The sequence below is a fragment of the Lissotriton helveticus genome, chromosome 1_2 (assembly GCF_964261635.1).
Source record: "Lissotriton helveticus chromosome 1_2, aLisHel1.1, whole genome shotgun sequence".
Lineage (NCBI taxonomy): Eukaryota > Metazoa > Chordata > Amphibia > Caudata > Salamandridae > Lissotriton > Lissotriton helveticus.
In genome coordinates this window covers 373,231,337-373,375,515 of record NC_136058.1, presented here as the reverse complement: position 1 = coordinate 373,375,515, position 144,179 = coordinate 373,231,337, and the positions used below count along the sequence as shown (strand labels likewise).

General features: G+C 48.3%; 1 protein-coding gene across 2 annotated transcripts; it reads left to right on the top strand.

Moving 5' to 3' along the window:
• The first annotated feature begins 72,417 nt into the window (after positions 1 to 72,417).
• Positions 72,418 to 142,866, top strand: CFAP144 (cilia and flagella associated protein 144). Of its 2 annotated transcripts, XM_078673536.1 has the most exons (5): positions 72,418 to 72,492; positions 73,041 to 73,190; positions 127,701 to 127,760; positions 132,868 to 132,971; positions 142,626 to 142,866. In XM_078673536.1, the coding sequence occupies exons 2-5, from the start codon at positions 73,046 to 73,048 to the stop codon at positions 142,737 to 142,739; spliced, it is 423 nt and encodes a 140-aa protein (XP_078529662.1). In that variant the 5' UTR covers positions 72,418 to 72,492; positions 73,041 to 73,045; the 3' UTR covers positions 142,740 to 142,866. The 2 variants fall into 2 exon arrangements, with proteins under 2 accessions (XP_078529662.1, XP_078529663.1); XM_078673537.1 differs by lacking the exon at positions 72,418 to 72,492 and having other exon boundaries at positions 72,618 to 73,190.
• Positions 142,867 to 144,179: the final 1,313 nt, after the last annotated feature.

Below are 144,179 nucleotides of genomic sequence, written 5' to 3'. Positions count from 1 at the left end.
TCTTATGTATCTCTTGCGGTGACTTACACCAGCTTCCCCGCACATACTTTAAACACTGGCGTAACGAAAAGTGAGGGGGCCTCCCTGCACGGTAGTACTTAGGGGGCCCCCCTCCGAGCTCAATCAGGAGCTCTTCCGGCCAGAGTTCAGTGCAGAGGCGGCCCCTTGGAGCACTGCGGGGGCCTGTGTTATGCCCCTGACTTTAAAACCACCTGAGCTTGCTTTTTCCCTCAAAGCCACTCGTTCCTCCCTTTATTCTTCTACCGTGTTGGTTACATTGTAATGTGTCTATTACCAACAGAGATAAAATATCAAGTTGCAACCCGCAAAACACTTTCCTTCCCACCCACTCCTTCCTCGCTCCATTCTGTGCCTATGTTGGTTACATTGCACTGCCTGTATTCCCAACAGTGTAAGGATCACACGCCGCAACCCGCAAACCGCAAACACTGCATTAGACATACAGCATGCACACAGTCCATTCTGTGCCCCTGTTGGTTACATTGTGATGTAACTATAAACAAGCACTGGCGTTGCCAATAGGTTTCGCATTTGAAAAGTTGGAGCTATTGGTTTTGTAAATGACATTTTATATTTATATATCGTTATTGGCATTGTCAATTACAATATATAAATATAAAATGTCATTTACAAAACCAATAGCTCCAACTTTCCAAATGCGAAACCTATTGGCAACGCCAGTGCTTGTTTGACAATGTTGTCTGTGGTAAATCAAGGTGGCTTGGCATTCGCTGAAAGTTGGGATTCAAAGCCTTCAAGGTTTATGTTATTAAGCAAGGTTTGTACAGTATCTTGTTTGTTGTTCTGGGAAAATACCAGGAATTCTGTTTGAACTGGATTCAGGTTCAGGTAGGCGCGGGACATCCACGTCTGTATGGAAGTGTTTGAGGCTGTGGATGTCTGAAGCAGAGGAGACTTTCAAATACAGATGTACATTTAAAAGAATAATTTTTTAGAAACGTATTCTCTACAGCAGAAGACCTCCTGGAAAGTGGGGACTAGCAGCAAATACCCACTTTGCCTTCGCCTTAAAACAGCTCCGATTCATGAACAGCCTGGCAGCACCCACCGCCTGTTGTGATCAGCTGCGTGGCTCCCGATCAGGGCACTGACCAATAACTCCGACCACTCACTTGACATAATGTGATTTGGACTGTTTGACTGGAGATAGATCGACCGGATTTGTTAAAAAGCATATCTTAATTTTTAGGTCTCGCCTAGTGATGCAGCGCGAAAGCGCTGCCATCGATTTGCGAGGCATGCAGTATACACTATAGCTGGGGGAAGCTCCGCCCACTTTTCATCTATAAGTTTAATTGGCTTCCATTATAAATTTAGCATTCTGATTGGTTTTTAGCTTCTTAGTCCCACCTCCTGATGGCCATGTCGTCATTATTATTCTTCCGAGGCTATCAGCCCCTTTACTGTAAAAAACGTTTTGTTCCCCTGCTTCTACCCGTTCCCTCCCGCAATCCGTAATTTTTTTCACCATAACCACCCTGCCACCCCTCCCATTCATGCCTTCTTTAATGCCCGCACTTCTGTGTCAAATACAACAGTGCTCGCGTAAATATGAGTCCTTTTGCATTTTCAGTGCTAGTTTGTTTTTTGATTGGTGGCCCAAATTGCACTCTTTGTTTCACATGCGCGCAATGCCTTACATCGTATGCATACGTGACAAATCAGTGCAGTTTTTCCAATTGACTGTGGGAGACAGAGACAGCACAAGCAGGAAATGCTAGTAGAAGATAATGAGCAGGGAGTCTCGTTGGACAATGGAAGTCGCGAGGTCGCCGGACGTTTTCCATAGAAGCAGCCAGAGTTCAACAGGAGGACGTCAGGAGAACCGAGCGGATGCCTCAGCAGGTGACTTCCCGGGTGCCAGCACCAGAGCGGGAGGAGACGCGGAGGCTTCATCAGGGAGAGGCACTTGGTACAACGCTACCCTGGCTTTCGAAGACAGTCGTAGCCTCAGGCAAACGACGAACAACAAATTGGGAAAGGTTGGGTGGTGGGAGGTGACCAGGGAGGTTTCCTCAAATTGCTGAGAATGGACACTTTTGGCAGTCATGGTAGCACATGTGCCACAATGTCTGCAGTGACACAGTGCACTGGATCCCAGTATTGTGCTATGCAGGAGCAATGCCACGCTAGTTGTAAAAATCCGACCCGTTCCGCCCGCAGCACGCACATGTCCAACAGCAGTATCGTCACTGTTGTTCTGTAATATCCTCACCGACCTACCGACAAGCACAATCAGTGAGGCTGTGGTCTGCATAGTGGTGTATAGACGTGTGACCAAGCGCGATATGTACTCTGCCGGGGCCCGAGGCTTCACATACAGAGTCCTTGTAGTGCCGAGGAACAGCTTTAGTGTTTGTACTGGGAAAACCGCTGGTGTGTAGTGTCATTTCAGCCGCTTGCAGTTTAGCTTTTACATGTTGCTTATTGCGACATCTCGGGCTCATGCTGACTGCCTTAAAATCACAACCCTACCACTACCTCCATGGTTGCCTTCCATTTCTCACACAGCATGTATCAAAAACCTCCATGCCGTGCCGGAGCATCTTGTGACGCAGCTGTATGCCAAAACTGCGGGACGTCCACTCACAAATGTAAACAGACCCATGGGGTGGCGGGACGATGTTCCAACACAGAGTCTCAAGCGACAAGATCCGCTGTCTGAAGCTGACCAACATTGTCAATTCACATCACGATTGCGGGACAAGCAGAGGCGTTTGCTATGCACACATAGGTGAGCGCGTGCATCACCTGTTGCCTTTGTTCTGTTTTTTCTATGTAGGGAAAGGGCAGGATTTTGAACAAAATATGAATAGTTCAGCAGCTGTCGTGGCTATTGTACTTGAAGAGCCAAAATACTAATTTGAATTTCAGAAGTATCCATTTAGCATAAAAAGAACTTTGAATCAATTTAGGGCTGGCTTTCTGTCTATCTGTAATGGATATAATAGTGCAGAAGACTTTCATTTCTTGAGCTTAACTGCATGAATAAACACTCTCTGGGCTTGCGGAACAGCTTCAAATTTACGTGCACTTGTGTCTGCCCTGGCAAAACCTTTTAAGTCTGACATAAGAGGCCTCTCAAGCTGTCCTCAGAATAAGATAGGGACACATGCATTGGGCATACAGCCACGGCATGTGGCATTTGGCACATGTTAAGCAGAAAAAATTAATCTTCCTTCGCCATTTATAACATGGCGGTATGTGTTCTGTGTCGGTTGCTGGCCACGCAAGTTACCGCAGTTTAATCCCATTTTCAAAATCACCTCAACAGTTTTTGCTTTATTTATGCATAAAGATTTGTCACACAGTATTTACAAACATGGCGAACTATGCTTCTCACGTCGCAAAGATGATTTTGTTGATATACGTGTCGTACATTGAGCTATTGTTCCTGTTATAAGCAGATACATTCATATAAGGTGGAACATGTATATTACACCACAAGATACATGAGCAAGACAGAGTCATAATTGCTCCTTCTATGCACGTATAAAGGGATTTTCTCCAACATGTGTTCCCATACCTGGCGTGTCACGCAGTTTGGTGATTACTTTCCCTCCATGTTATAGAACAGTAGATATTTCAGCACCCAAGCTAAAGTGCTGCATAGCTAAATACATATAAGGTCTCAAAGGCGAGACCAATGGCATTGCAAATGCTTGTTTGTAAAGGGCATGTGTCAAGGTGTTCACTCTGGGTCAACTACTTACTGCTTCCTTAAAGAGGTAGCTTGACCTCATTCTAATGACATGACATATTTCTTCAAAACTAAATAAAAGGCTACAATTTTCAAAATGCATTGAGGTGGATAAAGGAAGCTGAGAACTAAAGGTCAGGCGTCTCCTTTACAGTCACACCATGAGAGCAAACCCCTTACCACCACTCACCCAGGACCCTTGCCTAAGACTGGATAGCCGAAGACTGACCTCTGTCCCAGAGTCCAAGAACCAAGAGTGAGCCACTGACAAAACCTCTGTGACAGTGAGCTAGCTCCTCTTCCATCACCGTGACCTCTGAACCAGGCATCCTACACAATGAAACCATATAAAGGCAAACTCTGACCAACAGAGGAAGAAAACAACATCTGGCTCATCGCTGTCTACTACCCCGAGAATCTACTCTCCAATCAGGGATGTAGCTACTAGTGGTGATGCAGGGAGGGGCACCGGGGCTCAGGAGTTTTGGGAGCCTTCTGGACCCCACTCATTGTTGTTTTTTGCTAACAAATTGAGGGTACACCTGCCAATTTTCCTTGACTGTATACGTTTCCAAAAGCTCCAGTGCTGCGTCATTCTTTCCAACCCAGAAGTCCTGACCTTAAACTGAAACCATGAGAATGTGACCTTTGACATAAAGCTACTCACTTTAGATTTAAACCTTGACAACCCAACACCAGATTTATTGCCTCCATTCTCAGACCTGACCCCTGAGAGTATGAGTTCTACCCAGGATCCTTCGAGGTCGTAATGAAACAATGGGTTGGTGACCTCTGACCCACTAGACCCTACTAGGAGAATTATGTCATGCAATTATACAACTTATGATTCAAAGCCTAGACCTAAGATTAAAACTTCTAGAACGTGGCCTCCGAACTGCAACCTCAACATTTTTGAGGAACACAGCTTTTGAGCGAGTCTCCCCAACCTCAGAATTGAACTCTGAGAACCTGAACCATAGGCCCTGGTAAACTCAGAGAACCTGACACATAGCTCCTGGTATTGGATTTATATCCTAAAAAACATAATTTTTGAGGGGACATGTTCCCAGTGCACAAGTTTCTGACTTCATATCAAAGGGACAACTTCTGGCCAACAGGCCTTTACCTCAGACTGAAACCTTGAGAACATTGTCGTGTATTTCTATAGGTTCTGAATCGATCCCCCTATTCCTGACCCTATTCTGGTTAAACTACCTAGCTAGTTAACTAACAGTCAGCCCATGAGGCAAGAAATCCCCCATGATGCAGATACCGTTATCTGACGCAGTCACACTACGGCACAGGAACGTGTTATCTGATTAGGTCATAACGCTTGAGATCTAATTAGACAAGCGACATTCCTCCAGCCCCTGATAAGGCATACGACGTTCTCATAACAAATCAAACCTATGACAACCTGGAAAATCCGTGCGGCCATTGTTTTGATTTCACAGAGAACTTTTGCAAAAGAATGTGCTAACGAGCAAGTCGTATGACATCTTTATTGACGTACCTATGTCCATCCTTACGTCAATCTCGGCACCTTTAAGGTATAAATATTGCCGACCTTGCCCTATGCAGACACACGCGTGGTGACAAGACGGAGCAGCCATACTTGCCGAAGCCGAGAGCAGAAGCAGACCCCGCAGGCAGCAGCCCCGCCTTCCTGACGCGCTGAGAGACGCGCTGCTATCTCAAGCCGAGAGACCCAGCACCGGCGCTTCTGGGCAGCCCTCGCAGGCAGCCTGGAATATCGAGAGCAGAGAAAGAGATACCATTCCTCATTCATCCTAACTTCCAGGTACAGAACTGAATAACCCCTCACAGAGAATTCTTTAGTTATTCACTTGGCAAAAACAAACTTAACTTAAAACTGTAACTTTCTATTCCCGCCCACGCATTAGACTTAGGTCAGGTACACGGGGTAGGCGTATTTAGAAACACCAGTTGAGTACGTTTAGTCAAATGTATATGTGTATGTAAATATATTTTAATCATTTTAAACATCGTATGGCTCAGAAACCATATCAATGTTTTTACAGTATTATTTTATACTATTGCTTCTAATGTATGCACTTTACTTAACTATAAGTATCGCAATAATATCGATCCATTTCTCTTGTACGAGAAAAGAGACTGATCAATAAATAACACCTTTTATTGAACACGCCCGTCTCTTCCTTTTCTCTACATTCTGATGAGACTAAGAATGCACGTACTGACTGAGTAAAATAATTGCCTTGTGCTCACACGACTCTTGAGATTGACTCTTGATTAGGGGAGAGCAAAGTTGTCATGTTCTATGGTTGTCAGAAACTAAATCCCTTCTTGTCTAATCAGGGGAGTTAATTCTTCCTTGAACATTCGAGAAAGTTTCTAGCGAACTCTGAGCTTAGCTGGCAAACCCAAAAATTAAGTCTAGTATCGACAGTAGTAGACCTAGTTAACGTCTGGTCTAGGCCTTTACTGCTGTAGGTACTATTCCAATGCGCAGAGCCTATTGGGAAAATAGGAACTACGCTACAACATGACCTCTCACCTAGACTTGAACCTTGACAATGTGACCTCTCACCTTAGACTGGAACCTATAGAACGTCACACCTCACCTTAGACTGAAACCTTGAGAACGTCACTTTTCACATTAGACAGAAGCATTGAGAACATCACCTCTCACCTTAGACTGAAACCTTGAGATTGTGACCTCTCAACTCAAACTGAAACCTTGAGAACATCACCTCTAACCTCAGACTGAAACCTTGAGAACCTGACCTCTCACCTTAGACTGAAGTCTTAATACCTTGGCCTCTCATCTTAGACGGAAACCTTGAGAACGGGACCTCTCACCTTGGACTGGAACCTTGAGAATGTGACCGCTCAGCTTAGACTGAAGTCTTGAGAACGTGACCTCTCACCTTTGACTAAAGTCTTGAGAACATGGTCTCTCACCTTAGACTAGAACCTTGAGAACGTGACCTCTCACCTTAGACTGAAGTCTTGAGAATTTGACTACTCACCTTAGACTGAAGTCTTAATAACTTGACCTCTCATCCTAGACTGAAACCTTGAGAACAGGACCTCTCACCTTGCACTGGAACCTTGAGAACGTGACCATTCACCTTCGACTAAAGTCTTGAGAACATGGTCTCTCACCTTAGACTGGAACCTTGAGAAAGTGACCTCTCACCTTAGACTGAAATCTTGAGAATGTGACTACTCACCTTAGACTGAAATCTTGAGAACATGACCTCTCACCTTAGACTGAAGTACTGAAATTGTCACCTTTCACCCCAGACTGAAACCTTGAGAAAGTGACCTCTCACTTTAGACTGGAACTGTGAGAACATGACCTCTCACCTTAGACCGAAGTATTGAGAAACTGACCTCTCTCCTTAGACTGGAATCATAATAACTTGACCTCTCATCTTAGACTGGAACCTTGAGAATGTGACCTCTCACCTTAGACTGAAGTCTTGAGAATGTGGCTACTCATCTTCAACTAAAGTATTGAGAACATGGTCTCTAACCTTAGACTGGAACCTTGGGAACGTGACCTCTCACCATAGACTGAAGTCTTGAGAATTTGACAACTCACCTTAGACTGAAGTCTTGAGAACGTGACGTCTCAGCTTAGACGGAAACCTTGAGAACGTGACCTCTCACCTTAGACTGGAAGCTTAAGAAGGTGCCCTATCACATTAGACTGGAATCTTAAGAACGCGCCCTCTCACCTTAGACTGGAACCTTGAGAACGCGGCCTCTCACATTAGACTGGAACCTTAAGAACGCGCCCTCTCACCTTAGACTGGAACCTTGAGAACGCGGTCTCTCACCTTAGACTGGAACCTTGAGAACGTGACCTCTCACCTTAGACCGAAGTCTTGAGAATGTGGCAACTCACCTTAGACTGAAGTCTTAAAAACTTGACCTCTCATCTTAGACTGAAACCTTGAGAACAGGACCTCACACCTTGCACTGGAACCTTGAGAACGTGACCTCTCACCTTCGACTAAAGTCTGGAGAACATGGTCTCTAACCTTAGACTGGAACCTTGAGAACGTGACCTCTCACCTTAGACTGAAGTCTTGAGAATTTGACAACTCACCTTAGACTGAAGTCTCGAGAACGTGACCTCTCAGCTTAGACGGAAACCTTGAGAACGTGACCTCTCACCTTAGACTGGAACCTTAAGAACGCGCCCTCTCACCTTAGACTGGAACCGTGAGAACACGGCCTCTCACCTTAGACTGGAATCTTAAGAACGCACCCTCTCACCTTAGACTGGAACCTTGAGAACGCGGTCTCTCACCTTAGACTGGAACCTTGAGAACGTGACCTCTCAAGTCTTGAGAAGGCAACTTTTGAACGAGACCTCTTGACTTCAGAATTAAACGCTGAGTACATGACCTCTGACCTATAGCCACTAGTATCACACTCAAACTAAAAATCTGAACTCTGCCCCATTGCCCATGGTTTCAAATTCAAACCCTGTACCCCTAAACCTTGAGGTGGCCCATAACCCTGAGTCCCTAATTCCAGCCGTAAACCCTGGAAACACAACTTGCGCCCAACTGGCCTTGACCTCAGACTGAAACCATGAGAAGATCACCTCTCTCTTTAGACTGAAATCTTGAGAACGAGACCTCTCACCTCAAAATGATACTTTGAAAAAGTAACTTTTGAAAGAGACCTCCTACATTCTGGCTGGAACCCAGAGGACATGACCTCTGACCCAGAGCGTCTATTTCCAAGCTCGATCCCTGACGACATGGCCTCCTACCCCAGACTGACTGTCTAAAGTCCCTGATATTAGATTATTATTAAGAAGATGACCTATGACCTAAACACAGCTTTTCAACTAGAGCCCATGAAGTCTCTGAAAAAAGGAGTTTGCCCTTTGTTTGGATTAATAGATGTGTAGTTTTGTGTCATTCGCAGGATATTTAGCAAAGATCATCATATTTAAGAAGGAAAAATCTACAAAATCAAAATGACATGGAGGCATTTTCTGCCCACTACATGCATTCAATAGTGATTCATTTAAAAATCCACTACATTTTCACCTGCTGATTTCAGATTGGTTTTCATTTTGGATACTAACTACAGAGACAGGGCCTGGGAGGAAGGATTTTGTATAATTTACCCACATTACGCCATTCCCAGCGCCCATCTCACTGGGGATGATAGCTTTTCCTCTTGGAATCTGAGCGAATAAACAAATTGTGCCAAATAAATGCTGCAGGCAGAGGAAGCGCTACTAATGAGGAGGTAAGATGTCAGCGCGCCCTGGCGCAGGCTGGAGGCGGCTCTCAACGCCCCTTCCTGAGTGGCTGCATCCGTTGAGATTCTATGTGCCCCGGCACCTCACTGCCTCTCCGCATCTTTGTCAATCATTCAGTTTCACAGCTCTTCATTTCTCCCTCCATCTTTTCTTTTCATCGCTTCCTTCATTCCTGGTACCCACCCTGCCTCCATCCCCCCTCCTCCCTTATCACATTGTGGCCACCTCAAAGCCCTTTACCATCTCTGTTGGGACGTGAAGGTCCCCAGCATGGTGTAAACATGTTTCCCTGCCCTGAGTTTCTGACTGTGAGTCTCTGTATCCTGGTTTATGATTTTGGCCCGAGCCTCACACTAATCCAGCTTGTGCACAGAGGCCTAGGCCTGCCTCTTGACATGAGCCAGGTCCCGGGCATGTCCTGTGACTTCAGAGCACACCAAGTGTGATCTCCTTTTACTGGCAGTGGATTGGCATTGAGTGGTGGTGGCAGCGTACCATGTTTTGTGAATCCACAGTTGTGACCAGACCATGGCATCTGTATCACTGGAGTGAGGCCGACTTGCTACTAGGGCGGAGAAGCGCCGCCCCACTGCTTTCTCGCAGTGCGAGAAGCAGAAACAAAAAATGTTAAAACTACCATTTTATGTTTCTGCTTCTCACACTGCGAGAAATCAGAAGTGTTTGGTTGGGGGCAGGTGGATGTGCGTGGCTGCTCTAGGACAGTGGAGGAGTGGCTTGAGGGCGCTGGCTGTTTAGTCAGCCCAACCAGTCATGTGCACTTTGCCTTTTCTCCATGTAAGCTGCATGCAGTCTACATGGAGAAAATGGCCTCCCCATTGGCGCCTGACTGGTCGGCGTCCCGACCAATCACAACGCTGTCATTACAGCATTGTGATTGGCTTAGGGGAGGGGAGGGAGGCTGCCTGCTTTCTGTACCTGCTGGAGGCAGGACAGCAGGAGAGGAGCAGAGATGTGAGGACTGGGCCGCCGAAGGCAAGTTAATGGTTAATTTTAAATTAAACCCCCTTCGCGCGACGCCACGCCCCCACCCATCCACGAGTCATGCCAGCAGCGACTGCCTGTGACTGCTCATCATTACTACCACTCAGTGTCAAGTGCTGAAGGGATGTATTAGGCACATTTTTGCAGAGCCATAGTAGGACCCCGGGACATCAGAGGCAAATGACCTGAGCACTTGAACAAGTCTTACAATCTCTCATCCTGTACTCCTCTCTTGTCACCCTCAAGCCACTTCAATCTGTGTGTGTGTGTGTGTGTGTGTTGTGTGCATATGTGTATCTGTACAAATAACCAAGTGCTCACAAAAAGTGTCCTAAAGCCTCCTTGAAGTATCCTCAGCTACCCTTTAGGAAGTAGACCAAACCCAAAAGCTTAGCTCTCCTGGGGGCGGGGAGAGGTTTGGGATGCAGGTGTCAACAGCCACAATGCAACGCAGACAAGCGAACAAGAACTTAATCGTTCCTTACAAAGGTTGATAGACAAAAATAGCAAAGGCACATCAATTACCACAACGTGGTCCTGTTTAAAAATGATAAATGGTGGAACATGATGGAAATCAGAATACAATATACCTTTAACCATTACACAAAATGTATTAAAAAATCAGTTGTTCATTTTCTGACCAGTTCAAAAGAGGAAAGAAGGAAAATCAATAAATAATTTAGTTTTAATAAGGCAAAGATTTGCTATTTCCTGTGCACTTAGGATGAAACAGGAGCATTTTGACACAAACCTCCTAGTAAAAGCTTGGACCAGTGTTTAGAGCTTTGAATCAGGGAGAAGGGAACTGAATGAACAGCACCCCCAGTAAGTTTGTGCAGGGTCCACCACCCTGGTGCTGGAAACCCCATCACCTGGGGAACAGCCTTTACAACACATCGGTTTCCATGCAATACCATCATCATGCATCCATTACAACACAAATTACTTTCAGTGGTGGCCGCCACAAACAAAGGGTGGTGGGCGGGGGGAGGGAGCGCGGGAGGAGGAGCATGGAGGGATTTAATAATATATATTTTTTAATTGAACTTACCTAAACCTGCCGGCAGCCTCCCACCTTGCGTCGCACCTCCGTGTGCTCTTTCTCATCTCAGCAAACTCTGGGACAGACTCCCTGTGCAATCCCCACGCTGCTTTCAAGCCATGAGAGCAGCATAGGGATTAGCCTGAGCAGGCTGAAAAAACGCCCCGCTTAGGACAGGGAGTCTGTGCAGTTTCACTACTCTAATCAGGGGTTCCACTCGGCAACTCTGGGCATTAGCTTGCCTAATCTCCACAACGGCCCCATCAATTCCGGGGATGCCTGGCTCCACCTTGGGGACTCCCAGCGGGGACCATCCCACAGGGAAAGCCAGGACGGGTTCCCCAGAGTTATACAGCGCCAGGAAACCCCTGACGGGTAGCAGTGCGCTTTACAAGTTCAAATACATTTACATTTTACATTTACATTTACCCTACAGGAAGAGCCCCGGGTGCACAAGAGCAGAGGGTGAGTTGAAGCTGTGACCCTACAGGAAGAGCCCCGGGTGCACAAGAGCAGAGGGTGAGTTGAAGCTGTGACATTACAAGAAGAGCAGCGGGTGCACAAGAGCAGAGGGTGAGTTGAAGCTGTGACCTTACAAGAAGAGCAGCGGGTGCACAAGAGCAGAGGGTGAGTTGGAGCCGTGACCCTACAAGAAGAGCCCCGGGTGCACAAGAGCAGAGGGTGAGTTGAAGCTGTGACCTTACAAGAAGAGCCCCTCATTCCCTTCTGTTTTCACCTCTCTCACTTTTTAACTCTCGGCCAACCCAAAAGAGCCACTACGTGGTTCCGCAACACAAAAAACATTGATCTTGAGACTCTATGTGATTCTGCTATGCAGTCTCTTCCTAGTCTAGACCCCAATACGGATGTCAACAATGTCACTCCCCTTTGCCTCTCAATACTCGCAGTCGAAATCGACAAGGTTGCTCCACTTCAAAGCAAAAGGAAAAGACCCGCCCCATCAGCTCCTTGGTTCAACAAAGCACTCTATGACCAAAGGAAAAACCTTAGAATTTTGGAGAAGCACTGGAGACAATCTCCATCCACCCCCAACCTCTCTCTTTTACGTTCAGCAAGATCCATTTACCACAAACACATCTTCCAGGAAAAAACATCACATTTCAGATCCTTCCTTGATTCAGCTAAAACAGACCCAAAAAACTTTTTGACCTCATCAAAAACCCAAATTGTTCTCCCCAAACCATCAAGCCTGAGGATGCATCAAAGAAAGCAACTGAGTTCGCTTTATTCTTCGATCAAAAGGTAAAATCTCGGGTGGAACAGGTCACCCACCCCACCCCCATCGAGGAGCGAAAATCCTTAGTCACTTGGCAGAACTTTACCGCCATCTCAGACGTTGATCTTCTCAAATATATCCGCGAAACCAAACCCTCCAACCATTCCTCTGACCCCATTCCCAGTGGCATCGCCATTGATTTCTATACTAACACTCTCTCCTACTGGACCAGTCTAGTCAATCTCTTCCTCAGTTAAGGATCCCTCCCTATTGTCCTCAAAACAGGACAGGTTACCCCCTTCTAAAAAAAAACCTGTGCAGATGCAAATGACCTCAATAACTTCCGCCCCATCACCAATCTCCCTTTTCTTTCAAAGATCACAGAAAAATGTGTTGCAAAACAACTCTCCCAACACATTATGGACAATAATCTCCTCAACATGTTCCAGTCGGGCTTTATTCAAAACTGCAGCACTGAAACCCTGCTGCAAGTGATCGATGATGCGCTGCATATTCTCGATTCGGGGGAATCATGCCTTCTGATTCTTCTTGACCTCTCTGCAGCTTTTGACACTGTTAATCACAACACCCTCCTTAACATTCTTCAACAGAGAATGGGCGTGGAAGGCACGGTACTCAAATGGTTTGCCTCTTTCCTCTCGGACAGATCCCAAATGATCAAGATTGCAAACAGTCTCTCGTCTCCACTGGTGGTTGGTCAAGGCGTCCCTCAAGGTTCTATCCTTGCTCCCACTCTGTTCAATCTCTATCTGGAACCATTAGGGAACCCTCTACCATCTCTATGCGGATGACACCCAAATCTACCTCAAGGTATCTTCCCCTCATGATCTCTCACTACTCAGCTCTACTCTCAACACTATTCACAACTGGATGCTAGCTCACCAACTCATTCTCAATCCCTCCAAAACGGAATTCCTCCTCATATCTAGCTCTCTCTCTCCGCCTCCTGTTCAAGCCTGGATGGATCAATCGAATCTACTCAACAGTAAACCCATCATTGTGGACTGCGCTAAATCCTTAGGTGTCATACTTGACAAAAGACTCAACCTAATCTCACACATCAACTCCATGGCCAAAAGCGCACGTTATCAACTGCGACTTTTATGGGGGATTCGTCAGTTCTTTTCCGGAGAAGGACCTAAAAACCTTGGTCCAATCGTTAGTTCTCTCTAGACTTGACTATTGTAATTCTCTTCTGACTGGCCTTCCCAAATCTCACCTCTCCCCCCTCAAATCCGTCCTCCATTCAGCAGCTCACTTCATTTCAGGGTCCAAACGAAGTGACCACATCACTCCTATCCTGTCTTCTCTCCGATGGCTTCCCATCGAGGCTAGAGCTATCTACTAAACAGCGTGCATCACCCACAAAGCTTTGCACTCTTCCGCCCCTCGCTATCTGGCGAATAAACTCAAACTGTCTGGAAGCTCAAGACCTTCTCGGAATGCGGAAAAGTTCCTTCTTGAACCCCCCTCCTTCAAAAGAGAAAAATTGTAGGCACAATCGTTCTCAGGTAATGCGGTGAGAATCTGGAACTCGCTTCCTCCTTGGCTCCGTGCCACCACCTCCATCCAGTTCTTCAAAGCGGACCTCAAATCTCTTTTATTCCAAAGACACTTTCAGAACTAATTTCCTCCCTCTCAGACCCCACCAGGAAGTTCTTTAGTCATTATAAATTTGTCACATATGTTTATATTTTTGTGTTTACATACTGTGCTTGCTGCGTTTGAAATTGTGTTCCTTTTGTCTGCGTTGTTTTGATTCTATGGCCTGCTTTTGTTCGCCAGGAAGTTCTTTAGTCATTGTAAAATTTGTCATATTTATTCTTACCTTTGCTTGTACAGTCTGCTCATGCTGTGCTTGAGATTGTGTGCCTTCTGCCTGCGTTGCTTCGACTCTATGACATGCTATATTTGTTTGTTCTATTCCTGTAACATTTCTCTCATGTAAAATCACTGGTTCTATTGTACAGTGCTCTGACACCTTCGGGTAAAGTTTGTGCTTTATAACAATGCATTAAAAAATAAATAAATAAATAAGAAGAGCCGTGGGTGCACAAGAGCAGAGAGTGAGTTGAACCTGTGACCCTACAGGAAGAGCCCCGGGTGCACAAGAGCAGAGGGTGAGGTGCAGCTGTGACCCCACAGGAAGAGCACCGGGTGCACAAGAGCAGAGGGTAAGGTGAAGCTGTGACCCTACAGGAAGAGCAGCGGGTGCACAAGAGCAGAGGGTGAGTTGAAGCTGTGACCTTACAAGAAGAGCAGCGGGTGCACAAGAGCAGAGGTGAGTTGAAGCTGTGACCCCACAAGAAGAGCAGCGGGTGCACAAGAGCAGAGGGTGAGTTGAAGCTGTGACCTTACAAGAAGAGCAGCGGGTGCACAAGAGCAGAGGTGAGTTGAAGCTGTGACCCCATAGGAAGAGCACCGGGTGCACAAGAGCAGAGGGTGAGTTGAAGCTGTGACCCCACAAGAAGAGCAGCGGGTGCACAAGAGCAGAGGTGAGTTGAAGCTGTGACCCCACAGGAAGAGCACCGGGTGCACAAGAGCAGAGGGTAAGGTGAAGCTGTGACCCTACAGGAAGAGCAGCGGGTGCACAAGAGCAGAGGGTGAGTTGAAGCTGTGACCTTACAAGAAGAGCAGCGGGTGCACAAGAGCAGAGGTGAGTTGAAGCTGTGACCCCACAAGAAGAGCAGCGGGTGCACAAGAGCAGAGGGTGAGTTGAAGCTGTGACCTTACAAGAAGAGCAGCGGGTGCACAAGAGCAGAGGGTGAGTTGAAGCTGTGACCCCATAGGAAGAGCACCGGGTGCACAAGAGCAGAGGGTGAGTTGAAGCTGTGACCCCACAAGAAGAGCAGCGGGTGCACAAGAGCAGAGGGTGAGTTGAAGCTGTGACCTTACAAGAAGAGCAGCGGGTGCACAAGAGCAGAGGTGAGTTGAAGCTGTGACCTTACAAGAAGAGCAGCGGGTGCACAAGAGCAGAGGTGAGTTGAAGCTGTGACCTTACAAGAAGAGCACCGGGTGCACAAGAGCAGAGGGTGAGGTGCAGCTGTGACCCCACAGGAAGAGCACCGGGTGCACAAGAGCAGAGGGTGAGGTGAAGCTGTGACCCTAAAAGAAGAGCAGCGGGTGCACAAGAGCAGAGGGTGAGTTGAAGCTGTGACCTTAAAAGAAGAGCAGCGGGTGCACAAGAGCAGAGGGTGAGTTGAAGCTGTGACCTTACAAGAGGAGCAGGGGGTGCACAAGAGCAGAGGGTGAGTTGAAGCTGTGACCCCACAGGAAGAGCCCCGGGTGCACAAGAGCAGAGGGTGAGTTGCAGCTGTGACCCTACAGGAAGAGCAGCGGGTGCACAAGAGCAGAGGGTGAGTTGGAGCTGTGACCCTACAAGAAGAGCAGCGGGTGCACAAGAGCAGAGGGTGAGTTGAAGCTGTGACCCCACAGGAAGAGCACTGGGTGCACAAGACCAGAGGGTGAGGTGAAGCTGTGACCCTACAGGAAGAGCCCCGGGTGCACAAGAGCAGAGGGTGAGTTGAAGCTGTGACCCCACAGGAAGAGCAGCGGGTGCACAAGAGCAGAGGGTGAGTTGAAGCTGTGACCTTACAAGAAGAGCAGCGGGTGCACAAGAGCAGAGGGTGAGTTGAAGCTGTGACCCCACAGGAAGAGCACTGGGTGCACAAGAGCAGAGTGTGAGGTGAACCTGTGACCCCACAGGAAGAGCAGCGGGTGCACAAGAGCAGAGGGTGAGTTGGAGCTGTGACCCTACAAGAAGAGCAGCGGGTGCACAAGAGCAGAGGGTGAGTTGAAGCTGTGACCCTACAGGAAGAGCCCCGGGTGCACAAGAGCAGAGGGTGAGTTGCAGCTGTGACCCTACAGGAAGAGCAGCGGGTGCACAAGAGCAGAGGGTGAGTTGAAGCTGTGACATTACAAGAAGAGCACCGGGTGCACAAGAGCACAGGGTGAGTTGGAGCTGTGACCCTACAAGAAGAGCCCCGGGTGCACAAGAGCAGAGGGTGAGTTGAAGCTGTGACCCTACAGGAAGAGCCCCGGGTGCACAAGAGCAGAGGGTGAGTTGCAGCTGTGACCCTACAGGAAGAGCAGCGGGTGCAAAAGAGCAGAGGTGAGTTGCAGCTGTGACCCTACAGGAAGAGCCCCGGGTGCACAAGAGCAGAGGGTGAGTTGAAGCTGTGACCCTACAGGAAGAGCCCCGGGTGCACAAGAGCAGAGGGTGAGTTGCAGCTGTGACCCTACAGGAAGAGCAGTGGGTGCACAAGAGCAGAGGGTGAGGTGAACCTGTGACCCTACAGGAAGAGCCCCGGTGCACAAGAGCAGAGGGTGAGTTGAAGCTGTGACCTTACAAGAAGAGCAGCAGGTGCACAAGAGCAGAGGGTGAGTTGAAGCTGTGACCCTACAGGAAGAGCCCCGGGTGCACAAGAGCAGAGGGTGAGTTGCAGCTGTGACCCTACAGGAAGAGCAGCGGGTGCACAAGAGCAGAGGGTGAGTTGAAGCTGTGACATTACAAGAAGAGCAGCGGGTGCACAAGAGCAGAAGGCGAGTTGAAGCTGTGACCCTACAAGAAGAGCCCCGGGTGCACAAGAGCAGAGGGTGAGTTGCAGCTGTGACCCTACAGGAAGAGCAGCGGGTGCACAAGAGCAGAGGGTGAGTTGCAGCTGTGACCCTACAGGAAGAGGAGCGAGTGCACAAGAGCAGAGGGTGAGTTGAAGCTGTGACATTACAAGAAGAGCAGCGGGTGCACAAGAGCAGAGGGTGAGTTGGAGCTGTAACCCTACAAGAAGAGCCCCGGGTGCACAAGAGCAGAGGGTGAGTTGGAGCTGTGACCCTACAAGAAGAGCCCCGGGTGCACAAGAGCAGAGGGTGAGTTGAAGCTGTGACCCCACAGGAAGAGCACTGGGTGCACAAGAGCAGAGGGTGAGGTGAACCTGTGACCCTACAGGAAGAGCCCCGGTGCACAAGAGCAAAGGGTGAGTTGGAGCTGTGACCCTACAAGAAGAGCAGCGGGTGCACAAGAGCAGAGGGTGAGTTGAAGCTGTGACCCTACAGGAAGAGCCCCGGGTGCACAAGAGCAGAGGGTGAGTTGGAGCTGTAACCCTACAAGAAGAGCCCCGGGTGCACAAGAGCAGAGGGTGAGTTGAAGCTGTGACCCTACAGGAAGAGCCCCAGGTGCACATGAGCGGAGGGTGAGGTGAAGCTGTGACCCCACAGGAAGAGCACCGGGTGCACAAGAGCAGAGGGTGAGGTCAACCTGTGACCCTACAGGAAGAGCCCCGGGTGCACAAGAGCAGAGGGTGAGTTGGGGATGTGACCCTACAAGAAGAGCAGCGGGTGCACAAGAGCAGAGGGAGAGTTGAAGCTGTGACCCTACAGGAAGAGCCCCGGGTGCACAAGAGCAGAGGGTGAGTTGGAGCTGTAACCCTACAAGAAGAGCCCCGGGTGCACAAGAGCAGAGGGTGAGTTGAAGCTGTGACCTTACAAGAAGAGCAGCTGGTGCACAAGAGCAGAGGGTGAGTTGCAGCTGTGACCCTACAGGAAGAGGAGCGAGTGCACAAGAGCAGAGGGTGAGTTGAAGCTGTGACATTACAAGAAGAGCAGCGGGTGCACAAGAGCAGAGGGTGAGTTGGAGCTGTAACCCTACAAGAAGAGCCCCGGGTGCACAAGAGCAGAGGGTGAGTTGGAGCTGTGACCCTACAAGAAGAGCCCCGGGTGCACAAGAGCAGAGGGTGAGTTGAAGCTGTGACCCCACAGGAAGAGCACTGGGTGCACAAGAGCAGAGGGTGAGGTGAACCTGTGACCCTACAGGAAGAGCCCCGGTGCACAAGAGCAAAGGGTGAGTTGGAGCTGTGACCCTACAAGAAGAGCAGCGGGTGCACAAGAGCAGAGGGTGAGTTGAAGCTGTGACCCTACAGGAAGAGCCCCGGGTGCACAAGAGCAGAGGGTGAGTTGGAGCTGTAACCCTACAAGAAGAGCCCCGGGTGCACAAGAGCAGAGGGTGAGTTGAAGCTGTGACCCTACAGGAAGAGCCCCAGGTGCACATGAGCGGAGGGTGAGGTGAAGCTGTGACCCCACAGGAAGAGCACCGGGTGCACAAGAGCAGAGGGTGAGGTCAACCTGTGACCCTACAGGAAGAGCCCCGGGTGCACAAGAGCAGAGGGTGAGTTGGGGATGTGACCCTACAAGAAGAGCAGCGGGTGCACAAGAGCAGAGGGAGAGTTGAAGCTGTGACCCTACAGGAAGAGCCCCGGGTGCACAAGAGCAGAGGGTGAGTTGGAGCTGTAACCCTACAAGAAGAGCCCCGGGTGCACAAGAGCAGAGGGTGAGTTGAAGCTGTGACCTTACAAGAAGAGCAGCGGGTGCACAAGAGCAGAGGGTGAGGTGAACCTGTGACCCCACAGGAAGAGCAGCGGGTGCACAAGAGCAGAGGGTGAGTTGAAGCTGTGACCCTACAGGAAGAGCCCTGGGTGCACAAGAGCAGAGGGTGAGTTGAAGCTGTGACCCTGCAGGAAGAGCCCCGAGTGCACAAGAGCAGAGGGTGAGTTGCAGCTGTGACCCTACAGGAAGAGAAGCGGGTGCACAAGAGCAGAGGGTGAGTTGAAGCTGTGACCCTACAGGAAGAGGAGCGGGTGCACAAGAGCAGAGGGTGAGTTGAAGCTGTGACCTTACAAGAAGAGCCCTGGGTGCACAAGAGCAGAGGGTGAGTTGAAGCTGTGACATTACAAGAAGAGCAGCGGGTGCACAAGAGCGGAGGGTGAGTTGGAGCTGTGACCCTACAAGAAGAGCCCCGGGTGCACAAGAGCAGAGGGTGAGGTGAACCTGTGACCCTACAGGAAGAGCCCCGGTGCACAAGAGCAGAGGGTGAGTTGGAGCTGTGACCCTACAAGAAGAGCAGGGGGTGCACAAGAGCAGAGGGTGAGTTGAAGCTGTGACCCTACAGGAAGAGCCCCGGGTGCACAAGAGCAGAGGGTGAGTTGAAGCTGTGACCCCACAGGAAGAGCAGCGGGTGCACAAGAGCAGAGGGTGAGTTGGAGCTTTAACCCTACAAGAAGAGCCCCGGGTGCACAAGAGCAGAGGGTGAGTTGAAGCTGTGACCCTACAGGAAGAGCCCCAGGTGCACATGAGCAGAGGGTGAGGTGAAGCTGTGACCCCACAGGAAGAGCACCGGGTGCACAAGAGCAGAGGGTGAGGTGAACCTGTGACCCTACAAGAAGAGCCCCGGGTGCACAAGAGCAGAGGGTGAGTTGGAGCTGTGACCCTACAAGAAGAGCAGCGGGTGCACAAGAGCAGAGGGTGAGTTGAAGCTGTGACCCTACAGGAAGAGCCCCGGGTGCACAAGAGCAGAGGGTGAGTTGCAGCTGTGACCCCACAGGAAGAGCACTGGGTGCACAAGAGCAGAGGGTGAGGTGAACCTGTGACCCTACAAGAAGAGCAGCGGGTGCACAAGAGCAGAGGGTGAGTTGGAGCTGTGACCCTACAAGAAGAGCACCGGGTGCACAAGAGCAGAGGGTGAGTTGAAGCTGTGACCCCACAGGAAGAGCCCCGGTGCACAAGAGCAAAGGGTGAGTTGGAGCTGTGACCCTACAAGAAGAGCAGCGGGTGCACAAGAGCAGAGGGTGAGTTGGAGCTGTGACCCTACAAGAAGAGCCCCGGGTGCACAAGAGCAGAGGGTGAGTTGAAGCTGTGACATTACAAGAAGAGCAGCGGGTGCACAAGAGCAGAGGGTGAGTTGAAGCTGTTACATTACAAGAAGAGCAGCGGGTGCACAAGAGCAGAGGGTGAGTTGGAGCTGTGACCCTACAAGAAGAGCCCCGGGTGCACAAGAGCAGAGGGTGAGTTGAAGCTGTGACCCTACAAGAAGAGCAGCGGGTGCACAAGAGCAGAGGGTGAGTTGGAGCTGTGACCCTACAAGAAGAGCCCCGGGTGCACAAGAGCAGAGGGTGAGTTGAAGCTGTGACATTACAAGAAGAGCAGCGGGTGCACAAGAGCAGAGAGTGAGTTGAAGCTGTGACATTACAAGAAGAGCCCCGGGTGCACAAGAGCAGAGGGTGAGTTGAAGCTGTTACATTACAAGAAGAGCAGCGGGTGCACAAGAGTAGAGGGTGAGTTGGAGCTGTAACCCTACAAGAAGAGCCCCGGGTGCACAAGAGCAGAGGGTGAGTTGAAGCTGTGACCCTACAGGAAGAGCCCCGGGTGCACATGAGCAGAGGGTGAGGTGAAGCTGTGACCCCACAGGAAGAGCCCCGGGTGCACAAGAGCAGAGGGTGAGTTGAAGCTGTCACCCTACAGGAAGAGCCCCGGGTGCACAAGAGCAGAGGGTGAGGTGAACCTGTGACCCTACAGGAAGAGCACCGGGTGCACAAGAGCAGAGGGTGAGTTGGAGCTGTGACCCTACAAGAAGAGCAGCGGGTGCACAAGAGCAGAGGGTGAGTTGAAGCTGTGACATTACAAGAAGAGCAGCGGGTGCACAAGAGCAGAGGGTGAGTTGCAGCTGTGACCCTACAGGAAGAGCCCCGGGTGCACAAGAGCAGAGGGTGAGTTGGAGCTGTGACCCTAAAGGAAGAGCCCGGGTGCACAAGAGCACAGGGTGAGTTGCAGCTGTGACCCTACAGGAAGAGCAGCGGGTGCACAAGAGCAGAGGGTGAGGTGAACCTGTGACCCTACAGGAAGAGCCCCGGGTGCACAAGAGCAGAGGGTGAGTTGAAGCTGTGACATTACAAGAAGAGCAGCGGGTGCACAAGAGCAGAGGGTGAGTTGCAGCTGTGACCCTACAGGAAGAGCCCCGGGTGCACAAGAGCAGAGGGTGAGTTGGAGCTGTGACCCTACAGGAAGAGCCCGGGTGCACAAGAGCAGAGGGTGAGTTGCAGCTGTGACCCTACAGGAAGAGCAGCGGGTGCACAAGAGCAGAGGGTGAGTTGAAGCTGTGACCCCACAGGAAGAGCACTGGGTGCACAAGAACAGAGGGTGAGGTGAACCTGTGACCCTACAGGAAGAGCCCCGGTGCACAAGAGCAGAGGGTGAGTTGAAGCTGTGACATTACAAGAAGAGCAGCGGGTGCACAAGAGCAGAGGGTGAGTGAAGCTGTGACATTACAAGTAGAGCAGCGGGTGCACAAGAGCAGAGGGTGAGTTGGAGCTGTGACCCTACAAGAAGAGCACCGGGTGCACAATAGCAGAGGGTGAGTTGAAGCTGTGACCCCATAGGAAGAGCACTGGGTGCACAAGAGCAGAGGGTGAGTTGCAGCTGTGACCCTACAGGAAGAGCAGCGGGTGCACAAGAGCAGAGGGTGAGTGAAGCTGTGACATTACAAGTAGAGCAGCGGGTGCACAAGAGCAGCGGGTGAGTTGGAGCTGTGACCCTACAAGAAGAGCACCGGGTGCACAAGAGCAGAGGGTGAGTTGAAGCTGTGACCCCACAGGAAGAGCACTGGGTGCACAAGAACAGAGGGTGAGGTGAACCTGTGACCCTACAGGAAGAGCCCCAGTGCACAAGAGCAGAGGGTGAGTTGGAGCTGTGACCCTACAAGAAGAGCAGCGGGTGCACAAGAGCAGAGGGTGAGTTGTAGCTGGGACCCTACAGGAAGAGCCCCGGGTGCACAAGAGCAGAGGGTGAGTTGAAGCTGTGACATTACAAGAAGAGCAGCGGGTGCACAAGAGCAGAGGGTGAGTTGGAGCTGTAACCCTACAAGAAGAGCCCCGGGTGCACAAGAGCAGAGGGCGAGTTGAAGCTGTGACCCTACAGGAAGAGCCCCAGGTGCACATGAGCAGTGGGTGAGGTGAAGCTGTGACCCCACAGGAAGAGCACCGGGTGCACAAGAGCAGAGGGTGAGGTGAACCTGTGACCCTACAGGAAGAGCCCCGGGTGCACAAGAGTAGAGGGTGAGTTGGAGCTGTGACCCTACAAGAAGAGCAGCGGGTGCACAAGAGCAGAGGGTGAGTTGAAGCTGTGACCCTACAGGAAGAGCCCCGGGTGCACAAGAGTAGAGGGTGAGTTGGAGCTGTGACCCTACAAGAAGAGCCCCGGGTGCACAAGAGCAGAGGGTGAGTTGAAGCTGTGACCCTACAGGAAGAGCCCCGGGTGCACAAGAGCAGAGGGTGAGTTGAAGCTGTGACCCTACAGGAAGAGCCCCGGGTGCACAAGAGCAGAGGGTGAGTTGCAGCTGTGACCCAACAGGAAGAGCAGCGGGTGCACAAGAGCAGAGGGTGAGTTGCAGCTGTGACCCTACAGGAAGAGCAGCGGGTGCACAAGAGCAGAGGGTGAGTTGCAGCTGTGACCCTACAAGAAGAGCCCCGGGTGCACAAGAGCAGAGGGTGAGTTGGAGCTGTGACCCTACAAGAAGAGCACCGGGTGCACAAGAGCAGAGGGTGAGTTGAAGCTGTGACCCCACAGGAAGAGCAGCGGGTGCACAAGAGCAGAGGGTGAGGTGAACCTGTGACCCTACAAGAAGAGCCCCGGGTGCACAAGAGCAGAGGGTGAGTTGAAGCTGTGACCCTACAAGAAGATCCCCGGGTGCACAAGAGCAGAGGGTGAGTTGAAGCTGTGATCCCACAGGCAGAGCACTGGGTGCACAAGAGCAGAGGGTGAGGTGAACCTGTGACCCTACAGGAAGAGCCCCGGGTTCACAAGAGCAGAGGGTGAGTTGAAGCTGTGACCCTACAAGAAGAGCCCCGGGTGCACAAGAGCAGAGGGTGAGTTGAAGCTGTGACCCTACAAGAAGAGCCCCGGGTGCACAAGAGCAAAGGGTGAGTTGAAGCTGTGACCCCACAGGAAGAGCACTGGGTGCACAAGAGCAGAGGGTGAGGTGAACCTGTGACCCTACAGGAAGAGCCCCGGGTTCACAAGAGCAGAGGGTGAGTTGAAGCTGTGACCCTACAAGAAGAGCCCCGGGTGCACAAGAGCAGAGGGTGAGGTGAACCTGTGACCCTACAGGAAGAGCCCCGGTGCACAAGAGCAAAGGGTGAGTTGGAGCTGTGACCCTACAAGAAGAGCAGCGGGTGCACAAGAGCAGAGGGTGAGTTGTAGCTGGGACCCTACAGGAAGAGCCCCGGGTGCACAAGAGCAGAGGGTGAGTTGAAGCTGTGACCCTACAAGAAGAGCCCCGGGTGCACAAGAGCAGAGGGTGAGGTGAACCTGTGACCCTACAGGAAGAGCCCCGGTGCACAAGAGCAGAGGGTGAGTTGAAGCTGTGACCCTACAAGAAGAGCCCCGGGTGCACAAGAGCAGAGGGTGAGTTGAAGCTGTTACATTACAGGAAGAGCCCCGGTGCACAAGAGCAGAGGGTGAGTTGGAGCTGTGACCCTACAAGAAGAGCAGCGGGTGCACAAGAGCAGAGGGTGAGTTGTAGCTGGGACCCTACAGGAAGAGCCCCGGGTGCACAAGAGCAGAGGGTGAGTTGAAGCTGTGACATTACAAGAAGAGCAGCGGGTGCACAAGAGCAGAGGGTGAGTTGGAGCTGTAACCCTACAAGAAGAGCCCCGTGTGCACAAGAGCAGAGGGCGAGTTGAAGCTGTGACCCTACAGGAAGAGCCCCAGGTGCACATGAGCAGAGGGTGAGGTGAAGCTGTGACCCCACAGGAAGAGCACCGGGTGCACAAGAGCAGAGGGTGAGGTGAACCTGTGACCCTACAGGAAGAGCCCCGGGTGCACAAGAGCAGAGGGTGAGTTGGAGCTGTGACCCTACAAGAAGAGCAGCGGGTGCACAAGAGCAGAGGGTGAGTTGAAGCTGTGACCCTACAGGAAGAGCCCCGGGTGCACAAGAGTAGAGGGTGAGTTGGAGCTGTGACCCTACAAGAAGAGCCCCGGGTGCACAAGAGCAGAGGGTGAGTTGAAGCTGTGACCCTACAGGAAGAGCCCCGGGTGCACAAGAGCAGAGGGTGAGTTGAAGCTGTGACCCTACAGGAAGAGCCCCGGGTGCACAAGAGCAGAGGGTGAGTTGCAGCTGTGACCCAACAGGAAGAGCAGCGGGTGCACAAGAGCAGAGGGTGAGTTGAAGCTGTGACCCTACAAGAAGAGCCCCGGGTGCACAAGAGCAGAGGGTGAGTTGGAGCTGTGACCCTACAAGAAGAGCACCGGGTGCACAAGAGCAGAGGGTGAGTTGAAGCTGTGACCCCACAGGAAGAGCAGCGGGTGCACAAGAGCAGAGGGTGAGGTGAACCTGTGACCCTACAAGAAGAGCCCCGGGTGCACAAGAGCAGAGGGTGAGTTGAAGCTGTGACCCTACAAGAAGAGCCCCGGGTGCACAAGAGCAGAGGGTGAGTTGAAGCTGTGATCCCACAGGAAGAGCACTGGGTGCACAAGAGCAGAGGGTGAGGTGAACCTGTGACCCTACAGGAAGAGCCCCGGGTTCACAAGAGCAGAGGGTGAGTTGAAGCTGTGACCCTACAAGAAGAGCCCCGGGTGCACAAGAGCAGAGGGTGAGTTGAAGCTGTGACCCTACAAGAAGAGCCCCGGGTGCACAAGAGCAAAGGGTGAGTTGGAGCTGTGACCCTACAGGAAGAGCCCCGGGTGCACAAGAGCAGAGGGTGAGTTGGAGCTGTGACCCTACAAGAAGAGCCCCGGGTTCACAAGAGCAGAGGGTGAGTTGGAGCTGTGACCCTACAAGAAGAGCCCCGGGTGCACAAGAGCAGAGGGTGAGTTGAAGCTGTGACCCCACAGGAAGAGCAGCGGGTGCACAAGAGCAGAGGGTGAGTTGGAGCTGTAACCCTACAAGAAGAGCAGCGGGTGTACTAGAGCAGAGGGTGAGTTGAAGCTGTGACCCTACAAGAAGAGCCCCGGGTGGACAAGAGCAGAGGGTGAGGTGAACCTGTGACCCTACAGGAAGAGCCCCGGGTGCACAAGAGCAGAGGGTGAGTTGAAGCTGTGACCCTACAAGAAGAGCCCCGGGTGCACAAGAGCAGAGGGTGAGTTGAAGCTGTGACCCTACAGGAAGAGCCCCGGGTGCACAAGAGCAGAGGGTGAGTTGAAGCTGTGACCCCACAAGAAGAGCAGCGGGTGCACAAGAGCAGAGGGTGAGGTGAACCTGTGACCCTACAGGAAGAGCCCCGGGTTCACAAGAGCAGAGGGTGAGTTGAAGCTGTGACCCTACAAGAAGAGCCCCGGGTGCACAAGAGCAGAGGGTGAGGTGAACCTGTGACCCTACAGGAAGAGCCCCGGTGCACAAGAGCAAAGGGTGAGTTGGAGCTGTGACCCTACAGGAAGAGCCCCGGGTGCACAAGAGCAGAGGGTGAGTTGGAGCTGTGACCCTACAAGAAGAGCCCCGGGTTCACAAGAGCAGAGGGTGAGTTGGAGCTGTGACCCTACAAGAAGAGCCCCGGGTGCACAAGAGCAGAGGGTGAGTTGAAGCTGTGACCCCACAGGAAGAGCAGCGGGTGCACAAGAGCAGAGGGTGAGTTGGAGCTGTAACCCTACAAGAAGAGCAGCGGGTGCACTAGAGCAGAGGGTGAGTTGAAGCTGTGACCCTACAGGAAGAGCCCAGGGTGCACAAGAGCAGAGGGTGAGTTGAAGCTGTGACCCTACAGGAAGAGCCCCGGGTGCACAAGAGCAGAGGGTGAGGTGAACCTGTGACCCTACAGGAAGAGCCCCGGTGCACAAGAGCAGAGGGTGAGTTGAAGCTGTGACCCTACAAGAAGAGCCCCGGGTGCACTAGAGCAGAGGGTGAGTTGAAGCTGTGACCCTACAAGAGGAGCCCCGGGTGCACAAGAGCAGAGGGTGAGGTGAACCTGTGACCCTACAGGAAGAGCCCCGGGTGCACAAGAGCAGAGGGTGAGTTGAAGCTGTGACCCTACAAGAAGAGCCCCGGGTGCACAAGAGCAGAGGGTGAGTTGAAGCTGTGACCCTACAGGAAGAGCCCCGGGTGCACAAGAGCAGAGGGTGAGTTGAAGCTGTGACCCCACAAGAAGAGCAGCGGGTGCACAAGAGCAGAGGGTGAGGTGAACCTGTGACCCTACAGGAAGAGCCCCGGGTTCACAAGAGCAGAGGGTGAGTTGAAGCTGTGACCCTACAAGAAGAGCCCCGGGTGCACAAGAGCAGAGGGTGAGGTGAACCTGTGACCCTACAGGAAGAGCCCCGGTGCACAAGAGCAAAGGGTGAGTTGGAGCTGTGACCCTACAGGAAGAGCCCCGGGTGCACAAGAGCAGAGGGTGAGTTGGAGCTGTGACCCTACAAGAAGAGCCCCGGGTTCACAAGAGCAGAGGGTGAGTTGGAGCTGTGACCCTACAAGAAGAGCCCCGGGTGCACAAGAGCAGAGGGTGAGTTGAAGCTGTGACCCCACAGGAAGAGCAGCGGGTGCACAAGAGCAGAGGGTGAGTTGGAGCTGTAACCCTACAAGAAGAGCAGCGGGTGCACTAGAGCAGAGGGTGAGTTGAAGCTGTGACCCTACAGGAAGAGCCCAGGGTGCACAAGAGCAGAGGGTGAGTTGAAGCTGTCACCCTACAGGAAGAGCCCCGGGTGCACAAGAGCAGAGGGTGAGGTGAACCTGTGACCCTACAGGAAGAGCCCCGGTGCACAAGAGCAGAGGGTGAGTTGAAGCTGTGACCCTACAAGAAGAGCCCCGGGTGCACTAGAGCAGAGGGTGAGTTGAAGCTGTGACCCTACAAGAAGAGCCCCGGGTGCACAAGAGCAGAGGGTGAGGTGAACCTGTGACCCTACAGGAAGAGCCCCGGGTGCACAAGAGCAGAGGGTGAGTTGAAGCTGTGACCCTACAAGAAGAGCCCCGGGTGCACAAGAGCAGAGGGTGAGTTGAAGCTGTGACCCTACAGGAAGAGCCCCGGGTGCACAAGAGCAGAGGGTGAGTTGAAGCTGTGACCCCACAAGAAGAGCAGCGGGTGCACAAGAGCAGAGGGTGAGGTGAACCTGTGACCCTACAAGAAGAGCCCCGGGTGCACAAGAGCAGAGGGTGAGGTGAACCTGTGACCCTACAGGAAAAACCCCGGTGCACAAGAGCAAAGGGTGAGTTGGAGCTGTGACCCTACAGGAAGAGCCCCGGGTGCACAAGAGCAGAGGGTGAGTTGAAGCTGTGACCCTAAAAGAAGAGCCCCGGGTGTTCCTCAAACAACCAGATTGGTGCAATGTGCCAGGTTTTCAGGATATTCACAATGAATATGTAGGAGGTCAATTTACATATGATACATTTCAATGGAGATTATTGAAACGATGATGTTATTCTGAAAAACGGACTGGTTTTTACTGTTCAGTGGCTCACTGAAAGACTAGTATCAGACCTACACTGGTTTCAAGGTGTTCCTTCAAGATTATTCAATAACAGTATATTTTATGTTTTTATGACTTTATCTTTGAGTATAAGACCATTTGCGTATTGTTTTTAGCTCTAAATTATTATGTGATGGGATTGTGTGCAAATTTACATTCTATCTTTATTTAAATGAGAACCTAATCTAAGCTTAATTGATCTAATTGTATCAAATCCATGTATGATAGATTTATAGTTTTAAAACTCTATGAAAAACTAATAAGCTCGCTCGGAAGCGGGCACATTCCTTCATACTGTGTGGGGTTGCTCCGCACTGCAGAGGTTTTGGGAGGTTGTCTTTCGATGCCTGTCTGAGGTGCTGGCCTGGGTGCTTCCGCGAGACCCTAGGTTGGCGTTGCTAAATGTTATGGAGGGCATAGGGGGCAATAGGTACAAACGACACTTGCTGCTCCTGGGCCTTGTCCTGGCTAAGAGAGACATTGCCAGGGCCTGGAAGGCTCTGCATGCCCCGCCCCTGGCCACCTGGAAAAGCGGCGTGGACTTTTGCATGGGACTTGAGCAGCCTGTATTTTTGCCCAGAGGGTGCCCGGGCAAACACTTCAAAATCTGGAAGAGATGGGCTGAGTACCGAGGGCTGGACTTGGACCCTCCGCCTGCCGCGGCGGCTCTCCCGTCACCCTGACACTTGGGGCATTTAGTAATGCTGTGGCGTGTCTTGAACTGGCTTTGCACATTTTCGTTAAATACATATCTTATTTCCCTGTTAGCAGCAGCGCACTGGGGGGGAGGTGGGGTGAGGGGGGGGGGGGTAGTTTGTTCTGTAATGTCCGCAATGCTATGCTTACTCTATTGATGTTGGCAGAAGATCCCGGTTTTCGGGACTATGCATTTTATGTGATGTCAGACATAACAAAATAAAAATCTGTTATAAAAAAAAACAACTAATAAGCTCAACCCTGAGAGCAGGGGGGCCTACAGAGAATGCAAACTGCTCACCAAACAAAGGTAACACTACCTCAGTACTGAAAAAGGCAGCAGCAAACCCCAGGCAAACGATGGCCGTGAACCAGAAGGGACTGGCGGAGACCGCAGAGGATTAGCCTCAACTACACACTGTGAGGGTTGGAGAAGGATACAGACAGTTACATTTGGGTGCAGAGCTGATATTTGTTGTTTTTGATGGTAAAAAATCAAAATTCAGCAGGTTCCCCTGTTTGGGTCAGTATGGAACAACCCCAGCTCAGCCTCAGAATCGAAAACAAAACAATATCAAAGCGCAGTCTGCCCAACAGCAAAACAACTGAAAGCGCAGACTCCCAGGCAGAGGAGCAAAAACACGGTGCCAGACGATAGGAAGTGAGGACAAACGGAGGCGAAAAGGGTGCAAACAAACAGAGAAGTGTAGGGAATCAACGAAAGCGCAACACCAGCCACAGGGTCAACAGAGCGACAGTACCAAAAGAACAAAGCACGTGCAGCAACACCAACCGCAGCCCCAGAGCCAATTTAAACAAAATACGAACCCCAACAACATGGCAGGAGGGGACACTAAAGCGACACAACAACTAAAGAAGAACAGACTAGAAGGCGCTAACGAATCACCAATCAAACAAAAAACGGACATTACCAGCACACTAGATAGTACCCTCAGGAAGCTGGCTGATGTCCACGAACTTGCAAAATCTACCAAAAAAACCACTGACAAAATAGAACTGGAGCTAGCAGCAATCAGAGCGGATATCCACGCAACAAACAACAAAGTGGAAGTAATAGAGCAAAGAGTCAGCGACATCGAGGATCGTTCACAACTAACGAGCAAAGCCACAGGCAACATCGCCAAAGCTACCACAGAGCTCAGAAGACAAGCAGCAGAGTTCGAAGACCGGAGCAGAAAGGGCAACATAAGAATTCTGGGGATACCAGAAGCGGAGGAGGACAAAGCGGGATTGTGCGTTTCACTCTTACAAAACCTCATACCCAAACTAACAAACTTGAAGTTCGAAGGCCCATTTGAGTTAGACAGGCATACAGAGTTCCCGCAAGCAAACAGCCGGGAAGAACTAGCCCCAGACCGATAATATGCAAGCCGCTATGCTCTCACCAAACGGACGCCATCTTCGGCGTAGCAAGGAGGAATCCCAACCTATTATGGAATGGCCACAGAATCATCCTAACGCAGGATTACTCAAAGCCGACAGTGGATATCAGAAAAGGGTTCCTAGCCCAAAGGGAAAAACTAAGAAAAGGAAACATCGCCTTCTCATTCACAGGCCCAGCAAAATTCAGAATAAACAACAAAGGAAGAACCATGATCTTCGAAGACCCGGCAGAACTCACAAGATACCTACAGGGGCCACCAACACACGAAATGGAGGACTCTATGCCGACAGCAAAAAGAAGCGCATCACCAGGAACAACAACGGACAGTGGATAAGCACAGACCAACAAACCTACCTCACAAAACACTACGAAACAAACTACATAACTACAAACTTAGACACTACCTCCAAGGAACTAAAAGAAGAAACCAAAGAACAGAGCTGCAAGCAAAACACAACAGCAACACGGCAGAAGAATAGCAGCCGGAGAGAATGTAGAGCATGTGGGTCCCATAGTGGCTATATGAACAGACTCACGCACGGCACAATGAAGACATTCTACCTCAGTGGCCAGAACGTACGACCCACATACTCTATATATCCTTTAAAGTTGCCACTATTTTGCTCAGGACAATGTATAGGTCTCACCTCCCTGGGGTCAGGGTGGGACGAGGGGATCTTGCTGTCGCATGCCCACAGCACAAGGAAAGAATGGACAACGGGTGGGTGGGAGGGAGGGAGAGGGGAAGTAGTAGCAGTAGGGGGTGTAGGGTTTTTCGTCCTGTATGTCATGTTTGTCATGTCTGTCAAATAAGTCAAGTTTGTTACGTTCGTCACGTCCAGGTCTCCATTAGCGAGACCACCTGCAAAACACACAGATCGACCACGGCACCGAGACAACACTTTTTAAAGGAAAAGAGCAGGACACCGAGAGTAAGGGCATCAGAGGCCAAAAGGTACCTAGCTCTAGATGCAGCCAACAATGATAGAAACAGGTGGTAGCACACTACACGCAGACTTCAAGATCATCTCACTCAACGTCAAAGGTCTCAATCACCCAGTGAAGAGAAAGAAAGCCTTAGACTACCTAGTCAAAGCGAAGGGAGACATAATCCTACTACAGGAAACAAAACTGTCCCTAGAAGAGGCAGGCAAGATTAGAGCGAGATGGATAGGCCAGGTTGCTTGTTCACCAGCAGTTGGAAAAAAAAAGAGGAGTAGTAACTCTGATCAATTGCAGATCTAACATAACCATCGAAAAGGTACAGAATGACAAAGAGGGCAGACTACTGATCACACAGCTGAAGAGAGGAGAGGAGCTAATACTGGTAGCCAACATATATGCACCCAACACAGATGACACTACATTCTGGGAGAAGGTAACGAAAGAGTTGGAATCAAGCCCCCCCAACAACATGATGGTAGTGGCGGGCGATTTCAACTTGGCACTAGACCAGACACTAGACAGACAGTCCAAATCTAAAACACGTATCCCGGCCTCACACAAGATGCTAATTAACCTTTGCAACAAACTGGATCTAGTGGACCCATGGCGTCTACAACACCCGACACCAGAGACTATACCTTCTACTCACACCCACACAACTCACACAGCAGAATAGACTACATTCTCATCTCCAGCACCCACACTCACTTAACCGAAGACATAGCGGCCAGAACAATATCAGACCACGTGTGTATCAGCCTACACCTGGCAGGGAGGCATAATGAACATCCAACCTGCAGGTGGCGTCTCAACCCTACAACCTTAGCCAAACAAGAAGACAGAGTCAAAATCCAGAAAGCCATCACAGACTATCTCACAGACAACGAAACACAAGACACAAACCATGGTACTGTGTGGGAGGCTCTCAAAGCAACAGTAAGAGGGGTACTAATAGAAATAAAGGTGAGAAGAGACAAGGAGGCGAGAGCAAGCTTGAAAAAGATATCAAAAGCCTAGAGACCAAACACAGTAGAAACACCGAGAATCAAGACACACTAACGCAACTCACTAAAAAGAAATATGAATTCAATAGAATACTCAGCAAGCGAGCGGGTCTTTGGATAAAGAAATACAAATAAATCAACCTCTGTGAAGCCAACAAAGCAGGAAAATCATTAGTAGCCTACCTAAAAAGCAAACAAAGACAGCACAGCATCACGGCAATCACGGACTCCTCAAACAAAACACACATCAGGCACAGCGAGATAGTACACACCTTTAAAGAATTCTACGAAGAACTATACAACAAAGACGTAGGGCTAGACACTAGTGGAACGAAAGCATACCTAGAGAGACTAAGATAACGGCGGACGAAGCGAAAGCTTTAGTCCTAGACTTCAATACCCAAGAGATCAAAACAGCCATAAAATCCCTAAAAGACAACAAGGCCCCCGGACCAGACGGTTACACAGCACAGTTCTACAAATCCTTCCAAGATCAAATCGTACCAACACTAACAAAAACTTTTAACTACTGCGGGGTACTAGGGGAGGTTACAGCCACAATGGCCCAAACCAGCATTATTGTCATTCCAAAGGAGGGTAAGGACCCACAAACGCCAAAAAACTACTGCCCTATATCACTTATCAACTTAGACTGCAAAATATATGCCAAAATATTAGCAACCAGGCTAAGCAAGGTGCTCCCCAAACTAATAGGTAACACACAGGTAGGATACATGAAAGGCAGGATGTCGAGTGACAACACCAGACTCCTCTGCCAAGTCTTAGAACACTGCCCAAACATACACTCCCTGGCAGTCACTATCACACTAGACGCTGAAAAAGCCTTCGACAGGGTTTCCTGGAACTTCTTGGAAGAATGCCTACAGGCATACAATCTAGGGGAGACATACGCCAGAAAGGTTATGGCCCTGTACAAAAACCCAAAAGCGCAGGTAAGCATCAACAGCACCACCTCAGCATCGTTCGATCTCCAGAGAGGAACAAGACAGGGATGCCCACTATCCCCACTGCTGTTCCTACTAGCCCTAGAACCACTGATCAAAGATATCCTTACTAACAAGAATATCGTAGGCATCTCCATCACCAATACGACAGCCAAACTAGCAGCATATGCTGATGACCTGCTGATCATCACAGAAAATCCAACACAATCAATACCTGCACTTATGCAAACCATAGACTCATACGCCTCCCACTCAGGATACAAATTAAACAGAGACAAATCGGAATGCATGCCTATGAACATACACACAACTAGAGAGGTTCTAGGACTCTCTGGGCTGACCTGGCAAACGCAATCGATAAAATACCTAGGAATCATTTTCGGGAGAAACCTACGAAGCACGCTCGAACAAAATGAGGACTGTACATTGAAAAAGATAAAAGATCTGCTTGAAAAATGGTCACCTAAGTTCATCACCTGGTGGGGAAGAGTAGAAACAGTCAAAATGATGGTAACCCCAATAGTCAACTACCTAGCCAGCATGCTCCCGCTAGCACTAACAGATGACTTCCACAAGAAAATAGATCAGGCTCTCAACAAATTCATATGGAGGGACAAAAAACCCAGACTAGCTCTTCAAAAACTGAGACTGAGGAAAGAACTAGGAGGCCTCAATGTTGCAGACCTAAGGACTTTCCAGACGGCCTGTATGGCCAGGCAGGGTCTGGACTGGGTATCACAAAATCAGGCATACACACCTACATGGCTAGACATAGAGAAAGCCATCCTCAACAATGCTGACCCCCTTACTTTACTAACAGCCAACAAACAAACACTAAAGAATAACCCGATACTCAAAATAACAAAGATGGCACTTCTTAAGGTAGCCACAAACAATAACACGAAGGAGCCAAGAGGGATCTGGAAAGGTATATAAGGGATCGCCCTCCACTCTAAACAGTCAAACAACAACAAGATCCCTATACCTGGGGTGATTAATACATTTCACAGACATAAGTAAACATCACTTCAGATTTTATTTTTAACATACCGAAGTGGACCCCTGCTATCTATCGCAGTGTGGTCAATCCTCTAATGTCTAATTGTCCCCACTTAATCTATTGTTCCAAAAAATTAAATACTAAGGTCTCTATACAACCAGTGTCCAGGGTGATGTCCAACAAATGTCTGCCTTCTTTACTGGCAGTACATCTATCCACACTTCACCACATGTGCACAGACCTAAAAAGGAAAAATGTGTGGTGGAGAGGAAGGCACCTCACGGGCGAACAACCCTCGGGGATGTTGGCAGATGTTACCAACTCAAAGCCCCTTTCTCATCATCGGTTGCCTTTCAATCCAAACAAAAAACAAAATGAGTACAACACAAACTGAAATGCGTGTGCAGGTGCGAAATAAAGAGTATCACAACATTAACTCATAACGGACAGAGTGACATAAAATCGACAGCCACACCCACTCAATTACTTTATTCTTAGATTCAGTGTGAGCTGAAGAGTTAAAAGAGAGGTTGGTAGCTTAATATCGCCTACCAGTACCTGATACCGACATGTTTCACTGCCCCAAATATTTCGGCAGATTCATCAGGGTATTCAACACTCGGTCACTGCACCAATTTTTTGAACATCCTTTCTGGACACTGTTGGATCGAGACACAAATAAAAACCAGAGACATGCCCACGAGTCAATATGAATTCATAGGTTTCCACATTAGAGTAATGGTTGCAAATATCCTTATAATGATGTAGTTGTACAGGAATCATTATAATTACCCCAGGCCAGCATGGGCAACTCATACCGGCTGACCAAATCACACTTAGATTCGATTAAAATCGATTGCACTGTCAATCTATAGGAAATGAGAAAAGATAGTATGAAACACTCAGACCCTATACAATGAAACTGCACAGCAGCGCTAATTTCACTCGTGTTTTATATCAAAGCCTTGAAAAAACTGGGGCCCGTGGCAACCTTAACTGCGCATTGTGACCACCAAGCGCGGGCAGATTGGAGCCGCACAGTCTCATACAACGCGCCGCCAAAGTCATCTTTTAACAACGTGAAGGGCGCGGTGCATCAAAACACAAAAACATAAAGCGCCTCGTTATATAGCTTCAGCCCTAGCTGCGCAGTAACACTACATAAACTGACTATTCGTTTGTCACAGAAGCTGAATGTGTCCATCTGCCAGCCCCCACTCCTCACCGTACGTTATGGTAACAGGACCGTATCTCATCCCAGGAACCCCGCGTACTTGCCGGCATCTGTTTTTAAAGGTTACCGGCAAAGTCCGGTCACGTGCTAAATTGCGCATGCGCACACGGGGACGCTACAGTGTGGAAAGGTAGCGCCATTTTGGAATGGTTTAATCCAGCATTAGTCGCCCTAATGTCTGCAAGCCCCTATCCTCGGCCAAACTATTTACATGTTAGTATTTTCATATTTAAATCTGTGTGGGCTATCGCGGCACCCAACTGCCTGCAAGTATATATAGATGACTTAATTTCCAAATTCTCCATACAGTGATCATCAATTCATAGCGCTATCTTAGAGTGGGGCCACTCACCATTTCTATTTATTGTACAAGCTGAGATGTTGCGCTATCTCATTACTGGGTACTTTAAATGGTCCTCATTACAATCGCTACCACGACAGACATTAGTACTAGGCACACCGCGCAAACCATCAAGAAATTAGACTGGAAAACGGTCACAGGCGGGGGTGTCTCTCCATAACCAACTGCACTTATTGGCAATGAAGCTCCAATCCGTGCAGAATTTTTCGTCGTCGAGGAAAATGCGTGGCTCAATCCTGACTATGAGGCTTGGTGGTGCTACTCCCGCCGTGTAGTACTCTGTCATCAATGCACCATGCAATGCTATTCGGACCTGTTTTTTCTTTAATGTGGAAAGTTTCTCCCACTCTTCTCTCACAGATACGGATCCCCGTAATGGAGCCCCTAGCATCAACGAGGGGCCTGACAGAATCGCAGATATCTGCTCTTCCGAGAAGGCCAGGCAGTTCTTATCCATTTATATCAGCACTCTCAAGACACCCCAGAAGGTTAAAAAACCAAAGCAGCGTATCTTCCGGGTGGGGACAGGGAAATAGTTCCACCCAAGGGAAATGTAGGAGTAATTCTGTATATGTGCAACCAACCCCAACCAGGGGGAACCGGCAAGGCCACAAGGGCCGAGCTACTGACTATCTCAATGGCACGTCTCTGCGGTTAAAAAGTTTCAATTTTTAGACTCTCACGGCTGAGCCGCCGTTCACCACAAACAATAACACGAAGGAGCCAAGAGGGATCTGGAAAGGTATATAAGGGATCGCCCTCCACTCTAAACAGTCAAACAACAACAAGATCCCTATACCTGGGGTGATTAATACATTTCACAGACATGAGTAAACATCACTTCAGATTTTATTTTTAACATACCGAAGTGGACCCCTGCTATCTATCGCAGTGTGGTCAATCCTCTAATGTCTAATTGTCCCCACTTAATCTATTGTTCCAAAAAATTAAATACTAAGGTCTCTATACAACCAGTGTCCAGGGTGATGTCCAACAAATGTCTGCCTTCTTTACTGGCAGTACATCTATCCACACTTCACCACATGTGCACAGACTTAAAAAGGAAAAATGTGTGGTGGAGAGGAAGGCACCTCACGGGCGAACAACCCTCGGGGATGTTGGCAGATGTTACCAACTCAAAGCCCCTTTCTCATCATCGGTTGCCTTTCAATCCAAACAAAAAACAAAATGAGTACAACACATAAACTGAAATGCGTGTGCAGGTGCGAAATAAAGAGTATCACAACATTAACTCATAACGGACAGAGTGACATAAAATCGACAGCCACACCCACTCAATTACTTTATTCTTAGATTCAGTGTGAGCTGAAGAGTTAAAAGAGAGGTTGGTAGCTTAATATCGCCTACCAGTACCTGATACCGACATGTTTCACTGCCCCAAATATTTCGGCAGATTCATCAGGGTATTCAACACTCGGTCACTGCACCAATTTTTTGAACATCCTTTCTGGACACTGTTGGATCGAGACACAAATAAAAACCAGAGACATGCCCACGAGTCAATATGAATTCATAGGTTTCCACATTAGAGTAATGGTTGCAAATATCCTTATAATGATGTAGTTGTACAGGAATCATTATAATTACCCCAGGCCAGCATGGGCAACTCATACCGGCTGACCAAATCACACTTAGATTCGATTAAAATCGATTGCACTGTCAATCTATAGGAAATGAGAAAAGATAGTATGAAACACTCAGACCCTATACAATGAAACTGCACAGCAGCGCTAATTTCACTCGTGTTTTATATCAAAGCCTTGAAAAAACTGGGGCCCGTGGCAACCTTAACTGCGCATTGTGACCACCAAGCGCGGGCAGATTGGAGCCGCACAGTCTCATACAACGCGCCGCCAAAGTCATCTTTTAACAACGTGAAGGGCGCGGTGCATCAAAACACAAAAACATAAAGCGCCTCGTTATATAGCTTCAGCCCTAGCTGCGCAGTAACACTACATAAACTGACTATTCGTTTGTCACAGAAGCTGAATGTGTCCATCTGCCAGCCCCCACTCCTCACCGTACGTTATGGTAACAGGACCGTATCTCATCCCAGGAACCCCGCGTACTTGCCGGCATCTGTTTTTAAAGGTTACCGGCAAAGTCCGGTCACGTGCTAAATTGCGCATGCGCACACGGGGACGCTACAGCGGACTCCCATGGGGTTACTTCTGTGAGCCGATCCATATCTTGCATGCCCCCATGTGACGCTACAGCGGACTCCCATGGGGTTACTTCTGTGAGCCGTTCCATATCTTGTACACATTTTTTGTTACACTGTTTGTCTAATAGCATGTTCATAATTTTTTTATTTATCACATATATGTTGACATTTTCTTTCACATTGGTGTAGAATGATTTATGGTATATCACACATGAAGGAGAGTACAGAGGTAGGACACGATACATGAGTAAGCAGGGAGCGACCATGGTAGAAATTGGATTTCGACAAGTGCCAGTGTATTACAGACAACAAGTAGTGAATACACACAGAAATTGTCAAAAGTTATTTGCTCCATCATACTAGGACCAGGTTAATCAGATTGTGTCAACACTGACTCAAGCCAGAGGAGATGGGCTTGATTTACATGGGGATTTCCTTTGCAGAGGACTTCCTTGAAGCAGTCTCATGCTGTTCTGATGGTCTTTTTGTGCTTACTTCCATCAAAAATCTTATACAGTTATATTGTGACTTACTTGACCTCATATTACTTTGCGTGAAATATAGCAATGAGTGATGGTATAAAGCCTTCCACATATCACGCTTCTGCCTATGTATTATGCCCCAAAGTATGTAAAGAACACTTACCTTGGAGTATGATCCTGAGTGTTTCAATAAAAGGTATTACACAGGTGCTGCTCAGACTACTCCCCCTTCCTGTTTGTCGTTTCCTGTGGGCCCTGAAGTCATAGATGACCCCTTGGGATCCTCATGCAGCTCTTCTATTTGTTTCTCATAGCTGTGGTGTTATTTTTGCAATTATTCTAACTATTACAATAGGTTTGTTTACATTATTACATACCAAGAACATAACTGCATTTGCAGTTTTCATAACACCCATTCTATCTTTAGAGCTACACCGCAAAAAAGCCTCTGCTCTGGTCAATATGTCTTCTGAAAATCAGTACAACACAAAGGTTCCCTCTATTTCTACTGGACTCCACCCCAAAGGGTTCACATGGCCTTCCGTCTCTGCTAGAGCCCTCGCCCAATCCTATTCTAGACAAAATAAGTAATGGAGTTAGAGTGCCTCCGCCTTCCATGGGTACCACTAACAAGAAAGTACAACAAATAGATGATAGATGGTTGACTGAGGAAAGAAGGCTTTTGTATGTGGAACAATGAGTAACTGGGGTACAGGATTTATTAAGAAAGGCAGATACATTGGAAGCCTATGTGTCATCAAGACATTGAGAACAGACACAGGAGATGTAACCTGAGATGTTTCGGTCTACCAAACATAGCGGACGTCCTGCTGAAACGTTTGATGAAAGTCATCCCTATGATTGTTGGTTTGTGAAATGCCTCTTAGAATTAAGAGAGCGTATCTGATGGGGAGAAGGACTCACTCCACTAGCAAGCATGATAAAGCCACAGCAATAGCAATATTCTCTTCATTGTAATAACCTGTTATGGATGCCCAAGGAGATAAAATAGATAAAATGGTTGTTTTAGTCCCAATATTTATATTTCTTAAGACCAATCTAATGCTAAAAATTCAAGAAAAAAGATTTTTGGGGAATGAGACCTGCGTTAAAGCAACAAGATATAGACCATGAACTTCTTTATCTCTGTTTCATGAAAACACCTCCTCTGAGGATCAAATGAAGCTCAGAGAATAAATAACAAAAATGAAGAAGAAAAGGGAAACTTTGCACGCAAAACCTTCAAAATCTTTTCTAGTTCTTGATGCTATCTTCATAAAGTTGATGCAGTATTCCAACAGTGAGCCTTATTCATGCTACATATACTTTTTTCTTATTATTATTCTAAGTTCCGGAATCTGCCCCTAGCACGCTTTTGTTTTTTTCCCTATTGTTTCTTCTCTATTGGTTTTCCCTTCATATTTTTCTCTTTCGTATACATTTGGGATATCATTCTCTAAATTATTTATTACCTTTTATGCAAACTTTAAAATTGTTTATTTATATATTATTTCCATACTTATGTTATGTTATGCAGTATTTGTAGCGGGCACAGCTACTCAGGAGTGTCCCGGCCCGGATGGAGAGTGTGACTACAGAAAGGGTCAGGAATAAGGTGGCTAGGTGAAAGATAAGTCTTTAATTGTTTCTTAAATAGCCTAAGATCCTGGATATTCCGCAGGTCCAGAGGGAGAGAATTCCAAGCCGCTGCTGCCTTGACAGAAAGAGAGTTGCCCCCCCAGGTGAGTCCTGCGGAAACGAGGAACCGATGCCAGTCGTTGCAAAGCAGAACAGAGACTTCTGTGAGGGGCATAGAAGGCAAAACACTTCTGAAGATATACTGGCCCCAGGCCATGAAAGGCACTATGTACCAAAGTGAGAGCTTTGAACTGAACTCAGTGGGCCACGGGGAGCCAATGGAGATCACACAGATACTGTTTTATGCTCGATCTTCCTGGGATTTGCAGCAAAACCCTAGCTGCCGCGTTATGTATTGTTTACAATTTTTTTACCTGATACCCTGGCAGACCAACGTACAGACCATTGGAATAATCGATGCGAGACAAAATGAGGCCACGAGTCACCATTTCTTTGGCTGGTCTAGGTAGCAAGGGAAGAAACTTTCTGAGTGATTTTAATGTGCCGAAGCAGACCCCTGCAAGTCTCTTTATGTGCATGAAGAACCTAAGGACTTCCCCAAACCAGTTCTTAGCAGGGTCGCCAGTTGAATTTGGCCGGGGATACTCAGAAAGCCACAGGGACTCCCTAAAAGCTGGAGGGGAAGATCCATACAGGAGAACCTCCGATTTGCCCTTGTTGCACTTCAACTGTGTCAATGCGAGCCATTTAAAAATGGCAGAGAGACAGTTTTGAGCTGCAGCCGGGCACAGATGATTTTCACTTGAAGTGAAGAGGAGCTGGCTATCATCCGCATAGGATATGATCTTAGCTCCCAGCTCCTCTGCAAGATAAATCAGGGGCATGATGCAAATATTGAAAAGAAGAGGGTTCAAAGTAGAGCCCTGCGGAACCCCGTAGTCACCCTCCTGGGAGTCGATGAAAATGGTGGCAGCCAAACCTGCTGGGTGCGGTCCTCTAGAAAGGATTTAAGCCAATCCCAAGCACGACCAGACACTCCAGTGCTAGAGAGATGGGCAAGAAGTTGTTGGTGGGGGACCATGTCGAAGGCAGCAGAGAGGTCCAGCAAAATCAGGGCTGCTCTGCCGTCCGCCTCCAGACATTCCCTTATTGCCTCCAACATTTCAACAAGTGCGGTCTCTGTGCTGTAAGATGCCCTAGATCCGGATTGCAAAAACAACAGTTGATGGCAGAATGCAGAACAATCTCATACATTCACCCCAGTACAGAGATCTGGGCCTAAATCCATTGTTTTTTTGCTCACCACACCACCCGAATTCAGACATGGCCATATGTAAATCAGCCTTGACCCTGTGCCTCATGGGAACAGTCCAGCCCGAACTGCCAAGCCATATCTTCCCTGGACCGGAATCAAGCATTCTAGGACCGGTTTCTGGCTATCAGCCATCATCAGCCAGGATAGCTTGACTTCAGTGGCGTGGAGAGCACGGGACTCACGTCTGAGCATACCCGTCCCACTCAGGGTGACAAATGCAAAAACAACAGTTGATGGACAAAATGCAGAACAATGTCATACATTCACCCCAGTACAGAGATCTGGGCCTAAATCCATTGTTTTTTGCTGACAGCACCACCCGAATTCAGACATGGGCATATGCAAATCAGCCTTGACCCTGTGCCTCATGGGAACAGTCCAACCCGTACTGCCAAGCCATGTCTTCCCTGGACCGGAATCAAGCATCCTAGGACCGGTTTCTGGCTATCAGCCGTCATCAGCCAGGATAGCTTGACTCCAGTGGCGTGGAGAGCACGGGATTCACGTCTGAGCATACCCGTCCCATTCAGGGTGACAAATGCAAAAACAACAGTTGATGGGAAGAATGCAGAACACTGTCACACATTCACCCCAGTACAGAGATCTGGGCCTAAATCCATAGTTTTTTGCTCACCGCACCACCCGAATTCAGACATGGCCATATGCAAATCAGCCTTGACCCTGTGCCTCATGGGAACAGTCCAGCCCGAACTGCCAAGCCATGTCTTCCCTGGACCGGAATCAAGCATTCTACTACCGGTTTCTGGCTATCAGCCATCATCAGCCAGGATAGCTTGACTTCAGTGGCGTGGAGAGCACAGGACTCACGTCTGAGCATACCCGTCCCACTCGGGGTGACAAATGCAAAAACAACAGTTGATGGACAGAATGCAGAACAATGTCATACATTCACCCCAGTACAGAGATCTGGGCCTAAATCCATTGTTTTTTGCTCACAGCACCACCCGAATTCAGACATGGCCATATGCAAATCAGCCTTGACCCTGTGCCTCATGGCAACAGTCCAGGCCGAACTGCCAAGCCATGTCTTCCCTGGACCGGAATCAAGCATTCTAGGACCGGTTTCTGGCTATCAGCCATCATCAGCCAGGATAGCTTGACTTCAGTGGCGTGGAGAGCACGGGACTCACGTCTGAGCATACCCGTCCCACTCGGGGTGACAAATGCAAAAACAACAGTTGATGGACAGAATGCAGAACAATATCATATATTCACCCCAGTACACAGATCTGGGCCTAAATCCATCGTTTTTTTGCTCACCACACCACCTTAGTTCAGACATGGCCATATGAAAATCAGCCTTGCCCTGTGCCTCATGGGAACAGTCCAGCCCGAACTGCCAAGCCATGTCTTCCCTGGACCCGAATCAAGCATCCTAGGACCGGTTTCTGGCTATCAGCCATCATCAGCCAGGATAACTTAACTCCAGTGGCGTGGAGAGCACGGGACTCACGTCTGAGCATACTCGTCCCACTCGGGGTGACAAATGCAAAAACAACAGTTGATGGATATAATGTAGAACAATGTCATACATTCACCCCAGTACAGAGATCTGGGCCTAAATCCATTGTTTTTTTGCTCACCACCCCACCCCAGTTCATACCTGGCCATATGCAAATCAGCCTTAACCCTGTGCCTCATGGGAACAGTCAAGCCCGAACTGCCAAGCAATGTCTTCCCTGGACCGGAATCAAGCATCCTAGGACCGGTTTCTGGCTGTCAGCCATCATCAGCCAGGATAGCTTGACTCCAGTGGCATGGAGAGCACAGGACTCACGGCTGAGCATACCCGTCCCACTTGGGGTGACAAATGCAAAAATAATCCAGATTGGGCAGGGTGGAGAGCTCCAGATGACTCAACAAAGTCCTTTTGTACCACTTTGGCCGCCATAAGTGTGGCAGGGTATGCTCAGACGTGAGTCCCTTGCTCACTTTGCCACTGGATTCAAGCAAGCCGGGCTGAAGACGGCTGGAATGCCAGAAACCGGTCCTCGGAAGCTTGTTTCCGGTCCAGGGAAAGCATGGCTTGGCAGTTCGGGCTGGACTGTTCCCATGAGGCACAGGGTCAGACTGATTTGCGTATAGCCTTGTCTGAACTGGGGTGGCAGAGTGGGCTAAAGAACGGTGATGGATCAAACCCAGAACTTTTGACTGGGTGTGAGTGTTTGATTGGTTCAGATGCTCCGTCCATCACCACCCCCCTTTTGTACCGCTTTGGCCACCATAAGTGTGGCAGGGTATGCTCAGACGTGAGTCCCTTGCTCACTTTGCTACTGGATTCAAGCAAGCCGGGCTGAAGACGGCTGGAATGCCAGAAACCGGTCCTCGGGAGCTTGTTTCCGGTCCAGGGAAGGCATGGCTTGACAGTTTGGGCTGGACTGTTCCCATGAGGCACAGGGTCAGACTGATTTGCATATAGCCATGTCTGAACTGGGGTGGCAGAGTGGGCTAAAGAACGGTGATGGATCAAACCCAGATCTTTTGACTGGGTGTGAGTGTTTGATTGGTTCAGATGCTCCGTCCATCACCACCCCCCTTTTGTACCGCTTTGGCCGCCACAAGTGTGGCAGGGTATGCTCAGACGTGAGTCCCTTGCTCACTTTGTCACTGGATTCAAGCAAGCCGGGCTGAAGACAGCTGGAATGCCAGAAACCGGTCCTCGGAAGCTTGTTTCCGGTCCAGGGAAAGCCTGGCTTGGCAGTTCGGGTTGGACTGTTCCCATGAGGCACAGGGTCAGACTGATTTGCATATAGCCATGTCTGAACTGGGGTGGCAGAGTGGGCTAAAGAACAGTGATGGATCAAACCCAGATCTTTTGACTGGGTGTGAGTGTTTGATTGGTTCAGATGCTCCGTCCATCACCACGCCCTTTTTGTACTGCAGCTGCTTAAAGACTGCTTTCTCGCACACCTATGCAACTGCTGGGAGAAGGGAAATAGGGCGATAGCTGACAAGAAGAGCTGGATCTAGGGAGGGCTTCTTCAGAAACTGGAGCAATTTGGCCTGCTTCCATGCTAGAGGGACAGTGGCGGTCTGGAGGGAAAGATTTAAGATGGCTTTCACCTCAGGATTGATCACCTCTGCAACCCCGGCTAACAGCCTAGCCAGACACAGGTCTGTATGGGAACCCGATTTGAGTGATTTAAGAATGAACAAGGAGTCCAGCACCTTAATGGGCAAGAATTTTGTTAATGGGGGAGCAAACGAGGTGGAAAATGAAGGGCTTACGATGTAGGGTTTGGCTTGCCCCAGAATACTAGGCCCCAGACTGCCTTGGATATCCTGAATTTTTTCAATAAAGAAATCTGATAGTTTCTCGCACCATTCCATCGAAGTGGGCAGAACCGTGCGCTCCGCACTTGGTTTGAGAAAACTCTGGATGATGCAAACATTTCTTTAGTGCTGTTTTTAGACAGAGCAATACGCTCTGCGTAAAAATTACTTTTAGCCTCCTTAATGGCTGCAAAGTAGTCTCTCTGGGCCCTTCTTGATGCTAATTTAGTCAGAGGACAATATCTCTGCCTCCAGTAACGTTCAAGTTTTTTACATGATTGTTTTAATTCCTTGAGCGAGCTGGAGTTCCAAGATTTGGAAGGAGTCTTTCTTACTTGCTTATTAGAAAGAGGCCAGGTCAGGGATTCAATAGTCTGGGAAATCCAACCTGAAAAGTTCTCTAACGCATCATCTAAAGTAGTAGCAGCAGCAGGACGAGTATGGGTCAGAGCGCAGCCAAGAGCAGAAATATCTATTTTCTGGGAGGGACTGCGATGAAAAGATTGGTTAGGGAAGGAGTGCTTCTCAATGGTCCAGGAGAACTGGATCAAAAAATGATCAGACCAGGAGACTTGGAGGGTTTACCAATAGTTAAAGGAAAACTAGAGCATACCGGATCAAGGATGTGTCCCCCAATATGGGTGGGAGAGCTGATCATTGGGTCAGTTGCGCCAGGTTAACCCCTTCACAGCTGGGCAAATTCCCCTGCTGTGCTTGGAGGCGGGGGGGGGGCGCACAGCGCCCCCTTGCTCATGACGAGCTCAACTCATCTTGAGCCACGATGGTCATGTGTTCATGACCACACCCATTTCTTTAGAATACTCGCACAGCAGGGGAATTTGCCCAGCATGCGAGCGTTCTAACGGTCATGACGAGCTGAGCTCGTCACGAGCACCGTGGCTCATGACGAGCTGAGCTCGTCATGAGACTCGAAGGTGTTAAGCAAATCATTCAATTCCCTAGTATCTTTTGCCATCATGCAGTCCAAATAGATGTTGAAATCTCCTAAGAGTAGGAAGTTAGGAAAGCATAACGCCCTAGGGTTAATTACCTCATCAATAGCTTTCAAAAAAGCTCCGGCGGGACCAGGGGGTCTATATACATGGGTGCCACCTAGCGTGAAATGCAGGGACATAGTGATGGAAAAATTAAAAACCTCACCATCCTCAATCCCTGATGAATCCTCGCAGGTCAAAGTCCACGAGTCTCTGAACACCACCGCTAGACCTCCACCCCTACCACAGGGACAGAAAACTCATTAAGCCAGGTCTCAGTCACAAATAAGAGATCTAGCTGTTCATCAGAGAGAAGTTCAAATGTTCAAAATCTACTTAAAATGTCATATCAAAGTGGTTTCATTAAACATCATGAAGAGATACAACCACCAGACCCTTCTTTGATCATATATTTCTATTATTATTCTATTTTGCTTTACAAATATTATTTATTAATGCATTGTTTATTTATATTCATATAGCGGGGGTCATCTTACAGTCCTCAAAATGTTTTCATATATGTGCTTACATCTAAATATATCCGTTTTTCTAAATGTTTTATTTTTTTATGGCTCATGATAAAACCCTTTTTACATGAAAGGAACACATTTTTAAAAAAAACAATGTCTAACTAAATATAATCAATTGATTTTCTAATCTTTATATTCTTACTTGTAGCAACACATGGTTACAAGATCTCACTGCAGAAGTCCATGACCATCTTCCCTTTTCAAAGTTATATCATTTAAACATAATTCTAAAGCATAACAGACAAAAATTATAGTTTCATGGTGTTCTCAAAAAATCTAATAGTATAACTCTTGGTTTGTTAGAACAACATAGTTGTATAGGCATTGCTGTTGCTGGACATCATATTGGCATTTAGAAAAATCTAATCGCAGGTCAATTTTACTTAAAGATGACTACAGATAATGCTACAACATGTACCTTTATAATTCTGTTGCCTATCACTCCAGCCATGGTAGAATGAAATTGATTAATAAAAACTAAAACGGTCAGTTCTCTAAACAAACCTTCAATTCAGGAGTTATTGAGTATTTCGTCTCCATAAAAATAGTGGGATATAAGGAGTCGGTTCTGATAAGGTTCTGATTTCTCCCTGATTTCCTGTGCCAATTTAAAAACTAGAAATTTAAAGTACACGGGTGCAATTCACATACTCTCAGGATTTTTATGTTACATTTGTTACACGAAATTCCCCAAATTACGCCATTATGCTACTTTGCAGAATTACGCGCCTTTCACTGTAAAAATGTCCTGGGAACGCACCGGAATAACATAACACAAACGGGTGTTGTTTATTGTGCGTCTGGTTTTTACACTTTTTTGGCCAAAAATGCATTTTTACACCAAAAAATAACACAAAGATAACTTCCACTCTAAAATACAGTGCCAAATAACTAAATTGTATTTCGCATAATTACGAGTTATTTGACACAATTATGCTGACATTTTGCATAATTACCTGAAAGCAAATTATGCAAATTTCACACACCACTACTCAAAACATGGCTGCCATTCACATACAAAATAAGTTGTAACCTACAATGCACAAACCCAACATAGACAAAATAGTGACTCTTGGGTCTGGCTGGATTCAACTGTATCAAGCTTGCAGAAAACGCAACCATGGGTAATAACCACGATCTGACGTCTCCATGAAATCTTCTTTAAGAAGCAATCATTTCATTAGCCGAAGGTTTCAGTCACGTTCAGCGCTAAATTTACTTTAATATTGCTGGGCTAAACCAGAGAGCAGAAGATAAGGACTAGGTTGGCTTTGTACAACCTTTCGAAAGATGTGGCTTCCAGGAAATCTGAAATATATGAAGGAACCATAATGGATGGATATAAATCATCTTGTGTACCAGCTAAGAAATACAGGATGAGCAGGCTAGCAGGTGGATTAACCATATGGATCTCTATTAATGCTGCAGTAAGTGTGCAATCTAGCCTTGATATATATAGATAACCACCTACAACACATCCCCCATGGATGCAACAGCATGGGAACGGATATCTTCAACGTCTAACTCCCCCGGCAAAAAGAACCGGAGCTCGCAAATACTCAAGGAACTAGAATCTGCACAATCAAGACTAGGGCGATCTCGCAAGAGCTTGGAAGTAAAACTAAAACTGATATTACAAGGCTCCAAGCCTTTTCCTAATAAGGAGCATCAATTGGCATCTGTTAATTTGGCTCTACAATCCAGTGGGAGGACCATTGGACAGCAATCAGCCATTCTTGGCACACAAAGATACACACTCGTCAAAACCTTCAGAAGTAAATATCAAGAAATCATCAATCAAGAGAAAGGCCCCCCAAAAAGATGCAATTCAAAGTTTTGTAGATATATTAACACTTTTCCCTCCAGCATCATCAGAACCTCTGAACCCAAAATGTACAAAAACAACTATGGATTTGTGAATGGCCTAGAGTGGTACAGTGAGGAATGCAACTGAGAAAACAAACATTGATGGAAGCCCTAAAAACATAGACAGTCGAAGCAGGCAGAAGAGAGGTTTAAAAAAACTTAAAGAAAGAATGCACATTTTAAAATAAATTCAGAGACCTAATTGCAATTTAAACTAATGACTTAGGTAAATTTTGAGAACTAGTCAGATGGGGCTGCAGTAGATCCCCCACAAATCTGGACATATGGATTTGGCCTATGGAGTGGCCTTGACACGTCGCTGCACTATATAGGAACGGCAATATCATGGAACTAGGACCTGAAGGAGGGCCACAAACACCTCATTCAGGGATGCCCCTGCACATGGAGAACAGTCAATATAGTTCCTATTTTCAAAAAAGGTTCCAGATCAGACCCTGGAAATTATTGCCCTACTTGGCAGTAAGATGCTTGCTTACAAATGAACAGAAACTACTCTTCATAGGCATCCGAGACTGGGTCAAAAGCGACCACATCCTGAGCGGGCTCCAGACAGGCTCTGCAACCTGGAGGTAATGAGGGTCTACTGCACATGTATAAAATATGTGAAGCTAAAGAACTCCACCTTGTTTTTGACATTTATAGAACTAAAGATAAGATTTGACTGGGATTCTACAACTCTTCTCTGGTCTACCTTGAGGGATTGATGTCTGAGAATCAGCTGATGCCGCTCCTCCGGCACCGGACCACAGCCAGGGTCAGATATGGAAGGATGGAGGAGTGAACATCAGACTCCCAATCCAAGTAGACACCTGTCAAAGTTGTGTATTGGCACCTATATTGTTTAAATTGTACGTGAATGACGTAGGAAGGTTCCTGCTTGAGCAGAACCTTTACATATCAACAATAGGAGCAAAACTCACCAGTACTTGTCTACAGAGGATGCAGCGCTTTTAGCACCAACCGGGCTGGCAATGCACCGCCAGTTGAGAGACTTTGAATACTAATGCAATGCCAACAAAGTTACCTTCTGTGTTAAGAAAACAGATTTCATGGTTATAAACCAAAAAGAACCCTGAAGAAAACATTCCAAATGAGTGGATCTGCTCTGGAGCACGTGGACACCATTGAACACCTAGGTATACACTGGGACCATAAATTGTCGTGGGACAAACAAACTGAAAAAAGGGAGTGATATCAGAAACAGAATGTGGGACCCGTACTGCGATGCCGGGACAGCATTGGCGGAACCTCAGAAAGGCCAATGCCAAAAGCCTAAAATTAAGGAAGTTACCTTTGCCAAGAAAGGGGTCGATTTATGGGGATTTAAAAGGCAAAAAAGATACGGAAACCTGAAAACCACTTCCTAAGAACTGAGCTGCATCTTGGCCCTAGCATCATGATGGAGAACTTATGATATGAATTAATTGTAGTTACATCGATGAGGGCAAGACCATGGCCTTAGTGCAACTTGACCTGAGCGCGGCCTTCGATACGGTCTCCCATACCGTACACTTAAAGGCCCTTCAACGCTCTGGGGTCACGGGGACCGCCTTGAGTTGGCTTAGCTCGTTCCTCTCTGACCGCTCGTTGCAGGTTTTTTCACCTACCTCTAAATCCAAATCTCATCCCTTGCCCTTTGGGGTCCCCCAGGGCTCAATTCTCAGCCTTCTGCTATTCAACATTTACATCAAACCGCTGCCAGCTATAGTGGAGGAATCTGGGCTGTCGCTCTTTTCATACGCTCATGACACCCATATACTCTTCTCTTTGTCATCAGCAAAACAATCTGAGCCCTCGGCACTTAGATCTGGCCTCAATAAAGTTTTGGTTTGGATGAACGCCAACTTTTTGAAACTTAATGGCAACAAAACTGAGGTTTTGATTCTTGGCAAGGACCGCAGTCTCTGGCCCTCCCAATGTTGGGAGGCCCTCAACATTGTCCTCCAGAAATGGGTGTGCTACCTCAACCTGCCACCCAGGCCCGCAACCGTGGCGTTACGTGGATGACTCTCTTTCCATGCGGCAGCAAGCTACCAAGGTTGCGGCCACCTGCTTTACCATTTTGAAATGGCTAAAGAAGATTGTGTGGATGCTTCTATCTCACACCCAACATACCGTGGTCCAAGCCCTGGTGACCTTCAGGTTGGACTTCGATAATATTCTTTATCTGGGTGTTAATAAAGAAATAAAACGCAAACTGCAGCGAGTACAAAACTCCGCTGCGAGACTACTCTGTCGAGTTCCCAAATCTGCTTCTATGTCCATGTCTTTGACCGATCGCCACTGGCTTTCCGTGGAGAATCGAGTCAAGTTCAAGGCCCTCACTTACATGTTCCGCATCAAACATGCAATGGCCCCAGACTACGTACAACGGTTGGCCGCCCCTTATGTCCCCTCTCGCACCCTTGGATCCTCCATGCAAGAGAAATTACGAGTCCCGAAAGTTAGACTGTCTCGTATGGGAGGACGTTCTTTCTCCTATCTTGGCCCCATTTTGTGGAACGCACTCCCACTGTCCATCCGCGTTCAATCTGATCTTCTGTCGTTCCGCAGATCCCTCAAAACCTGGCTTTTTAGCCAGTAGGCTCTCCTTTTTAGGTCTCGGCTGCACGTGCGGAAGCGCGTGTCCGCCGACAGCCTATTGTTGCCGTGTCTCCTTTCCAGGAGACACTGCTGGCCGCGCGCATCGCCTTAGAGGCGATTTCAAACGAGCACGCGCACTCGCGCACTCTCACACACACACACACACAGAAGCGCCCATGCACGCACGCACGCACGCACGCACATACAGCCTCCCACACACACATACACACAGACACACGAGTGCTGCCCCCCTCGCCCCCCCCCCCGCACACCGCACACCGCACACCGCACACCGCACACCGCACACCGCACCCCCCAGCCCTTTCTAACTTACCGGGGCAATCTTGGGGGGACTCCGCCGCTGCAGCTCCTGCCAGCTCCTTTCACGGGGCTCCCTCTTGGTCAAGGGAGCCCCGCAACAGTCGCCTAACCTCCTGCTGGCGGGCCCGGGGTTCTCCACTGCTCACAGGAGCCCCGGGCCGCGATACGCATGCCTCCTCTTCCGGTCCTGACGCGGCCCCGCCCCCGTCACAGGCGACATTGCCTGACTTCCGGCGGGGAAAGCGAAAGTGATCGGAGCCGGTCACACGCGGTTTTATTCCTCCCCGACTCGCATGCTTTCCCTTTAATCCTACTTGAAATGGCTCCCCTTGTTTGGCACTCCCAAAATGGAAATTGTGGGGTACTTTCCTCACACTGGGGCTGGACCATTCAGTTCTTGTGTACATTATAACTTTTTCCAAACATAAATGAGAATTAAACCCTATATTTTCTATTCAACCACTTTTCCACATCAAACTACTGCAGCATTTGCCTGCCTGTGCTCTTCTTTAATTGAAGCGTGTTATTTTGGAAACGTTTTTGTTGCTCAGTGGCCAAGTTTGCGCTATAGAAAACCGCAGATAAAAAAATAAGGTAAATAAGTAAGCATGGGCGCGAAGGCAGGGAGGGGCACATCGTGTGCTCTCCGAGCCGGGCGGGCATGTTAGTCATTCCTACCTGCTGCAGCAGGGCAGGGCATTCAAATGAGAGCGTGACCTTTGCACCGGGCGCGCGGAGACACAATGCGGGGAAGGAGGCCGGCAGGAGACAGAAAACCTCGGACCTCCCGAGTCGCACGAACGGTAATTACGGCCGCTGGGTTCGAAACACTGAGTAGGGCATTGTGGCACCTGTTTGTGTTAAAGACGTGTTTTTTTTGTCTTGAGGCGAGAGGGCACATTAGATTCTTCGCGTGGGTCTGGCCGCGGCGCTGCAGTGAAACATTAACCTGTTGCATATTACTGCCTCGCAGCGCAAACAGTGTGGAGTTCTGTCGCCTCTGTGAGCAGCGCAGCCTGTCACTTAGAGCTGTGACTCGGACATGCGCTCTTTCAAGCTTGTTTCTGTAATCACTAACCAGGAATGTAGAACTACCAGAAACGAGGCACTTGAAAAGGATAAGAGGCAACTTCCAGGCCCGTCTTGTGTATGTAAGGTTTTTTGTGGTAAGATGAAGACTGCTGCGACGGGGCTTCTGCTTTGTCTACGGCGGCGCGAAAAAATAATATTAAGCATTATCATTTCATTACAAAGAACTTGGTTACAAAATAATGTTAAAAGCTCTAAATTAAATGCTGCGAGACCTATTGCATTGTAAATGCTTGTTTCCTTTCTGTTGTTCACTGTCGGCGCTGGGAAACCCCTTTGGGGTAGCTGTGCGCTGTTATATAAATTTAAATAAATAAATTACACAGCATCAAGTCTGCCATCAGCTGAATACCTGCTCTCTACTGGGCTAGACTGTGGACAGAGCCTGCAATGAACGTATATTTAAAATCACTTCTTGATGTCTTGGCAAGCAAAGGCCCTAAACATCTAAAGTGACTGTTTCTTATTGAGCAAACTTTGAAAACAATAGGATATGCAGCCTATGGGATGCCCCTACCTCAATGAACAAACCTCGAGTGGCAATCATCAAAACACGCTTCTTGGACATATGTTGATGCTAAGGAAAGTAAGTTTATTATTTGTTTATAGAGAAACAAAGACTTTAAAAATCTATGAACCATTTAAAGACATTATACAACCAAAGATCAAGGGAAGCCTTGAAACCAAACGTTTAATTACCAAAAAGGCTTTCTTAGCATTGTCATTACCTGAGAAGAGGCTGCAGTTCTCCACTCTAGGTTCAGGTGGCGCTGTTCCTGGATGCCATGTTAGATTCTTAGAAAATTCACAAATGAGCCAATTCTACTTAGTATGGATACCTATGAAGGATGCAACATGTCCCTTTATATTTGTGGTGCCTGTCACTTCAGCCATGTTAGAGCAAAATTGGATATTGAAAACCTATAACTGTATCCTCTCAGAGGAATCCTACAATTCATGCTGACTTTTCACATCAACCATCATACTCATTTTACTCAAACAGCTCACAGCCAATGCCATTCCATTCTTGTTCCCTTTTACCTCTGCCATTGTACACACAGTGGGTCACACTCAAGCACCAGAATGCCACCAATTTTCCTCGAAACCACTTACTATAAAATGCTCTGTTTGGTTTCTTCTGATTGAGCCCCTATTGAAGATGCCGTGGAATCTTTGGTCACTCAATAGTATATCTTTTAACCTGAGACATAGAAAGGACGCCTCGACTGAACGTCAATCTCCGGTGATGGCAATTTCAACAGACCATCCTGCTGAGCAACACGGCTATCATTAACCAGGTGAGCCTGACACTGCGAAGGACATTTGAAACAAATGCCAGTCCTAGAAGAAATAGGTTTCTGCTGCTTTTAAGAAGCTTATGAACATCTTGCCCAGGTAACCACCTTGGTTTGTCTTCTTTTCCATTCAGGTTTTGACAAACACCATTGACACTCACAACTCACCACCCTGTGTTGCACGGCACACCCGACGTATGCACAACACTCTACTCCCCCCAGGTCAGCAAAGTATGTTCTACAACTTGGGACTTGGGTTGTATTGTGTCTTCAGACACAAGTCTACCCTGGCACACACCTGTGACCTGAGTGCACCAACCTACTGCTCCCAAGACCTGTTTATGGGGATGATTCAGAAAATGCGGCAACACAAATATCCCTCTGCGTCATGTGCCTCATGGGCAGCACATCTGTTATATTGAGAAGGTCGCGCGGCCATTGCACGTCAGTGATTTGTGTTTCCTCTTCCATTTATCAGGAGTTCTGTGGCATTTTCTTACTTGTCATTTACCTGTTGGATTATGACCTCATCCAGGGCGCAAGTCCTAAAAAAAGAAGTGGGGGGACTCTCCAAGTTAGGTAGTATCACAGGAAGTGACACCACGTTGCGAGGCATTGCAGGAAGTGACATCACAGGAAGTGACATCACAGGAAGTGACATCAAGTGATAGGTTCCTTTATCCAAGGATTGACAAACTAACTCTGTTGCCAGCCTACCCCACCAGAAGTAATATTCCATGTGCAACACATTTGTAGATGTCATTGCTTTAGCTGAATGGTGGTTAAAAGATTTGATGGAAAGATCTATTTTTGTCTAGTCTTAGTTTTGACTTAAAGTAGCATACATGGTTAATGTGCCTCCTGAAAAGCACATCATGTAACATGCAGATGGCAGATTTTATTTTATGTAGGTAGGTAAGTAGGTTACTGCTTTGAACACAAAGATCCTTTTGTTACACGCAGTTGCATTGTAATCCTTCTAGTATACCACAGTGAGCTCTGAAGGATGATATGGGACTCCTACTCCCAGTAACCCTCACTGTCTTATGTAACACATCCTTGTGACGAGGGGGACCCGGACTCGGGCCCTCCGGGCCTACCTGTTAATGTCTCCCCTCTTTTTGAACAGCACACAGACTCCTGGAAGACGCAAGACGACGCGACGTATGACCCCGGGATGCACGAAAAGGACCCGTGTTTCTTTAATTGGGCGGAGCTGGAACCTGAACCCGCCCCCCCCCCCACTCAGGTCAAATCCAGCCCAAACTCGGCTCAGATGTGTTACACCCGGAGGTGGAGAAGGAGAGAGGTGGCGAGAGGACGGAGCGGACTGGAGGTCGAGGAGAGAGCAAGAGCGGTGGCGAGAGGAAGGAGCGGACTGGAGGTCGAGGAGAGAGGAAGATCGGTGGACGAAGGAGGCGAGCCAGGAAGAGCAAAGGACGGAGGAGGCGAGAGAAGATCCGAGGACTGAGGAGGCGAGCAAGGGTGAGCGGAGGACGGAGACATCGAGGGAAGAAGAGCGGAGCCCGGAAGGAGCAGAAGGCGGAGACCGAGACTACAACGACATGCCAGGAGGCCACCGGGAAGGCGCATCGCCCAGCCACACTTCCCGAGAAGTGTGGCTAGAGCAGGTACGGTCACGTTTCACGGGTTGGGCGGGACGGAGGTGGAGTAAACCTCCCTGAGGAACAATCGGCACACCTAGCACTAAACCCCCCCTCACTTACCGACACTTGGACAGGGTTTCGTAATCAGCACGTGTGTGTCCTCACTCCCCCCCCCCCCCTATCAACCGGCTAGGCAGCTCCTGGCTAACACTGGTTTCTTTTACTTCCTGTCGGTTGCTGAATCATCGTGGACAACGGCGGACGAACGGCCTACAACTGCCAGAAGACACCGGGAGCGGCGACTGGGAACCACGAGATCCACGGCGGAGGAGATCGACGACCCCCTCCCATTCTACCGCCTACCAGTTCAGAAGAGGCGTCTGTACAAAACAATAAAACCCGCTTTACCTAGATCCCCGTTGTTGGAAATGGGATCCCCGGCTGGCCAGGGCTTGCGCCAAAGTCAGTCAGAGATCACCACTCCCAAGTCAGGGCAAGGGAGTTACACGCCAAGATAACCCCTGCTCACCCTCTAGGTAACGTGGCGCGAGCAGCAAGGCTAAACTTGGAGGCGATGTGAGTTAAGTATTTGCGCACGCACCCCAGCAACAACACCCAAAGGCCCACCACAAAGGAAACTCCACACAAGGTTATATAAAAATAGCCTTTGTATTACACCAAAACACATTAGATAAAACACACACTTTACAATGTGCCAGAGGCACGGGCAGAATTTACAGGGGATATGTACAAGACAGGGCCACCTGCACCACTGTCAGGAATCAGCACTTTTTGAAGTAACACTTTTAAAAATAGCACTTAGAAGTTAGAATAAAAAATTACTGTAGCACAAATTATAAAAATAGAGCACACAACCAGTATCTACTGGTAACCAGGACCTCACTAGCACCACCTGTACTAGGGAGAAAACAACCACCTAAGTATCACAATACCTGTAGGGGTGTAAGAACATAACACATGATGCAATGCATAACATACATTCAGAGGTGTAAGGGAGGAAAACACATGATGCATCAACAATACATTCAGAGGTGTAAAGAATGAGCAATTGCGCCAAACTCACTTAAGTCACCACCTGTGACTGTCCCCAGGCCAACTGGCCTCTCTAGGGCTAGGACGCCCTGTGTCCAAAGTCAGGGGGGCCTAAACGTAGCAGCTGCCCACAAAGTGCTGGGCAGCTGTGAAGAACAATGATGGGGCCAACACGATGGGGGAGCCTCACAGGCTCTGCAGAAATGACTGTCCCATTGAGCCTCTCTGGGCTCTTAAAACATAGGTGGCACCCTGAGCCTCTCACAGGGCCCCAAGTAAATCACAATGCCCCCTAGAGCCTCTCTGGACTCTTAAACCAAAAAGATGCAGCCTCACTGGGCTGTTGGGGTCCCTCACGGGGGACCCGGGAACACTGGGGGTGCCTCGAGCCTCTATTAGGCTCGAAAATGACTCGTGGTGCCCTCAAGAGCCTCTCACTAGGCTCAGAACACCAAATGGGGGCGGGGAGCCTCTCAGGGCTCGAGTTAAACTTGTGCCCAGCCGTTGGAGTCTCCCTCTCTGGGACTCGGAATCAGGAACTGCCCCCAGAGCCCTCTCAGGGCTATAAAACAAATATGCGGCCAGAGCCTCTCCGGGCTCAAAGAAGGAATGCCCCCGGGGCCCCACTCACCGGCTTCCTGTGGCGGGGGGAGGGGCTCCTCCTCGCAGGGGGATAGGACTCCTCTTCGGCCCTGCTCCTCTTCACTGGGGACACATGAGAGCTCCCGCTCCTCGGGGCTCTCTCTTTGCACTTCGCTCGGACTCCTCTGAGTCCAGGGTTTCCTCTTCCTCCGGGCTGACCTGCGGGGGCGGGACTTCCAGTCCTGGCCCCTAGAGCTTCCGGGTCGCCGCTGGCAGCGCGGCGGCCCTTCTCAGGCAGGCAGGCAGGGAGGCAGACGATGACTCAACCGAGGGGTTGGCTCCCTCGAGTTGATCAACAACGGGGCAATCAATGCCGGGTGGGCACCGGCTGAAGCAATCAAGGCGGCGCCAGAGCAAATATAAAGCGCTCCAAGCGCTATATGTAGAAAGTAAAGCGCTGCCTGCGCTAGGACACCATTAAAGCGCTCACAGGCGCTTGTGGGGGCAAAATACAGCGCTCCCAGCGCTGGGGCAAAATACAGCGCTGACAAGCGCTAGAGGACCAAAATAGAGCGCTCCCAGGTGCTATAAGTAAAATAAAGGTCCAGCAGAGTCCTTTAAAGCAGGCAGGGGGGCAAGGCTGGGCCCAGAGCCAGCACACTGGGTCTCCAGGCAGGGAGACACTCCAAGTGGCGGTCCTCTGGCCCAGCGACAGCAGCAGCAGCCCCCTGAGGATCCTGGAAGAGAACAACCTCTGTGGGGACACAGTCCCATTTTTATACAGTACATTCCTGTAGGAAGGTGGCTACCTGACTATGGTTACCCCAGATTTTTTGCCTGTGTTTAGCTGGTTTTTTTGACTTAGTTGACCTGGTTCCCTGCTAATCAGGGCCCCAGGCCATCTGCTCTCTCTGTAAAATGGATTCCATGTACCCTAGGTACATACCACAATTGGAAATGGACTCCTTGTCAGCCCCTGTAGAATGCACTATAGGTGCACAGGGCATAGGAGCCACTAAGGCCTACCAGGGGCTGCAGCATATCTTTTGCCACCCCTGGCTGGTTCTTAAATTGACACAACTGGCTGATCACTCAGCTGGGGTAAGGTGGTGTACACACCCCTTGCTTAGATATAGTATACCTATGTCTAAAACCTATATCTGGACACATGTAAACCTGTGAGCCACTCCTATAGTCAGGCCTCACCAATCCTGGAGGCTGGGTGCATGGTTTTATGTGAGATGGAGCTCTAGCATGAGCTGAGCCTGTCTGCAGCCGTCGGGAACAAATCCCTAAGCTGTTTCAGGATAATGCCATACCATATACTATTAAGTGCCTTATAATCCTCGCGGTTATTTAGCAACTTTGGTTTGGCTTTATCAAAACATGTCGTGTAAGGTGTCATACGCTTTGGAATACCATCCCCTCGCCAGTTCTGGCGACGGGGATGGCATTCCACCCCTCTAGAGGGGTAAGACATGTTACTTCACTTTAATGCGGTTGATTTCTCCAAAGGCCTTAAGATCCACAAAATGGATGCCTCTGCCACAGACAAATGTCTGGACCCCTGGAGCTGACCGAAACCCAGTCAAGGGGGTCCTGGACAAAGGGTTTCCTGTCACAGGAGGGTGTCACCGCCCTCCAGGCAGGAGATAGTGTATTGTAGCAGGGAGGTTTGAAAGAAACCAGACACTGCCTGGGGCGCACAAGGCTGCCCCTTGCATAATCCGGCCAAACCGGTTCTGGGGCACTCCAGCCCTCGTGCCAGGGCGGCCTGGATCAAAGGAAGGGGGTGTATCCACCCACTTCCTGGGTCCCACCCATAGGAGGGGACCTAGCAGGTAATCACGCCCACCAGATTCGAATAAGAGTGGGAGCAGTGCCAATGCACATCAGATTTCCTGGAAGAAACATTTGAAACGATATTCTGGACCCTTCGCCCTCCATCTCAACGTGGAAGCCCGAAGAATCTCCCTTGTGGTCAAGGAGTGACCACCCTGCAGCAGCAGGCACCATCCAGCCCTCGACGTCTACTTAGTTGCAGTTCCTGCCGGAACTCGAGCGACTGAGATCGACGAGATCAAGCCTGCCCAGCTTCTAACAGCCCGATCCACAGTCCATGCAAAGCTGAGACCCGTGGAGGCGACCGGAAGCGTGGGGCCCGCCATCTTGAAGTGACCACGAGACGCTGACCGTGCAGCCCACGAGTGACCCTCGAAGCTGTACACCGGGGTTTGAGAAGCCCCCACCCGGAGCTACTCCTGAGCCGAAGTTCAGCCCTCCACACTCGACGAGTGCTGCGTGGGGCCCTTTGGCACGATTTGGCTCAACGCGTTGACCCGGTCACTTGCCAGCTGGCTTGTGGTCCCTGTGCCGACGAACTACCAAAGAAGACTCGTGAATCTGGTTGCTCCAGATCCACACCAGCTCCCCTGAAAAGGAGCCCCGACTCTGACCTTCCTGGTCCGAGTGAGAAGCAATCTTCCGATCCTGCGTGGATTGCTCTTACCAAGGCTTGTTTGCTCCAAACCTGAAGCCGACTGCACCGACGGTGAGAGCCTGCGTGGGACAGATCGTGACCTGCTCCTGGACGTCGCAGATGCCCCAGAGCCCACGTGACAGCGGAGAGAAGCTCCTCGACGACCACCTGATTGCGCCCGACATTGCCTGGTTCCGTCCTGGTTCCACCCTGGTCACTGCTGAGTGACCCAGACTCTGTCCCCTCTGCTTTCAGGTACTCTACAACTTGAGTCCACCCTTGGACTCCACCGGACACTTCGTCTTCACCCTGCCTGCAGCCCTTTCAGCTCCAAGCACCAAGAGCCTGCGTGTCAAAACCCGACGCCACTTCGACCCTGTGCACCCACTTCCTGTGGGTGAGGTAACTTTGCTCCGCCGGTGTTCCCACACTGGTGCACACCTCTAGGGTCTGTGTGTTAAGTTTTGTTCCTCTAGGTTCAGCGGAAGTGTCCTTAAACTTTAACTATTTGACTTTTACGCACCATTGGTTAACATTGGTGCATGCGTGCGCTTTCCGCACATCTCCCGAATCCCGAGGGCCATTCCCGACTTCAGCATTGCTTGTCCTGACTGCTCCCAGCGATTCCCTAGGCCCTAGGCCTAACCACTGTTCGAGTGGCCTCTCTTATACCACTTGTTTAGTATATGGTTTGAGTGGCCACCCGCCCTCATCCATAATTGTGCAACTTGTATGTTTAAACAGTGCTTTTGATTTAACGCTTGTGCCCCTTTATTCATAAAGAATACTGGGGATTGTTTTTAGTAATAAACACATATATTTTTATAATATATACTTGTGTGGTGTCCTTTCATTTGGTATTACAGGATTGTATGTGGTAAAACAGCTCGCTTAACACGACCTCTTAAGTTAAGCCTTTAGGCTGCTTAGTCCATGCTACCCCTAGGATAGCTTGTCTAATAAGGTTGACTTACAACCAGACACCATAAGGGATTGTTTGGTCAGGTAGTAGGTGGTTCCAGAATTGAAAACATCCCCTACCAGGCCAACTTCTCACATTGGTGAGCAGCGGTGCGGATTTGAGCTTGCTGTTGTTTTACCATTGCAATCTTTATATCAAATTGAAAGATCACATCAAGTACCTCTAGGTACATATAAAATCAAAAGCTTAGCATATTAAGTTCTACTGAACTTAGTAGTTGTAGGTTGAAGGGAGTAGCACACCCCTGACTACAACTCACTAGCAAGGTCCAGTAGGAAAACACTTAGTGTAGGTAAGTGCACCACTTACACCTCACTAGTAACCTTGTCTGACACAGGAAAAGCCTCAGGGTCTGCTCCTGTGACAGTTGACCCTACCCAGGCAACTTTTGGATATGACAAACTAACCCGCAGAGACTTGATTGCCTTGTGCAAAGCAAGAGGGTTAAAAAGGGGCAGAAGCCCCACCTGCCTAATCCTGGTAGAAATCCTAGAACAGGATGACTTAGAGAAGGCTAAAGCAGCTTCCCTAGACACAGGAAATGGAGGGAACCCCCCTGTAGTTGATCCCCCTGAAGAGGAGGATGATGATGACTTGGATGAGGACTCAGAGGTTGAGGACTTAGAAGTACAGGATCAGGGTAGCCAGGTTCCAGTTGGTAGGCTTAGCCAGGCCAACTTGGACCTACTGGGGAATGGAGAGGGCCAGCACCTCCCCAGAACCCAACATGTGATTCTCCCAGGCAACAGAAGAGTGAGATCTCCCTCAGGGGACTCTCATATTTCTAGTGCCTCCAGAGAATCAGAGAGAGGCATGACTGCTTCTCAGAAAGCTGAGCATAGGGCCAGAATGAGGGCTGTCCAACTCCAAATAGAGAGGGAGGAGGTAGCCTTGGCTCAAGCTAAACTTAGCATGGCCCAAGCTAAACTTGCCTTGGCAAGAGAGAAAAAATTGTGTGGCTTAGATGCCACTGGTGGCAGCAATATTCCTAAAGAGAAACCCAGGTCCTATGATAGTAGAAACCTGACAAAGATTGTGCCCCCCTACAAGGAAGGGGATGACATCCACAAGTGGATAACTGCTCTTGAGAGAGCCTGCATGGTACAGCAGGTTCCTGAGGAACAGTGGGCAGCAATCTTATGGTACTCCTTTTCAGAGAAAGGGAGAGATAAGCTCCTCACTGTTAGACATGAGGATGCAAACAATTACAAAGTCCTGAAGAGTGTTCTGATAGATGGGTTTGGCTTAACCACTGAACAGTACAGGTTGAAGTTCAGAGATACCCAGAAGACACAGACTCAGGACTGGACTGATTTTGTAGATTGTGCTACTAAGGCTCTGGAGGGTTGGCTACATGGCAGCAAAGTACATGACTTTACAGGATTGTATAATTTGATTATGAGGGAGCAGATCCTAAGTAATTGTCAGAACCAGCTCTTACACCAGCACCTGGTGGACTCTGATCTGACCTCTCCCCAAGAATTGGGAAAGAAGGCAGACAAGTGGGTCAGAACCAGGATTAGGCCTAAGAATCAGGACAGTAACCAGAAGAAGGAGTCTACCAAGCCTCAAGATAAGAGTGGGGATAAAAATAAAGAAAAGACTTCCCCAGGGCCCCAAAACTCCAAGAATGGGGGTGGGTCCCAAGACACTTCTTCAACTGAGAAAAAGCCTTATTGTTATGCCTGTAAACAGGTTGGGCATTACAAAACAGACAACTGTTGTCCCAAGAATAACAATAAAGAAAATATACCTCCAAAGCCAGCTTCAACACCTCCTGTTACTGTCAGCAGTAATCCCCCAGGAAGTGGAAGCACACCCAGGAATCTGGGTGGGTTTACTGTTGGAGCTCAGGTGGACCCTGGCCTATCCAGGTCCCCATCACCCAATGATCTTGTTTATGAGACTGGCATGGGGTTTGCCAATTTCTCTGCTTGCCCAAATACTTTGAGCAAGTATAGACAAGAACCCATCATCAATGGTTTGAAAGTTGAAGCTTTTAGAGACACAGGGGCTAGCATCACCATGGTGGCTGATGGCATAGTCCCCTCTAAGCAACTTTTACCTGGTGCCACATACCAGGTTACAAACATTGATGGAATCCAAACAAATCATCCCATGGCAGTAGTAAGTCTCAGCTGGGGAGGTGTCATTGGCCCAAAGAGAGTGGCAGTGTCACCAAACTTGCCTGTAGACTGCCTACTTGGTAATGATTTGGAGATCTCAGCCTGGGCTGAGGTTGAACAGGAAACCCATTCTAGAATGGTGAATTCCAATGGAAAGGTTAGTGGGGCTGTAATGGCTACAGCCCCAATTCAAGATGTCCTTCCTGAAAAGGTTGGTAGGGCTGAGAAACTCTCTGCCCCATCTTTAGCAAAAGCTCTTCCTGAACAGAATAGCAAAGCTGTTATGATAACAGCAGAAACCCAAACTGAGTCTCCTCCTGAAAAGGTTGGTGGGGCTGTGATGGCCACAGCCCAAACTCAAACTGAGATGTGTGTTGTAAAACCTGAAATGATGGATAACTCCACACAAACTGAGAGCATGGAGGAGGAAGAGAAATCTCCCCCTCACCAGACTTTAGGACTGGATCAGCCTCCTCAGGGAACTGATCTTACCCCTGATGAAGGAACTGCCCCAGAGGTGGTTGGGCCTAGCCTGACAGAACCCCTGATGTCAGTGGACCCTTCTCAGGTGGGACCCAGTCTGGAGCAGGTAACCTGCCCCTCTCTACCTTGCCTTAGCCAGCCCAGGGCTGCAGAGGACAAGAAGGACAGTGAGACCCAGAGGGCCCCCTGTCAAATAAAGCACCCCCATCAACAGATTAGGGGCACCAAAACTAGTAGCCCTAGTGAGGTGAAAACTTTAAAAACTCCTGAGGGAGCCCCCTTAAAAACAGTTAGGGACCTCCCACAGATGGATTCTGTTGGGCACAGCCAAACCTGGGACCCAAAGGGCCCAAACCTGAACTGTCCCTCCAGCAAGCCAAACAGAGGGACCCAGCCTCCAGCTTTAGGAAGCCAGAGGTTGACCCTGAGAGCACAGTGCAACTCAGTTAAAGAAAGAAAGGCACACATGGTGGAAGATAATTGGAGGAAGCCAAGCCCTAACTTAGTAGAGCCTCACTTCAAAACTCCATATCCAAACCAGCCTTTAACTTTGCATAAACACACCCAAGGTAGTGATTCCCTATGGTGGAGACCCTCTAATACCCAAAGGGTGAGGGACTGCTTAGTGGACCATGAGACAGGGGGTACCCATGCTAGTGCAGGTACTTCCTTATATGGCCACTCAGGCAATATAGGCTTACCTGGCCAAGGATAGCCTTATCTCCTTTCGTTTGGGGGGGGTTATGTAGGAAGGTGGCTACCTGACTATGGTTACCCCAGATTTTTTGCCTGTGTTTAGCTGGTTTTTTTGACTTAGTTGACCTGGTTCCCTGCTAATCAGGGCCCCAGGCCATCTGCTCTCTCTGTAAAATGGATTCCATGTACCCTAGGTACATACCACAATTGGAAATGGACTCCTTGTCAGCCCCTGTAGAATGCACTATAGGTGCACAGGGCATAGGAGCCACTAAGGCCTACCAGGGGCTGCAGCATATCTTTTGCCACCCCTGGCTGGTTCTTAAATTGACACAACTGGCTGATCACTCAGCTGGGGTAAGGTGGTGTACACACCCCTTGCTTAGATATAGTATACCTATGTCTAAAACCTATATCTGGACACATGTAAACCTGTGAGCCACTCCTATAGTCAGGCCTCACCAATCCTGGAGGCTGGGTGCATGGTTTTATGTGAGATGGAGCTCTAGCATGAGCTGAGCCTGTCTGCAGCCGTCGGGAACAAATCCCTAAGCTGTTTCAGGATAATGCCATACCATATACTATTAAGTGCCTTATAATCCTCGCGGTTATTTAGCAACTTTGGTTTGGCTTTATCAAAACATGTCGTGTAAGGTGTCATACGCTTTGGAATACCATCCCCTCGCCAGTTCTGGCGACGGGGATGGCATTCCACCCCTCTAGAGGGGTAAGACATGTTACTTCACTTTAATGCGGTTGATTTCTCCAAAGGCCTTAAGATCCACAAAATGGATGCCTCTGCCACAGACAAATGTCTGGACCCCTGGAGCTGACCGAAACCCAGTCAAGGGGGTCCTGGACAAAGGGTTTCCTGTCACAGGAGGGTGTCACCGCCCTCCAGGCAGGAGATAGTGTATTGTAGCAGGGAGGTTTGAAAGAAACCAGACACTGCCTGGGGCGCACAAGGCTGCCCCTTGCATAATCCGGCCAAACCGGTTCTGGGGCACTCCAGCCCTCGTGCCAGGGCGGCCTGGATCAAAGGAAGGGGGTGTATCCACCCACTTCCTGGGTCCCACCCATAGGAGGGGACCTAGCAGGTAATCACGCCCACCAGATTCGAATAAGAGTGGGAGCAGTGCCAATGCACATCAGATTTCCTGGAAGAAACATTTGAAACGATATTCTGGACCCTTCGCCCTCCATCTCAACGTGGAAGCCCGAAGAATCTCCCTTGTGGTCAAGGAGTGACCACCCTGCAGCAGCAGGCACCATCCAGCCCTCGACGTCTACTTAGTTGCAGTTCCCGCCGGAACTCGAGCGACTGAGATCGACGAGATCAAGCCTGCCCAGCTTCTAACAGCCCGATCCACAGTCCATGCAAAGCTGAGACCCGTGGAGGCGACCGGAAGCGTGGGGCCCGCCATCTTGAAGTGACCACGAGACGCTGACCGTGCAGCCCACGAGTGACCCTCGAAGCTGTACACCGGGGTTTGAGAAGCCCCCACCCGGAGCTACTCCTGAGCCGAAGTTCAGCCTTCCACACTCGACGAGTGCTGCGTGGGGCCCTTTGGCACGATTTGGCTCAACGCGTTGGCCCGGTCACTTGCCAGCTGGCTTGTGGTCCCTGTGCCGACGAACTACCAAAGAAGACTCGTGAATCTGGTTGCTCCAGATCCACTCCAGCTCCCCTGAAAAGGAGCCCCGACTCTGACCTTCCTGGTCCGAGTGAGAAGCAATCTTCCGATCCTGCGTGGATTGCTCTTACCAAGGCTTGTTTGCTCCAAACCTGAAGCCGACTGCACCGACGGTGAGAGCCTGCGTGGGACAGATCGTGACCTGCTCCTGGACGTCGCAGATGCCCCAGAGCCCACGTGACAGCGGAGAGAAGCTCCTCGACGACCACCTGATTGCGCCCGACATTGCCTGGTTCCGTCCTGGTTCCACCCTGGTCACTGCTGAGTGACCCAGACTCTGTCCCCTCTGCTTTCAGGTACTCTACAACTTGAGTCCACCCTTGGACTCCACCGGACACTTCGTCTTCACCCTGCCTGCAGCCCTTTCAGCTCCAAGCACCAAGAGCCTGCGTGTCAAAACCCGACGCCACTTCGACCCTGTGCACCCACTTCCTGTGGGTGAGGTAACTTTGCTCCGCCGGTGTTCCCACACTGGTGCACACCTCTAGGGTCTGTGTGTTAAGTTTTGTTCCTCTAGGTTCAGCGGAAGTGTCCTTAAACTTTAACTATTTGACTTTTACGCACCATTGGTTAACATTGGTGCATGCGTGCGCTTTCCGCACATCTCCCGAATCCCGAGGGCCATTCCCGACTTCAGCATTGCTTGTCCTGACTGCTCCCAGCGATTCCCTAGGCCCTAGGCCTAACCACTGTTCGAGTGGCCTCTCTTATACCACTTGTTTAGTATATGGTTTGAGTGGCCACCCGCCCTCATCCATAATTGTGCAACTTGTATGTTTAAACAGTGCTTTTGATTTAACGCTTGTGCCCCTTTATTCATAAAGAATACTGGGGATTGTTTTTAGTAATAAACACATATATTTTTATAATATATACTTGTGTGGTGTCCTTTCATTTGGTATTACAGGATTGTATGTGGTAAAACAGCTCGCTTAACACGACCTCTTAAGTTAAGCCTTTAGGCTGCTTAGTCCATGCTACCCCTAGGATAGCTTGTCTAATAAGGTTGACTTACAACCAGACACCATAAGGGATTGTTTGGTCAGGTAGTAGGTGGTTCCAGAATTGGAAACATCCCCTACCAGGCCAACTTCTCACAATTCCTTTGTCTGAAGGTGCAGGGTGGGGGCAGAACCAGTCGCAGCTGGTTCGTGAGTACTCTGTTTACCTCAACCACCCTCTCTATTCACTGGCAGGGCTTGGGTCATTAGACGCACCACAGGGGGGCGGAGCCAGCATTGTCAGGGGAAAACCCAGCCTCATTCAGGACACAGGTACACTCCTCCCCAGCCATCAGCATGCTAACCTCCCACTCACCACCGGGCAGACCCATCCAGACTTCCTGGAGCCTGGCATGCCAGCCAGCTCCAGCCAATCACGCTCCAGCACCCTCACAGCACACGTACAGCCATGTCTAGGAATGGCACTTCCCCACTAGACACATACAAGCTGCACATACCGTTGCGCAGCATTCACTCCCACGAGTTCACACATACCAAACTCGAGCCTGCACTCCCCACGCATCAGGAACTACCAGGGACACACACATTCCCCATGCATTCCTATGGGAGGGCAGGCCTAGCTCATCACATGCCCTCAAAGTGCGCACGCACTTTCCACTGGGACACAGTGAAAGTGCGCAGAACTCACAAATCACCATTGCCAGGTCACCATTTAAAGGCAAAAAGTCTAGGGGTGAAACTGCCCTAAGGGCCAAGTCCAACACCCGTTGTCTGTGAGCCTCTTTGAATCCACAAGCGAAGGGTCACAATCCTATACAATGATTTACAAACTTGTGTGATTTATTGACAATATAATATGTATGTTTGCTATAAAGTGATCTGGCACCCTACATTGGGATGAATAGGCCTGTAAAACAAATAAAAAATACTGGTATTTAAATTATTTTGCATTAGGACAGAGTAAAGCATCTGACATACTTACAGTGCATGAATATCTATTATGTGTGGGGGTCCACGCAAAGTCAAAATCGTGCCTCTCTTAAGTGCATTTGAAGTGTTAACAAGCTGCTGCTTTTTGACCCCTTCCTCTGCATTTACATCTAGGTGTGAGGCCCCCAGCCTGGATACTCAAAGAAAGTCAAATGAGCCCTTAAATTGGGCCTTTGTTATGGCCCAGCTGGAGTCTCAAATAACAACACCCACCCCACCCCCGCACGTTGCTGCTCAGAAGGAAAGCAGATAATGAGAAGGCGCTGCTGAATGAATCCCAGTGTCTCAAACTTACACCGGGGCAAGTTCAGCATATTTTAGAGTGGGGCTCAACTTCTAGGTAGTGTGGACGGCGTCCACCATGTGAAAAGAGTGGATGGACGCCTTCCACCCGCGTGTACCTCCGTCTTGAGCCGTGACCTCATTCCTGATTGTAGCCCTGGACAGCCCTGGCTACTCCTCTATCTGGCCTAGTTCTGTGAGTCTGGATCCCCTGGGATGTGTTCCCTGTAAATTCTTTGGCCAGACAGACACTGTCTCAATAACTGTGAATCTATTATCGGAGTCTGGGGTCTTTTCTCAGTAGTAACTTTCCCCTCCCACTTACAGCTTTGTAGAGGTTGTGTTCCCCTTTGTAAATGTGGCACCTCCCTTCCGGTCTGCTCAGTTTTGCAGAGGTGGTGTCTCTGTTCGTCTTGGCTTTGTAGCAGTGGCGTCTCCCATTGTAGAGGCGGTGCCTCTCTTTGTAGCGGTGGTGCCTCCCTTTGTAGATGTGGTGCCTCTCTTTGTAGAGGCGGTGCCTTCCTTTGTAGAGGCGGTGCCTCTCTTTGTAGAGGTGGTGCCTCTCTTTGTAGAGGCGGTGCCTCCCTTTGTAGAGGCGGTGCCTCCCTTTGTAGAGGCGGTGCCTCTCTTTGTAGAGGCGGTGCCTCCCTTTGTAGATGTGGTGCCTCTCTTTGTAGAGATGGTGCCTCTCTTTGTAGAGGTGGTGCCTCTCTCTGTAGAGGTGGTGCCTCTCTTTGTAGAGGCGATACCTCTCTTTCTAGAGATGGTGCCTCTCTTTGTAGAGGCGGTGCCTCCCTTTGTAGAGGCGGTGCCTCCCTTTGTAGTGGCGGTGCCTCCCTTTGTAGAGGCGGTGCCTCTCTTTGTAGAGGCGGTGCCTCCCTTTGTAGATGTGGTGCCTCTCTTTGTAGAGATGGTGCCTCTCTTTGTAGAGGTGGTGCCTCTCTTTGTAGAGGTGGTGCCTCCCTTTGTAGAGGTGGTGCCTCCCTTTGTAGAGGCGGTGCCTCTCTTTGTAGAGGCGGGGCCTCCCTTTGTTGAGGTGGTGCCTCTCTTTGTAGAGGCGGTGCCTCTCTTTGTAGAGGCGGTACCTCCCTTTGTAGAGGCCGTGCCTCTCTTTGTAGATGTGGTGCCTCTTTTGTAGAGGCGGTGCCTCCCTTTGTAGACGCGGTGCCTCTCTTTGTAGAGGCGGTGCCTCCCTTTAGAGAGGCGGTGCCTCTCTTTGTAGAGGTGGTGCCTCTCTTTGTAGAGGCGGAGCCTCCCTTTGTAGAGGCGGTGCCTCTCTTTGTAGATGTGGTGCCTCTCTTTGTAGAGGCGGTGCCTCCCTTTGTAGAGGCGGTGCCTCCCTTTGTAGATGTGGTGCCTCTCTTTGTAGAGGCAGTGCCTCTCTTTGTAGAGGCGGTGCCTCCCTTTGTAGAGGCGGTGCCTCCCTTTGTAGAGGCGGTGCCTCCCTTTGTAGAGGTGGTGCCTCTCTTTGTATAGGCGGTGCCTCCCTTTGTAGAGGCGGTGCCTCTCTTTGTAGAGGCGGTGCCTCTCTTTATAGATGTGGTGCCTCTCTTTGTAGAGGCGGTGCCTCTCTATGTAGAGGTGGTGCCTCTCTTTGTAGAGGTGGTGCCTCCCTTTGTAGAGGCGGTGCCTCTCTTTGTAGAGGCGGTGCCTCCCTTTGTAGATGTGGTGCCTCTCTTTGTAGAGATGGTGCCTCTCTTTGTAGAGGCGGTGCCTCCCTTTGTAGAGGTGGTGCCTCTCTTTGTAGAGGCGGTGCCTCTCTTTGTAGAGGCGGTGCCTCCCTTTGTAGAGGCCGTGCCTCTCTTTGCAGATGTGGTGCCTCTTTTGTAGAGGCGGTGCCTCCCTTTGTAGAGGCAGTGCCTCTCTTTGTAGATGTGGTGCCTCTCTTTGTAGACGCGGTGCCTCTATTTGTAGAGGCGGTGCCTCTCTTTGTAGAGGCGGTGCCTCCCTTTGTAGAGGCGGTGCCTCTCTTTGTAGAGGTGGTGCCTCTCTTTGTAGAGGCGGAGCCTCCCTTTGTAGAGGCGGTGCCTCTCTTTGTAGATGTGGTGCCTCTCTTTGTAGAGGCGGTGCCTCCCTTTGCAGATGTGGTGCCTCTCTTTGTAGAGGCGGTGCCTCTCTTTGTAGAGGTGGTGCCTCCTTTTGTAGAGGCGGTGCCTCCCTTTGTAGAGGTGGTGCCTCTCTTTGTATAGGCGGTGCCTCCCTTTGTAGAGGCGGTGCCTCTCTTTGTAGAGGCGGTACCTCTCTTTATAGATGTGGTGCCTCTCTTTGTAGAGGCGGTGCCTCTCTTTGTAGAGGTGGTGCCTCTCTTTGTAGAGGAGGTGCCTCCCTTTGTAGAGGCGGTGCCTCTCTTTGTAGAGGCGGTGCCTCTCTTTGTAGAGGCGGTGCCTCCCTTTGTAGAGGCGGTGCCTCTCTTTGTAGATGTGGTGCCTCTCTTTGTAGAGGCGGTGCCTCCTTTTGTAGAGGGGGTGCCTCTCTCTGTAGAAGTGGTGCCTCTCTTTGTAGAAGCGGTGCCTCCCTTTGTAGAGGCGGTGCCTCTCTTTGTAGAGGTGGTGCCTCCCTTTGTAGAGGTGGTGCCTCTCTTTGTAGAGGCGGTGCCTCTCTTTGTAGAGGCGGTGCCTCCCTTTGTAGATGTGGTGCCTCTCTTTGTAGGGGCGGTGCCTCTCTTTGTAGAGGCAGTGCCTCACTTTGTAGAGGCGGTGCCTCCCTTTGTAGAGGCGGTGCCTCTCTTTGTATAGGCGGTGCCTCCCTTTGTAGAGGCGGTGCCTCCCTTTGTAGAGGCGGTGCCTCTCTTTGTATAGGCGGTGCCTCCCTTTGTAGAGGCAGTGCCTCTCTTTGTAGAGGCGGTGCCTCCCTTTTTAGAGGCGGTGCCTCTCTTTGTAGAAGCGGTGCCTCCCTTTGTAGAGGTGATGCCTCTCTTTGTAGAGGCGGTGCCTCTCTTTGTAGAGGCGGTACCTCCCTTTGTAAAGGTGGTGCCTCTCTTTGTAGAGGCGGTGCCTCCCTTTTTAGAGGCGGTGCCTCTCTTTGTAGAAGCGGTGCCTCCCTTTGTAGAGGTGATGCCTCTCTTTGTAGAGGTGGTGCCTCTCTTTGTAGATGTGGTGCCTCTCTTTGTAGAGGCGGTGCCTACCTTTGTAGATGTGGTGCCTCCCTTTGTAGAGGCGGTGCCTCCCTTTGTAGATGTGGTGCCTCTCTTTGTAGAGGTGTTGCTGGACCCCTCCAACATCTCATTCACTGAGGTAGTGACAAAAATCGACATTGGCTGTGTAAGCAAGAGCAGCCAGCAGGGGCGGCCTTAGGCATGTGCAAGCTGTGCACCTGCACAGGGCTGCAAACCCCAGGGGCCGCCACACCAATATATATCCTTAATATAATAATCCTCCGAGGATGTATACATATTTGTGTGGCGGCACCTGGCAGGGATTTGGCGGCCTCCAGCTCTGTTCCACTTCCAAACACCCTGACTCCCCTCTTCACTGGCCTCCCGCCAGGGTTGGATTGGGATGGAAAATCAGCCCGGGCACGCAAAAAATAAAAAACGGCCCTCATTTGCATAATGCCTTTCCCCAAATGACTGCTTTGGAGTAATCTTATAAAAAAAAGCGGGGGTAAAAATGCACACGTTAGTTTACACTGCTGAAACACACCCAAAAACAAGTGAGGCCACTTCTCCTCAGGCCCTGGGCCCTGCCCCTCGCTCAGTATGTGCACACGTTAATGGACCGGCCAGCGAGACAAAGGGAGTGATACCTCTGCCCGTGAGCACCCATCTGCCTATAGAAAGGCCACTCAGCCACCCACTGGGCCGCTGGCTGTATTCCGAAAATAGACACAGCTCCCAAATCGGCCCCAGACTGCTCAAAAAAGCAGCCCACATCAGCACTCGGACATCGGCCCCTCGGGCATTGCCCGAATGTCCGTGTTACCAATCCGACGCTGCCTCCCGCTCCACCCTGCGCGGACCCCCTCTTCCGGGGCCCCCTACCTACGCCCCCTGCCCAGGGCCACCATGAGCCTAGAGCCGCCCCTGCAGCCAGTCTCCGAACGGTGATGTGCGTGTGCAAACGGTGTGACAGGGCTGTCTTGTGTGATGCTATCTTTATCTGGCATGATGCTGTGCACAGCTGTAACGGGGGGCTATTTTTTGCCTTGCAACTGAATGAACTAAACAGTAAGTGACAGGACTAATTGTTTACCTGAATAAATAAATTATTTTTATTTTATATTTCAACAACACATTTTAGGAAAATTCACATAATTTTTTTGAACATTGCTTACTTCGCTCTACACTTACTCACAATCACAGGTTAACATACATTTCAAACATTCAATCATACATACACGACGTACAAAACATAGCATTTTTCTCAGTTATTATACAGCATTATTTACAAACATAGTTCCAGCAGAACAGCATTGAGAATAATTTCGAGTTCTATCTATTTTTGTTTTCACAAGAGTACTCCTAACGCTGTGGAAACCAGGGTCTACGCGTTTCGAAATCCCTTAATTAGAGGGAAATCTCATCAGGACCACGTAGCTCAAGCAGGTTCTCAAATTCTTTGAATGTTGGCTATATGTCACTTTCAAACAGCAATTCGTTTCGTATCAGACGGTGGAGTGTGTATTTTTAAAGGTCGGCGTGAAAATCGTCCAACGAAGAGTAATAAGCTGGGGAAGTTGAATTCCCGCAGTTTTCAGTAGGGGAAGTTCTTCACTGGTTTCCACAGCGTTAGGAGTACTGTTGTGAAAACAAAAAGAGATAGAACTTGAAATTATTCCCAATGCTGTTCTGTTGGAACTATGTTTGTAAATAATGCTGTATAATAACTGAGAAAAATGTTATGTTTTGTACGTCGTGTATGTATGATTGAATGTTTGAAATGTATGTTAACCTGTGATTGTGAGTAAGTGTGGAGCGAAGTAAGCATTGTTCAAAAAAATTATATGAATTTTCCTAAAATGTGTTGTTGAAATATAAAATAAAAATAATTGATTTATTCAGGTAAACAATTAGTCCTGTCACTTACTGTTTAGTTCAGTTAGCCACGAGGCAAAAAATAGCCCCCCGTTTAAATAAGTTGCCAATATTGGTGCTTGTATTGGTTTTTCTTGGTAGTGAGGCTTGTCCTTATTGCCCGTGAGCCCCGGCCTAGTTTTGGTTATAGTGCACAGCTGTGGCTGCAGAGGAGACGTGCCTCCGTGGAGAGGCAGCTCCAGGGCCATTTCCAACGTATATTTGAGGGAATACACTTTCTTCTCTGCTAACATCGTCCCCTTTGAACACAGACTCTCAAGTTTCCCATGTCCATGTGCAAGTAACTCCCCCAACCAGTATGTTTTCTTTGCATTATGGGATTTGTAGTCCTACTTCCAGCTGGAGCGGCTTCTCGAGCGTTGAGCAGGACTCTTGAGAGCTGTGAGGCAGTTCCCTGTGTGATAAATACAGAACAACCACCCCAGAGCGCATCTGCCTGGGAGGGGAGTGAGGCAAGGGGGGAGGGGCGTCTGTCCCTCCTGACAGGTGCGAAGGAGGGATAGTGAATGCCCCACGACGGATGCACAGGGTGCGCGAGCGGCGTCGTGATGCTCGCACCGCAGACAGAAAAAACACCTGGAAACAGAAAACAAATGATTGAAAACAAATACACCCGCAGCCTCCAGACCCCCTCCTGCCCCATGGACAGTCTGTCTTCTGTGTCTACAGGCAGAAGGTTAGTTATGAGGGGGCGGGGCTCTAACGTACACACGTCACGCCCCTGTTTGGAACGAACTGCAAGGGGCGGGGCCAGCCTTGTTGCCTGGAGACAGTAAACACACTGCAGCACGCGCGGCTCGGAGGGCACAGGTGAGGAGGGGAAGGAAGGGAGGAAGGGAGAGAAGGAAGGGAGAGAGGAGAGAACAGAAGGGGAGAGCAGGGAAGGGAGGGAGACACCTGCATAGCAAGGGAAAACAGAGGAAGGAAAGGGAACCCGCAGGGGAGGAGAGGGCAAAAGAGGAGAGAGGGAGAAAGGAGGAGAGGAGAGGACAGAGGAGCAGAGGACAGAGAAGGAGAGAGGAGGAGAGGACAGAGGAAAGGGCAGAGGAAGAGAGAAGAGGAGAGGGCAGGTGAAGAGAGGCAGAGGAAAAGAGGATAGAGGAGGAGAGAGCAGAGGAGAAGGGGACAGACAGAGGAGGCAAGGGCAGAGGAGGAGAGGGGAAAAGGAAGAAGAACCAGGGCCATCTGGTGCCAGAGAAGGTGCAGAGCTGAGGTGCTCAGCCCTACAACCACGGCAGACCCCAGGGGACCTGGTCTGGACAGCAGAGAGACAGGGCCAGGGGCATGAAACCAAGGTACAAAGGCAGGGTCAGTGTCAGGGGGCTCAATAACCTGTTGTAACTGGCTCTGCCCTGTAGGCTGAATGGCGGGGCGCGGTGCCGGGGCCCCTGCGGGCCGGGAGAAGCCCAACCAGGTGGTGCTGAATGCCATCCAGTGCGAAACCGTCAAGAAGGAGATGAGGAGCCAGAAGCTATACACGGAATTCAACATCAATCCCTTTCACAAGGGTAAGGGGTATGGAATGCTCTGTTCTCTGCAGTCGTAGCATCCTCTGCCAATAGAACTGAGGGTGCCACGAAGGATGTGAAGTGTTGAGAATGTTATAGACTGTTGACTAGGTCAGTTAGTTACTGATGGGCTTGGCACTGGATGGACATGTCAACCGTGTAATGCAAAAAGAACAATTGATGGACAGAATGCAAAACAATGTCATACATTCACCCAGGCGCGCATCGCCCATTGGACTCACAGGGCTTCAGCCCCCGCCGTCATGTTTGGCAGCCCGGGATGACACAGCTTCACGGGAAGACACACAGCCGCACCCGTAACACTTCACAGGTCTTTTAAAGACCATTTGCATGTTAATGAGTATTTATTGTTGTTTCACCCCTTCTAAGAGCCCTTGCAGCTCCACTCTGCTTATTGCTTAAAGATTCAGCCCCCACGAAATTTTTTCTTAGCCCCACCCCGAAATGTGGCTCTAGGTGTGCCTCTGCATTCACCCCAGCACAGAGATCTGGGCCTAAATCCATTGTTTTTTTGCTCACCATGCCATTCCAGTTTGAACCCAGCCATATGCAATTCACTTTTGACCCTGTGCCTTATGGGAACAGTCCAGCCTGACCTGCCAGGCCAGGTCCTCCCTGGACTGGAAACAAGCATCCTAGGACCGGTTTCGGGCTTTCAGCCCTCATCAGCCAGGATAGCTTGACTTCAGTGGCGTGGAGAGCACGGGACTCACGTCTGAGCATACCCGTCCCACTCGGGGTGACAAATGCAAAAACAACAATTGATGGAAAAGATGCAGAACAATGTCATACATTCTCCCTAGTACAGAGATCTGGGCCTAAATCCATTGTTTTTTTGCTCACCATGCCATTCCAATTTGAACCCAGCCATATGCAAATCAGTCTAGACCCTCCTCCCAATGGGAACAGTGCAGCGGAAAGGCCAGGCCAGGTCCTCCCTGGACCAGAAACAAGCATCCTAGGACCGGTTTCACCCCTCATCAGCCAGTATAGCTTGTCCAGTCGACCAGTCATACTCCTGCAACTACATCCACCCTTAAAACTCACTCCACCCTCTACCGCATGACACACATTCCTATGCATACACTGAGTGGCGGCTCCTCCTCTAAGGCAGAGGAGCTTCGCCCCACGGCTCTCCAAGCAGTGAAAAACAAAAAAAATATGATAATAACATAACGGTTATTTTCATTTTCTTTCTCCTTCTGCAGTGTCTCTGTTGTTTCCTTGGGGCAGGCTGGGCCCCATGATGCCAGAGAACTGTAGGGGGAAGAGGGGTAGCACTCCAAGTGTGCATGACATTTTGACACCACCTCTCGGGCTGCCCAAAACAGTCATGCACTCTTGCCATGTTCTCCATCCAGGCTGCATTACAATCTTGGTGAAGAACATGCCCAGGCTCCCAAGCTTAGTATGAGCGCCGAATTATGGCGCTCAGACCAATCACAACGCTGCAGGTGAGCCTGGATGCTTCCTGTGCTTTCCTGCTGCTGACCTCCAGGCAGGAAGGAGGCAAGAAGATGAAGAGGATAGGAGGAGAGTCACTAGCAACACTAGCTGTAGTCAGGTAAGTGTTTTTGTATACATTTTATGTTTTTCATTTGCCCGATCTAATTCGCAACGTCCTCCCCGCCACCTCCACCCAAGTCCAGTAGCAGCTGCTACCGATAAGGGCACGTGGTGTGGAATATTCACGACATTTACCCCTCACTACTAAAAAACAGACGGGTGCTGTAACGAGATCACACCAATGAACACGTTCTTCCTAGTTGAAGGAATTGATTGTAACCTAAGTACTGACATGCAGTTATCTCGCATTAGGTCATGAATGCGCCACACTGTCGCCAGCAGCAAAAATGCCGATGGTAACTGTTTTACACACACATGGGAAGAATTGTTGTTAATGTGTTCACTGGAAGTTGTTCCCCGTGCTTGTGTGCTGAAAAGCCTAAATTAGGGATAGTGTTGCTGGTCCTGAATACGGCAAGGTGATTTGCCTCACCCATTTTCTGCTGTTGTGCCTCGGTGTAGAACACGTAGAGGCAGACAACCGAACAGGCTGCGCGTCATGGCTGTTGTAGTCCTGTCTAACACTGATAATGGTGAGAGAAAAAGTGGGACTTTTCAACTGCCCCCTGGTGTGATGCCCGCTCTCCAGAGCCTGTGGGAGAGTTAAGCAGTTGGGTCAAGTACCGGTGTCATCCTTGGAAACAGGAGTTCTTGACTGCTGTGAGCTCACTGAATTGCCAAATAGCAACTCTTTCGGTGTTGACCTTCAGCGGTATCGAGGAGGAATAATTTGGACTTACAATTAGGGTGTGGTGGTTTTTTTAAAATTAATTTGATGTTTTTCATTTCCCCCCTTCCTTTCCCAAACTGCCCTCCCCGCCTCACCACCTTAATCCGGTAACAGCCGCTACTGCTTACTCTTAAACCATGCTCTAGGCGAGCACCCTGCACACACACACACACACACACACACACCATTGACTGCACACCCAGATGGCATGGAAACCTGGCCATCTCTTCCCATCTCCTGCCCTGAAGTCCACACCATCCTTGCACCTCAGCTCACCCGCCTCTACATCTCACACCATCCCTACCCCTCCATATTATGAACCCACACAGCCCTGCTCCACACCCGTGATGCTAAACACCCCACTCTCTTCCCTCCTTCACTCCACAAGCACACTGGATGCAGCTGAAATATCCCACCCATCATGCATGCTGCCATGCACAACTTACTCTCTCGACTGACCACACCGAACCACTGCTGTGCACAATCATACTCATTCATGCATTGGTACCTGCTACTACTCTGCTCCAAATCAGCCCAGTCTCAGATTTACCCAATACACACATGCTTGCTGATGCAACATGACCATTGACTCCATTGCAAACACCCACATGTACCCTGAGCCGCCCTCCCACTCCATAGACCTATGTACCAATGCCACAACCTAGGACCCCTTCAAGCACTCACTGCCACAATCCCAACATCCACCACAGCACCATCTCCAGCTCCCTCTCCCCACAGATGCCTTCTCAAAATCAACAAAAGCGGCCTCTCTCTGATAACCCTGTAAATGCCCCTTTTAAACTGACAAACACATACTCATAGACAGTGAGACATATACACACACGCCCCGCATTAACCCTCAACCACCGTACCGACACTACTCCTAACACCACACAGATCAGAAGATGGACAACACCAGGAACACATCCTCACCATACTGATGCCACACGCACAGGTGCTCACACAAATGCAAGATGAAAAAACAGAATAAAAGCACACAACTCAATTAGCTTCTGAGTCTGCCAATAACAGGCATACCAAAGAAAATCACACCCACACATGGCCACCACTAGCATGGCAGAAAGCCTCACACCTCCCCCTTCTCTCCATATGAAGCACCCTCCCTTGGGGTTGCCCATAACATATGTTTAGACTAAACCTCATCAACACAATCAACCACAGGTATCTGTTTTCTCCCCCAACAGTGCTGTGCAGTGTGTGCTGGACTTCTGTCTCTATCAGTGATTGCTGTGCAGTGTGTGCTGGACTTCTGTCTTTGTATCAGTGACTGATGTGCAGTGTGTGCTGGACTTCTGTCTCTATATCAGTGATTGCTGTGCAGTGTGTGCTGGACGTCTGTCTCTGTATCAGTGATTGCTGTGCAGTGTGTGCTGGACTTCTGTCTCTGTATCAGTGATTGATGTGCAGTGTGTGCTGGACTTCTGTCTCTGTATCAGTGATTGCTTTGCAGTGTGTGCTGGACTTCTGTCTCTGTATCAGTGATTGCTGTGCAGTGTGTGCTGGACTTCTGTCTCTGTATCAGTGACTGATGTGCAGTGTGTGCTGGACTTCTGTCTCTGTATCAGTGATTGATGTGCAGTGTGTGCTGGACTTCTGTCTGTATCAGTGACTGGTGTGCAGTGTGTGCTGGACTTCTGTCTCTGTACCAGTGATTGCTGTGCAGTGTGTGCTGGACTTCTGTCTCTATCAGTGACTGCTGTGCAGTGTGTGCTAGACTTCTGTCTGTATCAGTGACGGATGTGCAGTTTGTGCTGGACTTCTGTCTCTGTATCAGTGATTGCTGTGCAGTGTGTGCTGGACTTCTGTCTCTGTATCAGTGACTGATGTGCAGTGTGTGCTGGACTTCTGTCTCTGTATCAGTGACTGATGTGCAGTGTGTGCTGGACTTCTGTCTCTGTATCAGTGATTGCTGTGCAGTGTGTGCTGGATTTCTGTCTGTATCAGTGACTGATGTGCAGTGTGTGCTGGACTTCTGTCTCTGTATCAGTGACTGATGTGCAGTGTGTGCTGGACTGTTGTCTGTATCAGTGACTGGTGTGCAGTGTGTGCTGGATTTCTGTCTCTGTATCAGTGATTGCTGTGCAGTGTGTGCTGGACTTCTGTCTCTGTATCAGTGACTGATGTGCAGTGTGTGCTGGACTTCTGTCTCTGTATCAGTGACTGATGTGCAGTGTGTGCTGGACTTCTGTCTCTGTATCAGTGATTGCTGTGCAGTGTGTGCTGGACTTCTGTCTCTGTATCAGTGATTGCTGTGCAGTGTGTGCTGGACTTCTGTCTGTATCAGTGACTGATGTGCAGTGTGTGCTGGACGTCTGTCTGTATCAGTGACTGATGTGCAGTTTGTACTGGACTTATGTCTCTGTATCAGTGATTGCTATGCAGTGTGTACTAGACTTCTGTCTCTGTATCAGTGACTGATGTGCAGTGTGTGCTGGACTTCTGTCTCTGTATCAGTGTCTGATGTGCAGTGTGTGCTGGAATTATGTTTCTGTATCAGTGACTGATGTGCAGTGTGTGCTGGACTTCTGTCTCTGTATCAGTGATTGCTGTGCAGTGTGTGCTGGATTTCTGTCTTTATCAGTGACTGATGTGCAGTGTGTGCTGGACGTCTGTCTCTGTATCAGTGACTGATGTGCAGTGTGTGCTGGACTTTTGTCTTTATCAGTGACTGGGGTGCAGTGTGTGCTGGACTTCTGTCTCTGTATCAGTGATTGCTGTGCAGTGTGTGCTGGGCTTCTGTCTCTATCAGTGACTGCTGTGCAGTGTGTGCTGGACTTCTGTCTCTATCAGTGCCTGATGTGCAGTTTGTGCTGGACTTCTGTCTCTGTATCAGTGATTGCTGTGCAGTGTGTGCTGGACTTCTGTCTCTGTATCAGTGACTGATGTGCAGTGTGTGCTGGACCTCTGTCTCTGTATCAGTGACTGATGTGCAGTGTGTGCTGGACTTCTTTCTCTGTATCAGTGATTGCTGTGCAGAGTGTGCTGGACTTCTGTCTCTGTATCAGTGATTGCTGTGCAGTGTGTGCTGGACTTCTGTCTGTATCAGTGACTGATGTGCAGTGTGTGCTGGACTTCTGTCTGTATCAGTGACTGATGTGCAGTTTGTACTGGACTTATGTCTCTGTATCAGTGATTGCTGTGTAGTGTGTACTGGACTTCTGTCTCTGTATCAGTGATTGCTGTGCAGTGTGTGCTGGACTTCTGTCTGTATCAGTGACTGATGTGCAGTGTGTGCTGGACTTCTGTCTGTATCAGTGACTGATGTGCAGTTTGTACTGGACTTCTGTCTCTGTATCAGTGATTGCTGTGCAGTGTGTACTGGACTTCTGTCTCTGTATCAGTGACTGATGTGCAGTTTGTGCTGGACTTCTGTCTCTGTATCAGTGACTGATGTGCAGTGTGTACTGGACTTCTGTCTCTGTATCAGTGACTGATATGCAGTGTGTGCTGGACTTCTGTCTCTGTATCAGTGTCTGATGTGCAGTGTGTGCTGGAATTATGTTTCTGTATCAGTGACTGATGTGCAGTGTGTGCTGGACTTCTGTCTGTATCAGTGACTGATGTGCAGTTTGTACTGGACTTCCGTCTCTGTATCAGTGATTGCTGTGCAGTGTGTACTGGACTTCTGTCTCTGTATCAGTGACTGATGTGCAGTTTGTGCTGGACATCTGTCTCTGTATCAGTGACTGATGTGCAGTGTGTGCTGGACTTCTGTCTCTGTATCAGTGATTGCTGTGCAGTGTGTGCTGGACTTCTGTCTGTATCAGTGACTGATGTGCAGTTTGTGCTGGACGTTCGTCTCTGTATCAGTGATTGCTGTGCAGTGTGTGCTGGACTTCTGTCTCTGTATTAGTGACTGATTTGCAGTGTGTGCTGGACTTTTGTCTCTGTATCAGTGATTGCTGTGCAGTGTGTGCTGGACTTCTGTCTCTGTATCAGTGACTGATGTGCAGTGTGTGCTGGACTTCTGTCTCTGTATCAGTGATTGCTGTGCAGTGTGTGCTGAACTTCTGTCTCTGTATCAGTGATTGCTGTGCAGTGTGTGCTGGACTTTTGTCTCTGTATCAGTGACTGCTGTGCAGTGTGTGCTGGACTTCTGTATCTGTATTAGTGACTGATGTGCAGTGTGTGCTGGACGTCTGTCTCTGTATCAGTGATTGCTGTGCAGTTTGTGCTGGACTTCTGTCTCTGTATCAGTGATTGCTGTGCAGTGTGTACTGGACTTCTGTCTCTGTATCAGTGACTGATGTGCATTGTGTGCTGGACTTCTGTCTCTGTATCAGTGATTGCTGTGCAGTGTGTGCTGGACTCCTGTCTGTATCAGTGACTGATGTGCAGTTTGTACTGGACTTCTGTCTCTGTATCAGTGACTGATATGCAGTGTGTGCTGGACTTCTGTCTCTGTATCAGTGACTGATGTGCAGTGTGTGCTGGACTTCTGTCTCTGTATCAGTGACTGATGTGCAGTGTGTGCTTGGCCTCTGTCTCTGTATCAGTGATTGCTGTGCAGTGTGTGCTGGACTTCTGTCTCTGTATCAGTGACTGATGTGCAGTGTGTGCTGGACGTCTGTCTCTGTATCAGTGACTGATGTGCAGTGTGTGCTGGACTTCTGTCTCTGTATCAGTGACTCATGTGCAGTGTGTGCTGGACCTCTGTCTCTGTATCAATGACTGCTGTGCAGTGTGTGCTGGACTTCTTTATCTGTATCAGTGACTGATGTGCAGTGTGTGCTGGACTTTTGTCTCTGTATCAGTGACTGATGTGCAGTGTGTGCTGGACTTCTGTCTCTGTATCAGTGACTCATGTACAGTGTGTGCTGGACCTCTGTCTCTGTATCAATGACTGCTGTGCAGTGTGTGCTGTACGTCTGTATCTGTATCAGTGACTGATGTGCAGTGTGTGCTGGACTTTTGTCTCTGTATCAGTGACTGATGTGCAGTGTGTGCTGGACTTCTGTCTCTGTATCAGTGATTGCTGTGCAGTGTGTGCTGGACGTCTGTCTCTGTATCAGTGATTGCTGTGCAGTGTGTGCTGGACTTCTGTCTCTGTATCAGTGACTGATGTGCAGTGTGTGCTGGACTTCTGTCTCTGTATCAGTGATTGCTGTGCAGTGTGTGCTGGACTTCTGTCTCTGTATCAGTGACTCATGTGCAGTGTGTGCTGGACCTCTGTCTCTGTATCAGTGACTGCTGTGCAGTGTGTGCTGGACTTCTGTATCTGTATTAGTGACTGATGTGCAGTGTGTGCTGGACTTTTGTCTCTGTATCAGTGACTGATGTGCAGTGTGTGCTGGACGTCTGTCTCTGTATCGGTGATTGCTGTGCAGTGTGTGCTGGACTTCTGTCTCTGTATCAGTGATTGCTGTGCAGTGTGTACTGGACTTCTGTCTCTGTATCAGTGACTGATGTGCAGTGTGTGCTGGACTTCTGTCTCTGTATCAGTGACTCATGTGCAGTGTGTGCTGGACCTCTGTCTCTGTATCAGTGATTGCTGTGCAGTGTGTGCTGGACTTCTGTCTGTATCAGTGACTGATGTGCAGTTTGTACTGGACTTCTATCTCTGTATCAGTGATTGCTGTGCAGTGTGTGCTGGACTTCTGTCTGTATCAGTGACTGATGTGCAGTGTGTGCTGGACTTCTATCTGTATCAGTGACTGATGTGCAGTTTGTACTGGACTTCTGTCTCTGTATCAGTGATTGCTGTGCAGTGTGTACTGGACTTCTGTCTCTGTATCAGTGACTGATGTGCAGTTTGTGCTGGACTTCTGTCTCTGTATCAGTGACTGATGTGCAGTGTGTACTGGACTTCTGTCTCTGTATCAGTGACTGATATGCAGTGTGTGCTGGACTTCTGTCTCTGTATCAGTGTCTGATGTGCAGTGTGTGCTGGAATTATGTTTCTGTATCAGTGACTGATGTGCAGTGTGTGCTGGACATCTGTCTGTATCAGTGACTGATGTGCAGTTTGTACTGGACTTCCGTCTCTGTATCAGTGATTGCTGTGCAGTGTGTACTGGACTTCTGTCTCTGTATCAGTGACTGATGTGCAGTTTGTGCTGGACTTCTGTCTCTGTACAGTGACTGATGTGCAGTGTGTGCTGGACTTCTGTCTCTGTATCAGTGATTGCTGTGCAGTGTGTGCTGGACCTCTGTCTGTATCAGTGACTGATGTGCAGTTTGTGCTGGACGTTCGTCTGTGTATCAGTGATTGCTGTGCAGTGTGTGCTGGACTTCTGTCTCTGTATTAGTGACTGATTTGCAGTGTGTGCTGGACTTTTGTCTCTGTATCAGTGATTGCTGTGCAGTGTGTGCTGGACTTCTGTCTCTGTATCAGTGACTGATGTGCAGTGTGTGCTGGACTTCTGTCTCTGTATCAGTGATTGCTGTGCAGTGTGTGCTGGACTTCTGTCTCTGTATCAGTGATTGCTGTGCAGTGTGTGCTGGACTTTTGTCTCTGTATCAGTGACTGCTGTGCAGTGTGTGCTGGACTTCTGTATCTGTATTAGTGACTGATGTGCAGTGTGTGCTGGACGTCCGTCTCTGTATCAGTGATTGCTGTGCAGTTTGTGCTGGACTTCTGTCTCTGTATCAGTGATTGCTGTGCAGTGTGTACTGGACTTCTGTCTCCGTATCAGTGACTGATGTGCAGTGTGTGCTGGACTTCTGTCTCTGTATCAGTGATTGCTGTGCAGTGTGTGCTGGACTCCTGTCTGTATCAGTGACTGATGTGCAGTTTGTACTGGACTTCTGTCTCTGTATCAGTGACTGATGTGCAGTGTGTGCTGGACTTCTGTCTCTGTATCAGTGACTGATGTGCAGTGTGTGCTGGACTTCTGTCTCTGTATCAGTGACTGATGTGCAGTGTGTGCTTGGCCTCTGTCTCTGTATCAGTGATTGCTGTGCAGTGTGTGCTGGACTTCTGTCTCTGTATCAGTGACTGATGTGCAGTGTGTGCTGGACGTCTGTCTCTGTATCAGTGACTGATGTGCAGTGTGTGCTGGACTTCTGTCTCTGTATCAGTGACTCATGTGCAGTGTGTGCTGGACCTCTGTCTCTGTATCAATGACTGCTGTGCAGTGTGTGCTGGACCTCTTTATCTGTATCAGTGACTGATGTGCAGTGTGTGCTGGACTTTTGTCTCTGTATCAGTGACTGATGTGCAGTGTGTGCTGGACTTCTGTCTCTGTATCAGTGACTCATGTACAGTGTGTGCTGGACCTCTGTCTCTGTATCAATGACTGCTGTGCAGTGTGTGCTGTACGTCTGTATCTGTATCAGTGACTGATGTGCAGTGTGTGCTGGACTTTTGTCTCTGTATCAGTGACTGATGTGCAGTGTGTGCTGGACTTCTGTCTCTGTATCAGTGATTGCTGTGCAGTGTGTGCTGGACTTCTGTCTCTGTATCAGTGATTGCTGTGCAGGGTGTGCTGGACTTCTGTCTCTGTATCAGTGACTGATGTGCAGTGTGTGCTGGACTTCTGTCTCTGTATCAGTGATTGCTGTGCAGTGTGTGCTGGACTTCTGTCTCTGTATCAGTGACTCATGTGCAGTGTGTGCTGGACCTCTGTCTCTGTATCAGTGACTGCTGTGCAGTGTGTGCTGGACTTCTGTATCTGTATCAGTGACTGATGTGCAGTGTGTGCTGGACTTTTGTCTCTGTATCAGTGACTGATGTGCAGTGTGTGCTGGACGTCTGTCTCTGTATCGGTGATTGCTGTGCAGTGTGTGCTGGACCTCTGTCTCTGTATCAGTGATTGCTGTGCAGTGTGTACTGGACTTCTGTCTCTGTATCAGTGACTGATGTGCAGTGTGTGCTGGACTTCTGTCTCTGTATCAGTGATTGCTGTGCAGTGTGTGCTGGACTTCTGTCTGTATCAGTGACTGATGTGCAGTTTGTACTGGACTTCTATCTCTGTATCAGTGACTGATGTGCAGTGTGTGCTGGACTTCTGTCTCTGTATCAGTGACTGATGTGCAGTGTGTGCTGGACTTCTGTCTCTGTATCAGTGATTGATGTGCAGTGTGTGCTGGACTTGTGTCTCTGTATCAGTGATTGCTGTGCAGTGTGTGCTGGACTTGTGTCTGTAACAGTGACTGATGTGCAGTTTGTGCTGGACTTCTGTCTCTGTATCAGTGATTGCTGTGCAGTGTGTGCTGGACTTCTGTCTCTGTATCACTGACTGATTTGCAGTGTGTGCTGGACTTCTGTCTCTGTATCAGTGATTGCTGTGCAGTGTGTGCTGGACGTCTGTCTCTGAATCAGTGACTGATGTGCAGTGTGTGCTGGACTTCTGTCTTTATCAGTGATTGCTGTACAGTGTGTGCTGGACTTCTGTCTGTATCAGTGACTGATGTGCAGTTTGTGCTGGACTTTCGTCTCTGTATCAGTGATTGCTGTGCAGTGTGTGTTGGACTTCTGTCTCTGTATCAGTGACTGATGTGCAGTGTGTGCTGGACTTCTGTCTCTGTATCAGTGATTGATGTGCAGTGTGTGCTGGACTTGTGTCTCTGTATCAGTGATTGCTGTGCAGTGTGTGCTGGACTTCTGTCTGTATCAGTGACCGATGTGCAGTTTGTACTGGACTTTTGTCTCTGTATCAGTGATTGCTGTGCAGTGTGTGCTGGACTTCTGTCCCTGTATCACTGACTGATTTGCAGTGTGTGCTGGACTTCTGTCTCTGTATCAGTGATTGCTGTGTAGTGTGTGCTGGACTTCTGTCTCTGAATCAGTGACTGATGTGCAGTGTGTGCTGGACTTCTGTCTTTATCAGTGATTGCTGTACAGTTTGTGCTGGACTTCTGTCTGTATCAGTGACTGATGTGCAGTTTGTGCTGGACTTTCGTCTCTGTATCAGTGATTGCTGTGCAGTGTGTGTTGGACTTCTGTCTCTGTATCAGTGACTGATCTGCAGTGTGTGCTGGACGTCTGTCTCTGTATCAGTGATTGCTGTGCAGTGTGTGCTGGACATCTGTCTCTGTATCAGTGACTGGTGTGCAGTGTGTGCTGGACTTCTGTCTCTGTATCAGTGACTGATGTGCAGTGTGTGCTGGACGTCTGTCTTTATCAGCGATTGCTGTACAGTGTGTGCTGGACTTCTGTCTGTATCAGTGACTGATGTGCAGTTTGTGCTGGACCTTCGTCTCTGTATCAGTGATTGCTGTGCAGTGTGTGCTGGACTTCTGTCTCTGTATCAGTGACTGATGTGCAGTGTGTGCTGGACGTCTGTCTCTGTATCAGTGACTGATGTGCAGTGTGTGCTGGATTTCTGTCTCTGTATCAGTGATTGCTGTGCAGTGTGTGCTGGACGTCTGTCTGTATCAGTGACTGATGTGCAGTTTGTACTGGACTTCTGTCGCTGTATCAGTGACTGATGTGCAGTGTGTGCTGGACTTCTGTCTCTGTATCAGTGATGGATGTGCAGTGTGTGCTGGACTTCTGTCTCTGTATCAGTGACTGATGTGCAGTGTGTGCTGGACTTCTGTCTCTGTATCAATGACTGCTGTGCAGTGTGTGCTGGACTTCTGTCTGTGTATCAGTGACTGATGTGCAGTGTGTGCTGGACTTCTGTCTCTGTATCAGTGACTGATGTGAAGTGTGTGCTGGACTTCTGTCTCTGTATCAGTGATTGCTGTGCAGTGTGTACTGGACTTCTGTCTCTGTATCAGTGACTGATGTGCAGAGTGTGCTGGACTTCTGTCTCTGTATCAGTGATTGTTGTGCAGTGTGTGCTGGACATCTGTCTCTATATCAGTGACTGGTGTGCAGTGTGTGCTGGACTTCTGTCTCTGTATCAGTGACTGATGTGCAGTGTGTGCTGGACGTCTGTCTTTATCAGCGATTGCTGTACAGTGTGTGCTGGACTTCTGTCTGTATCAGTGACTGATGTGCAGTTTGTGCTGGACCTTCATCTCTGTATCAGTGATTGCTGTGCAGTGTGTGCTGGACTTCTGTCTCTGTATCAGTGACTGATGTGCAGTGTGTGCTGGACGTCTGTCTCTGTATCAGTGACTGATGTGCAGTGTGTGCTGGACTTCTGTCTCTGTATCAGTGACTGATGTGCAGTGTGTGCTGGACTTCTGTCTCTGTATCAGTGATTGATGTGCAGTGTGTGCTGGACTTGTGTCTCTCTATCAGTGATTGCTGTGTAGTGTGTGCTGGACTTGTGTCTGTAACAGTGACTGATGTGCAGTTTGTGCTGGACTTCTGTCTCTGTATCAGTGATTGCTGTGCAGTGTGTGCTGGACTTCTGTCTGTATCAGTGACCGATGTGCAGTTTGTACTGGACTTTTGTCTCTATATCAGTGATTGCTGTGCAGTGTGTGCTGGACTTCTGTCTCTGTATCACTGACTGATTTGCAGTGTGTGCTGGACTTCTGTCTCTGTATCAGTGATTGCTGTGCAGTGTGTGCTGGACGTCTGTCTCTGAATCAGTGACTGATGTGCAGTGTGTGCTGGACTTCTCTCTTTATCAGTGATTGCTGTATAGTGTGTGCTGGACTTCTGTCTGTATCAGTGACTGATGTGCAGTTTGTGCTGGACTTTCGTCTCTGTATCAGTGATTGCTGTGCAGTGTGTGTAGGACTTCTGTCTCTGTATCAGTGACTGATCTGCAGTGTGTGCTGGACGTCTGTCTCTGTATCAGTGATTGCTGTGCATTGTGTGCTGGACATCTGTCTCTGTATCAGTGACTGGTGTGCAGTGTGTGCTGGACTTCTGTCTCTGTATCAGTGACTGATGTGCAGTGTGTGCTGGACTTCTGTCTTTATCAGTGATTGCTGTACAGTGTGTGCTGGACCTCTGTCTGTATCAGTGACTGATGTGCAGTTTGTGCTGGACTTTCGTCTCTGTATCAGTGATTGCTGTGCAGTGTGTGCTGGACTTCTGTCTCTGTATCAGTGACTGATGTGCAGTGTGTGCTGGACTTCTGTCTCTGTATCAGTGACTGATGTGCAGTGTGTGCTGGACTTCTGTCTCTGTATCAGTGATTGCTGTGCAGTGTGTGCTGGACGTCTGTCTGTATCAGTGACTGATGTGCAGTTTGTACTGGACTTCTGTCTCTGTATCAGTGACTGATGTGCAGTGTGTGCTGGACTTCTGTCTCTGTATCAGTGACTGATGTGCAGTGTGTGCTGGACTTCTGTCTCTGTATCAGTGATGGATGTGCAGTGTGTGCTGGACTTCTGTCTCTGTATCAGTGACTGATGTGCAGTTTGTACTGGACTTCTGTCTCTGTATCAGTGACTGATGTGCAGTGTGTGCTGGACTTCTGTCTCTGTATCAGTGACTGATGTGCAGTGTGTGCTGGACTTCTGTCTCTGTATCAGTGACTGATGTGCAGTGTGTGCTGGACTTCTGTCTCTGTATCAATGACTGCTGTGCAGTGTGTGCTGGACTTCTGTCTCTGTATCAGTGATTGATGTGCAGTGTGTGCTGGACTTCTGTCTCTGTATCAGTGACTGATGTGCAGTGTGTGCTGGACTTCTGTCTCTGTATCAGTGATTGATGTGCAGTGTGTGCTGGACTTGTGTCTCTGTATCAGTGATTGCTGTGCAGTGTGTGCTGGACTTGTGTCTGTAACAGTGACTGATGTGCAGTTTGTGCTGGACTTCTGTCTCTGTATCAGTGACTGATGTGCAGTGTGTGCTGGACTTCTGTCTCTGTATCAGTGACTGATGTGCAGTGTGTGCTGGACTTCTGTCTCTGTATCAATGACTGCTGTGCAGTGTGTGCTGGACTTCTGTCTCTGTATCAGTGATTGCTGTGCAGTGTGTGCTGGACTTCTGTCTCTGTATCAGTGACTGATGTGCAGTGTGTGCTGGACTTCTGTCTCTGTATCAGTGATTGATGTGCAGTGTGTGCTGGACTTGTGTCTCTGTATCAGTGATTGCTGTGCAGTGTGTGCTGGACTTGTGTCTGTAACAGTGACTGATGTGCAGTTTGTGCTGGACTTCTGTCTCTGTATCAGTGATTGCTGTGCAGTGTGTGCTGGACTTCTGTCTGTATCAGTGACCGATGTGCAGTTTGTACTGGACTTTTGTCTCTGTATCAGTGATTGCTGTGCAGTGTGTGCTGGACTTCTGTCTCTGTATCACTGACTGATTTGCAGTGTGTGCTGGACTTCTGTCTCTGTATCAGTGATTGCTGTGTAGTGTGTGCTGGACTTCTGTCTCTGAATCAGTGACTGATGTGCAGTGTGTGCTGGACTTCTGTCTTTATCAGTGATTGCTGTACAGTGTGTGCAGGACTTCTGTCTGTATCAGTGACTGATGTGCAGTTTGTGCTGGACTTTCGTCTCTGTATCAGTGATTGCTGTGCAGTGTGTGTTGGACTTCTGTCTCTGTATCAGTGACTGATCTGCAGTGTGTGCTGGATGTCTGTCTCTGTATCAGTGATTGCTGTGCAGTGTGTGCTGGACATCTGTCTCTGTATCAGTGACTGGTGTGCAGTGTGTGCTGGACTTCTGTCTCTGTATCAGTGACTGATGTGCAGTGTGTGCTGGACGTCTGTCTTTATCAGCGATTGCTGTACAGTGTGTGCTGGACTTCTCTCTGTATCAGTGACTGATGTGCAGTTTGTGCTGGACCTTCGTCTCTGTATCAGTGATTGCTGTGCAGTGTGTGCTGGACTTCTGTCTCTGTATCAGTGACTGATGTGCAGTGTGTGCTGGACGTGTGTCTCTGTATCAGTGACTGATGTGCAGTGTGTGCTGGACTTCTGTCTCTGTATCAGTGATTGCTGTGCAGTGTGTGCTGGACGTCTGTCTGTATCAGTGACTGATGTGCAGTTTGTACTGGACTTCTGTCTCTGTATCAGTGACTGATGTGCAGTGTGTGCTGGACTTCTGTCTCTGTATCAGTGATGGATGTGCAGTGTGTGCTGGACTTCTGTCTCTGTATCAGTGACTGATGTGCAGTTTGTACTGGACTTCTGTCTTTGTATCATTGACTGATGTGCAGTGTGTGCTGGACTTCTGTCTCTGTATCAGTGACTGATGTGCAGTGTGTGCTGGACTTCTGTCTCTGTATCAGTGACTGATGTGCAGTGTGTGCTGGACTTCTGTCTCTGTATCAATGACTGCTGTGCAGTGTGTGCTGGACTTCTGTCTCTGTATCAGTGACTGATGTGCAGTGTGTGCTGGACTTCTGTCTCTGTATCAGTGACTGATGTGAAGTGTGTGCTGGACTTCTGTCTCTGTATCAGTGACTCATGTGTAGTGTGTGCTGGACCTCTGTCTCTGTATCAATGACTGCTGTGCAGTGTGTGCTGGACTTCTGTATCTGTATCAGTGACTGATGTGCAGTGTGTGCTGGACGTCTGTCTCTGTATCAGTGACTGATGTGCAGTGTGTGCTGGACTTCTGTCTCTATCAGTGGTTGCTGTGCAGTGTGTGCTGGACTCCTGTCTGTATCAGTGACTGATGTGCAGTTTGTACTGGACTTCTGTCTCTGTATCAGTGACTGATGTGCAGTGTGTGCTGGACTTCTGTCTCTGTATCAGTGACTGATGTGCAGTGTGTGCTGGACTTCTGTCTCTGTATCAGTGACTGATGTGCAGTGTGTGCTTGGCCTCTGTCTCTGTATCAGTGATTGCTGTGCAGTGTGTGCTGGACTTCTGTCTCTGTATCAGTGACTGATGTGCAGTGTGTGCTGGACGTCTGTCTCTGTATCAGTGACTGATGTGCAGTGTGTGCTGGACTTCTGTCTCTGTATCAGTGACTCATGTGCAGTGTGTGCTGGACCTCTGTCTCTGTATCAATGACTGCTGTGCAGTGTGTGCTGGACTTCTTTATCTGTATCAGTGACTGATGTGCAGTGTGTGCTGGACTTTTGTCTCTGTATCAGTGACTGATGTGCAGTGTGTGCTGGACTTCTGTCTCTGTATCAGTGACTCATGTACAGTGTGTGCTGGACCTCTGTCTCTGTATCAATGACTGCTGTGCAGTGTGTGCTGTACGTCTGTATCTGTATCAGTGACTGATGTGCAGTGTGTGCTGGACTTTTGTCTCTGTATCAGTGACTGATGTGCAGTGTGTGCTGGACTTCTGTCTCTGTATCAGTGATTGCTGTGCAGTGTGTGCTGGACTTCTGTCTCTGTATCAGTGATTGCTGTGCAGGGTGTGCTGGACTTCTGTCTCTGTATCAGTGACTGATGTGCAGTGTGTGCTGGACTTCTGTCTCTGTATCAGTGATTGCTGTGCAGTGTGTGCTGGACTTCTGTCTCTGTATCAGTGACTCATGTGCAGTGTGTGCTGGACCTCTGTCTCTGTATCAGTGACTGCTGTGCAGTGTGTGCTGGACTTCTGTATCTGTATCAGTGACTGATGTGCAGTGTGTGCTGGACTTTTGTCTCTGTATCAGTGACTGATGTGCAGTGTGTGCTGGACGTCTGTCTCTGTATCGGTGATTGCTGTGCAGTGTGTGCTGGACCTCTGTCTCTGTATCAGTGATTGCTGTGCAGTGTGTACTGGACTTCTGTCTCTGTATCAGTGACTGATGTGTAGTGTGTGCTGGACTTCTGTCTCTGTATCAGTGATTGCTGTGCAGTGTGTGCTGGACTTCTGTCTGTATCAGTGACTGATGTGCAGTTTGTACTGGACTTCTATCTCTGTATCAGTGACTGATGTGCAGTGTGTGCTGGACTTCTGTCTCTGTATCAGTGACTGATGTGCAGTGTGTGCTGGACTTCTGTCTCTGTATCAGTGATTGATGTGCAGTGTGTACTGGACTTGTGTCTCTGTATCAGTGATTGCTGTGCAGTGTGTGCTGGACTTGTGTCTGTAACAGTGACTGATGTGCAGTTTGTGCTGGACTTCTGTCTCTGTATCAGTGATTGCTGTGCAGTGTGTGCTGGACTTCTGTCTCTGTATCACTGACTGATTTGCAGTGTGTGCTGGACTTCTGTCTCTGTATCAGTGATTGCTGTGCAGTGTGTGCTGGACGTCTGTCTCTGAATCAGTGACTGATGTGCAGTGTGTGCTGGACTTCTGTCTTTATCAGTGATTGCTGTACAGTGTGTGCTGGACTTCTGTCTGTATCAGTGACTGATGTGCAGTTTGTGCTGGACTTTCGTCTCTGTATCAGTGATTGCTGTGCAGTGTGTGTTGGACTTCTGTCTCTGTATCAGTGACTGATGTGCAGTGTGTGCTGGACTTCTGTCTCTGTATCAGTGATTGATGTGCAGTGTGTGCTGGACTTGTGTCTCTGTATCAGTGATTGCTGTGCAGTGTGTGCTGGACTTCTGTCTGTATCAGTGACCGATGTGCAGTTTGTACTGGACTTTTGTCTCTGTATCAGTGATTGCTGTGCAGTGTGTGCTGGACTTCTGTCTCTGTATCACTGACTGATCTGCAGTGTGTGCTGGACTTCTGTCTCTGTATCAGTGATTGCTGTGTAGTGTGTGCTGGACTTCTGTCTCTGAATCAGTGACTGATGTGCAGTGTGTGCTGGACTTCTGTCTTTATCAGTGATTGCTGTACAGTTTGTGCTGGACTTCTGTCTGTATCAGTGACTGATGTGCAGTTTGTGCTGGACTTTCGTCTCTGTATCAGTGATTGCTGTGCAGTGTGTGTTGGACTTCTGTCTCTGTATCAGTGACTGATCTGCAGTGTGTGCTGGACGTCTGTCTCTGTATCAGTGATTGCTGTGCAGTGTGTGCTGGACATCTGTCTCTGTATCAGTGACTGGTGTGCAGTGTGTGCTGGACTTCTGTCTCTGTATCAGTGACTGATGTGCAGTGTGTGCTGGACGTCTGTCTTTATCAGCGATTGCTGTACAGTGTGTGCTGGACTTCTGTCTGTATCAGTGACTGATGTGCAGTTTGTGCTGGACCTTCGTCTCTGTATCAGTGATTGCTGTGCAGTGTGTGCTGGACTTCTGTCTCTGTATCAGTGACTGATGTGCAGTGTGTGCTGGACGTCTGTCTCTGTATCAGTGACTGATGTGCAGTGTGTGCTGGATTTCTGTCTCTGTATCAGTGATTGCTGTGCAGTGTGTGCTGGACGTCTGTCTGTATCAGTGACTGATGTGCAGTTTGTACTGGACTTCTGTCGCTGTATCAGTGACTGATGTGCAGTGTGTGCTGGACTTCTGTCTCTGTATCAGTGATGGATGTGCAGTGTGTGCTGGACTTCTGTCTCTGTATCAGTGACTGATGTGCAGTGTGTGCTGGACTTCTGTCTCTGTATCAATGACTGTTGTGCAGTGTGTGCTGGACTTCTGTCTGTGTATCAGTGACTGATGTGCAGTGTATGCTGGACTTCTGTCTCTGTATCAGTGACTGATGTGAAGTGTGTGCTGGACTTCTGTCTCTGTATCAGTGATTGCTGTGCAGTGTGTACTGGACTTCTGTCTCTGTATCAGTGACTGATGTGCAGAGTGTGCTGGACTTCTGTCTCTGTATCAGTGATTGCTGTGCAGTGTGTGCTGGACATCTGTCTCTATATCAGTGACTGGTGTGCAGTGTGTGCTGGACTTCTGTCTCTGTATCAGTGACTGATGTGCAGTGTGTGCTGGACGTCTGTCTTTATCAGCGATTGCTGTACAGTGTGTGCTGGACTTCTGTCTGTATCAGTGACTGATGTGCAGTTTGTGCTGGACCTTCATCTCTGTATCAGTGATTGCTGTGCAGTGTGTGCTGGACTTCTGTCTCTGTATCAGTGACTGATGTGCAGTGTGTGCTGGACGTCTGTCTCTGTATCAGTGACTGATGTGCAGTGTGTGCTGGACTTCTGTCTCTGTATCAGTGACTGATGTGCAGTGTGTGCTGGACTTCTGTCTCTGTATCAGTGATTGATGTGCAGTGTGTGCTGGACTTGTGTCTCTCTATCAGTGATTGCTGTGTAGTGTGTGCTGGACTTGTGTCTGTAACAGTGACTGATGTGCAGTTTGTGCTGGACTTCTGTCTCTGTATCAGTGATTGCTGTGCAGTGTGTGCTGGACTTCTGTCTGTATCAGTGACCGATGTGCAGTTTGTACTGGACTTTTGTCTCTGTATCAGTGATTGCTGTGCAGTGTGTGCTGGACTTCTGTCTCTGTATCACTGACTGATTTGCAGTGTGTGCTGGACTTCTGTCTCTGTATCAGTGATTGCTGTGCAGTGTGTGCTGGACGTCTGTCTCTGAATCAGTGACTGATGTGCAGTGTGTGCTGGACTTCTCTCTTTATCAGTGATTGCTGTATAGTGTGTGCTGGACTTCTGTCTGTATCAGTGACTGATGTGCAGTTTGTGCTGGACTTTCGTCTCTGTATCAGTGATTGCTGTGCAGTGTGTGTTGGACTTCTGTCTCTGTATCAGTGACTGATCTGCAGTGTGTGCTGGACGTCTGTCTCTGTATCAGTGATTGCTGTGCATTGTGTGCTGGACATCTGTCTCTGTATCAGTGACTGGTGTGCAGTGTGTGCTGGACTTCTGTCTCTGTATCAGTGACTGATGTGCAGTGTGTGCTGGACTTCTGTCTTTATCAGTGATTGCTGTACAGTGTGTGCTGGACCTCTGTCTGTATCAGTGACTGATGTGCAGTTTGTGCTGGACTTTCGTCTCTGTATCAGTGATTGCTGTGCAGTGTGTGCTGGACTTCTGTCTCTGTATCAGTGACTGATGTGCAGTGTGTGCTGGACTTCTGTCTCTGTATCAGTGACTGATGTGCAGTGTGTGCTGGACTTCTGTCTCTGTATCAGTGATTGCTGTGCAGTGTGTGCTGGACGTCTGTCTGTATCAGTGACTGATGTGCAGTTTGTACTGGACTTCTGTCTCTGTATCAGTGACTGATGTGCAGTGTGTGCTGGACTTCTGTCTCTGTATCAGTGACTGATGTGCAGTGTGTGCTGGACTTCTGTCTCTGTATCAGTGATGGATGTGCAGTGTGTGCTGGACTTCTGTCTCTGTATCAGTGACTGATGTGCAGTTTGTACTGGACTTCTGTCTCTGTATCAGTGACTGATGTGCAGTGTGTGCTGGACTTCTGTCTCTGTATCAGTGACTGATGTGCAGTGTGTGCTGGACTTCTGTCTCTGTATCAGTGACTGATGTGCAGTGTGTGCTGGACTTCTGTCTCTGTATCAATGACTGCTGTGCAGTGTGTGCTGGACGTCTGTCTCTGTATCAGTGATTGATGTGCAGTGTGTGCTGGACTTCTGTCTCTGTATCAGTGACTGATGTGCAGTGTGTGCTGGACTTCTGTCTCTGTATCAGTGATTGATGTGCAGTGTGTGCTGGACTTGTGTCTCTGTATCAGTGATTGCTGTGCAGTGTGTGCTGGACTTGTGTCTGTAACAGTGACTGATGTGCAGTTTGTGCTGGACTTCTGTCTCTGTATCAGTGACTGATGTGCAGTGTGTGCTGGACTTCTGTCTCTGTATCAGTGACTGATGTGCAGTGTGTGCTGGACTTCTGTCTCTGTATCAATGACTGCTGTGCAGTGTGTGCTGGACTTCTGTCTCTGTATCAGTGATTGCTGTGCAGTGTGTGCTGGACTTCTGTCTCTGTATCAGTGACTGATGTGCAGTGTGTGCTGGACTTCTGTCTCTGTATCAGTGATTGATGTGCAGTGTGTGCTGGACTTGTGTCTCTGTATCAGTGATTGCTGTGCTGGACTTGTGTCTGTAACAGTGACTGATGTGCAGTTTGTGCTGGACTTCTGTCTCTGTATCAGTGATTGCTGTGCAGTGTGTGCTGGACTTCTGTCTGTATCAGTGACCGATGTGCAGTTTGTACTGGACTTTTGTCTCTGTATCAGTGATTGCTGTGCAGTGTGTGCTGGACTTCTGTCTCTGTATCACTGACTGATTTGCAGTGTGTGCTGGACTTCTGTCTCTGTATCAGTGATTGCTGTGTAGTGTGTGCTGGACTTCTGTCTCTGAATCAGTGACTGATGTGCAGTGTGTGCTGGACTTCTGTCTTTATCAGTGATTGCTGTACAGTGTGTGCAGGACTTCTGTCTGTATCAGTGACTGATGTGCAGTTTGTGCTGGACTTTCGTCTCTGTATCAGTGATTGCTGTGCAGTGTGTGTTGGACTTCTGTCTCTGTATCAGTGACTGATCTGCAGTGTGTGCTGGATGTCTGTCTCTGTATCAGTGATTGCTGTGCAGTGTGTGCTGGACATCTGTCTCTGTATCAGTGACTGGTGTGCAGTGTGTGCTGGACTTCTGTCTCTGTATCAGTGACTGATGTGCAGTGTGTGCTGGACGTCTGTCTTTATCAGCGATTGCTGTACAGTGTGTGCTGGACTTCTGTCTGTATCAGTGACTGATGTGCAGTTTGTGCTGGACCTTCGTCTCTGTATCAGTGATTGCTGTGCAGTGTGTGCTGGACTTCTGTCTCTGTATCAGTGACTGATGTGCAGTGTGTGCTGGACGTCTGTCTCTGTATCAGTGACTGATGTGCAGTGTGTGCTGGACTTCTGTCTCTGTATCAGTGATTGCTGTGCAGTGTGTGCTGGACGTCTGTCTGTATCAGTGACTGATGTGCAGTTTGTACTGGACTTCTGTCTCTGTATCAGTGACTGATGTGCAGTGTGTGCTGGACTTCTGTCTCTGTATCAGTGATGGATGTGCAGTGTGTGCTGGACTTCTGTCTCTGTATCAGTGACTGATGTGCAGTTTGTACTGGACTTCTGTCTTTGTATCATTGACTGATGTGCAGTGTGTGCTGGACTTCTGTCTCTGTATCAGTGACTGATGTGCAGTGTGTGCTGGACTTCTGTCTCTGTATCAGTGACTGATGTGCAGTGTGTGCTGGACTTCTGTCTCTGTATCAATGACTGCTGTGCAGTGTGTGCTGGACTTCTGTCTCTGTATCAGTGACTGATGTGCAGTGTGTGCTGGACTTCTGTCTCTGTATCAGTGACTGATGTGAAGTGTGTGCTGGACTTCTGTCTCTGTATCAGTGACTCATGTGTAGTGTGTGCTGGACCTCTGTCTCTGTATCAATGACTGCTGTGCAGTGTGTGCTGGACTTCTGTATCTGTATCAGTGACTGATGTGCAGTGTGTGCTGGACGTCTGTCTCTGTATCAGTGATTGCTGTGCAGAGTGTGCTGGACGTCTGTCTCTGTATCAGTGACTGATGTGCAGTGTGTGCTGGACTTCTGTCTCTGTATCAGTGACTGATGTGCAGTGTGTGTTGGACTTCTGTCTCTGTATCAGTGACTCATGTGCAGTGTGTGCTGGACCTCTGTCTCTGTATCAGTGATTGCTGTGTAGTGTGTGCTGGACTTCTGTCTCTGAATCAGTGACTGATGTGCAGTGTGTGCTGGACTTCTGTCTTTATCAGTGATTGCTGTACAGTTTGTGCTGGACTTCTGTCTGTATCAGTGACTGATGTGCAGTTTGTGCTGGACTTTCGTCTCTGTATCAGTGATTGCTGTGCAGTGTGTGTTGGACTTCTGTCTCTGTATCAGTGACTGATCTGCAGTGTGTGCTGGACGTCTGTCTCTGTATCAGTGATTGCTGTGCAGTGTGTGCTGGACATCTGTCTCTGTATCAGTGACTGGTGTGCAGTGTGTGCTGGACTTCTGTCTCTGTATCAGTGACTGATGTGCAGTGTGTGCTGGACGTCTGTCTTTATCAGCGATTGCTGTACAGTGTGTGCTGGACTTCTGTCTGTATCAGTGACTGATGTGCAGTTTGTGCTGGACCTTCGTCTCTGTATCAGTGATTGCTGTGCAGTGTGTGCTGGACTTCTGTCTCTGTATCAGTGATGGATGTGCAGTGTGTGCTGGACTTCTGTCTCTGTATCAGTGACTGATGTGCAGTTTGTACTGGACTTCTGTCTTTGTATCATTGACTGATGTGCAGTGTGTGCTGGACTTCTGTCTCTGTATCAGTGACTGATGTGCAGTGTGTGCTGGACTTCTGTCTCTGTATCAGTGACTGATGTGCAGTGTGTGCTGGACTTCTGTCTCTGTATCAATGACTGCTGTGCAGTGTGTGCTGGACTTCTGTCTCTGTATCAGTGACTGATGTGCAGTGTGTGCTGGACTTCTGTCTCTGTATCAGTGACTGATGTGAAGTGTGTGCTGGACTTCTGTCTCTGTATCAGTGACTCATGTGTAGTGTGTGCTGGACCTCTGTCTCTGTATCAATGACTGCTGTGCAGTGTGTGCTGGACTTCTGTATCTGTATCAGTGACTGATGTGCAGTGTGTGCTGGACGTCTGTCTCTGTATCAGTGATTGCTGTGCAGAGTGTGCTGGACGTCTGTCTCTGTATCAGTGACTGATGTGCAGTGTGTGCTGGACTTCTGTCTCTGTATCAGTGACTGATGTGCAGTGTGTGTTGGACTTCTGTCTCTGTATCAGTGACTCATGTGCAGTGTGTGCTGGACCTCTGTCTCTGTATCAGTGATTGCTGTGTAGTGTGTGCTGGACTTCTGTCTCTGAATCAGTGACTGATGTGCAGTGTGTGCTGGACTTCTGTCTTTATCAGTGATTGCTGTACAGTTTGTGCTGGACTTCTGTCTGTATCAGTGACTGATGTGCAGTTTGTGCTGGACTTTCGTCTCTGTATCAGTGATTGCTGTGCAGTGTGTGTTGGACTTCTGTCTCTGTATCAGTGACTGATCTGCAGTGTGTGCTGGACGTCTGTCTCTGTATCAGTGATTGCTGTGCAGTGTGTGCTGGACATCTGTCTCTGTATCAGTGACTGGTGTGCAGTGTGTGCTGGACTTCTGTCTCTGTATCAGTGACTGATGTGCAGTGTGTGCTGGACGTCTGTCTTTATCAGCGATTGCTGTACAGTGTGTGCTGGACTTCTGTCTGTATCAGTGACTGATGTGCAGTTTGTGCTGGACCTTCGTCTCTGTATCAGTGATTGCTGTGCAGTGTGTGCTGGACTTCTGTCTCTGTATCAGTGACTGATGTGCAGTGTGTGCTGGACGTCTGTCTCTGTATCAGTGACTGATGTGCAGTGTGTGCTGGATTTCTGTCTCTGTATCAGTGATTGCTGTGCAGTGTGTGCTGGACGTCTGTCTGTATCAGTGACTGATGTGCAGTTTATACTGGACTTCTGTCGCTGTATCAGTGACTGATGTGCAGTGTGTGCTGGACTTCTGTCTCTGTATCAGTGATGGATGTGCAGTGTGTGCTGGACTTCTGTCTCTGTATCAGTGACTGATGTGCAGTGTGTGCTGGACTTCTGTCTCTGTATCAATGACTGTTGTGCAGTGTGTGCTGGACTTCTGTCTGTGTATCAGTGACTGATGTGCAGTGTATGCTGGACTTCTGTCTCTGTATCAGTGACTGATGTGAAGTGTGTGCTGGACTTCTGTCTCTGTATCAGTGATTGCTGTGCAGTGTGTACTGGACTTCTGTCTCTGTATCAGTGACTGATGTGCAGAGTGTGCTGGACTTCTGTCTCTGTATCAGTGATTGCTGTGCAGTGTGTGCTGGACATCTGTCTCTATATCAGTGACTGGTGTGCAGTGTGTGCTGGACTTCTGTCTCTGTATCAGTGACTGATGTGCAGTGTGTGCTGGACGTCTGTCTTTATCAGCGATTGCTGTACAGTGTGTGCTGGACTTCTGTCTGTATCAGTGACTGATGTGCAGTTTGTGCTGGACCTTCATCTCTGTATCAGTGATTGCTGTGCAGTGTGTGCTGGACTTCTGTCTCTGTATCAGTGACTGATGTGCAGTGTGTGCTGGACGTCTGTCTCTGTATCAGTGACTGATGTGCAGTGTGTGCTGGACTTCTGTCTCTGTATCAGTGACTGATGTGCAGTGTGTGCTGGACTTCTGTCTCTGTATCAGTGATTGATGTGCAGTGTGTGCTGGACTTGTGTCTCTCTATCAGTGATTGCTGTGTAGTGTGTGCTGGACTTGTGTCTGTAACAGTGACTGATGTGCAGTTTGTGCTGGACTTCTGTCTCTGTATCAGTGATTGCTGTGCAGTGTGTGCTGGACTTCTGTCTGTATCAGTGACCGATGTGCAGTTTGTACTGGACTTTTGTCTCTGTATCAGTGATTGCTGTGCAGTGTGTGCTGGACTTCTGTCTCTGTATCACTGACTGATTTGCAGTGTGTGCTGGACTTCTGTCTCTGTATCAGTGATTGCTGTGCAGTGTGTGCTGGACGTCTGTCTCTGAATCAGTGACTGATGTGCAGTGTGTGCTGGACTTCTCTCTTTATCAGTGATTGCTGTATAGTGTGTGCTGGACTTCTGTCTGTATCAGTGACTGATGTGCAGTTTGTGCTGGACTTTCGTCTCTGTATCAGTGATTGCTGTGCAGTGTGTGTTGGACTTCTGTCTCTGTATCAGTGACTGATCTGCAGTGTGTGCTGGACGTCTGTCTCTGTATCAGTGATTGCTGTGCATTGTGTGCTGGACATCTGTCTCTGTATCAGTGACTGGTGTGCAGTGTGTGCTGGACTTCTGTCTCTGTATCAGTGACTGATGTGCAGTGTGTGCTGGACTTCTGTCTTTATCAGTGATTGCTGTACAGTGTGTGCTGGACCTCTGTCTGTATCAGTGACTGATGTGCAGTTTGTGCTGGACTTTCGTCTCTGTATCAGTGATTGCTGTGCAGTGTGTGCTGGACTTCTGTCTCTGTATCAGTGACTGATGTGCAGTGTGTGCTGGACTTCTGTCTCTGTATCAGTGACTGATGTGCAGTGTGTGCTGGACTTCTGTCTCTGTATCAGTGATTGCTGTGCAGTGTGTGCTGGACGTCTGTCTGTATCAGTGACTGATGTGCAGTTTGTACTGGACTTCTGTCTCTGTATCAGTGACTGATGTGCAGTGTGTGCTGGACTTCTGTCTCTGTATCAGTGACTGATGTGCAGTGTGTGCTGGACTTCTGTCTCTGTATCAGTGATGGATGTGCAGTGTGTGCTGGACTTCTGTCTCTGTATCAGTGACTGATGTGCAGTTTGTACTGGACTTCTGTCTCTGTATCAGTGACTGATGTGCAGTGTGTGCTGGACTTCTGTCTCTGTATCAGTGACTGATGTGCAGTGTGTGCTGGACTTCTGTCTCTGTATCAGTGACTGATGTGCAGTGTGTGCTGGACTTCTGTCTCTGTATCAATGACTGCTGTGCAGTGTGTGCTGGACTTCTGTCTCTGTATCAGTGATTGATGTGCAGTGTGTGCTGGACTTCTGTCTCTGTATCAGTGACTGATGTGCAGTGTGTGCTGGACTTCTGTCTCTGTATCAGTGATTGATGTGCAGTGTGTGCTGGACTTGTGTCTCTGTATCAGTGATTGCTGTGCAGTGTGTGCTGGACTTGTGTCTGTAACAGTGACTGATGTGCAGTTTGTGCTGGACTTCTGTCTCTGTATCAGTGACTGATGTGCAGTGTGTGCTGGACTTCTGTCTCTGTATCAGTGACTGATGTGCAGTGTGTGCTGGACTTCTGTCTCTGTATCAATGACTGCTGTGCAGTGTGTGCTGGACTTCTGTCTCTGTATCAGTGATTGCTGTGCAGTGTGTGCTGGACTTCTGTCTCTGTATCAGTGACTGATGTGCAGTGTGTGCTGGACTTCTGTCTCTGTATCAGTGATTGATGTGCAGTGTGTGCTGGACTTGTGTCTCTGTATCAGTGATTGCTGTGCTGGACTTGTGTCTGTAACAGTGACTGATGTGCAGTTTGTGCTGGACTTCTGTCTCTGTATCAGTGATTGCTGTGCAGTGTGTGCTGGACTTCTGTCTGTATCAGTGACCGATGTGCAGTTTGTACTGGACTTTTGTCTCTGTATCAGTGATTGCTGTGCAGTGTGTGCTGGACTTCTGTCTCTGTATCACTGACTGATTTGCAGTGTGTGCTGGACTTCTGTCTCTGTATCAGTGATTGCTGTGTAGTGTGTGCTGGACTTCTGTCTCTGAATCAGTGACTGATGTGCAGTGTGTGCTGGACTTCTGTCTTTATCAGTGATTGCTGTACAGTGTGTGCAGGACTTCTGTCTGTATCAGTGACTGATGTGCAGTTTGTGCTGGACTTTCGTCTCTGTATCAGTGATTGCTGTGCAGTGTGTGTTGGACTTCTGTCTCTGTATCAGTGACTGATCTGCAGTGTGTGCTGGATGTCTGTCTCTGTATCAGTGATTGCTGTGCAGTGTGTGCTGGACATCTGTCTCTGTATCAGTGACTGGTGTGCAGTGTGTGCTGGACTTCTGTCTCTGTATCAGTGACTGATGTGCAGTGTGTGCTGGACGTCTGTCTTTATCAGCGATTGCTGTACAGTGTGTGCTGGACTTCTGTCTGTATCAGTGACTGATGTGCAGTTTGTGCTGGACCTTCGTCTCTGTATCAGTGATTGCTGTGCAGTGTGTGCTGGACTTCTGTCTCTGTATCAGTGACTGATGTGCAGTGTGTGCTGGACGTCTGTCTCTGTATCAGTGACTGATGTGCAGTGTGTGCTGGACTTCTGTCTCTGTATCAGTGATTGCTGTGCAGTGTGTGCTGGACGTCTGTCTGTATCAGTGACTGATGTGCAGTTTGTACTGGACTTCTGTCTCTGTATCAGTGACTGATGTGCAGTGTGTGCTGGACTTCTGTCTCTGTATCAGTGATGGATGTGCAGTGTGTGCTGGACTTCTGTCTCTGTATCAGTGACTGATGTGCAGTTTGTACTGGACTTCTGTCTCTGTATCATTGACTGATGTGCAGTGTGTGCTGGACTTCTGTCTCTGTATCAGTGACTGATGTGCAGTGTGTGCTGGACTTCTGTCTCTGTATCAGTGACTGATGTGCAGTGTGTGCTGGACTTCTGTCTCTGTATCAATGACTGCTGTGCAGTGTGTGCTGGACTTCTGTCTCTGTATCAGTGACTGATGTGCAGTGTGTGCTGGACTTCTGTCTCTGTATCAGTGACTGATGTGAAGTGTGTGCTGGACTTCTGTCTCTGTATCAGTGACTCATGTGTAGTGTGTGCTGGACCTCTGTCTCTGTATCAATGACTGCTGTGCAGTGTGTGCTGGACTTCTGTATCTGTATCAGTGACTGATGTGCAGTGTGTGCTGGACGTCTGTCTCTGTATCAGTGATTGCTGTGCAGAGTGTGCTGGACGTCTGTCTCTGTATCAGTGACTGATGTGCAGTGTGTGCTGGACTTCTGTCTCTGTATCAGTGACTGATGTGCAGTGTGTGTTGGACTTCTGTCTCTGTATCAGTGACTCATGTGCAGTGTGTGCTGGACCTCTGTCTCTGTATCAGTGACTGCTGTGCAGTGTGTGCTGGACTTCTGTATCTGTATCAGTGACTGATGTGCAGTGTGTGCTGGACTTCTGTATCTGTATCAGTGACTGATGTGCAGTGTGTGCTGGACGTCTGTCTCTGTATCAGTGATTGCTGTGCAGTGTGTGCTGGACGTCTGTCTCTGTATCAGTGATTGCTGTGCAGTGTGTGCTGGACTTCTGTCTCTGTATCAGTGACTGATGTGCAGTGTGTGCTTGTTAGATGGACCGGGAGGGTCGGCCGAGGATAAGGGGAGAGGTCTCCGGGGAGAGCCGTCTCCAGTGAATCGTACAGATAAGTAACTTCCCCCCCACAGACGGACACCACACAAGGAGAAAGTTCAACGATACTTTATAGGCAATTCTTCAAGTACGGTAGAATGGTACAAGGAGGTCTGGACTCAGGGGTCCCCTCTATTCTGGTCTCTGTTTGGGAAAAGGGTAGCGGGACAGTTCTTGGTACCAAAAAGATGGAAATAGCTCTCAATCCTCGAGCTCGGTGGTGTAGATGAACGGGCCGCGGCGGGGCCAGCAGGTCCCGAGATGGATGAAGGAAGACGACGGTCCGCGGCAGAGCCAGCAGGTCCCGATGAAGGTGGTGGTTACAAACGGTCCGCGGCCACGCCAGCAGGTCCCGACGACGATGAAGGGTAGGGTGGTTCCCAAAGCCGCGGCAGCGCCAGCAGGCAAGACGAGGGTGCACAAGACAGAGCTAGGGCAGCGCCAGTAGTCCGTCAAGGATGAGTTCTTCTTTGCGTCTCTCGACTCCAAGATACAACTCCCGTCCTGCTCTGGAGCTGCCCCAGTTATAGGGCTGGTGTGCTTTGATGTCCGGACCCTCGCACTTGGAGGTCGGGAGGTCCGGGATGAGGGAGTTCAGACACCCAGCAGGGGGGTGGAGCCAGCGCCCGGGGAGGCGATGGGCGAGCGGCACTTGGCGGGGGAGAGCCATCGACACCTCTTGCTCCCATTGACTGACCAAGTAGCCCGCTCACCTCCTGGGTGGATGTTGGTGCCGGAATGTCTGAGGCCTGGCCAGGCCCAGGGTTGAGGTCGATCGGGGGCCAGGCGGCCTCGTGGTGGAGTGTCCAAGATGGCGCCCAGGATGGGCGCGCAGGCCGGTAGTGGGTCGGCCTACGCGGTCAACAGGTTCGAGTGTAGGGGTCCCTGCGGGGACGGTGGACGTGCAATGGTGGTGGGTGGTACTTGCGTGGCTGGGCTCGGGCCTGGTTGGACCGGGGGAGAGCGGCCCTTCATGTGGCCTGTCCAACATGCGTCCCCCCCAGCTGAAGGCGGGGAGAGTTACCCATCCTCTTGGGGACTCTTCTCGTCGAGGCGGAAGAACCGGGACAGGCCATCTGCGTTGGCGTGATCTGGCCCAGGCCGGTGTTCAACTGTGAAGTCCATCCCTTGTAGGGAGATGGACCAGCGTAGTAACTTCGGGTTTTCCCCCCGCATCTGCATCAGCCACTGCAGGGGTCGGTGGTCGGTCTGTACCCGAAAGTGTGTGCCAAAAAGGTAGGGCCGGAGCTTCTTGAGGGCCCATACCACCGCGAAGGCCTCCCTCTCTATGGTGCTCCAGCGTTGTTCCCGTGGTAGGAGTCGCCGGCTGATGAAGGCCACCGGTTGATCACGGCCTTCGGTGTTCACTTGAGACAGGACTGCCCCAATGCCATGGTCGGAGGCATCCGTCTGGACGATGAACTCCCGGCTGTAGTCGGGGGCCTGGAGCACAGGGGCGGAGCACATGGCGGCTTTCAATTGTTCAAATGCAGCTTGACACTCTGGGGTCCAGTTGACTTTCTGGGGCTGATTTTTTTGACGTGAGTTCTGTGAGGGGCCTCACGATAGTACCATAGTCTTTCACGAACCTTCGGTAATAGCCCGTGAGGCCCAGGAAGGCTCGTACCTCGGTCTGGGTGATGGGGGGCCGCCAGGACTGGATGGCGGCAATTTTTAGCTGCAGAGGGGCCACCAGGCCGCTTCCCACCTGGTGCCCGAGGTAGGTTACAGACCCTTGCCCAATTTGACACTTGCTGGCCTTGATCGTGAGGCCAGCTCGCTGAAGGGCTTGCAGCACTGCTCGGAGGTGGTGGAGGTGCTCGGACCAATGGTTGCTGTATACAGCGATGTCGTCTAGGTAGGCGGCGCTGAATCCTTCGAGCCCCGCCAGGACCTGATTGACGAGCCGTTGGAATGTTGCTGGGGCATTCTTCATGCCGAAGGGCATGACTGTGAAATGGTAATGGCCATCGGGAGTGGAAAAGGCAGAACGTTCTTGTGCCCGGGGTGTGAGGCCGATTTGCCAGTAGCCCGCCGTCAGGTCGAAGATACTGAGGTAGCGGGCAGCTCCCATGCGGTCGATTAGTTCATCTGCCCGGGGGATGGGATGTGCGTCTGTCCTGGTGACCGCATTCAAGCCCCGGTAGTCGACGCAGAACCGGAGTTCTGGTGTGGTGCCGGGGGCAGCGGCTTTGGGGACCAGTACTACAGGGCTGGCCCAGGGGCTGTCTGAGGGCTCGATGACCCCGAGCGTGAGCATTTTGGCTACTTCTTCCTGGATGCAGGCCCGTACCCGATCTGGCACGCGGTAGGCCCGGTGGCGGATAGGGGGGCTGTCCCCCGTGTCCACATCGTGCGTACACCAGGAAGTGACACCTGGGGTGAGGGAGAACAGGCTGGCGAATTGAGACAGGAGAACTCGGCACTCCTGGCGTTGCTCTCGGGTGAGGGCCCCTGAGAGTCGGACCCCATCTACGGAGCCGTCTTTCTCCCGAGTCCGTAGGAGGTCAGGGAGGGGCTCGGAGTCCTCTTCAGCCCCATTGTCTGTGGCCATCAGGAGGCTGAGTTCTGTCCGTACAAAGTGCGGTTTCAGTCTGTTAGCGTGGAGGACCCGGAGGGGGTTCCGGGAAGATTCCAAGTCGATGAGATAGGTAGCCGGACCCTTGCGCTCGACCACTTTGAAGGGCCCTGTCCACTTGTCTTGTAGGGCGCAGGGTTCGGTGGGGGACATCACCCATACCTGTTGCCCAGGTTCAAATTCGATGGAGGAGGCATTCCGGTCATACCACCTTTTCATGTCCTCTTGACTGGCCTCTAGGTTGGCTTTTGCTAGTTCTCGGAATCGCCGGGTCTGGTTGCGGAGGGTTAGGAGGTAGCGGAAAACATCTGGTGGGTTCTTTAGAGGGGGCATCTCCCAGCCTTCCTTGACTAGGCTGAGCGGCCCCCGCACGGGGTGTCCATATAGCAGTTCAAATGGGCTGAAGCCCAGGGACTTCTGGGGAACCTCTCGATAGGCGAAGAGGAGGCACGGCAGCAGCACATCCCACTGTCGACGGAGGGGCTCTTCCAACCCCCCGATCATCCCTTTGAGCGTGCGGTTGAACCGCTCAACGAGTCCGTTTCCTTGAGGGTGATAGGGGGTCGTGAACCGGTAGGTAACCCCGCACTGTTGCCAGAGAGACTTCATATATTTCGAAATAAAGTTCGTGCCTCTGTCACTGACGACCTCCCGGGGGAAGCCCACCCGGGAGAAGATCCCCATCAGAGCCCGGCCGACTACCGGGGCTGTCACAGTCCGCAGGGGAACAGCCTCCGGGTAGCGGGTGGCGTGGTCCACTAGCACCAGGATGAATCGATGGCCTTGTTTTGTGCGCGGGTCCAGGGGCCCTACGATATCGATTCCGACCCTCTCGAACGGGGTGGTGACCACGGGAAAAGGTTGCAGGGGGGCTTTCAGTTTGCGGCCGCTCTTTCCACTGGCTTGGCACGTGGGGCAAGATCGGCAATGCTGGTGTACATTGTCCCTCATTTTGGGCCAGAAGAAGTGGGTCACCAGGCGGCTATAGGTTTTGTCTTGACCCAGGTGTCCTGCCAGGGGGACATCGTGGGCCAGGTTTAGCAGGAAGTCTCTAAAACGGAGGGGTACCACTAGGACTCGGCTGGCCCCCAGCTCCGCGATTCTTTGCTCACTGTACAGCAGATCATTGTCCCAGTAGACCCAGTGAGTTCCGGAGGTATCCCCTGCGCTTTGGGCTAGCGCTTGCTGGCGGAGTCCCTCGAGGGAGGGACAGGTCTTTTGTTCTTGGCGAAATTGTTCTTGCGTGGGCCCCCCCTCTTGAGGCCACTGGTCGGGGTTAGCGAGGTCTGGAGGTTGAGCTGGTTCGGGGGGGACGTCACGGTCGGTGGCTTCGGCGGGGGCGACCGGAGGCGGTGGCGCCGCCATTCGGGTTCCTCTGGGCGGGGGTTGGCACGGGCGGTCATGGACCGGGTGGTGACGCACGCCCAGTCCGGGACGCCCAACATCCCCAGGTGCTCTTTTCGTTCGACTGCTGCCCATGGAGAGCTTTCCAGGTCATTACCCAGGAGGCAGTCTACGGGGGCATCATCTCGGACCGTCACCTTCAACATGCCGGAGACCCCTCCCCATTCGAAGGGGACGCAGGCCATCCGACACAGACTTTCTGAGTTATCGGCTGAACGTACAGGGCAGAGGATGTTTGGTAAGTATTGTTCGGGGGTCACCAGGTGACAGCGGACGGCTGTTACACTGGCCCCAGTGTCACGAAGGGCTTCAGCCCGGCGTCCATTGATGCCCACCCATTGGCTGTACTTCTGGGTATTAGCGGGTAGGGGGACCCGCGGGACCATGTCTCTCCCCCCTAGGCAGGCGAGAGCCATGGCGGCTGGCTCCCATTCTTGGTGTTCCTGTTCATATTCTTCTTGTTCCTCTGAGATCTGTTCCTCCCCCAGAGCAGCAGCGGCTACTTGGCGGGGTCTTGGGCTCTGGTACTGGGGGCAGTTTGGGTCATTTGCATAGTGTCCGACTCGTTGGCATCGATGGCAGGTAACATTGGCTCGATGTCCCGGTCGCGCTGGGGTGCTGCCCCGGTTGGCCGGGGGGGTGGTGCTGGTAGTGGGGGTGACCGGAGCGTTGCTTCTTCCGCGTCCTTGGCCTCCTCCTCCTCGGGGACGGTGCTGACCATTGTTGTTCCGGTTCTGTTCGTAGGACCCATTTCGACCCACTCTGGTGATCTCCCACCGGTCAGCTTCGGCTGCGAGCTGCCGGGGATCCGTTAACTTGCTGTCGAGGAGGTGCTGGCGAAGTTCAATGAAGCAATTGTTCGACAGATGCTCCCATACCATAAGATTGAACAGTTGTTCGTAGGTTGTGACCTTGCTTCCTTTGATCCAGCCCTCGAAGGCTCGGCTAAAGTAATTGACATAGTCCACCCAAGTTGTACCCGGAATGCGGGTGCAGTCTCGGAACCTCTGACGGTACATTGCGGGTGTGAGGCCATAGCGGGTGAGGAGTGCAGCTTTCATATGGTCATAGGAGGTCATCTGGTGGTCCGGGAGTTGCAGCAGGGCGTCGCGGCCCTCATTGAGGAATCTCCCCCACAGACCGGCCCCCCAATCGCTTCTATCGATCCGGTGTGCAGTCATAGCGATTTCATAGGCCTTAAACCATTGCTGGATGTCGTCCTCTCGGAAGTATTCTCGAACGACATCCTTGGGGATGTGTACCTTCTTCTCTGTTGCCCCTGGAGTGTGGGGTTGCTCGGACACCCCTGCTTCTTTATTCTGTTTGCGTAGGTCGATTTCAGCTAGTTTCCGCTCATGTTCATATGCCAGTTTCTTTTCCTCGAGCTCCCTTTGTCTCTGTTTCTCCTCTTTTTCTTCTCGGAGACGCAGGTGCTCCAAGTTGATTTTCTGTTCGGCCAACTTCAGTTCAACGTCCATTTTGAGCCGGGTCATTTCCAGCTCGTGTAGTCGGGTTCTTTCTCGTTCCTGGATCTCGTCTGGCGAGAGACCCGTTCTTCGCTCTTCAGGGGCCATGGGGGTTTGTGCTGCGATGTTTTGATCGGGGGTTCCGGCAGCCCCGGTTTCTGCCCAAGATTCTAGGGCCTGCTTAAAGTCATCTTTGGTATTTAGTCCGGTGGTAGCGATACCTAATTCGATACAGAACTGTTTAAGTTCACGATGGCTGTACTCGTCCAATTTCTCCATCTGGAATTTCTCCGTTGATCCGCTGTCTTTAGTTGACATCGTGATTCGCCGTGGGGTGAGCTACTCTCTGTACGGTTTATGCGGTGATTCGGATCGCGCCGCTGGCCACCAATGTTAGATGGACCGGGAGGGTCGGCCGAGGATAAGGGGAGAGGTCTCCGGGGAGAGCCGTCTCCAGTGAATCGTACAGATAAGTAACTTCCCCCCCACAGACGGACACCACACAAGGAGAAAGTTCAACGATACTTTATAGGCAATTCTTCAAGTACGGTAGAATGGTACAAGGAGGTCTGGACTCAGGGGTCCCCTCTATTCTGGTCTCTGTTTGGGAAAAGGGTAGCGGGACAGTTCTTGGTACCAAAAAGATGGAAATAGCTCTCAATCCTCGAGCTCGGTGGTGTAGATGAACGGGCCGCGGCGGGGCCAGCAGGTCCCGAGATGGATGAAGGAAGACGACGGTCCGCGGCAGAGCCAGCAGGTCCCGATGAAGGTGGTGGTTACAAACGGTCCGCGGCCACGCCAGCAGGTCCCGACGACGATGAAGGGTAGGGTGGTTCCCAAAGCCGCGGCAGCGCCAGCAGGCAAGACGAGGGTGCACAAGACAGAGCTAGGGCAGCGCCAGTAGTCCGTCAAGGATGAGTTCTTCTTTGCGTCTCTCGACTCCAAGATACAACTCCCGTCCTGCTCTGGAGCTGCCCCAGTTATAGGGCTGGTGTGCTTTGATGTCCGGACCCTCGCACTTGGAGGTCGGGAGGTCCGGGATGAGGGAGTTCAGACACCCAGCAGGGGGGTGGAGCCAGCGCCCGGGGAGGCGATGGGCGAGCGGCACTTGGCGGGGGAGAGCCATAGACACCTCTTGCTCCCATTGACTGACCAAGTAGCCCGCTCACCTCCTGGGTGGATGTTGGTGCCGGAATGTCTGAGGCCTGGCCAGGCCCAGGGTTGAGGTCGATCGGGGGCCAGGCGGCCTCGTGGTGGAGTGTCCAAGATGGCGCCCAGGATGGGCGCGCAGGCCGGTAGTGGGTCGGCCTACGCGGTCAACAGGTTCGAGTGTAGGGGTCCCTGCGGGGACGGTGGACGTGCAATGGTGGTGGGTGGTACTTGCGTGGCTGGGCTCGGGCCTGGTTGGACCGGGGGAGAGCGGCCCTTCATGTGGCCTGTCCAACAGTGCTGGACTTCTGTCTCTGTATCAGTGACTGATGTGCAGTGTGTGCAGTGTGTGCTGGACTTCTGTCTCTGTATCAGTGACTGCTGTGCAGTGTGTGCTGGACTTCTGTCTCTGTATCAGTGACTGATGTGCAGAGTGTGCTGGACGTCTGTCTCTGTATCAGTGATTGCTGTGCAGTGTGTGCTGGACGTCTGTCTCTGTATCAGTGATTGCTGTGCAGTGTGTGCTGGACTTCTGTCTCTGTATTAGTGACTGATGTGCAGTGTGTGCTGGACTTCTGTCTCTGTATCTGTGATTGCTGTGCAGTGTGTGCTGGACTTGTGTCTCTGTATCAGTGATTGCTGTGCAGTGTGTGCTGGACTTGTGTCTGTAACAGTGACTGATGTGCAGTGTGTGCTGGACTTCTGTCTCTGTATCAGTGATTGCTGTGCAGTGTGTGCTTGACTTCTGTCTCTGTATCAGTAACTGATGTGCAGTGTGTGCTGGACTTCTGTCTTTATCAGTGATTGCTGTAGAGTGTGTGCTGGACTTCTGTCTGTATCAGTGACTGATGTGCAGTTTGTGCTGGACTTTCGTCTCTGTATCAGTGATTGCTGTGCAGTGTGTGTTGGACTTCTGTCTCTGTATCAGTGACTGATGTGCAGTGTGTGCTGGACGTCTGTCTCTGTATCAGTGATTGCTGTGCAGTGTGTGCTGGACATCTGTCTCTGTATCAGTGACTGGTGTGCAGTGTGTGCTGGACTTCTGTCTCTGTTTCAGTGACTGATGTGCAGTGTGTGCTGGACTTCTGTCTTTATCAGTGATTGCTGTACAGTGTGTGCTGGACTTCTGTCTGTATCAGTGACTGATGTGCAGTTTGTGCTGGACTTTCGTCTCTGTATCAGTGATTGCTGTGCAGTGTGTGCTGGACTTCTGTCTCTGTATCAGTGACTGATGTGCAGTGTGTGCTGGACTTCTGTCTCTGTATCAGTGACTGATGTGCAGTGTGTGCTGGACATCTGTCTCTGTATCAGTGACTGGTGCGCAGTGTGTGCTGGACTTCTGTCTGTATCAGTGACTGATGTGCAGTTTGTGCTGGACTTTCGTCTCTGTATCAGTGATTGCTGTGCAGTGTGTGCTGGACTTCTGTCTCTGTATCAGTGACTGATGTGCAGTGTGTGCTGGACTTCTGTCTCTGTATCAGTGACTGATGTGCAGTGTGTGCTGGACTTCTGTCTCTGTATCAGTGACTGTTGTGCAGTGTGTGCTGGACTTCTGTCTCTGTATCAATGACTGCTGTGCAGTGTGTGCTGGACTTCTGTCTCTGTATCAGTGACTGATGTGCAGAGTGTGCTGGACGTTTGTCTCTGTATCAGTAATTGCTGTGCAGTGTGTGCTGGACATCTGTCTCTGTATCAGTGATTGCTGTGCAGTGTGTGCTGGACTTCTGTCTCTGTATCAGTGACTGATGTGCAGTGTGTGCTGGACTTCTGTCTCTGTATCTGTGATTGCTGTGCAGTGTGTGCTGGACTTGTGTCTCTGTATCAGTGACTGATGTGCAGTGTGTGCTGGACTTCAGTCTCTGTATCAGTGACTGATGTGCAGTGTGTGCTGGACTTCTGTCTCTGTATCAGTGACTGTTGTGCAGTGTGTGCTGGACTTCTGTCTCTGTATCAATGACTGCTGTGCAGTGTGTGCTGGACGTCTGTCTCTGTATCAGTGACTGATGTGCAGTGTGTGCTGGACTTCTGTCTCTGTATCTGTGATTGCTGTGCAGTGTGTGCTGGACTTGTGTCTCTGTATCAGTGATTGCTGTGCAGTGTGTGCTGGACTTGTGTCTGTAACAGTGACTGATGTGCAGTGTGTGCTGGACTTCTGTCTCTGTATCAGTGATTGCTGTGCAGTGTGTGCTGGACTTCTGTCTTTGTATCAGTAACTGATGTGCAGTGTGTGCTGGACGTCTGTCTTTATCAGTGATTGCAGTAGAGTGTGTGCTGGACTTCTGTCTGTATCAGTGACTGATGTGCAGTTTGTGCTGGACTTTCGTCTCTGTATCAGTGATTGCTGTGCAGTGTGTGTTGGACTTCTGTCTCTGTATCAGTGACTGATGTGCAGTGTGTGCTGGACGTCTGTCTCTGTATCAGTGATTGCTGTGCAGTGTGTGCTGGACATCTGTCTCTGTATCAGTGACTGGTGTGCAGTGTGTGCTGGACTTCTGTCTCTGTTTCAGTGACTGATGTGCAGCGTGTGCTGGACTTCTGTCTTTATCAGTGATTGCTGTACAGTGTGTGCTGGACTTCTGTCTGTATCAGTGACTGATGTGCAGTTTGTGCTGGACTTTCGTCTCTGTATCAGTGATTGCTGTGCAGTGTGTGCTGGACTTCTGTCTCTGTATCAGTGACTGATGTGCAGTGTGTGCTGGACTTCTGTCTCTGTATCAGTGACTGATGTGCAGTGTGTGCTGGACATCTGTCTCTGTATCAGTGACTAGTGCGCAGTGTGTGCTGGACTTCTGTCTGCATCAGTGACTGATGTGAAGTGTGTGCTGGACTTCTGTCTCTGTATCAGTGACTCATGTGCAGTGTGTGCTGGACCTCTGTCTCTGTATCAATGACTGCTGTGCAGTGTGTGCTGGACTTCTGTATCTGTATCAGTGACTGATGTGCAGTGTGTGCTGGACGTCTGTCTCTGTATCAGTGACTGATGTGCAGTGTGTGCTGGACTTCTGTCTCTGTATCAGTGATTGCTGTGCAGTGTGTGCTGGACTTCTGTCTCTGTATCAGTGATTGCTGTGCAGTGTGTGCTGGACATCTGTCTCTGTATCAGTGACTGGTGCGCAGTGTGTGCTGGACTTCTGTCTGTATCAGTGACTGATGTGCAGTTTGTGCTGGACTTTCGTCTCTGTATCAGTGATTGCTTTGCAGTGTGTGCTGGACTTCTGTCTCTGTATCAGTGACTGATGTGCAGTGTGTGCTGGACTTCTGTCTCTGTATCAGTGACTGATGTGCAGTGTGTGCTGGACTTCTGTCTCTGTATCAGTGACTGATGTGCAGTGTGTGCTGGACTTCTGTCTCTGTATCAATGACTGCTGTGCAGTGTGTGCTGGACTTCTGTCTCTGTATCAGTGACTGATGTGCAGAGTGTGCTGGACGTCTGTCTCTGTATCAGTGATTGCTGTGCAGTGTGTGCTGGACGTCTGTCTCTGTATCAGTGATTGCTGTGCAGTGTGTGCTGGACTTCTGTCTCTGTATCAGTGACTGATGTGCAGTGTGTGCTGGACTTCTGTCTCTGTATCTGTGATTGCTGTGCAGTGTGTGCTGGACTTATGTCTCTGTATCAGTGATTGCTGTGCAGTGTGTGCTGGACTTGTGTCTGTAACAGTGACTGATGTGCAGTGTGTGCTGGACTTCTGTCTCTGTATCAGTGATTGCTGTGCAGTGTGTGCTGGACTTCTGTCTGTATCAGTGACCGATGTGCAGTTTGTACTGGACTTTTGTCTCTGTATCAGTGATTGCTGTGCAGTGTGTGCTGGACTTCTGTCTCTGTATCTGTGATTGCTGTGCAGTGTGTGCTGGACTTGTGTCTCTGTATCAGTGACTGATGTGCAGTGTGTGCTGGACTTCAGTCTCTGTATCAGTGACTGATGTGCAGTGTGTGCTGGACTTCTGTCTCTGTATCAGTGACTGTTGTGCAGTGTGTGCTGGACTTCTGTCTCTGTATCAATGACTGCTGTGCAGTGTGTGCTGGACGTCTGTCTCTGTATCAGTGACTGATGTGCAGTGTGTGCTGGACTTCTGTCTCTGTATCTGTGATTGCTGTGCAGTGTGTAGTGGACTTGTGTCTCTGTATCAGTGATTGCTGTGCAGTGTGTGCTGGACTTGTGTCTGTAACAGTGACTGATGTGCAGTGTGTGCTGGACTTCTGTCTCTGTATCAGTGATTGCTGTGCAGTGTGTGCTGGACTTCTGTCTTTGTATCAGTAACTGATGTGCAGTGTGTGCTGGACGTCTGTCTTTATCAGTGATTGCTGTAGAGTGTGTGCTGGACTTCTGTCTGTATCAGTGACTGATGTGCAGTTTGTGCTGGACTTCTGTCTCTGTATCAGTGACTGATGTGCAGTGTGTGCTGGACGTCTGTCTCTGTATCAGTGATTGCTGTGCAGTGTGTGCTGGACATCTGTCTCTGTATCAGTGACTGGTGTGCAGTGTGTGCTGGACTTCTGTCTCTGTTTCAGTGACTGATGTGCAGCGTGTGCTGGACTTCTGTCTTTATCAGTGATTGCTGTACAGTGTGTGCTGGACTTCTGTCTGTATCAGTGACTGATGTGCAGTTTGTGCTGGACTTTCGTCTCTGTATCAGTGATTGCTGTGCAGTGTGTGCTGGACTTCTGTCTCTGTATCAGTGACTGATGTGCAGTGTGTGCTGGACTTCTGTCTCTGTATCAGTGACTGATGTGCAGTGTGTGCTGGACATCTGTCTCTGTATCAGTGACTAGTGCGCAGTGTGTGCTGGACTTCTGTCTGCATCAGTGACTGATGTGAAGTGTGTGCTGGACTTCTGTCTCTGTATCAGTGACTCATGTGCAGTGTGTGCTGGACCTCTGTCTCTGTATCAATGACTGCTGTGCAGTGTGTGCTGGACTTCTGTATCTGTATCAGTGACTGATGTGCAGTGTGTGCTGGACGTCTGTCTCTGTAGCAGTGACTGATGTGCAGTGTGTGCTGGACTTCTGTCTCTGTATCAGTGATTGCTGTGCAGTGTGTGCTGGACTTCTGTCTCTGTATCAGTGATTGCTGTGCAGTGTGTGCTGGACATCTGTCTCTGTATCAGTGACTGGTGCGCAGTGTGTGCTGGACTTCTGTCTGTATCAGTGACTGATGTGCAGTTTGTGCTGGACTTTCGTCTCTGTATCAGTGATTGCTGTGCAGTGTGTGCTGGACTTCTGTCTCTGTATCAGTGACTGATGTGCAGTGTGTGCTGGACTTCTGTCTCTGTATCAGTGACTGATGTGCAGTGTGTGCTGGACTTCTGTCTCTGTATCAGTGACTGATGTGCAGTGTGTGCTGGACTTCTGTCTCTGTATCAATGACTGCTGTGCAGTGTGTGCTGGACTTCTGTCTCTGTATCAGTGACTGATGTGCAGAGTGTGCTGGACGTCTGTCTCTGTATCAGTGATTGCTGTGCAGTGTGTGCTGGACGTCTGTCTCTGTATCAGTGATTGCTGTGCAGTGTGTGCTGGACTTCTGTCTCTGTATCAGTGACTGATGTGCAGTGTGTGCTGGACTTCTGTCTCTGTATCAGTGACTGTTGTGCAGTGTGTGCTGGACTTCTGTCTCTGTATCAATGACTGCTGTGCAGTGTGTGCTGGACTTCTGTCTCTGTATCAGTGACTGATGTGCAGAGTGTGCTGGACGTTTGTCTCTGTATCAGTAATTGCTGTGCAGTGTGTGCTGGACGTCTGTCTCTGTATCAGTGATTGCTGTGCAGTGTGTGCTGGACTTCTGTCTCTGTATCAGTGACTGATGTGCAGTGTGTGCTGGACTTCTGTCTCTGTATCTGTGATTGCTGTGCAGTGTGTGCTGGACTTGTGTCTCTGTATCAGTGACTGATGTGCAGTGTGTGCTGGACTTCAGTCTCTGTATCAGTGACTGATGTGCAGTGTGTGCTGGACTTCTGTCTCTGTATCAGTGACTGTTGTGCAGTGTGTGCTGGACTTCTGTCTCTGTATCAATGACTGCTGTGCAGTGTGTGCTGGACGTCTGTCTCTGTATCAGTGACTGATGTGCAGTGTGTGCTGGACTTCTGTCTCTGTATCTGTGATTGCTGTGCAGTGTGTGCTGGACTTGTGTCTCTGTATCAGTGATTGCTGTGCAGTGTGTGCTGGACTTGTGTCTGTAACAGTGACTGATGTGCAGTGTGTGCTGGACTTCTGTCTCTGTATCAGTGATTGCTGTGCAGTGTGTGCTGGACTTCTGTCTTTGTATCAGTAACTGATGTGCAGTGTGTGCTGGACGTCTGTCTTTATCAGTGATTGCAGTAGAGTGTGTGCTGGACTTCTGTCTGTATCAGTGACTGATGTGCAGTTTGTGCTGGACTTTCGTCTCTGTATCAGTGATTGCTGTGCAGTGTGTGTTGGACTTCTGTCTCTGTATCAGTGACTGATGTGCAGTGTGTGCTGGACGTCTGTCTCTGTATCAGTGATTGCTGTGCAGTGTGTGCTGGACATCTGTCTCTGTATCAGTGACTGGTGTGCAGTGTGTGCTGGACTTCTGTCTCTGTTTCAGTGACTGATGTGCAGCGTGTGCTGGACTTCTGTCTTTATCAGTGATTGCTGTACAGTGTGTGCTGGACTTCTGTCTGTATCAGTGACTGATGTGCAGTTTGTGCTGGACTTTCGTCTCTGTATCAGTGATTGCTGTGCAGTGTGTGCTGGACTTCTGTCTCTGTATCAGTGACTGATGTGCAGTGTGTGCTGGACTTCTGTCTCTGTATCAGTGACTGATGTGCAGTGTGTGCTGGACATCTGTCTCTGTATCAGTGACTAGTGCGCAGTGTGTGCTGGACTTCTGTCTGCATCAGTGACTGATGTGAAGTGTGTGCTGGACTTCTGTCTCTGTATCAGTGACTCATGTGCAGTGTGTGCTGGACCTCTGTCTCTGTATCAATGACTGCTGTGCAGTGTGTGCTGGACTTCTGTATCTGTATCAGTGACTGATGTGCAGTGTGTGCTGGACGTCTGTCTCTGTATCAGTGACTGATGTGCAGTGTGTGCTGGACTTCTGTCTCTGTATCAGTGATTGCTGTGCAGTGTGTGCTGGACTTCTGTCTCTGTATCAGTGATTGCTGTGCAGTGTGTGCTGGACATCTGTCTCTGTATCAGTGACTGGTGCGCAGTGTGTGCTGGACTTCTGTCTGTATCAGTGACTGATGTGCAGTTTGTGCTGGACTTTCGTCTCTGTATCAGTGATTGCTTTGCAGTGTGTGCTGGACTTCTGTCTCTGTATCAGTGACTGATGTGCAGTGTGTGCTGGACTTCTGTCTCTGTATCAGTGACTGATGTGCAGTGTGTGCTGGACTTCTGTCTCTGTATCAGTGACTGATGTGCAGTGTGTGCTGGACTTCTGTCTCTGTATCAATGACTGCTGTGCAGTGTGTGCTGGACTTCTGTCTCTGTATCAGTGACTGATGTGCAGAGTGTGCTGGACGTCTGTCTCTGTATCAGTGATTGCTGTGCAGTGTGTGCTGGACGTCTGTCTCTGTATCAGTGATTGCTGTGCAGTGTGTGCTGGACTTCTGTCTCTGTATCAGTGACTGATGTGCAGTGTGTGCTGGACTTCTGTCTCTGTATCTGTGATTGCTGTGCAGTGTGTGCTGGACTTATGTCTCTGTATCAGTGATTGCTGTGCAGTGTGTGCTGGACTTGTGTCTGTAACAGTGACTGATGTGCAGTGTGTGCTGGACTTCTGTCTCTGTATCAGTGATTGCTGTGCAGTGTGTGCTGGACTTCTGTCTGTATCAGTGACCGATGTGCAGTTTGTACTGGACTTTTGTCTCTGTATCAGTGATTGCTGTGCAGTGTGTGCTGGACTTCTGTCTCTGTATCTGTGATTGCTGTGCAGTGTGTGCTGGACTTGTGTCTCTGTATCAGTGACTGATGTGCAGTGTGTGCTGGACTTCAGTCTCTGTATCAGTGACTGATGTGCAGTGTGTGCTGGACTTCTGTCTCTGTATCAGTGACTGTTGTGCAGTGTGTGCTGGACTTCTGTCTCTGTATCAATGACTGCTGTGCAGTGTGTGCTGGACGTCTGTCTCTGTATCAGTGACTGATGTGCAGTGTGTGCTGGACTTCTGTCTCTGTATCTGTGATTGCTGTGCAGTGTGTGCTGGACTTGTGTCTCTGTATCAGTGATTGCTGTGCAGTGTGTGCTGGACTTGTGTCTGTAACAGTGACTGATGTGCAGTGTGTGCTGGACTTCTGTCTCTGTATCAGTGATTGCTGTGCAGTGTGTGCTGGACTTCTGTCTTTGTATCAGTAACTGATGTGCAGTGTGTGCTGGACGTCTGTCTTTATCAGTGATTGCTGTAGAGTGTGTGCTGGACTTCTGTCTGTATCAGTGACTGATGTGCAGTTTGTGCTGGACTTCTGTCTCTGTATCAGTGACTGATGTGCAGTGTGTGCTGGACGTCTGTCTCTGTATCAGTGATTGCTGTGCAGTGTGTGCTGGACATCTGTCTCTGTATCAGTGACTGGTGTGCAGTGTGTGCTGGACTTCTGTCTCTGTTTCAGTGACTGATGTGCAGCGTGTGCTGGACTTCTGTCTTTATCAGTGATTGCTGTACAGTGTGTGCTGGACTTCTGTCTGTATCAGTGACTGATGTGCAGTTTGTGCTGGACTTTCGTCTCTGTATCAGTGATTGCTGTGCAGTGTGTGCTGGACTTCTGTCTCTGTATCAGTGACTGATGTGCAGTGTGTGCTGGACTTCTGTCTCTGTATCAGTGACTGATGTGCAGTGTGTGCTGGACATCTGTCTCTGTATCAGTGACTAGTGCGCAGTGTGTGCTGGACTTCTGTCTGCATCAGTGACTGATGTGAAGTGTGTGCTGGACTTCTGTCTCTGTATCAGTGACTCATGTGCAGTGTGTGCTGGACCTCTGTCTCTGTATCAATGACTGCTGTGCAGTGTGTGCTGGACTTCTGTATCTGTATCAGTGACTGATGTGCAGTGTGTGCTGGACGTCTGTCTCTGTATCAGTGACTGATGTGCAGTGTGTGCTGGACTTCTGTCTCTGTATCAGTGATTGCTGTGCAGTGTGTGCTGGACTTCTGTCTCTGTATCAGTGATTGCTGTGCAGTGTGTGCTGGACATCTGTCTCTGTATCAGTGACTGGTGCGCAGTGTGTGCTGGACTTCTGTCTGTATCAGTGACTGATGTGCAGTTTGTGCTGGACTTTCGTCTCTGTATCAGTGATTGCTGTGCAGTGTGTGCTGGACTTCTGTCTCTGTATCAGTGACTGATGTGCAGTGTGTGCTGGACTTCTGTCTCTGTATCAGTGACTGATGTGCAGTGTGTGCTGGACTTCTGTCTCTGTATCAGTGACTGATGTGCAGTGTGTGCTGGACTTCTGTCTCTGTATCAATGACTGCTGTGCAGTGTGTGCTGGACTTCTGTCTCTGTATCAGTGACTGATGTGCAGAGTGTGCTGGACGTCTGTCTCTGTATCAGTGATTGCTGTGCAGTGTGTGCTGGACGTCTGTCTCTGTATCAGTGATTGCTGTGCAGTGTGTGCTGGACTTCTGTCTCTGTATCAGTGACTGATGTGCAGTGTGTGCTGGACTTCTGTCTCTGTATCTGTGATTGCTGTGCAGTGTGTGCTGGACTTATGTCTCTGTATCAGTGATTGCTGTGCAGTGTGTGCTGGACTTGTGTCTGTAACAGTGACTGATGTGCAGTGTGTGCTGGACTTCTGTCTCTGTATCAGTGACTGATGTGCAGTGTGTGCTGGACTTCTGTCTCTGTATCAGTGACTGATGTGCAGTGTGTGCTGGACTTCTGTCTCTGTATCAGTGACTGATGTGCAGTGTGTGCTGGACTTCTGTCTCTGTATCAATGACTGCTGTGCAGTGTGTGCTGGACTTCTGTCTCTGTATCAGTGACTGATGTGCAGAGTGTGCTGGACGTCTGTCTCTGTATCAGTGATTGCTGTGCAGTGTGTGCTGGACGTCTGTCTCTGTATCAGTGATTGCTGTGCAGTGTGTGCTGGACTTCTGTCTCTGTATCAGTGACTGATGTGCAGTGTGTGCTGGACTTCTGTCTCTGTATCTGTGATTGCTGTGCAGTGTGTGCTGGACTTCTGTCTCTGTATCAGTGATTGCTGTGCAGTGTGTGCTGGACTTCTGTCTGTATCAGTGACCGATGTGCAGTTTGTACTGGACTTTTGTCTCTGTATCAGTGATTGCTGTGCAGTGTGTGCTGGACTTCTGTCTCTGTATCTGTGATTGCTGTGCAGTGTGTGCTGGACTTGTGTCTCTGTATCAGTGACTGATGTGCAGTGTGTGCTGGACTTCAGTCTCTGTATCAGTGACTGATGTGCAGTGTGTGCTGGACTTCTGTCTCTGTATCAGTGACTGTTGTGCAGTGTGTGCTGGACTTCTGTCTCTGTATCAATGACTGCTGTGCAGTGTGTGCTGGACGTCTGTCTCTGTATCAGTGACTGATGTACAGTGTGTGCTGGACTTCTGTCTCTGTATCTGTGATTGCTGTGCAGTGTGTGCTGGACTTGTGTCTCTGTATCAGTGATTGCTGTGCAGTGTGTGCTGGACTTGTGTCTGTAACAGTGACTGATGTGCAGTGTGTGCTGGACTTCTGTCTCTGTATCAGTGATTGCTGTGCAGTGTGTGCTGGACTTCTGTCTTTGTATCAGTAACTGATGTGCAGTGTGTGCTGGACGTCTGTCTTTATCAGTGATTGCTGTAGAGTGTGTGCTGGACTTCTGTCTGTATCAGTGACTGATGTGCAGTTTGTGCTGGACTTTCGTCTCTGTATCAGTGATTGCTGTGCAGTGTGTGTTGGACTTCTGTCTCTGTATCAGTGACTGATGTGCAGTGTGTGCTGGACGTCTGTCTCTGTATCAGTGATTGCTGTGCAGTGTGTGCTGGACATCTGTCTCTGTATCAGTGACTGGTGTGCAGTGTGTGCTGGACTTCTGTCTCTGTTTCAGTGACTGATGTGCAGCGTGTGCTGGACTTCTGTCTTTATCAGTGATTGCTGTACAGTGTGTGCTGGACTTCTGTCTGTATCAGTGACTGATGTGCAGTTTGTGCTGGACTTTCGTCTCTGTATCAGTGATTGCTGTGCAGTGTGTGCTGGACTTCTGTCTCTGTATCAGTGACTGATGTGCAGTGTGTGCTGGACTTCGGTCTCTGTATCAGTGACTGATGTGCAGTGTGTGCTGGACATCTGTCTCTGTATCAGTGACTAGTGCGCAGTGTGTGCTGGACTTCTGTCTGCATCAGTGACTGATGTGAAGTGTGTGCTGGACTTCTGTCTCTGTATCAGTGACTCATGTGCAGTGTGTGCTGGACCTCTGTCTCTGTATCAATGACTGCTGTGCAGTGTGTGCTGGACTTCTGTATCTGTATCAGTGACTGATGTGCAGTGTGTGCTGGACGTCTGTCTCTGTATCAGTGACTGATGTGCAGTGTGTGCTGGACTTCTGTCTCTGTATCAGTGATTGCTGTGCAGTGTGTGCTGGACTTCTGTCTCTGTATCAGTGATTGCTGTGCAGTGTGTGCTGGACATCTGTCTCTGTATCAGTGACTGGTGCGCAGTGTGTGCTGGACTTCTGTCTGTATCAGTGACTGATGTGCAGTTTGTGCTGGACTTTCGTCTCTGTATCAGTGATTGCTGTGCAGTGTGTGCTGGACTTCTGTCTCTGTATCAGTGACTGATGTGCAGTGTGTGCTGGACTTCTGTCTCTGTATCAGTGACTGATGTGCAGTGTGTGCTGGACTTCTGTCTCTGTATCAGTGACTGATGTGCAGTGTGTGCTGGACTTCTGTCTCTGTATCAATGACTGCTGTGCAGTGTGTGCTGGACTTCTGTCTCTGTATCAGTGACTGATGTGCAGAGTGTGCTGGACGTCTGTCTCTGTATCAGTGATTGCTGTGCAGTGTGTGCTGGACGTCTGTCTCTGTATCAGTGATTGCTGTGCAGTGTGTGCTGGACTTCTGTCTCTGTATCAGTGACTGATGTGCAGTGTGTGCTGGACTTCTGTCTCTGTATCTGTGATTGCTGTGCAGTGTGTGCTGGACTTGTGTCTGTAACAGTGACTGATGTGCAGTGTGTGCTAGACTTCTGTCTCTGTATCAGTGATTGCTGTGCAGTGTGTGCTGGACTTCTGTCTCTGTATCAGTAACTGATGTGCAGTGTGTGACGGACTTCTGTCTTTATCAGTGATTGCTGTAGAGTGTGTGCTGGACTTCTGTCTGTATCAGTGACTGATGTGCAGTTTGTGCTGGACTTTCGTCTCTGTATCAGTGATTGCTGTGCAGTGTGTGTTGGACTTCTGTCTCTGTATCAGTGACTGATGTGCAGTGTGTGCTGGACGTCTGTCTCTGTATCAGTGATTGCTGTGCAGTGTGTGCTGGACATCTGTCTCTGTATCAGTGACTGGTGTGCAGTGTGTGCTGGACTTCTGTCTCTGTTTCAGTGACTGATGTGCAGCGTGTGCTGGACTTCTGTCTTTATCAGTGATTGCTGTACAGTGTGTGCTGGACTTCTGTCTGTATCAGTGACTGATGTGCAGTTTGTGCTGGACTTTCGTCTCTGTATCAGTGATTGCTGTGCAGTGTGTGCTGGACTTCTGTCTCTGTATCAGTGACTGATGTGCAGTGTGTGCTGGACTTCTGTCTCTGTATCAGTGACTGATGTGCAGTGTGTGCTGGACATCAGTCTCTGTATCAGTGACTGGTGCGCAGTGTGTGCTGGACTTCTGTCTGCATCAGTGACTGATGTGCAGTTTGTACTGGACCTCTGTCTCTGTATCAGTGATTGCTGTGCAGTGTGTACTGGACTTCTGTCTCTGTATCAGTGACTGATATGCAGTGTGTGCTGGACTTCTGTCTCTGTATCAGTGACTGATGTGCAGTGTGTGCTGGACTTCTGTCTATGGATCAGTGATTGCTGTGCAGTGTGTGCTGGACTTCTGTCTCTGTATCAGTGACTGATGTGCAGTGTGTGCTGGATGTCTGTCTCTGTAGCAGTGATTGCTGTGCAGTGTGTGCTGGACGTCTGTCTCTGTATCAGTGACTGATGTGCAGTGTGTGCTGGACGTCTGTCTCTGTATCAGTGACTTATGTGCAGTGTGTGCTGGACTTTTGTCTGTATCAGTGACTGATGTGCAGTTTTTACTGGACTTCTGTCTCTGTATCAGTGATTGCTGTGCAGTGTGTACTGGACTTCTGTCTCTGCATAAGTGACTGATGTGCAGTGTGTGCTGGACGTCTGTGTCTGTATCAGTGATTACTGTGCAGTGTGTGCTGTAGTTGTTTCTCTGTGTTTCAGTGATTGACAAATAGTGCACTGGAATTCCATCTCCATCTCCCAGTGATTAATGTGCATTGATGTCTTTCTCTTGTAAGTGGTTACCATGGAGTGTAGTCTGGTTGTTTGTCTCCACATTCTTCTTTCAATGTTTGGTGTGTAGTGTGTGGTTAAGTTCAGCCTCCCTAATTGACGTGTAATGTGTGTTGGAGTCCTGTTTCCCTCTGTGAGCAACTGACATGCAGTGTACGCTGGTTGTTTGTCTGTATCTTCCTTCTGCAGTGACTGATGTGTACCGAGGCCTGTCTCCTTTTCTGAATGATAGACATACAGTGTAGGCTGGAAGCCTCTCTTCACCTTCATCTCTCAGTGTTTGATGTGAAGCAAGTGCTTCATTGATGTGATTGATGTATACTGTGTGCTGATGTCCTGTCACCTTCTCTAAGTTATTGATTTGCAGTACATGCTGGGTTGTCTCCACCATCTTTATAATTGATGTAAAGTGATGTCTGAATCCTCTAAGTGACTGATGTGCAGTGTACAATGGTTATTTGTCTTTACCATCTCTCATTGACCGATATGCTGTGAGGTTTGATTCCTTATCTAAGAGATTGCCATGCAGTATATGCGGGAGGTCTGTCTCCACCTTCTCTTAGTCTGTGCTTGATTCTTTCTCTGTGATTGATGTAAAGTGATGTCTGCTTCCTCTAAGTGACTGATGTGCAGTGTACGATGGTTATTTGTCTTCACCATATCTCATTGATCGATATGCTGTGAGGTTTGATTCCTTATCTAAGTGTTTGCCATGCAGTATATGCGGGAAGTCTGTCTCCACCTTCTTTTAGTCTGTGCTTGATTCTTTCTCTGTGATTGATGTAAAGTGATGTCTGCCTCGTCTAAGTGACTGATGTGCAGTGTATGATGGTTATTTGTCTTGCCCCGCATTCCCTCGAATAGATATGGGGATCTACCATCCCTTGAGTCGGTTGATTGGCTAATCAAACCTATGCCCCCGGTCTCCGCCACTAAGAGAACAGTCGATATAAATAGGGGGTATACTGCTTGGGATTACATTTTTGTTAGCAACCACAAACCTAAAACTACCACACACGAATCGATTTTGGGGGTGTCCGGAGTGGGTACAGAGCCAAGCCCAGGACCAGCTATTACCACTGGGGTTCTAGGTGATTTAACAATCCTATCGCCTGTTTCGAAGACAAGTACTCAAGAGCTGACCTTAGTTGGGTCTAGACTAGAGAGTCTTGATACTCTTGCTGGACGCGTTCGTCTCCCAAATTTGGGGGTGTTAATGAACGTGTATTAGTATTACCCACAGCCTTAAGGACAGGTCATCAAGATGTACCAGCTGAGGGGACACAAGTAACAAGACCAGCAATTATTCCTCATAATCTAATATTGATATCTTGGAATATTGCAGGTCTGATGAAAAACCTTTGTGACCCAGATTGGTCTAATTACATAGATTCTAGCGACATCTGTCTCCTTCAGGAAACATGGGCCCTGGAAATACCGCATAGAGTGGGATATAGGACCTTTAACATAGAAGCAGTACCATCTGCCAGAGGAAGACCGTCCGGGGTGCTTACAATATAGGTAAAAGTGTCCTTGGAAGCTAGTATCACACCATTAAATATTGACTCAGTGGATATACTGGGGCTGGAAGTCAAAATGAAGGATGGTAGGTGTGTCCTTCTATTCAATGTATATAATCGACCATGTGGGTTATCAAAGGAGTCCCCTATCTTGGAGAAACTAGATAACTTTTTAACCAACTGTGTAGACATTCCAAGTATAATAATTGGCGGAGATCTGAATTGCAACTTCGAGCCAATCTTAGGGTTTGGTGATGTTTTTGGAGACGACGATATGGCTAACAATATTCCATCCCTATTTTACACGGAGGGTGTGCGTTGTACGACTCTAGCAGTCCAAATTATGGGATTATCAACAGCACACGGTCTGAGGGCTTGTAATGGCCGCCTCCCCTCCGATTCCCCAAAGGCTGCGACCTTTGTCAAAAATAATTCACAAAGCCGTATTGATTATATACTAGTTTCCTTTGATGTCTGGCCTTACTTAACAGACCTCGAAATCTTGCCTAGATTTGAAAGTGATCATCGCCCATTACACTTAACAATAGACCATCGGATATTCCCTAGCACTGGTGTAGTGAAGGAGTATTATCCTGTGGGTAATAGTATTAATGATACACCATTAATGAGCAACAATAGGCGTTCACTTAAATGGGCTAGTGTATTGGGTAACGGAGAAGCTTTAGCATGTATTTATTTGCTCTTCGCTGACACATTTGTTAGCTATCTGAGTCAACCGGTAGGAGGTAACGATTTCATTGACTTGCATACCGGTCTTTTTTCGTCTTTAGTACCCTATGTGTCAAAAATGCCAAAAAAAAAGCTGCAAAAAAAAATAAGCTCCGTGGGTGCTCAACCCTGGTATAATAAAGAGTGTTGTTTGAGCAAGGCCCTACTCCTAGAAGCAATTCAAAATAAGACACCAGATGCGATTAGGGCATCAAGGAAGGAATATAGGAGGATTCAGGACATTGCTAGAACAAGTTGGGATGAGGACTGCTGGGTGAACATGCTATTGGCGGCTAAGTGCAGGGATAATGAGGGATTCTGGAAATTAGTCGCAAATGGGAAACTTGTAGGTAAAACACCTGATAACGTGTTCATTGATGAACAGATATGGGTTAACCACTTTACCCACTTATACGATGCCCCAGAAAACTTGGAGGTAACTACAGAGGATTGCCCATGGCTTGTAGCTTGTACTGACACCATAGTCTTTAGCCTAGAAGAAACTGAGCTTGCTATTAGCTCAGTTAAAAATGGCAAAGCACCGGGCCTCGATAAGATACCCGGTGACTTGTACAAACACGAGACTAGAGTCTGGGCTCCATACGTTAATCAGCTTTTTAACATTTTAGTTACTGGTGCAAACTTACCTGATAGCTGGAGGGGAGCGGAGATTATTTTAATTTTCAAAAAGGGCGATAGAAATGACCCGTCTAACTATCGTCCTATCTGTTTAATCGATATTTTACAAAAAATATTTTCTAGGCACCTTTTATCACGCATACATTCCTGGATAGAGGAGAATGCTATTCTCACAAAGTTCCAGGCAGGTTTTAGGAGCAAAATCAGTACAATTGACCAAGTTTTCAGATTTTGTTGTCTTTGTTGGAAATATGTTTTTTTTACGGAAGGGGCACATTATTGTAGCTTTTGTTGACCTTAGGGCAGCTTTTCATTTAGTTGTACGTGATCGTTTATGGAATTGTTTGCATATGTTGGGGTTACCGACTTGTATACTTCAACAGATCAAACGAATGCATGATAACAACTATACTAGAGTGCGTTGGGGTCTAAACGGGGAGTTAACTAAACCAGTTCCAATTAAGCGGGGAGTCCGCCAAGGGTATGTCCTGGCTCCCACGCTTTTTTCTTTATTTGGTAACGACATCCCAGCTCACCTACAAGAGTGTAATAACGATTCACCTAAACTGAATGGAGAGAGGGTACCCGCACTCTTATTTGCGGATGATACAATCCTGGTTTCGCAAACGCCCATTGGTCTACAAACCCTTTTAAATTCTTTCCAACTTTATTGCAATAAGAAAGGTCTAGAAATAAACTCAAAGAAGACAAAATGTATGGCCCTTAATCCCCATAAATCCTTTAAGGGTAATTTCTTCCTAAATAGCCAAAAACTGGAACTTGTGTCTGATTTTTCTTATTTGGGAGTTTCCTTAGATTCCAAAAACTCATGGAAAACCCAAATTGAAAAAAGCAAAACGATTCTTACTCAGAACAACTTACCTATTTTAAAGAGACATGGGGCGAATCTTAGTAAATCTATATCACCAGCACTTGAAGTGCTCAAATTTAAGGCCCAGTCTGCAGCACTTTATGGTGCAGAAATCTGGGGCCCGAATGCTGGGAATCTTTTTATGAAAAATGAAAATAATTTTTATAGAAGTATTTTAAGACTACCCAAACGTACACCTCTTTTACCCATTTCCTTAGATCTTTGCATAAAACGCACTGACCATCTCGCAATATTACGCCCTCTTTCTTATTGGGTGAGACTCTGGTGTACACCTGAGCTTGCAGTTTATAGAGATGGTCTTTCAGAACTGAAGAGCCTGGACGCTTATAATTCCAATCCCTGGTTAAAACATGTCAAAACCTGGCTGTGCAGAATAGGGTTGTCTCACTTTTGGGTTGACCCATCGCGCTTGACACGAAGCTGTAAACAACATGTAAAGGTAAAATTTTGGGCTTATATAACATGCAATTTCCCAAACGATCTGACATATGGATCCAATACAAGCAGTTTTCTCGCATTTAAGGACTGCCCACAATTTGAAGACTTTTTAGACGAGGTCCAACCGCCGCTGGCAAAAAGTATATACCTGAAATTCAGGTATGGAATACTTAAATCAAATGTACTGCTAGCTGGATGGTCAATGTCAACGGGGACACTGAAAAGCCCAAAATGTGTGTGCTGCCAATCCAATTCTACAGAGGATGTCAACCACATCCTGTTTTTTTGTACTGCGTATGAGTTGGCAAGGAAACGATGGATAAAGCCTCTGTGTAATGCTTTGGGTATACGATCATATGTTGATGCACATAGGATTATTAAAACAGATACTAGACAACCTGTAGTGTTCTGTATCAGTAGGTTCTTATTGTCAGTCAGTTTTTCACGTAAGAGATTGGGTCTGGACTTATACATAACTTGGCCTTGTGTATCTATTATGTATTTGCTAGGATTGTTCTGACCGCTATTGATTGTACATTAATGAGTTGATTGTACTTTAATGAATTGCCTCAGTCGATTATTATCTTCTGGATTAGTATACAACAGTCTTTTATATTATATCTTTACGTGCCTTTTTAAATAACTTATGAATTTTATTGTATCTCCTGCAAACCCCACTGGTTACCTTGTATTTAATCTGTTTTTCACCATTGTAATATGTGTTTCTTTTTGTTTGTATGTATCTTTTATGACTAAAATGTGCCGAAACAAATATTAAATAAAAAAAATATATTTGTCTTCGCCATCTCTCAGTGAATGATATGCAGTGAGGTTTAGTTCATTCTCAAAGTGATTGGCATGCAGTACATGCTTGAAGTCTGTCTCCACATTCTCTCACTCAGTGTGTGCTCAAGTTCTTTCTCTGTGATTGATGTGAAGTGAGGTCTTTCTCCTCTAGGTGATTGATGCACAGTGTACAATGGTTGTTTGTCTTCACCATCTCTCAGTGATCGATATTCAGTGAGGTTTGGTTCCTTCTCTAAGTGATTGGTATTCAGTGTATGCTGGAAGTCTGTCTCCACCTCCTCTCAGTGTGTGCTGTAGCTCTTTCTCTGTGATTGATGTGAAGTGAGGTTTGCCTCCTCTAGATGATTGATTCACAGTCTACATTGGTTGTTTGTCATCACCATCTCTCAGTGATTGATATCCAGTGCGGTTTGGTTCCATCTCCAAGTGATTGGCATGCTGTAAATGCTGGAATTCTGTCTCCACATTCTCTTAGTGTGTGCTTGAGTTCTTTCTCTGTGTGATTGATGGGAAGGGTGCTGGAATCTCATCTCATCTCTCCTTCCCTCAGTGATTGACATGCAGTGTGCCCTGGAAGTCTGTTTCCTCAATCAATTCTAAGTAATTGATGTGCGGTGTATACTTGGATTTTTCTGATTCTTTGATCCTTTCTTGTTTGGACCTTACCCATTGCCTTTTCTCTCCACACAGTTGAGGTGGTTGCTGGGAAGCCCATGTCTTGGCACGATAACCTGGAGGAAGTCGTAGATGGTAAGAAGCTCTGCGTCCCTTGCGACTTGAAAAAGGAAGTTGCCTTTGCGGCTGTCCAGCATTGAAGGCAAAATGTGCTCATCTGAATGAATATATGGGTGTTTCCTGCTTCTGTTAGCCTGTTTTATCTTCTTCATACTTTTTATACTTTTTTCTAATTGTTTAGAATTGTGTTTTCTTCTAGATTTTATATTTAACCAAACTATATTTCCAGCACTGTTGTAGCCTTCCTCTTTTCAGCCAGTTTAAAGTCAACGCAGAAGAATAACCTCAAACCAATTAAGTTGGCTTAGACAGTCTGCATCTCTGGATCAATGGTCCAAATCTTAACCAGACTCCGTATTTTATCCATTGTTGGGTTATAAAACATGCTGAGCCGAACGTGAGGGTTCCAGTAGCCTTCATGAGCTTTGGCCCGTGAAAGACGTCACCAGAGTTCTCGCTGAGATACATCACCATGATAGAAATGGTAATGTCAAGGGTAGAGCTGGCATCTCCTCTTTGTGGACCTCCTAATGCTCTCTGCACCACCAAGAGAGTCCAGGGACTTCTGGCTGCAGTCCAGGAACTTCTGGCTGCTTTAACTGCTACAAAACAATTTTGTGTTGATTCCTGTTCTACAGGTTCTGTGTAGCTCACGCTTGTTAGCATTGCTGCCCTCCTCAACACAACCGTGGCAGCCCTTGTGTTATAGCATGCCAGAGGTCACAGTTTACTGATATGATTTTTAATGCACCGGTATGTCGTCCAGGCCGCTTCTACATGCAGTTAGGGGTGTAGCAGCATGCACGGCGCAGAACATAAATTGAGGAAACTTGCTCAATAAGGTTGTCTTGAGCGCTTACAAGCTGGTAAGGAAGATGGGCCTTGTCCCAAAAATGGGGTTCTAACAATGACTACCCAAGGAAGGTAGATTTCTTTGAAGAATTTGTTTGAATCGTTCTGTCTTCAGTGCTTTTCTAACAAAGTCTACTCAAAGAATGTAGGTTTCTAAGATGAGTTTTGTCTTCCATGTTTTTCTAAAGGATACTGAATTGGGCTGAGTTCACAAGGGAGTGCCCGAGACCTTCTGATGAATGGAGACCTGAGCTCTTGGTTTCTTCTCATTGATGCTTCCTTTTGATTCTGCACATATCAATAAGGCATGGCCTCCAGGACCCAAACATATGCCCTGGTGCATTACAGAGGCCACTTGGAGAGGTAGAGAGGGCATCGTCTCTGAAGGACTTGACCTTCAGCATTACCCTTCGCCTGACTGGGACCAGCACAGTTTTGTTTCAAAGCTGTGGTGATATGATTGTTTCCACAAAATTTAGACACACTGTTGCTACTTGGTTCTGAATCCTTACGAGGTTCCAATTGTTTTTGTAAGCAGAGCTAATATTGACCATATGGCAATAATCTAAATGTAATATCACCAGAGTGGTCCTTACAGATTAGTGAATAGTGAGCAGCCAAAATGTTGGTCCCCCATTTCCCAAAGTAGGTATTCAAAATACAAATGATTCCAACTGTCTTCAAATATCTAAGGTATAACTTATCGGTGTTTATCGCTGCACCATTTATAGTTACTGAATTGCCTATGAATTTATCTCAAAACCAAATTTAGAAAACAATCTCTAATCTTGTAAAAATGGCAAAGTCTAAAAATAGCTTCTTTTCCATAATTTGAATGATAAAATATATTTACAGATTTTTATCCAATGCTTAATATCACACTTATTGCATAGACATCCAATTCATGCACTATGCTTGTGGCTGTGGTTCTATTTTGAGCGTTCTCATATAGATTCCCAAGATTCCCTGCCTTTTTATCTCACTCTCAGAGGTTCCTTTTCATCCTCGATATCCCCTTTTTGTATTTTTCTCTCTTTTGCTCTGGATCTGCTAAGGAGAAATAAGTGCCAGTCTTCTAACATCACTGCCAGTGGGCCCCACCTGCAACCATCGGCTCAAATCAAGCACTGAAGAAACACATGGAGGCTTGAAACAAAGATGTCTGCTGCAACAATCCCCTTCAATCTATTTGTGGTAGATACGCGTGTGCATCAGGAGATAGGTGGATCCTTCTCAGCAGGGTTTAGGGAATAAAGGTGCCCACATTCTGCAAAATGCAGATGAGGTAGTTGTTAGGAAGAAATACAATTATAGCTGGAAACTGGGCTCCAACTTGCAGGGAAAGGCTCGAAAGTATGCTTAAGTATGGTTGCTTTGAAATGACGGTACGATGTATGGATGGTACCTGCTCATGTCATCTGACTGACGTGGAATAGAAAGTGAGTATTTCAATTTAATATAATTTAATGATCACTATGAAGGTAGTTCCCTTGCCCAATTGTGAATACCTGTCAGGCAAACATGCTATAACATACCCCCAACTCTGATTTAGGCCTGTGGCTCCTTCATCAAAGTTTAAGGCAGAACACAGATACATTTCTTCTTGCATCCAGAAGATGTGTAGAGAGGGCTCAGAACTAGCTGTCAGAGCAGCTTTGGAGTAGGAACAAGAGCTGGAAAGAGACTTTCACCTGTGGTAGTCCTGGCTCCACATATCGTCACGAAATGTGCCCTTTGAGGTTTTTCGCCTCTTCCAACCCTGCTCTTTCTTTGCTTCACACAGGAGAGATAGCATCTTCCAGTTGTGGTGTTCATAGATCCTCCCATTTACTGACTTCCTGGTTGATGAAGATGACATTACAACATTGATGATGACTACATGATTTACCTGTTACTATTTCATACGTAGAGGCGAGGAACTCGGACGTAGGTGAAGAGACGGGAGACATTCCTTCAAACACGCTTGACCAAAGGGGTCTTCCTTCCTCACCCTCCAATGGGGCTAGTAGATCGGATTTGATAGGGCTTGAATAGATTAGCCGCACACCGGTGGAGTGTGATATTGATCACCCCACTCAGTGGAACCCTCCCACCACAGTACGGTAAGGGTGGAGCCCGATTTTGTTTATTATAGGTCCTGATGAATGCCATGGACCCTACTGGGCCAACAGGCAGAAACATGTTGACTACTCACATCACGGTGAGGGGACAATAGAATCCCCAACACACCGACCATTTATTTTAACCACCATAAAGATGCCAAGTTACATTTAAATGAGTTTGACATCTGTAATGGCCTTTTAAACTTCACTTTTCTTGCAAGGGCCCCCACTTAGCTTCAGAAGTGTATCCCTGTCGTCAGGTGTATGCCCGCCCTCTACCAAACCAAGTTTTTAGAGAGTGAGGACTGGTCAGTGATGAAGAATGACACCAGGTGGTGTGAGACCAGTCCTCTCACTTTTTGTGAGATGCCTGCACTCACAAAATAACGCTGTAGCACTTAGGTCACCAAACTGGGAGTGGCTCTTTTTGTGTTAAACACTATTTCATACGTGTCACACATCCATTTTCAAGAAGTTGTCTCACACATCCACCACCACAAAACCCCTGTGTATTAATTCATGTGAGGGTAGTGCTAGGCAGAAAGAGTGAAAATTGAATGAATGGCACTGTTGATTGTCCATTATATGAGACACAGTGGGAACAATCAAACCAATCTTTCCTGCAGTGAAAGGACATCCTCTTTGTCCACATTCAGTGCACTTATTCTCAGAAACAATCCCTTAGTGCTGATGCATGGGTTGTTTGCATACAATCACTGTGCTGCGTTGAGTGGATTCTGACACCAGCTTTGGCAGATTTGGAAGGCCCACGAGGCAAGTCTTTCATCTGGGGAATCTTCCGATGTTTCTCCATCACTTCCCCAGCATGTAACTGAGTCGAATGGTGGAAGCCTCCGGCTGACGAACAGAAATAACGAAAGATGTCCATACACCTGGAAACTCAGAGTACGAAGACACCCATGAAGTGCCACAGTCCTGTCCATAATACCACCATTGCTTAATCTGTAGAAGAACAAGTGCTGGGCCCAAAAGTTTGATCAGAAGCTCACAGCTGGTGCGGACTACCATGGCTGCATAATCTTGATTCCGCCTCATGCTTCGCTAATTCACCACCAGACACCCTCAACCCCTTTATCTCACTCCTGCAGGTGCTTTTTCATCACTGATTTCTCTCTTTCAGCAATGTTTATGAAGGCGCAACTTATGTTGCTCAAATATGAATTTACCTTGAAAGAACAAAAGACAAGAGGTGTTTGACGAAACAGGAACAGTGGTTTAATTAAACTCAGTCTGAGGACTGTCTCAAAATACAATTGATCTGAGTGCCGTTATGTACATTTCTTGGAACATCATAAAACAATGAATCAATCCTTTTTAGGTAAAGGAATGCAGGCATAGTCTTGGAGTCACAAATTATTCTCCCCTGATAACACATTAATAACAATATATTTTTATGGAAAACACAAAAAATTATTTTCGTTGTGTGTTTAGTGAACAGGCAATATCATATGTAACTAATGAACTCCAGTCTTCCATTTAGGCATTTTTAATGGAGGCATCTATTGAAAATGTAAGTGAATTCATGAACTAAACTTGTGCGAACATATATAAAAAAAGAGGACTTAGAGGTCCTCACCAAATGTTGACCTAAGAAGGACTACCTTCCAAATGTGGATTCTACTTTGATTTTTCTGAATACAGCCACACAATTTTCTAAATAAATGGAAGGCTGAAGTTCATTAGGTATATATGATATTGCCTGTTCACCAAACACACAATGAAAAGAATTGTGATTTCTATAAAAATGTATTATTATTTATGTGTATTGTGTGTATATATATGTGTATATATATATATATATATATATATATATATATATATATATATATATATATGTGTGTGTGTGTGTATGTGTTCATATAAGTAAGCAGTTTTAAACATGAGTACCGAAGGTCCCATGTAAGGTAACTTGTCTTGGTTAATAATAATAAATTCACTTTATAACTGATATACTTAAGACCAGTGAGTAATTTCTCTTCTCATTGGGTTGAAATGTGGAACTAGTATCTGTCCCTACTATATACTAATTTCTTTGTTTAAAGATAGGTGTTTTTCCTGCCCACGTATAGTGGTGTCATTTGGGCAGACCCACTTTTTTCTTGTCTCTCGACCTGCGTGAGTTTAACACCATGTTTTGTCACCCACAGAAGGCTTCCTGACTGCCATCCACCAAGCTGCCCTGGAGCCCACCAAGAAGTACACAGAACCTCAGACCACCAGCCAGGAGATTGGCTGGTACTCTGATCCACTGGTGAGTGCTGTGCTGACCACTGCAGGCGGGTGAATGGTTGGAAGGCTCCCTTTCAGAGCATTATTGATGTGTGCAGGGACCATATCTCCTTAATTAACTACTACAGTGGAATTCCTTGCCACACCTCACATCTCCTGTGGTTGTTGTACATTTCTGAACCATCTCCTATTTTCAGCTTCATATTCTGCATCTTAAACTCTCTCTTTCTTGGTTTCTTTGGGTCTCTTGTTATTCTCTGGCAACTTCTATGCCTTTTATGGTTCTGTGTTCCTTGGCCTATCTCCCACTTGTCCCATCTCTGAACTTCAAGGACGATCATTTGCCTTCGATATCTAATGTACGCCCCTTGCCTTCTGTCACTCTCTTAAACATGTCGACGGATTCTTGCATCTTCATTCTCTGTAAAATTCTTTGTCCATTTCCTACTTGCCTTCGCTGCCTGAAATTCTGGATGGTCGTCTGTCTCTGCTCTCTCTGTAATCTGTAGTTGCACCTGTGACTTATCTCATACCTCCTAGGGGTTCTGGACTCCCATGCTTGTCACCTTCCCCTTTTACTTCTGTGTAACCAGTCTCCTGCTACTATCTGTATCCCTGGTGTGTCCTGCCCCTACCTGCCATCTGTAATCCACAGCCTGCCTCCCTTGTCATTCTGTGCTTCTGGCTCATCTCCTGTCTGGGTGCTTCTCTGTAATCCATCACCAGCCTCCTGTGTTACTGTCTCCACAAGCCATGGAGTGTCTCTTGGTTGCTCTGACATGCCAAGCTCCTTGGGCTCTCTGTAACTCCTGGGCCTTCCAACAGCTACTGTTTCCTACCTCCAACAATGTAACCTCTAGCGCATCTCCTGCCTCCATCTGCTCCCTGTGATCCCACCTTCCGCCATCTCCAGGTACTTGTGACCTCCAAACCACTCTCATCTGCTCCCTGTGATCCTTATCCCATATTCTGCCGTGTTCAGTTAGCCGTGACCCCCTGGCTCCTCTCCTGCATCAACCTGCTACCTGTGACCCAAATCTCATCTCTAACTAGTTTGTGATCTTCAACCGATTTCATGCCCCCACCATATCCCTCTGGTCCTTATTCCATATCCTGTCACCCACAGCTCTAGATCTAGATCCTACCAGCTTGTTGTTTTTTATACCATCTCCTGCTGCTTTGAATCCTTAACCCACTTTCAGCTCCTCATTATCCTTATATCATCTCCAGCTCCTTCTAATACTTATCCCATTTCTCACTTCTCGTTATCCATATATCATTTCCAGCCCCTTCTAATCCTCATCCCATCCCCAGTTCCTTCTGATCCTCATCTCATCTCCAGCTCATTCAGATCCTTATCCCATCTCCGGCTCCCTGTGAGCCTTATCTAATCTCCAGCTCCTTCTGATCCTTATCCCATTTCCAGCTGCTTCTAATCCTTAACCCACCTCCAGCTGCTTCGAATCCTTATACCATTTCTCGCTCCTCGTTATCCATATATCATTTCCAGCCCCTTCTAATCCTCATCCCATCCCCAGTTCCTTCTGATCCTCATCTCATCTCCAGCTCCTTCTGATTCTTATCCCATCTCCAGCTGCTTCTAATCCTTAATCCACCTCCAGCTGCTTCGAATCCTTATCCCACTTCCAGCTCCTCTTGATGCTCATCCCATCTCCCACTCCTTCTGATCCTTATCCCATCTCTGGCTCCTCGTGATCCTTATCCCATCTCCATCTTCTTCTGATCCTCATCCCATCTCCAGCTCCTCATGATCCTTATCCCATCTCCAGCTCCTCATGATCCTTATCCCATTTCCAGCTCAGTCTGATCTTTATCCCATCTCCAGCTACTCATGATCCTTAGCCCATCTCCACCTCTTTCCAATCTGTATCCCATCTCCTTCGAATTCTTTTCCCATCTCCAGCTCCTTCTAATCCTTATCCCATCTACAAATCCTTGTGATCCTTAGCTCATCACCAGCTCCTTGTTATCTTTATGTCATTATAGCCATTTCTGATTCTTATCCAATCGTCAGCTCCTTCTGGTCCTTAACCCATCTCCAGCTCCTTCTGATTGTTATCCCAGCTCCTTCTGATCCTTATCCCATCGTCACCTCCCTCAGATCCTTATCCCATCTCCTGCTCCTCACAATCCTTATCCCATCTCCATCTCCTTCTGATCCTTATCCCATATTCAGCTCTTTCTGATCCTTTTCACATCTCCAGCTGTTCTGATTCTGATCCCATCTCCTGCTGCTTCTGATCCTTATTCCATCCCCAGCTCCTTCTGATCCTTATCCCATCCTCACCTCCCTCAGATCCTTATCCCATCTCCCGCGCCGCACAATCCTTATCGGTATATGGTCAAAATATCGATTCCAAAATATAGAATGGACAAAATATCGAATGGACAGAATATAGACATCAAAAATATAGTTTTTAAGGTAAGTAATGTAATATCGATTTAAAAATATAGAAAGTCAAAATATCGGAGTACATAATATAGGTTATTAAAAATATCGAATTTTTAATAATATCGAATTTTTTTAAGTGTTTTGTATGTTAGTATATGTGTGAAAAGTGTATATTTTTTTGTAATTTATTTGAAGTAATTAATTTTATGTTATTTAATTTTTGCGTAATTTAATTCTGTAGTGGGTTGTGGGTTTATAGGGGAATAGAGTGGGAAGTAATTTAATTATAATTAATTAAATATGTTAATTAATTTATTGGTATTTATTTTGAATAAACTGTTAATCAATTTTTTATTGGTAATTAATTAATTCCTAATTGATAATTAATTTTTATTAATTGATAATTATGTGAATAATATAAATTTATTTTCTGTAGCGGGTTGTGGGTTTATAGGGGAATAGGGTGGGAAGTAATTTAATTATAATGAATTAAATATGTCAATGCATTTATTGGTATTTATTTTTAATACATTGTTAATTATTTTTTAATTGGTAATTAATTAATTCTTAATTGATAATTAATTTTTAATAATTGATAATTATGTGAATAATATTAATTTATTTTATGTAGCGGGTTGTGGGTTTATAGGGGAACAGGGTGGGAAGTAATTTAATTATAATTTTTAAATATGTTAATTAATTTATTGGTATTTATTTTGAATAAATTGTTAATTTTTAATTGGTAATTAATTAATTGTTAATTGGTAATTAAGTTTTATTAATTGATTAATTGATAATTATGTGATTTATATTAATTTATTTTCACTAGAGTGGGAATAGTAAAATGTACCCCTATGCTACCTAACGTTTTCCCTACTGTTGCACTCACTGGAGTGGGAATAGTAATTTTTACCCCTACGCTATCCAACGCTTTCCCTACTGTTGCACTCTCTGGAGTGGGAATAGTAATTTTTACCCCTACGCTATCCAACCCCTTCCCTACTGTTGCACTCTCTGGAGTGGGAATAGTAATTTTTACCCCTACGCTATCCAATGCTTTCCCTACTGTTGCACTCTCTGGAGTGGGAATAGTAATTTTTACCCCTACGCTATCCAACGCTTTCCCTACTGTTGCACTCTCATGGAGTGGGAATAGTAATATTTACCCCTATGCTATCCAATGCTTTCCCTACTGTTGCACTCTCTGGAGTGGGAATAGTAATTTTAACCCCTACGCTATCCAACGCTTTCCCTACTGTTGCACTCTCTGGAGTGGGAATAGTAATTTTTACCCCTACGCTATCCAACGCTTTCCCTACTGTTGCACTCTCTGGAGTGGGAATAATAATTTTTGCCCTACGCTATCCAACGCTTTCCCTACTGTTGCACTCTTTGGAGTGGGAATAGTAATTCTTATCCCTACGCTATCCAACGCTTTCCCTACTGTTGCACTTCCAGGAGTGGGAATAGTAATTTTTACACTCCCGCTATCCTACGGTAATAATATTGTGTCTTTTTTATTAATATTATGTAAATATATATATATATATATGTTTTAACATATATGATTGTATGTTTTTTTTAATAAGTTAAATTAATGATTTAATAATTTTAAGGTAATTTAAGTATTTTTAAGTATATTTTAGCTATTTATTTTTTATATTTTTTTAATTTTACATTATTTTTAAGAAATTCGATATTTTTACAAAGTATATATTTTTAAACGATATTTTGGGTTCGATATTTTGGTACTTACCTGTTTGTACATAGGAATTCGATATTTTGTCTGTCGATATTTTGGCATCTATATTTTGGGTAGTCTATATTTTGTCCCTCGATATTTAGTCAGTGATCCTCCTTATCCCATCTGCAGCTCCTTCTAATCCTTATCCCATATTCAGCTCCTTCTGATCCTCATCTCATCTCCAGCTCCTTCTGATTCTTATCCCATCTCCAGCTGCTTCTAATCCTTAATCCACCTCCAGCTGCTTCGAATCCTTATCCCACTTCCAGCTCCTCTTGATGCTCAACCCATCTCCCACTCCTTCTGATCCTTATCCCATCTCTGGCTCCTCGTGATCCTTATCCCATCTCCATCTTCTTCTGATCCTCATCCCATCTCCAGCTCCTCATGATCCTTATCCCATCTCCAGCTCCTCATGATCCTTATCCCATTTCCAGCTCAGTCTGATCTTTATCCCATCTCCAGCTACTCATGATCCTTAGCCCATCTCCACCTCTTTCCAATCTGTATCCCATCTCCTTCGAATTCTTTTCCCATCTCCAGCTCCTTCTAATCCTTATCCCATCTACAAATCCTTGTGATCCTTAGCTCATCACCAGCTCCTTGTTATCTTTATGTCATTATAGCCATTTCTGATTCTTATCCAATCGTCAGCTCCTTCTGGTCCTTATCCCATCTCCAGCTCCTTCTGATTGTTATCCCAGCTCCTTCTGATCCTTATCCCATCGTCACCTCCCTCAGATCCTTATCCCATCTCCTGCTCCTCACAATCCTTATCCCATCTCCATCTCCTTCTGATCCTTATCCCATATTCAGCTCTTTCTGATCCTTTTCTCATCTCCAGCTGTTCTGATTCTGATCCCATCTCCTGCTGCTTCTGATCCTTATTCCATCCCCAGCTCCTTCTGATCCTTATCCCATCCTCACCTCCCTCAGATCCTTATCCCATCTCCCGCGCCGCACAATCCTTATCGGTATATGGTCAAAATATCGATTCCAAAATATAGAATGGACAAAATATCGAATGGACAGAATATAGACATCAAAAATATAGTTTTTAAGGTAAGTAATGTAATATCGATTTAAAAATATAGAAAGTCAAAATATCGGAGTACATGATATAGGTTATTAAAAATATCGAATTTTTAATAATATCGAATTTTTTTAAGTGTTTTGTATGTTAGTATATGTGTGAAAAGTGTATATTTTTTGTAATTTATTTGAAGTAATTAATTTTATGTTATTTAATTTTTGCGTAATTTAATTCTGTAGTGGGTTGTGGGTTTATAGGGGAATAGAGTGGGGAGTAATTTAATTATAATTAATTAAATATGTTAATTAATTTATTGGTATTTATTTTGAATAAACTGTTAATCAATTTTTAATTGGTAATTAATTAATTCCTAATTGATAATTAATTTTTATTAATTGATAATTATGTGAATAATATTAATTTATTTTCTGTAGCGGGTTGTGGGTTTATAGGGGAATAGGGTGGGAAGTAATTTAATTATAATTAATTAAATATGTCAATGCATTTATTGGTATTTATTTTTAATACATTGTTAATTATTTTTTAATTGGTAATTAATTAATTCTTAATTGATAATTAATTTTTAATAATTGATAATTATGTGAATAATATTAATTTATTTTCTGTAGCGGGTTGTGGGTTTATAGTGGAACAGGGTGGGAAGTAATTTAATTATAATTTTTAAATATGTTAATTAATTTATTGGTATTTATTTTGAATAAATTGTTAATTTTTAATTGGTAATTAATTAATTGTTAATTGGTAATTAAGTTTTATTAATTGATTAATTGATAATTATGTGATTTATATTAATTTATTTTCACTAGAGTGGGAATAGTAAAATGTACCCCTATGCTACCCAACGCTTTCCCTACTGTTGCACTCACTGGAGTGGGAATAGTAATTTTTACCCCTACGCTATCCAACGCTTTCCCTACTGTTGCACTCTCTGGAGTGGGAATAGTAATTTTTACCCCTACGCTATCCAACCCCTTCCCTACTGTTGCACTCTCTGGAGTGGGAATAGTAATTTTTACCCCTACGCTATCCAATGCTTTCCCTACTGTTGCACTCTCTGGAGTGGGAATAGTAATTTTTACCCCTACGCTATCCAACGCTTTCCCTACTGTTGCACTCTCATGGAGTGGGAATAGTAATTTTTACCCCTATGCTATCCAATGCTTTCCCTACTGTTGCACTCTCTGGAGTGGGAATAGTAATTTTAACCCCTACGCTATCCAACGCTTTCCCTACTGTTGCACTCTCTGGAGTGGGAATAGTAATTTTTACCCCTACGCTATCCAACGCTTTCCCTACTGTTGCACTCTCTGGAGTGGGAATAATAATTTTTGCCCTACGCCATCCAACGCTTTCCCTACTGTTGCACTCTTTGGAGTGGGAATAGTAATTCTTATCCCTACGCTATCCAACGCTTTCCCTACTGTTGCACTTCCAGGAGTGGGAATAGTAATTTTTACACTCCCGCTATCCTACGGTAATAATATTGTGTCTTTTTTATTAATATTATGTAAATATATATGTTTTAACATATATGATTGTATGTTTTTTTTTAATAAGTTAAATTAATGATTTAATAATTTTAAGGTAATTTAAGTATTTTTAAGTATATTTTAGCTATTTATTTTTTATATTTTTTAAATTTTACATTATTTTTAAGAAATTCGATATTTTTACAAAGTATATATTTTTAAACGATATTTTGGGTTCGATATTTTGGTACTTACCTGTTTGTACATAGGAATTCGATATTTTGTCTGTCGATATTTTGGCATCTTTATTTTGGGTAGTCTATATTTTGTCCCTCGATATTTAGTCAGTGATCCTCCTTATCCCATCTGCAGCTCCTTCTAATCCTTATCCCATATTCAGCTCCTTCTGATCCTTTTATCATCTCCAGCAGTTCTGATTTTGATCCCATCTCCGGCTCCTTGATCCTTATTCCACCCCCAGCTCCTTCTGATCCTTATCCCATCTCCACCTTTCTCTGATCCTTATCCCGTCTCCAGCTGCTTCTAATCCCTATCCCCTCCAGCTGTTTTGCATCCTTATCCCACTTCCAGCTCCACGTAATCCTTATCTCATCATCTGTTCCTACTGATCCTTATCTCATCACCTGCTCCTTCTGATCCTTCCCCCATTTTCAGCTCCTTCCGATCCTTATCCAATCACATTCTCCTTCTGATTCTTATCCCAGCACCCTGTGATCCTTATCTTTTCTCAGCTCCTTCTGATCCTTATACCATCTCCAGCTCATTCTGATCCTTATCCCATCTCCAGCTCCTTCTGATCCTTATCCCACCCCAGCACCTACTGATCCTCATCTCCAGCTCCTTCTGATAATTTTCCCATCTCCAGGTCTTTCTCATCCTTATTTCCTTTCCAGCTCCCTGTAATCCGTATCTTATCTCCAGCACTTTCTGATCCATATCACATCTCCAGCTCCCTGTGATCCTTATCACATCTCCAGCGTCTTCTGATCCTTATCCAAATGTTATCTTATTCTAACCTTATCCAACCTCCAGCTCTGTGTATCTCTAGTCCAATCACTTACCCCACCTGCTCCCAGTGACGCTTATACCATCTTCAGCTTCGTGACCCAACCCCTCTCTATTCCTCTCCTATCTCCATGTGCTCCCTGAAACCCTTATTCCATCTCCAAACCACTGTGACAACTCCTTGCATATATCTTGGTTGTTTCAGCATCATGTGATCCTAATCCAATCTCCAGATTCTTGCAATGCTTATCCCATCTCCAGCTCCCCGTGATCCTCAGCTCATCTCCTTGTGATCCATATCCCATCTCCAGCTCCTTCTAATCACTCTCCCGTCCCCAGCTGCTTCTAATCCCTTTTTTCCCTTTTTTTTATTAGATATCAGGTGTTTACAAAAAAATGTCAATAAAAACACATATTCCAATGAAGCACCAACATGTCTTAAAAGGTTATTACAATTAAGCATAACTATTCATAAATACATCAGTACAACATGATAGAAAACGAGTCACATTAATCCAAAGGGTTAAAAAAGCAAGAAAGCATCCATTTACTACATTCTAGCATCCCTCCAGCTTTTAAGGGGGGCCCCAGATGTTCTGCCCCAACTCCCTCATCCTTCTACCCCTTCAGGAGTAAAGGGAAGCTTCGATGCTTATCCCATTTTCAGCTCCTTCTGATCCTTCTCCCATCTTCACCTCCTTCTGATCTGATCTCCTGATCATGCTGATCCTTATCCCCTCTCCGGCTCCTTCTGATCCTTATACCATCTTCAGCTCCTTCTGATCCTTATACCATCTCCTTCTCCCATCTCCTGCTCCTTCTGATCCTTCTCCCATCTCCTGCTCCTTCTATCTGTATCCCATCCCAGCTCCTTATGATCCTTATACCATCTCCTGCTCCTTCTGATCCTTATACCATCTCCTGCTCCTTCTGATTCTTATACCATCTTCAGCTCCTTCTGATCCTTCTCCCATCTCCTGCTCCTTCTGATCCTTCTCCTGCTCCTTCTATCTGTATCCCATCCCAGCTCCTTATGATCCTTATACCATCTCCTGCTCCTTCTGATCCTTCCCCCATCTCCTGCTCCTTCTATACGTATCCCATCCCAGCTCCTTATGATCCTTATACCATCTCCTGCTCCTTCTGATCCTTATACCATATCCTGCTCCTTCTGATTCTTATACCATCTTCAGCTCCTTCTGGTCCTTCTCCCATCCCCAGCTCCTTCTGATCCTTATACCATCTCCTGCTCCTTCTATCTGTATCCCATCCCAGCTCCTTCTGATCCTTATACCATCTCCTGCTCCTTCTGATCCTTATACCATCTCCGGATCCTGCTGATCCTTATCCCCTCTCCTGCTCCTTCTGATCCTTATACCATCTCCTGCTCCTTCTGATCCTTCTCCCATCTCTCTCTCCTTCTATCTGTATCCCATCCCAGCTCCTTATGATCCTTATACCATCTCCTGCTCCTTCTGATCCTTATACCATCTCCTGATCCTGCTGATCCTTATCCCCTCTCCTGCTCCTTCGGATCCTTATACCATCTCCTGCTCCTTCTATCTGTATCCCATCCCAGCTCCTTATGATCCTTATACCATCTCCTGCTCCTTCTGATCCTTATACCATATCCTGCTCCTTCTGATTCTTATACCATCTTCAGCTTCTTCTGGTCCTTCTTCCATCTCCTGCTCCTTCTATCTGTATCCCATTCCCAGCCCCTTCTGATCCTATGGCAGTACTCTAGTTTCACTCTGACCCCTGTCCTTTGTTGGTATTTGTGGTTCTTTACCCATCTTGGGATGCCCATAAAATCAGACTTTCCTTCCGCTGTCTCAAACATCCGACATGCACGCTTGCAGTCTGGTACCCCAGTAGGTGGGTTAAGTCCTCTCTTGTACATAACCAAAGCAGGTTCCGTTCCTGAAGTCAGAACCATCCTGATCCTCTCTGTTACTATTTATTTTTAGATAAACAGAGATGTGAGTGACCGCCGGCTGAACTTCCATCGCTTTAAAACAGAAATCACAAAGTACATGGAGGCTGCCTGGTGCCAGAAGGAGCAGAGCGTGAATCTACAGTAGATTCTCATGGACCGCACATCACACCTCGGAGTGAATCATGCCCAGGGGCAAAGACACAAGGGTGGGTGTAATGGAGAGCAGGGGTTAAATGTGTAAATTGTAAGATAAAATAAATTGTTGCAGTCTATTTTACGTGCATTTTTCAGTGAAATTTGTGTAACTGACCTCAAAAAAAGATAATGAGACATGGCAAGATAATTCTTCCAAATACTTGGAAATGATGTGGCAAGCCTCTTATTTCTCCATAACAGTGTCAGCCCCCAGGATATTATGCTATATAGTTTTCCTTACATATAAAAGCAAGATGCCTGTGTACGAAAGAAACCTCATAAAGAGTGCTCAGGCGTAGGCTCACTCACCAGGCAAATAATGAAAACTGATTCTGCATCAGCTTCCTTGATCAGCATTGTTTTTTGGATAGTAAAGAGCAAATCTTATCTGCCCTGGATTGAGGCTGAGGGTGCTGGCTCTTGCTGACTGAACTCTGACCTTTGCCTCAGGACTAGTGGAGCTCAGCTGGGACAAAATACGCAAGACGAGTCCACCACCATTCAAAGGCTGTTCCACCAAGTGTCTGTAACTGACTATCTGATGGTCCTCCACTACTCGGACGATCATTCCTGCGAGGATGGCTCTCCTGTGGTCAGGCCTCGTCACCTGATGTTTGTTCTGTGAATTGTAACCATCACAATGTGTAGGCGTTGGCCTGTGATAACTACTTGGCTGTGGTGAAATCAGTGCACTGGACTAGCGATGAGCTTGTTTTAGTTAGTTTAAGGAGGTAAGACACTCAAAATAACAGAAACGGATGATTGGGTATTGATTTGCGCTGGGTTGCAAATAGTAACTTCCACAATATCAGGATGCTCATAGGGATAGGGGTGATGCCCATCCAACCATTTTTATTTATTTATTTTATTAAAGTTTTATATAGCGCAAACCAGATCCCGAGGGATATCAGAGCGCTTTACCATCACCAACTCCACACCATTAAAGCTAAATCCGTTGTATCCCGAGCAATAAAAGTCCAATGTATTCAAAAAAAGTCCAAAGAAGTGTGTCTACAAGTATACTTTTTCTTCTTTTATTTTTTCAAAACAGCATTCAATTGGATCCTAGGTAAGACACACTGCTCAGGATTTCGTTTCCCCTCGCAAAGGAAGGTTGGATGATTGCATGCTCTTGTTTGCAGAACATTCTAGAGCCGGGTGATGTCACCATAGAATGTTTGACTGTCACAAAGTGGAAAGTGAGCGTGCATCAGTTGTGTTGCTGCATAATTGTCTTCAAAATCAATGTTATTCATCTGCAAGAACTTTCCACCACGGAATTGTCATTCTTTTTCAATATCAATTTCATGGGAAATTCAGTCATTCATACCTGATACTGAGGGATCAGTTAGTGGTAGTATGCTGCATGTGTGTAAAGTATACTCATATT

What these genes read in the sequence shown, in the direction of transcription:
- CFAP144 (XM_078673536.1), top strand. Translation starts at nt 73,046, where the DNA reads ATGGCGGGGCGCGGTGCCGGGGCCCCTGCGGGCCGGGAGAAGCCCAAC. An exon ending in CATCAATCCCTTTCACAAGG is followed by an intron (nt 73,191 to 127,700) that starts GTAAGGGGTATG and finishes CTCTCCACACAG; the next exon opens with TTGAGGTGGTTGCTGGGAAG. An exon ending in CCTGGAGGAAGTCGTAGATG is followed by an intron (nt 127,761 to 132,867) that starts GTAAGAAGCTCT and finishes TGTCACCCACAG; the next exon opens with AAGGCTTCCTGACTGCCATC.